The sequence below is a fragment of the Mustela nigripes genome, chromosome 2 (genome assembly GCF_022355385.1).
Source record: "Mustela nigripes isolate SB6536 chromosome 2, MUSNIG.SB6536, whole genome shotgun sequence".
NCBI classification, from domain to species: Eukaryota; Metazoa; Chordata; class Mammalia; order Carnivora; family Mustelidae; genus Mustela; species Mustela nigripes.
In genome coordinates this window covers 218,389,039-218,515,731 of record NC_081558.1, presented here as the reverse complement: position 1 = coordinate 218,515,731, position 126,693 = coordinate 218,389,039, and the positions used below count along the sequence as shown (strand labels likewise).

Genomic DNA, 126,693 nt, shown 5'->3' with positions numbered 1-126,693 from the left:
GGGGGGAGGGGGCAGGGGTGGGGAGGGGGCAGGGGTGGGGAGGGGTGGAAAGAGGGGTGCACGTAGGAGAGGGGTGTAGGGGCGTGGAGGGAGCAGCCCATACCTGGCTCCACTGACTGGACATGCCCACCCTAGGGCTTGGCCACTCTGAGCCCTGGTGCCTGGTATGGGGGCTCGACCCCAAACCTTTGCCCCCTGACAGGACGTGGGCCGCTTGGGTCCAGGTCAGGCCCTCCCTGGACGTCCCACAGTGAGAGCGTGGGGCACGGAGGGCAGGTGTGTAGGCTGTGACCCTGGACCCTGGCCTGGGGGCGGCTGGTCTGCAGGGGGCCTGGATGGGAGAACACCGCCCCCAGGGCAGGATCCCCTCCACTGCACGTCGGCCCCCGGCTCCCACTCGGATCATGGCCGAAAGGACCCTGGGACCCGGAGCCAGGCTGGCGGCCTCGGCTGGTGACCCTCGGCGCGGCGAGGAGTCTAGTCGGTGACAGCTGCGCCCCAAACCACGGGCCCCCAGGTGCTCAGGCAGCAGGACCAGCACTGGGTGGAATGTCTGCACAGCTTCAGAAAGAACTCAATTAGCTTTAATTAGTATAAATGTAAGCAATTTTAATTAGTTTTAGCTAATTTTAAACCTTTAATTAGTTAGAAACCAGGATGTTCACACAAAAAAATGTCAGATTCCAACCTTCTTTTGAGAAGTCGGCATCACTAGCAACACCAGCCCATCCCCCAATGGGGCGAGCAGGGGTCACTGAGCAGAACAGAGGCCGGGGGGCCTGAGGGAGATGGGGGTTGATGGGGGATGGGGAGCCCTGGGCAGTGGGGGGCCCTTGAGGGAAGGGGGACCCCGGGGAGCTGGAGGACCCCGGGGAGCTGGATAGCTCTGGAGATCGAGGTCCCTAAGGGAGATGGGGAGCCCAGGGCGGAAACGGGGGGCCGAGGGAACGATGGAGGCCCTGGGGAGTGGCGTACTGTGGGGGTCCCTGGAGGATTGGAGGCCCTGGTCCCCAGGCTCCATCCAGACCCTTGCTTCCCTGTTTCCTGCCGTCCCTGCGTCTGGGGAGCCTGCAGTCTCGGGCTGGGTCTGTCGTTTCCGTCTGGGACCGTGCGCTCTATTTAGGCAGTAACCCTGCAGATCAGGGGCCATGACGTTCCCTCCCCAGGTGACCGTACAGGGGCAGTAGCCGCCCTCCTCTGGGGATGTCCATCGTGCTCCCTCGCTTCAGGGGAGCACGGTTGAGGCCTGAAGGGACCCTGCCAGGGGCCAGCGGCTCCTCAGGCCGCTCTTCCCCCGTCTGTGTCCCACTGCTCAGCGGTACCTCGAGCTTTGTGGCTCTGACCCACGACCTGTGCCACTGCCCGTGGACACGGGGCCTCCTGCCCACACGGGGCCTTCTGCGCCAGAGCTCGCTGAGTCTCGCTGAAACATAGCCCCTTCCCATCAGCCCCCAAACAGTGGCGTGGAAGGGTCAGCAGTCTCCTGCACCACCCCGGGGCTGGCCAGGCTCTGCGAGGCTCCCCTGGAGGCAGGCAGAGCCTGGGGCATGGAACCGCACTCCTGCCTGGCTTTCTGCCGCTCCCCTGACCTGGCCTTGCCAAGGTCAGGGGGCGCAGTGACCCTTGGAGTCAGCAGGAGGAGCTGTCGAACCCACTGTCTCAGGAATCAGTGTGCAGCATGGGCACCCCCACCCTCCGGGCTGCCACACGGCCTGGCCCGTCCATCCCCTGTCAGCTTGGGCCCGAAGGGCAGGAGGCTAGTCAGCGTCAGTCCCAGAGCTGGAGGACAGGGGAGGGCAGGGGAGGGCCATGTGGGACTCTGGGGCCAGACCTTTCCAACCTCACCTCTCCCTGCAAAACCTGCTGCCCGCTGACACCTCAGCTAACAGACCCCAGCCAGAGGCCACTGCCATCTAGCTCTAGCCTCAAGGTCTGTGACCCCCCCCCGCCGGGCACTTGCTCAGGGGCCACGAACATGGCCAGAGGCCACGGGGGTGCCAACCGTGCACGTGGTTAGCAGCAAGAACCTGTCCACTGTCATCCCTGCATTCAGGGAGGGACAGGACGCCAACCCCTCGGCTTGTGGAGCATTCCCCGCTGGTCACTCCGTGCCACCCGCCCTGCCCCGACCGAGCCCACACTAACAAGCAAGGGTGTGGTCACGTGCCCCTCAGGGCCCTGCGAGCTCACCTCTGCCCACCACCATGTCCAGTGCCCACCTGCCCACCCACCGGCCAGATCACGATGGTCAGGGTGGGCCTCGGGGCCCCGAATGCAGTCCCAGCTCTCGGGAGCCAAAGGGCAGCACCGCGTTGTCGCCTGAGGAAGCAGGACGCCATGCCAGGAGCTGCCTGCCCCCTGGTGGCCGCGTACCCAAGCTGGACCCGTCTCCACAGCATCGCGTCCAGGAAGAGGAGTGAAAGGACAGTTTCCAGAAGAGGACGGAGCCGTGACGGCGCGGGACGGGTCACACGGCAGGACGCAGGACGGAGCCGTGACGGCGCGGGACGGGTCACACGGCAGGACGCAATGTTCTGGGAACATAAAATCACGGACCAGCCCTAGAAACCCAGAATTCTGGGTGAGGGTCCTTCTGCGGGTCAGGGTGCTGACTCCCGTGGTTTTCTGTTTAGAAGGGGAAGCCAGGCGTAGTGCTGGGACTTGACCGGTCTGGACGGGAGCTGACAGTGAACTAAAGGGAGAAGGAAATCCGCCGCGACCACCAAGATCGAGCTCGCCGGCGGGTGGTCGCCGACGGCGCAGCAGTAAGAGCAGTCGCCAGCGCGGTGACGGCAGCCCCAGCCGGAGAAGCCACGTGTGCGCTGGCCGGTGCGCGGGTCCACAGGGCGCGGTCCGCGGTGCGTGGGGGCTGCTCGGCCTGCGCGGGCAGGAAATCCCCGCGCCCGCTCCAGCCTGGCTGCGTCCAGAGGCCATGATGCTCGGTGACCGGACACAGAAGGACCAACCCCACGTGATTCCACTCCCGTGAGGCCCCTGGAGTCCTCAGCTGCAGAGGTGGCTGGGGAGATGGGGGTGCACCATGCGGGCGGGGGAGGGGGCTGTGCTCTGGGGAGACGGAAAACCCGGAGGGTTCAACAGCGTGACCTGGTGTCACTGAGCTGCACCCTGAGAAGCGGCCAACTCTGTACATTTCACATTCTATGCATTTTGCCATAATTTATAAAACAACAGTAGTGAGGCCCAGGCCATGGATGTGATGGGGGCCCCCGCCCGCCGCTGGGGGTGAGGGGTGGGGACAGGGGGTGCTCAGCCCGGGAGCAGTCCGGTTGGGGCTCGTCTGGGGACATCCTCGTGGGGGAACATTCATTATAACCCAACACAGTCCTGCATCATGCGGACATATCTGAAATGGGTCGTGTCCCTTGCCCTCGTATGCAGCAGGATGGACGAGGGCACCCTCCAATGGAACGGACCCACAGGCCTCACCGGTCACCACCGAGGGGACTGCCTGCACCCCCCTTGGCGAAGCAGCCCCCACTTCTGGGAGCCCCCCAAACTGGGGGACATCCAGCTCCTGCCTCTCAGTCGGGCGTCCTCCTGGGTCCAGAACATTGCGAATTTGGGAGAATCTGTCTGCTTGGTGTTTCTGGAAGGAAAGAGCTTTTGTTGCTCAGGATCTCGAGTATTTGGTGTACTTTTGGAGCACCCTCCCACTAGGTGGACCCAGGAGAAGGGCAGGCGGAGGGGCAGAGCCGCGTGGCCGGGGATAGGCTGGGCCCAGGCGACCTCCCAGGACAGAACACAGGAGCCGCTCATGGCTCAGCCAGAGGGCTGGGGAATGGGGCCTACACTGTGGTTCGGCCGGTTCTGGACCAGGCTCACCCACCCGTCCCCACCCAGGACCCTCAGGAGGGCCTACCTGCAGGGCCGGGTCTCCACACACCAGGGGGCTGAGCTCCAAGCAGGGGGCCTGTCGTCCCCAGCTGGGCTTTCTGGGTGGCCTCCCTCCAAGGGAGGACCGACAGCAACTTGGAATGGTGATGCTGAAACGTGCAAGCAGAGTCTGTACAACTCCCGCCACTGTGATCCTTGTGGTCGCTGTGAGCGACACACGGTGTTTCAACTCGAATTAGGAAAGTTAAGAATGCAGTTTCGAGCTGCATCTAGGTCTCCGGGGGCCATGGAGGCCGTAGGCAGCGTCTCCGTCATCATTCATCCCACGCAGCTCACGCAGGACTCGTGTCAGAATTCATGATGGGCCTTACAGCTCAGACAGGACCCATCACCCAGTGTTTAAACCACGCCAGAGAGCTGAGTCGACTTGGAGCAAAGATGCACCGTCACTAGGGAGCACAGGAGGGCGGCCCAATGTCCCTTGTCATGGAGGCAGAGGCACCGCATCGCTCCCGCTCCGAAGGCTGGCATTTCAAGAGCTGATGACGCTAAGTGTGGACGAGAACACGGACCGTCCGATGGTCTGGTCTAGGAGGACAGTCGGGCAGTTTCCAGCAAAGCTCAACGCGCAGCTCCTGCTGGACGCCGCCGTGCACTCCCGGGCAGCCAGTCGTAAGAATGGTAACTTCTGGGGCGCCTGGGTGGCTCAGTGGGTTAAGCCGCTGCCTTCGGCTCAGGTCATGATCTCAGGGTCCTGGGATCGAGTCCCGCATTGGGCTCTCTGCTCAGTGGGGAGCCTGCTTCCCTCTCGCTCTCTGCCTGCCTCTCTGCCTACTTGTGATCTCTGTCTGTCAAATAAAAAAAAAAAAAAAGAATGGTAACTTCTGTTCTCACAGAACTCAGGCACACACGCTCTTGGCATGTTTACTTAGAATCGCTGAGCTTGGCGACAACCCAAACGTCAAGGAAGGAAGGATAAAGGCGTGGTGGGGCCACACCTGGAAACCGCTGGAAGAGCGGGAAGAAGCAGGTGGAGAGGGCAGAGAGGCGAGTCCCCATCCAGGAAACCGTCCCGAGCCCCCATCCAGGAAACCGTCCCGAGTCCCCGTCCCAGGAAACCGTCCCGGCAGGAAGCTGCGGGGCTCTGCCACCTGGCCGGAGCCGGGCGGGAGGACGGGCTGGGGAGGCCCGGGACCTCTGGACGGCCTGCTGTGTCTAGACAGCGCGGCGAAGGCTGTGATGTCGGGACACACTGAACTGCAGACGGCCACGGGTCTGATTAATTGCGTGTGAATTGCCCCCCAATAAAGTGGGTGTTTGGAAAGCCTGCAGGGCCGCGGTAGGAACTGTCAGGTTGCGAGCGCCGTCCCCCATCTCCCTCCCTCCTGTCCTGCTCTGGTGGTGCAGATCAGGGGGAAGATCAGGAGGAAGGGGCCCAGAGAACAAGAAGCTGGGGCAGAGGCCACAGTGTCAGGCTGGGGCAGAGGCCACAGTGTCAGGGGCTGCCCAGGCCTTCCCCACTGGGAGGCAGGTGAAGTGGCCAGAGTGCTGGACTCTGGCTCTCGGTCACAGGTGAGACGCAGTGCCCTGGAGCAGCGTGGTGGGGACACAGGTCAGGTGTGCCCTGGGCTGGTGCACACCCATGGCCACTCAGGCCTCCATGTGACTTGCTCCCACAGAAACCCCCACCCTGGATGAAGACCCCCTCACATCTCCTGTACAGCGGGGTCTGTCTCTCCCTAGGCCCCAGGCTGAAGATGCCCTCAGACCAGGAATGGCCAGCGTGACCAGCGCCCACCCACCCAAGTCCTGTCCCCACCTGGCCCCCCTCCTGACTCCAGCCCCCCCCCCCCCTCGCTGGCCCGCTTGGCACCAGGCAGCTCCTCCTCATGGTCTGAGGCCCTCCCTGGTTGGGGGCTGCCTTTGTCATCCCCCACAGACACCTGGATCCTGGACCCCCCAAGTGGCAGCCAGGGGTCCCCGTCCACCCTCCCATGTGCTGGACCCCACTGTTGGTGTTATGCCCCAAAGAAGTGGCATCTCTAGACATGAAGGGTGGTTTCTTGCTGGAGCTCCCTTCGTTACTTTGTCTTACTTAGTCTCAGAAATGAACCCGAAAATTTATTTGCAGAGTTTCAAAAACCAAAGCCCCTCCCCCCGCCCCGAGACCTGGGACAGAACTGCAGTAAATGGGGGGCGGGGGTGCAGGTCTGGGCAGCACTGCCTTCTTCGCCATCTGAGGGGTCCAGACCAGGGCCATGGGGTGGTGGTCCCCAGACCCCCAATGGTAAGCTCCTCTCAGTGCTTGCCAGGAACCCCATTTTCGTTGTATTTTGTGGTCAAATTGCCAAGAGTATTCTCTATGCCACATTTTTTTTCATTTTTATTTTTTGAGGAACCATACTTGGAATTTTAAAAAGTCAAGTTTTATTTGCTTCCCACTGAATGCATTTTCTCCCCTCTCCCACCGCTTCATTCTGTCTTGCTTTCTCTTGTCCACCCTGTTGTTCCTCTCTGGTTTCTGAGTTAACTGCTACGTTGCTTTAATTTTAATAATAGAACCAAGAAAAAATAAAACAAAAGCATCCAACAGTGAATTTTCCTCTGAGGCCCTCGGGCTAGGTCCCGTGGGAGTTGGTGACGTGTCCCCACGGCCACTGGTCTATAAATAGAAGCAGTGTTAGCTCCAACTTCCTCTCTGAGTCACTGGGAAGAATGGCTGCTGACTTCTGACCGGTGGGTCCTCGTGCACCTTGAAGGCGTGACAATACAGCCCAAGTGATTTTCATTTTTGAAAACATTTCCAGCTTCAATTTGCAACTTGGTTTTTTTCATGGGGTCTTGGGGGGAAAATGTGTATTCTCTCTATGCACACTACATTTTATATAAAAAAAAAAAAGTTAAAAACAAAATTCCACTGAGTAAATTTGAAGATCTAATCGGCTTTATTCAACAATTCATGACTTGGGCAACATCCCACCTGGCAGATGGAACAGAGCTCCAAGAAGCTGTACAAGGAAGGTTTTTATAGGCAAATGGGGGGGGGGGTGTGAGGGGGACACAAGGCTGTCAAGTGCGTTTTATTTTGGTCAAGGTCACCTTCCCTTAGGGAAGCCAGGGTCTTATCAAGCAGATTACCTTTTACCTTACCAAGGAAGATTAGTGCTGACCAGGAAATTCTGAACACATTGGTTTAAAATTCCACTCGTGGGAGAGGCTTAAAGTACAATTAGGTCAGGTGTCAAGGGTGGGTGGCGGCTAGCACGAATGATTCCATCCCATGGCATGTTTCGTTTTAACACAAAATCCAAATCACCAATAGTGGAGCTTAAGTCTCTAGGATGGCCATCAGGCATTCTCTGTGGTCTGCCCAGTTTTGCCAGGAAAGGACCGACACCCCGGCCCTGGTCCGTCCTCTCCTCCTTCCTCACCCACAGACTCAGTTTCTGCGTCCAGTGCCAGGCTGTGACTCTGCGAATGGCTCTGTGGATGTGGGCTTATGGGTGTAACATGGTCTGCTTGCCCACTTCACCTTTCCTCACCCTGAATTCCACTTTCTCAGGGGTTAGCACGAGGACACGGCCGCTTGAGCTGCGCCTGCGCCCTTCCCGCGCGCTCTCCCATCACTTTGCCGCAGGGGGTCCGCGGTGGAGTCCACGCTGCTACGGGATGGCAGTCCACCCACTCTGCGGACACTGTCCCGGCCCGCTCTGCCCAGGACACTCTGTGAGGCAGCTGTCACGGGCACTCGTGGCTTCCCTGGGCGAGCCAGGGCCCAGGGCGACAGTCTGCTGTCTCAGCCCTGGACAGCTCCTGCTGACCGTGGACCGGAACCAGAGTTCGGCGGCGTGGACTCCAGGCTTCGCAAGTGGGGGTCCCAGCACAAGGGGCAGGTCAGTGGTGGGACATCCAAGGCTCTCTGTGGGAGAAAGTGGCCCAACCCGCCAACCCGAGTGGGTTCTCCCACCCCGCACCCGCTGCAGGGACGCGCCCAGCCAGCGCCCGAAGCCTGTGGGCTGCAGCACCCCCTTCCTCACGTTCAGAGAGTGCGCGACGGCGCTTCGCCTTCTTAGCAGTTTTCCCCCTTCGAGGTCCAAGGCCGGTACTGTCCAGCCCGGGGCCGCGCTGGGTGACTCTGCAGGGTCCTCCTGCGGCAGCGCCCACCGGGAGCTCGAAAACGCCTCATCACGACGAAGAAGGCTGGCAGAATCTAAAATCAGAGAAACAGCTCCCGGGGTGCAGAAGCTGGAGTAGGCGCTGGAGGACACTGGATCTGCGGGCCGCAGGGAAGCCGTGTAGACGCAGCCATTAGTCCAGGGAAACCTGCCTGAGCGAAGCCCGGGAGCCCGCGCTCTCCTGCGCTGCCGCAGCCGCGGCCAGATCTTCCCCTGCCCCAGCAACAGCCCGGCCAATCAGAAGCCGCCACAGCCCGGCCAATCAGAAGCCGTCACCAGGGGGCCCTCCCTCGCCTCGCGGGGATTTTCCCTCCGCGCAGCCCCTCCCCCTGCCTCCGCGCAGCCCCTCCCCCTGCCTCCGCAGAGCCCCGCCCCGCGCGCTGTGCACCTGCCCGCGGTTTTGTCCTGACGCGCGCGCCCCGAATGTCCATTTCCGGCTCTTCTCCATAAAACCCTTCGGCGGGGGAAGAAGCTGGCCCGCGGCTGTCACTTTGCTCCGGGGCTTTGGTAACCGCCTCCCCGAGCTCAGCGGTCAGCCGGAACGCACCCTGCACCCCGTGCACCCGTCTCAGCGGCCTGGGGCTCCGCCGGGCCGGGCAGGATGGACTCTGGGCTCTAGATCTCTAGATCTAGACTCTAAAGGCTCTAGATCTCCTTGGGCCGGCGGCCATCGTGCCCCCTTCTCCGAGTGCAAGGCGATGAGCCTGTCCTGGGGTGGGGGTGGGGGTGGGGGGCACTGCTGTCACTGCTGTCACTGCCCGACATGGGCCCCTGGGAGTGGATCCCATGGGGTGGCCGCCAGCTCCCTGGGCATGTCCCCCTCCTGCTCTCTCCAGGCAGACCTGGTCATTCCTTTGTCTTCGTGGCCCCCTAGATGGCGGAGGCCCAGGTCCTGCCCCACCCCCCACCCCGGGGCCTCTCTGGGGCGTGGTGGGCAGCCAGTCTCCCCACCCTGCCCTCCCCCCACGAAAGTCCAAGGCGAGCCTCCCCCAAGCGGAGTCTGGAGGCTGGCAGGGGGCCCTGGCGCTCACCCCAATTCCAGGAAGCAGGGCCGACCTCGGACCCCACAGAGCCACCCCCGCAGGATGGGCCCGAGGCGCGAAGATCACGGACTGTCCTGCAAGAAAGCAGCCAGCCCCGCCGCCCCCCGGGCGAGGAGAAGCTGAGCAACCGCGGTCAGCCGGAGCCCCCGCGTTCTGCAGCGGACGCCGGGTCACAACCACCCCCCGACTTCCTCCTTCTTCCGCACAAAATGCGCCCCTCTTCTTCGCTGGGCCGGCCTGCGGTCTTGCAGAGCTCGCGTGTCCCAAACGGGCATTCTCCGCCGTTCCTAGAGCAACCGGGAATGATCTAGGTCAGTCCTGGATCCGCTCCTTAGCGCTGACCAAGCACCGGGCTGTTTCCTGTTCAAGGTTCGCACCTCCTTCCCGCCGCTTTCTGTGCGCTGTGCGGGTGCAGCGTCTCCCCCTGCATTCTCCTCCCCGGAAGGCCGGAAGCCCGGGACCGGACCTGACCTCCGCTCCCCCCACCCCCTCCACCAGAGCCTGGCTTCAGAGTGGACTGGGGGACCAGGGGAGCACCCGGGGGCTCGGGCACTGGGTGCCTCTGGGTAGGGGCTTGCCACGACCCCCAGGAGCAGGTGCCTGTGCCGTGTGGGTGCGGCAGGCAGCCGCCAGACCGAATGTGGGTCAGGGGGAATCCTAGGCTGGCGCTGCGTCGGGGGAGGGGAAGTCCGTCAAAACCCCAACAGTTCTGTCCTGGCTGGCACAGTGACCAACGTCCCTGGCTTAAGCTTGCGGGTTAGCCAGAAAAGGAACGTTTAAAATGAGCCAAAAAAAAAAAAAAAAGAAAGAAAGAAAAAAAAAGGCACATTCACTTCCAGCTTGGGATGGCAGGCGGGGTAAGCCCCAGCGGGGGTCAAGGGGCCGGCCCTCCTCCAAGAGGCGGTCACAGCTGGTTAGGGGGCAGGAGTGCCTCCCTCCAGGGCTTCTGCAGAGCTGCGGCCAGGGCCAGTAGGTGTGGGTAGGTTCCAGTGGGTGCTGGAAGGGGCCTCCTGGGGGGCTGCCTGAGGAGGTGGCCCAACGGGGGTTTTGGGAGGAGTGATTCAGCTGAGCCTTCCAGGACGTGTGGGGGGAAGGGGACAGGGAAACAGAGCAGAGGGACGGGTGTGTGCAGTGGGGGATGCCGGGGGGATGCGGGGGGAGGGGGCGGTCTGGTAGGGGTCGCATAGGGAGGGGGTCGGGTGGGAGCTGCGGGGCGGTGGCATCCAGTACAGGCTGCGGTGAGACAGACGGCCAGAAAGGGCAGCTGCGAGAGAGGGGATGGTCCCGTGGGGGCTGCGTGGGGGCGGGGCGGGGCGAGCCCGGGCGGGCGGCGGCCCGGGGGGTGGGGGAGGCGGTCCAGTCCCCTGGGGGCTGCACGGGCGGCAGGGGAGGGGAGCGAGGGACAGTCAGTGGTGGCTGGGGCCCGAGTGGGGCGGCAGGTGGGCGACCCAGCAGGGGACTGGGGGCCGGGCGGAGGTGGGGAGACCTCCAGACCCGGCTGCACCCGGGGCGGTGTCGGGAGGGGCGGTCCCGTGGGGGCTGCGGCCGTGCGGGCAGACCCTCCGCGGGTACGCCAGGCCCCTCACTGCGGGCCCCCGCCCGCGCCACGAGGCGGCCGCGTGACCGAGGTGGGGGGCGGCGAGGGGGCGGCGAGGGGGCGGGCCGGGGCGGGCGGAGCGCGGGCCGGGAGGTCGGTGCTCGGGCGGGGGCGTGGTCGGGGGCGTGTCCGGGGCGGGGTTTCGCCGCTTTTCCCGGCAGCGCCCGCGGCCACGGGTCACCGTGTGCGCCGGGACGGCGCGTGCGCCGGGTCCCGGTGGGTCCCCGGCCCCGCCGCCCGCGCGCCCCGAGGAGCGGACGCCTGCCGCCCAGGTACTCCGCGAGGCGCGCGCGCGGGGCTGCGGGGTGCGTGCGAGGTCCCGGGCCGGGCGCAGGCGCGGTCCGCGCGTGCGGGACGCGCCCTGGGCGCACGGTGACCCGTTCTCCCGGCGCTGGCCGTGGCTCCCGCGTGCGGCGCCCCACCCTCGCCTCCGCCCGAGCAGGGGGGGGACTCGGGCTTCGCCGCCCGCCGCCTGATGTCCGCGGACGCATTTCCCCCCGGGGCTCGCGGTGCGCGCCGCTCCGAACCCCACCTGTCACTTCCGCAAGGTCCGGCTAGTTGGGGTCTGAGGGCCGCCCGGACCCTCGCCCGTCACCGTCGGACTCCGTGTCCCTTCGGCGGGATGGGCAGGACCGCGTGGACTCGGTGCTGGCGCCCCGGCCCCGTGTCGCGGCACAACCATCCCGGCGCACGTGTTCCTCGCGCAGGAAGGCGGGGGATCCCCGGCCCACCCACCCGACCCGGGGAACCCTTGGCGCGCCTCCCAGTCCCGTGCCGGGCCCAGAGCTGGAGGCGCGCTGGCGCGGAGAGTGCCGGAGAGTGCCTGGAATCCGGCGCCGTGCTGCAGCCCTCTCCTGAGTGGACCCACACCTCGCAGGAGGAAAGTATCCCCAAAGGTCCTGTCTGCTTTCCACGCTTGCCCTGGAGAGTCCGCGGCCTTGGCGCAGGCGCGCGCGGTGTGCTCCTGAGGTTCTTTACAATCTCTGGGTGCCCAGCCCCAGCCGGCCTGGTGTCAGAGCAGAAGTTGGAATCTGAGCCAGCTCAGAAATCCGGAATGCGTCTAGAAAAAGCTGTTTTCCATTCTGCTCAGAGCGCAGGTGCGGTTGTGGATCTGCCTCCCGCTTCCTGGGCAAGTGGCTAGTGTTTTCCTCTCTGCAAGTGACGGGGAAGGGCCCCCCTGCCCCCCTCCAGATTGGATCAGCAGAGCCGGGACTTTGTGTCCTGGGGGAACTGCTTCCCTCTGCGGGCCTGGGTGCCCAGAGCTCATGGTCGGGGTTCCCGGATGGTGTCCCACCGCCCCCCTGCCTTGCTCACTCCTGACTTGGTGCTACTAGTTCCTTTCTTTCGGAGGGGACTTTGCAGGATGTTATTAACTCCAGACACTCCAGCCTGCTGCTGGGCAAAGCTGCTCACCTCCCACGTGTTTTAAACTTGAGGGTTGAGTGTCTACAGCAGTGATGGCCGGGGGTTTAAATTTACTCTTTGGAACACGGAACTGTGTCAGGTGGTTTGGGGGAGGATGTAAGGGTTCTTCGTTTTCACTAAGAAGTTAACGGAACAGCCTTGTTAACCTGGGAGAGTGGTAGCTGGTTTAAAACCCAGGACACATGGTGTCTGGTTTTGGGTCTCCCGGCTAACTAGGTCCTGAAGGGACCAGCAGCTGGTGCTCCACACTACCCCCCGCCCCCGCCCCAGGACAGGTGCCGGAGGGCTGTGAGGACGGTCCATGTGGAACTGTCAGAACCTTCTCTGGGAGGCATGTGATGGGGTCCTTTGCTTGCCCTGAGGAGGCCTGAGGTTGCCTGGTGTTGGCTGGGGTCAGCACACTTGTGGTCCGAGCCAGTCCTCTTGTCTGTCACCTGCCCTAAGCGTGGGCACCTCATTTGCCGTCTGGGCTGCCCATGAGCGTGTGAGGGGGTCTTTCCACCTCCCCCACCTGGAGTGCGAGCCTGGGAAGGGCCTCTGTGTTGAGAAGAGCAGTCTGTGTTTTCCAGAGAGGACTCTGAGTTACAGCAGCAGTGGCCGGCCTCCTGTCAGGGTTGGTGACTACCCCCAGCTCAGGTGAGTGGAATAAAGAGACCCCTGCAGCCGAAGTCCACTCGGGATGCAGGCGGGGCCCCTGCCGGCTGCCCGGACGGCTGGCTCCCGGGTGGGTCAGCCCTTCGCTTTGAACCTAAGTCCTTGCACGGCGGCCTCTCTCTGGAGAAGCCGGGAGCCAGGGCTCGAGGCCGTGGGCTGTGCCCGGGGCCCTCAGACACCCTGGTACTGGGGTGCCCCGCATTTCTTCTGCAGTGGCCGCTCTTAAAAAAGGAGTTTGAATCAGACTCTGGAGTTTTAGCCCGTTGCTGTGTAGGTGCTGCTGCTCCAGGGGTGGGGCCTTGCTCCTCCCTGTGGCCTTGTCCGGCCTGGCTCCGTCCAGAGGGACCTGTTGTCCAGCCTGTTTCAGAAGTCTCGGTGTTGACAGAAGTGTGGAATATGAGCCTCAAAGATGCACATTCCAGACTGGCCTTGGGCCTCGTGACCCTGGGGTGTCGTTCAGATAAGCTTTATCACTCACCGCCTCACCTTGCTCTTGCTGTGGCCTGTCATGCTCGCCCTCGAGACCTGTCTGTCCTTCCTTCTGTGACACCAGCTGGGGGCACTCGAGCTGCCAGGGCTGACCAGAGGTCCGCTGTGCCGCATGTGCGCTGCCGTGGGACCTCTTCTCTCAGGAATCTGGGGGCTGCCTGTGCGGGGGGGGGGGGCGGGGGGGGGCCCCCCCCCCCCCAAGTTGGGGGGGGGGGGGGTTTTTTTTTTTTTTTTTTTTTTTTTTTTTTTTTTAAAGATTTTATTTATTTATTTGACGAACAGATTACAAGCAGGCAGAGAGGCCGGCAGAGAGAGAGGAGGAAGCAGGCTCCCCGCTGAGCAGAGAGCCCGATGCAGGGCTCGATCCCAGGACCCTGAGATCATGACCTGAGCCGAAGGCAGAGGCTTAACCCACTGAGCCACCCAGGTGCCCCAAGGGGCAGGTTTTCTAAATAGCGCTCAGGAAGAATGTCTGAAGCAGAAACGCAAGTGCCCAGTTTTGAAGGGATGCGCTCAAGGGTCTGGTACCTTTTGTGCTTCTTGCGTTTCCTCTGCCATTTCTGGTGTGGGCCAGGGTGAGGCTGGGCTGGCCGTGAGGCCGCAAACGCGCTCTTTGTCCAGGGTGAGCATTTCCGTTCCTAACCTTGGAGAGTGGGTCTGGGCGCCTGGGCAGAGGAGAGCTTAAGTCCCCCTTTCCAGTGGGTGTGCAATGGGTGGGAGACGACTCCTGGGCACCGGAGACCTGGGGTGCACTGGCCCGGTGGGGGGCGGGGGGCCAAGCCAGCTAAGGGGCTGCAAGTGTGAGTGAACACAGTGTGGTCCCCGAGGTGCGATGCATGTGAACCCGGGGCTCCATGAGCTGTGGGGACACGGGGCCCTCAGCTTCAGGTGCTTGAAGAACAGGCAGCCACAGAGGCTTGGGCATCTCCCTCACAGCTGGGGGTGGGGGGGCTCTCCACTCCTACCATTATAAATGGGGGGGGCTAGGTTGTCCAGCTTGCACCCCGCACTGGGCGGTGTTCCCAGATTTCAGGCGTGGAGCCGGGGACGGGCTGGGAACGAAGGGGCTCCCTGAGACGCCGTCTCTGCAGACGCTCTCCCCAGCCTGTGAGCTCCCTGGCCAGCCCCTGGGGCGGCTCCTTGCGTGCCTGTCCTTCTGGGGTTTGGGGCTGTTGTTACCCTGGAGGACTCCTGGGGGCCCTTCCGAGCAGTGGTCGGGCGCCAGCTTGCCACGCCCCCTGGGGGCCCTGGATGTGGAGCTCTGCACGTCCAGCCAGGAGTCCTGAGGCGGCGTCCCCACCTGCTCAGACACGCCTGTGGGATGGGTTAAGGTGTAGAGTCCTGGGCCATGACCCAGACCTTCAGAGAGCTGCAGCGAGCAGAGCCCAGAGTGGGAGTTTCTGGCAGTTCTCAGCGTAGTGTACGAAGCACTGCCCCTCGGTTTCGGAAGCGGTAGGAGTCCAAGATCCAGAGCAGAAAACATTAACGCGTTTGGTGTGGTGTTTGAAATTTCCACTACTGCCCAGGACTCGGGGACACCAGGTGAGGGAAGTTCCTGTTGCGTCTGGAGGTGACACCTTTTGAACAGGAGGGCCAAGTCCTCAGGGCTCCTGATCCCTTGGGGGCAGGGGCAGGGGCAGGTGGGGACCCACTCCCAGGGACCCTGGGCTCAGGTGGCTTCTCAGCTGCTCACCCCGAGCTGGAGAGCTTACCTGGCCGGCGGCCAGGGAGTGTACCTGGGAGTAGGAGAGTGAGCTGGAGGGGAGTCTGAGGGCCGGGATGGGTCCCCGGGGTGCACCCCGACATGGGAGTGGTTCTGCCGGTGGCAGGCCCTGGGGCCCTCCCATCTGGTTTTGTTTTGTTTTGTTTTAAAGATTTTATTTATTTGACAGAGATCACAAGTAGGCAGAGAGGCAGGCAGATAGAGAGAGAGGAGGAAGCAGGCTCGACGCCGAGCAGAGAGCCCGATGCGGGGCCCGATCCCAGGACCCTGGGATCACGACCTGAGCCGAAAGCAGAGGCTTTAACCCACTGAGCCACCCAGGTGCCCCCCTCTCCCATCCGTTTATGCAAGCTCCCAGTGGGTTCGGGAAAGCACGTACCAGAACCTGCCCTCAGGAACCCTTGGCCTGGTCCCCAATGCAACAGTTTCCCGCAGGGGCAGTGGGGTGGGTGGGGGCAGTGGAAGCTGCAGCTCCCCAGTCTGGCCGATGGTTTCATTTGGCCTCTTGGGAGCACTGAAGGGGGTTAGCCCAGGACATTGTAACTCTTGGGATCACCCTCTCCCGCATCACTCGCTCCCTTGGAAACCCTGGCATTCCCGCAGCTACGCCTCACCTCTGCCCCGCCGTTCCTTGTCGCACCCACAAAGAGACCCCCAGCCTGTCTTCTTCAGGGCTTCACTGCTGTCCCTCTGTTGTCCCTGTGTCCCAGAAATAAGCACAGATGCTTAGATGGTGGGAACGGTTCTGCTCATTGGGCCACACAGTTCACTTCCCTGAGACCCCAGCCCTGGTGTGGGGACTCTGTCTGTTGTCCATGGTCCTGGGTGGGGAGGGCGTCCTCGGCAGTCCCCTGGCCTTCCTGGGCCTCATCCTGGGAGGAGTGGCAGGGGGTGCGGGGGGGACTTCCTGCTTGGACAGTCTCGAGCTACCTGTGTTGGGATCCCTGGACCCCGCATCTCTACCAGGCTGGCCCCACATCTTGGGAACTTTTTGTGCCCACTGTTGGAAATTGGAGAGGGTTTCTCCATGGACCCAGACCCTCTACAGTCACCTTCTGTGAACAGGCCGTGCAGGAATGAGCACAGAGCTCCCACTGTGAGCTCGTGGGAGGAGTTTGGGTGCCTGAAAGATGGCACTTTAAGTTGTGTTTGGTTTGAGTTGACGGATACTTAAGGTGCAGCAATCTTGCTGGTCTCCTGGTGGTGGTGACCGCCTGGGCTGGCTGGACCAGATGTCTGGGCTGTGACACGCGCCGGGCCTTTCTCGGGGCTGGGGCCCCTGCCCTGTGTGGACATTGTGTCCCGACCACATCGAAAGAGCCCTGGGGTTTGTGGGGAGGAGGCATGGGGTCCGAGGGCTGTTGGAGCTGCCCTGAGCCTGTGCTCATCTTTCAGGAGCGCCATCGTCTCGTCCGGGGCCGCCGGGGGGCTGGGCAGCATGGTGCCCTCCGGCCAGGTGGTGGAGAAGGACGAGCCCGCGGAGCCGGGGCCAGACCCGGAGCCGGACCCGGAGCTCAAGTCCTGGAGGTGCCTGGTGTTCTACCTGTGTTTCTACGGCTTCATGGCGCAGTTGCGGCCGGGGGAGAGCTTCATCACACCCTACCTCCTGAGCCCCGATAAGAACTTCACTCGGGAACAGGTGCGTGGCCTCCCTGGCCCAGAGTGGCTGAGCCTGCGAGGTTAGGTGGGTGGTCGCGTGGTGGGAGGCGTCCTGCCCTCTGCCCCCCGCAGGGCACCTTCAATCAGGGGTCGGGGGCGGACTTGGACTCCTAAGCAGGTAGTTGAGGAGTGACGGCAGGTTGCAGATGGGTCCGCGTCTGCTGAGGGTCGGAGGGAAGAGTGCGGGGAGGGGGCACCCTGCACCCCCCCCACAGGGGCTCACGTGGCAGGAGACCTCTAACAGCCGTTTGCCCGAAGGGACCCGGAGGGATTGACTCAGCCGAAGGATGAAGATCTCCGGGTTGGAACTTGGGTAACAGTTTCTACCCCAGGGCGGTAGAGGCGGGAAAGCAGTTTTCTCCCCAAAGCTCTCCTTATCAGGAGAACAAAAGAGCCGAAGGGCTGTTGGTAGATAAAATGTGCCGTCAGGCCTTCTGTCCGGGTGAGGCCTTCTGTCTGAGCCCAGATCCTGCCCTGCTCCTCCTGCCCCCAGTTCCAGGCTGGCGCTGCCCTGTGCTCCTTGGTCCTGCCCAGCCCTGGCCTCAGGCACTTTCCCTCCAGCACGTCACTGTGGCTAGTCGGCTGGGTCCCACTGAGCTGCGGGCTTTCTCTGGGAGCCTGGCCTTTCTCCCTGCCTGAGAGCCTGACCCCTTCCCCTTGTGGACCTTCGAATTCTTAAAAGTCACATGGAGTCGCTGTGCGCATGAGGCCTGACCTGACCTGCCTCAGGTGGGGGCTGGGCCCGCAGTGGCTGGTGTTGTGGCCTCTCTGGCTTGTGTCTGCCCCGGGCTTGCGAGTGGGGTTTAGGACGGCCTCTGCGGCGTGTCCCTGCTGGGCTGACTGGGGACACTTGTCCACACATGTCCAGGCTGCCCTGACCTCAGTGCACTCTAATGCTTGAACTGGTGCTTCCATAGTGTCTGTTAGCCCCGAGGGAAATTTGCTGCAGGTGTCCTGGGTACTGCCATGTGCGGCCTGGTGTTGCCGGCACAGACTCCTGCCTCTGCCGCCCGTGTGGCTGGCTGCCCATTTCCCTCTGTCCCCGGCAGTGGACTGGCACGGCTGAATCTCTGCCCATCTGATAGCCATTGAGAGCGGCTTGCTCGGCATGTTCTCCTTTGGTCTGCGCAGTGGGCCCTGGGCCTGGCTGGCACCTGCGGTCCTGGGGCTCGCTGCGCCGCCTCCACATTTCCTGCAGGGCTGTCCCCCTCCTGGTTGCCCTGGGGGATCGGACTGTCATCTGTTTCTCCCTGTCTGGGCCAGTCACTCACTTTGCTCGTGGTGTCCTGTTATGCTGGGGTTCTAAGTTCTGGTCCCGCCAGATCGTCTCTCGTGCTTCTTGCTGGGGGACACCCCCATCCTCTCTGGCTTAGTGACCGGCTGGCTCTCTGTCTTCCCATCTGTGACGCCCTTCCGTCAGGCTGCCTAGGCTGAGTCCACGGCGCCACGCCCACGGGGAGCCCCCATCTGGGACTGCTAACAACACTCCTCCTCGCGGGCCTGGCCCCACCTGTCCTCTGTCAGCCTGGGGTCATCAGGGCCCAGCAGGGAAGGCCACTGTCCTGCTCCCCTGCCCTCCCCTTGCACGGGCCTCAGCGCCCCTCCAGGTGCTGCCAGATCGGGCTCGCGCTTCCTGCTGGATTTTGGGGTCCCTCGTCCTGCTCCCGAGAACCCACTGTTTTGCGTCCTTCTTGCCCTGCCGTGGCTCTGCCGCCACTCCCCCCACCTCCCCCCTTGTCTTGGCTGCTTTGGGGCCCAGCCGATCCTGCCCATTCAGAGAAGCAGCTGCCTGGGAGCCACCTGGATCCAGATCCGGGCACGGTTCCTGTGCTTTGCGGTCAGCCTGGCCCTGGCCTGTCCGCACACTAGGCTCCTGGGAAGGCGTCCAGGCAACACTAGGTAAGCCAATAGGAAGCTGTCCTTGTGCCAAGTGCTGGGCCACTTGACAGATGCCACCGAACCCCAGGGACTTTGTGGGTGCTCACTCCCCTGGTACCTTCCAAGTGGATGTGGGTCAGCCGCCTCTGCCGGCCCGTTGGCCTGCCAAGCCCGAGGAGAGCCCATGGAGGATGCAGGGCAGGGCGAGAAGGGGAACGGGAAGGAGGGGTGGTCGGTCCTCCTGAGTCTCTACCCTCTGGGCTCTGCGGCCGGCCGTCATAACTGAGGGGCGGGTGGATGCCCTGGGCATGTCTGGACTCGAGCCAGGGCTCCGTGGCTCCTGGTGGCCCACTGTAGCGTCTTCTTTACCCTGGGACTGACCTGCACTCAGTCTCGGCATTCCTGGAGGCCTTTGGTGCACGGTGCTGTGGGGACCACAACCTTTGGGGTCATCCTTGGCTTTCCTGTGGGGGTGGGGGTTGACGAGGCCACTAGGCACAGGAGCCTCAGCCAGGAGGGGATCCAAAACCTTCCTGAGAGTCGCTGAGGCTTGGCCACCTGGGGCTCAGTCTGGGCACAGCCCTAGAAATGCTGTTCTACCCTCATCCGGGACCGCCTGAGGCTCCCCCTGGGTGGGCAGAGCTGCAGACAGCCATGGGTGAAGGCTGAGGCACCGGGTCCACAAGGCCACCTGGAGGCTGGCAGGTGGCGGGCATGGCACAGCCCCATGTGCTGACCTGAGGTTCCATATGGTCTCTCGGTTTCATTATGTGGGGCCTTGGGGCCTGCTGGCTCTTGGGCCTGGCTCGGGTGGTTCCGGTGCCCGAGACAGGCTTCGTGCCCCAAGCCTGTGGATCACCAGGGAGGCCGTGATCTCTGAGGGCCCAGCTGGGTCTGCCCTAGTAGATGGGAGCCACGGCCAGAGCCCCCTGCTGGAGTCCAGTGGGGCTGGGCACAGGGCTTCCATCACAGCGTCCCTGTGCCCTGGGACCCCCTGAGGTGGGTCACGGGTGCTGTCCCTCTGCAGAGAGGCGAGGTCCGATCATGGCGGCCCCCCTGAGGTGGGCCGCGGGTGCTGTCCCTGTGCAGAGAGGCGAGGTCCGACATGGCGGCCCCGCTTCTGTTCCTTTTCCTTCCGGCTTCCTCCTCCCTGTGCTCCGTGGAACCCGCTGCCTGAGGCCTCTCCTCCCAGGCCGAGGCATCCATCCGTCCCACTGTCAAGGACACACCAGGTCACATTTTCATCTCCTAAAAGCCTGCGAACCTAGGTTGCCACACGTTCTGGTGTCATTCGGGACCATCAGCGGGTCGCGCCAGCTTTCCACCGGCCGTGCTGGCTGGGCCCCAGGGAGCCGTGGGAGGCGGGCAGGGTGGGTGCCCTCTGATGCGGAGGGCTCGCCCAGGACCCCCGTCCCCCCTCCCCAGCGCCCCCATGCCCCCGCCCAGCCTCACGAGCCTGCTGTCCCCCAGGTCACCAACGAGATCACGCCGGTGCTGTCCTACTCGTACCTGGCGGTGCTGGTGCCCATGTTCCTGCTGACCGACTACCTGCGCTACACGCCGGTGCTGGTGCTGCAGAGCGCGAGCTTCGTGGCGGCCTGGCTGCTGCTGCTGCTCGGCCGCTCGGTGCTGCACATGCAGCTCATGGAGCTGTGCTACAGCGTCACCATGGCCGCGCGCATCGCCTACTCCTCCTACATCTTCTCGCTCGTGCGGCCCGCGCGCTACCAGCGCATGGCCGGCTACTCCCGCTCCGCCGCGCTGCTCGGCGTCTTCACCAGCTCGGTGCTGGGCCAGCTGCTGGTCTCCGCCGCCGGCGTGCCCTTCTCCACGCTCAACCTCGCGTCGCTCGGCCTGCTGTGCTGCAGCCTGCTGCTCGCGCTCTTCCTGCGGCGGCCCCGGCGCAGCCTCTTCTTCAACCGCGACGCCGCCGCGCGCCGCGGGGCCGCCGCCTCCGAGCTGGCCCGCATGAACCCGGGCGCGGCGCGGGGGGCCTGGCGGGACTGGACGCCGGCGCGCGTGCTCCGCGAGCTGGGGGCCACCGCGCACTCGCCGCAGCTGCGCCTCTGGTCCCTCTGGTGGGTCTTCAACTCGGCCGCCTACTACCTGATCGTCTACTACGTGCACATCCTGTGGAACGTGGTCCACCCCACCGCGGACAGCGCCTCGGTCTACAACGGCGGTGCGGACGCCGCGTCCACGCTGCTCGGTAGGCCCGCGGCCCCGCCCGCCGCGCTCCCGCACAACCCCCCCCCCCCCCCGCGGCGGTGACCTGTCCTGTCCCCCTAGGTGCCATCACCTCCTTCTCCGCGGGCTTTGTGAAGATCCGCTGGGCGCTGTGGGCCAAGCTGGTCATCGCGGGCGTGACGGCGGCGCAGGCGGCGCTGGTGTTCCTCATGTACAGCACCAACAACATCTGGCTGTGCTACCTGGCCTTCGTGCTCTTCCGCGGCGCCTACCAGTTCCTGGTGCCCATCGCCACGTGAGTTGACCCGAGTGTGGGGCTGTCAGGACGCAGTCGGGATGGCCACTGACGTGACAGAGCTCAGAGCAGGCAGTGGCGGGCAGCTGGGAGTGGACAAACCGTCTGCGTCTATTAAGAGGCGTCTTTTCTGGAATGTTCTGCGGGGAGCAGAAGGGGCGTGTGCAGGCCGTGCTGAGCTCGCTCAGTGGCGTGCAGTCGTTCATGTCGGGGGCAGCAGTGAACTGGGCTTTCTCAGTCGGGCCAGTCCTCCCGTTGTCCACAGCACAGCCTGTCTTGGCTTCTGTGACCCCGAGCGTGATGCAGAGTCTGGTCCCCGTGCTGTCCCCTCTGTGGCTCCCACAGAGGCTACTTGCTGGCCTCGGTCACCAGCCATTGTGAAGCCATTCTTCCCAGCGCCCTTCCCTGTTTTCGAGGCCCCAAGTCCTACGTGGGCCGGTCTGTGGTGCACAAGGCCTTTCCTGTCCCCACCCACCACAGGGCAGTGACACACAGCCAAGGAGTGACCAAGTAGTCCCGCTCCCCCTCTGCCGAGGGCTCTCCTGGTGCCCTAGCATTTCTCACACCCCTGGGGAGTCCCCAGGGATGTCCCCAGAGCCGCCCTTCTGCCCACTTCTGCCTTCCAAACCCTTCTCCGTCCTGCGCCCTGCTTGCTGCCGAGGCCCTGGCATGCTTGATCTGTCCCTTTCACGGAGCTGATGCCGCACACCCACATCACACGTGTGGCTCGTACCCAGTGGGTGGGCCTGGCTCTGTTACCAGCTGCCCTTCTCTTGACCCTGGTTCCCTGCTGGGCCTCACTCCTCAGGGCAGGGTGGGGAACCCTCCTGGTCACCCTGAGTTAGAACATCTGTCCCCACTGGTTCTTGCGCTCAGGCGGCATCCCTAGCTCCTGGTGCAGTGGGGCCACTGACTCTGCGCTCCCCGTGGCCAGGCCCGGGTCTTCCTGCTTCCCAGCACCACTCCCCTGCTCTCAGCGGGCAAATGTCCCAGAAGCACCTCCTTAGCACACTCCCACTTGGAAAGGGCTCTGTGTCATCTCGCACTGCCATCCACTTCTTTATCTCTGCTGCTGGAATGTCTTTGCTGGTTGTAGAAACCGCAGGAGAGGTCAGGTCCGGCATAGGTAGGCGTGGGGGAGTGAGTGGGTGCCGCTGCCTCCTCCTACCCGAGGCCTGGCTGCTGGTGCTCGGGCCTCGGCCTCCGGCCCTGCCCGCCTGGCTGCCCACGTCCGCTGACAACCTCGGCTCTTGCTGGTACTGAGCAGCTGGGCCCCAGTTGGCGGGGTGACACGCACGGTATTTCCCTGTGACAGGCCTGAGGTCAGCACCCTCTTGCCTACTTGTGGGCCAAGCTGGTCATCACAGGTGTGACACGTTTCTCTCTGCATTGGGATGGTGGCCACGGAGGGGTCCCAGGAGGGGGCTGGCCGGGCAGAGTGCAGGCTTTGCAAAGGAGGTGTTGGCAGACAGCGGGCAAGCGTGTGGTGGGCCTGTGGGCGTGTGGGCCTGATGGCCTTCCTGTAGGGACAGCGTGGCTGGCTCCTCCCTGGTGTCAGTGGCCTGTTCATTTCTGGCCTCTTCTGCTGGGTTCTCTGCTGCGCTTGCGTCAACCGAGTATGGTAGGAGCCTCCCGACGTGTGCCGCTGGCACGGCTCCATTTGCTCCCACTTGGGTTCATGGAGGCCGTGGGAGACACGCAGGGTGGTGGCGTGGTGTTCTGCCATGGCAGGCACGTGGCCCAGCGTGGGCTCCTCCAGTCCTCCGCCTGATGCGCTCTTTCTCTGGCTCCACGCGCTGTCACGCTGCTGCTCGTCGGGGCCCGGCGGGTCTGTCGTGTGCCGCCCCTGACCCAGCACGGTGGCGTCACTCACCCTCTGTCATCCTCTCGAAAGGCTTCTCGGGTGTGTCTGTCGTCGCTTTTCAGAGCTCTAGAGCGTCTCCTGTCCAGTCACTCGTTTCTGGAGGTTTCTCTGCAGCGGATCGGGAAGGGAGGGCACATTTGTTCTCCTGCTTCCCTTGTTTGCGTTACCGCCGTGTCCCGGACTCCCCACGTCTTCAACAGCGAATGGCCGCGCTTCCCCGAGATGCTCTGCCCGTTCTCATGAGGACGACTGACTGTGCCCCGGAATTACCGGGAGACGTTTCGAACATCCTCCTGGGGGCACACTTGTCCTCGGTCTTGGATTCACGGAGCCGGATCTCGTGCCCGGGCGTGGGGGATGGACGGCTGCTGGCTGGACGTGCCGAGTCCCTTTGAACTGTGGGCGCCTCTCATTCCCCCAGAGTCTGACTTCGGCCGCTTTCCCGTTCAGTTTTCAGATCGCGTCTTCTCTCTCTAAAGAGCTCTGTGCGCTGGTTTTCGGAGTGAATACATTCCTTGCCACTGTCCTCAAGACCATCATCACCCTCATTGTCTCTGACAAGCGGGGTCTGGGCCTCCCGGTCCACTCACAGGTGAGCCCACTTCGGCCTCGCTGCCCGGGGGACGCGGTTGTCTGGGCAGCGGCTTCTCCCACCCCACGGGCCCGGGGCTGTCGGTCTACTGTTGGGGGCAGAGGGGTTGTGTGCAGGGCGGGCTGGGCATTTCCGGCCAGACGCACAGACTGGAGCGGAGCAGGGAGGGGAGGGGCGGCCAGATGCCCTCTGACCTCTGCGGCAGCCCAGGTGCTGTCTGTCCTTTTTGGAGGAGCTCTGACCAGCCTGCATCGTCCCCCGTGCCGGCTGGTGTCCCAGGAAGGATGGAGGCCTGGCCGTGAGCCCTTCCCTTGGTGGTCCCTGCTCACTGCCCTCATTTGAGAGCTCTGCCCTTGTCAGTGCCTGTCAGACCCGGGCACGGGCTCACAGGCCAGCTCTGTGTCTGCCATACGTGTGACGTGTGGGGATGTGATGTTGGTGCCCCTTCCCTCACCTAACCCTGAGCGGGTTCTCGGTGCTTCTGAGAGGAGCTGGAGAGCTCTTGCTCCTGGGAGGTTGGGCGACACGCATGTGTGTGACTCCAGGTGGTCTCAGCCAAGGTAGGACCTGTCTGGGCCAGCTGGAATGAGCCACAAGATGGTAGCCGGGCCCCTGGACCAGTGCCGTCCGCCAGCGGGGCTTGTGGCCTCCATCTGTCTGGAGCCCGGACACCCTGAGCTTGGGGGGCTCCGTCTGAGGGGGCTGAGTGGGCACAGCCTCGGTGACCGCAGAGCTGACTGGGAGAAGGTGCTGGGCAGGACAGACTTTCTCATTTAGAGACGGGCCCATGGGGTTTGGATGTGCCCTTGAGGAGTAGGAGATCTGAACCATCTGCCCCTGTTTGCAGGCTTCTGGGCTGAGCACTGGGACTGTCCTGCCCACTGGGGACAAGTGCAGCTGCACCTGTGGGGTCAGCGGGGGGCAAGGGGGCTGTGCCCTGTGCCCGGGGATGGGCAGGTGGGGGCCTCGCCCGGAAGCAGCAGCCTTTGCAGGGGAGCACCCTTGGCCCTCGACTTTCCACGGAGCCTGGCCTGGCAGCAGCACCTGGGAGGAGCCCCCAGCAGGTCGCCTCTGGGCAGCGGGGTTGTTAGTGTGGCTGGACGGACGCCCGTCTCGGTTCCGGGAGGGCTCAGTGGACCCAGCCACACGGCAGCCCCAACCTCAGGTTGCTACCCCTGTCGATGGCCCTGTTCAGCCTGGGGGGCCCAGGGGCAGTGTGCCTGGAGGCCGGGCCATGCTCCAGGGCCCACTTTGGAAGAGGGGCTGGGGGCTCTTCCCCAGGGGCTGGGCCTTCCCATGTAGTAGCTCCTGGCTGTGTCGGGTCAAGTGCAGAGAAAAATACATTGGGTTTTCTCTGGCTGGTCTCATTTCCCAGTTAAAAAATAAACTTAGACGTGGGGCGGTTAGTTCGTGATCAGAAACGCTGGCGGGAGCCGCGGGGAAATTCCCGCTCACGTTCCCTGTTCACGGCCAGGGCGCCCACGTCATCTCACGTGCTCTTCGCCGTAAAATAAAACAGCAAAAACGGGCATGTTTGGGAGCAACAAAGAATGACAATTCAGGACAAGCCACAGCAAAACCACGGGCGGGCCGGACCCATCCAGAAGAGGGGCGCATTTTGTGCGGAAGAAGGAGGAAGTCGGGGGGTGGTTGTGACCCGGCGTCCGCTGCAGAACGCGGGGGCTCCGGCTGACCGCGGTTGCTCAGGTTCTCCTCGCCCGGGCGGCGGGGCTGGCTGCTTTCTTGCAGGACAGTCCGTGATCTTCGCGGCTCGGGCCCGTCCTGCGGGGGTGGCTCTGTGGGGTCCGAGGTCGGCCCTGCTTCCTGGAATTGGGGTGAGCGCCAGGGCCCCCTGCCAGCCTCCAGACTCCGCTTGGGGGAGGCTCGCCTTCATCGACTGTCGGTGTTGAGAGGGAGTCGGCGTTTGGGCTAGATGGAGACTCGTGGGACCCGGGGCACAGCAGGTGGGGAGCTGACCTGGGTGTGCTTGTTTTTTAAGTTAGACTTTACGTTCGGACAACCGTACGTTCCGATGCAGCGTGAGAGGTAACGTAGACCTACGTGCCTGTTCCCACTGTCCCCGCCGGACACGCCCCATATCGGGGGACTGACCTTATATAGGTGAGAGCGAGACCCCCCCTGCCCTTCAGGGCCCTGCAGTGGCCGTTCCTGGCCACAGCCCTGACCCCAACCCTACAGTCCCTCCACCATTTCTGTATCTTCTTTCAAGAGTGTCACTTAGGTGGAATCGTGGTCTGTCACCTGTAGGTTGGGCTTTCTTGCTCAGCACGCCCCGCCCCCCCAGGATCCACATGGGTCACCATGTGCTCATGTGTGTGTGTGTGTGTGTGTGTGTCCGTCCATCTGTCGTCACCTTCCACTGGGTGGTGGACACGGCGTGTGTGCTTGGTCCCCGTAAAGGACTCTGGGCTCTGCCTGGTCGTTGGCTGTTGAGGACACAGGAGCCTTGAGCACTGAGCACGGGCCGTGGCTTGTCTGGGTGCGGGCGTGGCAGAGCCATGGCCAACTCCCAGGGCTGCTCTGCTTTGCCTTCCTGGCGGCAGGTACTGGGCGGCAGGGAGAGCCAGTGCCCCCAGATCCTTTCGGGGTCATCCTTCTTTTTTACTGAGCATCTGACTGGCTGGGGTGGTGCCTGTTTGTGGTCCTGATTGCGTGTCCCCGATGTCGCAAGCCGGGCTCTGCCCTCGTGCGCCCCCTGCACGTCGTCTGGCAAGACCGCCCTCCGCTCTGCTGCTGCTTCCCACGGGGGGGAGGCTTGTTTTCAGTCTTGGGGTCTGAGTGTTGTCTGTCTGTGGGAGGAACTAGTCCTTTGGGGGATTTACACCAGACCCTTGAGCAACACACTGTGGACCACGTGGGTCCATGTAGACGTGGACTTTTTCAGCAGATGTGGTGCTCGCGACAGGTGTGTTTTCTTGGGGATTTTCCATAGCGCTGTCTGCAGCTGACCGTACTGCAGGAGCGTGATCCGGGGCGCACACATCCGGGCACACGGGGTCTGCCGCGTCACTGGTAGAGCTGCTGGTCAGCGGCAGGTGACCAGCGGTCCGTTGGACGTTCCGTGCGGCACCTCTAAGCCCTGCGTTCTCGGGGTCGGCCGTGTCTGGTTCGCATGCGCCCTCGGCGGCCGTGGCTCATCTTTCTATCCTGACAGGGTTTTGCAGAGCAGGACGTCTTCATCTTGGCGAGGTCTGATTTGTCTGTTTTTCCCATTACGGATCTGAGTTTTGGTGCCAAGTGTAAGAACTTTTGGCATAACCCGGGCTCTGGAAGTTGCCCCCGGTATCTTCTTTTCTAAAGTTTTAAAGACTGGCCCGGTCGGAAGAGCATGCGAACTCTTGCCCCGGGGGCTGTGAAGGGGAGTCCCACGTTGGCTGTAGAGTAGTAAAATGCACACGTCAGTAGAGTTGGCTGTAAAAGGCATACGTCAGCCTGAAGAAGAAAAATGCGGCACCTGGGCGGCTCAGTCGGTCAAGCGTCCAACTCTTGGTTTCGCTCCGGTCACGTTCTCAGCATCGTGAGCTCGAGTCCCGCCTTGGGCTCTGCGCTGGGTGTGGGGGCTGCTTAAGATTCTCTCTCCCTTTCCCCTTCCCCTCCCCCCTTCTAAACAACAAAATACAAAAAGCAAAGGGAACAACTTCTGTAGTTGTGCACGCAGGTCTGTGAGCCGTCGGAGTTACGTTCGTGTGCGGTGTGCGGTTTCCGTCAAGGCGGCTCGTCTGCGCTCGTCCCGCCACGCCGGGGCTCTCCTGGAAGAGACGCTCTTCTCTGCGCCTGGGTCAGGATCCGGTGGCGCGTGTCTGCGCGAGTCTGCCTGTGGCTTCTCGTGTGTCCCTGTGCTCTGCTCCCGCCCCTCCCCCGCAGCCTCCCGCTCTCCGGCCGCGTGGGACCTTCGGAAACGGGGCAGACCGATTCCTCCAGCTTTGACGTGTTTCCTCAGAATTGTTTTAGCTGTTACAGCATCTTTGCCTTTCCGTGTAAATTCTGGGGTCATTCGTCAACTTACCAAAGTCCTGGCTGGTCTCGAGAATGTCGCGCTGTCATTTCTGGGAGACGGAAAACCTCTGCTCCTCGAGTCTGCCGTCTGTGGACAGGCGCACTCTCCGTTTAGTTAGAACTTTCTGGGTTTCTTTCAGCACTGGTGGTTCTCAGCATAGATTGTACCTGCTGTGTTAGATTTGTACCTGAGTCTTTCGTCATTTTTTCCAGCAGTCGTGAGTGATGCTGTGTTTTTAATTTTCGCATCTGCACCTGCTGCCAGGGCTGCCGAACAGAACACCAGAGGCCGGTGGCTCACACAGGCTTTATTTTCTCGCAGTCCTGGAATCTAGAAGTCCGAGACCAAGGTGTGAGCCCGGCCGGCTCCTCCAGAGCAGCCCACTGGCGCGCAGACGTCGCCTTCTGTGTCCTCATGTGGCCTTTTCTCTGTGTGTTTGCACGTCTGTGCCTCTCTCCTCAGGACACCAGCCCTGTTGGAATAGGGCCCATAGTTAGGACCTTCTTTGACCTTAATCACCTCCTTGAAGGCCTTGTCCCAGATACGGTTGCACTGGGCGTGAGGCTCTCACAGGCGAACTTTGGGCAGGACACGGTTCAGTTCGTAGCAGTATCTGCTACGTGTGTCGTGAATGCCCAGAAATAAAGCCGGTGCTCGAATGTTGGTCTTTCACAGTCTCACTGAAGTCATTTATTGGTTCTGGGGAGTTTGTTGTCCCTGTGCTTTTAATTTCCTAGTCTTGCCTTCCTGAAGCTGGCTCGAACTTTCTCTTTCTCTCTCTTTTTCAAAATTTATTTGACAGAGATCACAAGCAGGCAGAGAAGCAGGCAGAGAGAGAGGAGGAAGCAGACTCCCCGCTGAGCAGAGAGCCCAACGCGGGGCTCGATCCCAGAATCCTGGGACCACGATCCGAGCCGAAGTGAGAGGCTTAACCCACTGAGCCCCCCAGGTGCCCCTCGGACTTTCTCTTTGCCATTTCCTTCTACTTGCTTTATATTTATGTTGTTCGTGTTTTTCTAGGTTCATGAGGTGAGGGCTGCCATCAGTGATGAAACTTGCTTTGTGGTGTTTGTGTTTTCAGGGCTATGCCTTTCCCTCCTGGTGCTGCTGTAGCTGCACCCGCACATTGGTGTGTTGCATTTTCATTTTTGTCCATTCCAGTGTATTTTCTGATCGCTCTTGAGACTTTCTCTGACCTATAATTATTTCAAAGAGTTTTGTTTAGTTTCCAGGTGTTTGGAGATTTTCCCATATCTCTTTGTTGCTGATTTCTGTTTTCATTCTGTTTTGTGATCAGAGAATACAGTCTGTCTGTCTTTTAAGTTGACTGAGGTTTGTTTAATGGCCCAGGATGTGGTCTGTCTTGTTAGGTGTTCTGTGGACCCTCGGAAGGGTGTGATTTCTGCTCTTGTTGGATAGAGCGTTTTATAGATTCCTGTCAGGCAGGTCCTCTTGTTGGTGATGATGTCGACTTGTTGTCCATCCTTGTGACTTTTGTCTCATCCTGATGTTGAGAGAGGGGTGTTGGCATCTCTGTCCTCAGCCGTGGGCTTGGCTGTCTGTCCTTCTGGTTCTGACACGTTTTTGCAGCACGGCCGTAGCTCTTCTTTCTGTTGCATGTGCCTTGCGAATGGCCGTGTTCTTGGTGGATTGAGCTTTGACCATTATGGAATGGAATGTCGTTCTCTGCCTCTGGTCATTTCTTTTCTCTGAAGTCTACTCTGCCTGCCAGCAACATCACCCATTTTCCTGTAACTCATTTTTGCACGATACATTCTTTCCTGCCCCTTTACCTGTTAACCACCTGTATCGTTGCATTTGAAACGAGTGTCCTGCAGATCGCAGATGGTTGAGTCGTGTTCTTTCATCTATTCTGCCTTAGTAAGTGGCCAGTTTAGGCCATTTACAGTTAGTGTAACGTTGAAGTGCTGGAGTTGATGCTGCCTTACCATTTTTCTTTTCTTCTCCCTGCTTTTTATTTTCTGTGCCTTCCTGTGGATTATTTGCACATTCTTTAGAATTTCATTTTGGTTTATCTCTGGTGTTTTTTCAGTATATCTCTTAGTTTGGCTTTTTTGATGGTGGCTTTTTGGGTTAAAAGAGCAGTTTGAGTGAAGTATAGAAATCTTGCCTCCTACTGTGTCATTCTGTCTCCCACTGTTAATAGCACCGTGTCTTGACTGTTTCCTCCGTGTACCAGTACAGCCACATGAAACTGGGTTCTGACTTCTGCTTTAACTGTCCAACATTTAGAAGATTCTAGAGAAGGAAAATCTTCCATTTACCCGTGATTGGGCTCTCTGTGTTCTTTCTCTTTCCAGTTGGTCCAGGGTTTCTTTATGATTCCTGTTTAGAGCACCTCCTTTAAGCCATTCTTTTCGGGTGGGTTGACAGACTTCTCTCTTAGTTTTTCCTTCTTCCAGGAGCGTCTTGATTTCATTTCTAAAGATTATTACTGGATGTAGGGCTCTACATTGATAGCTTTTTCTTTTAACTTTGAAAATGTGTTCCCTTCCTTGTGTTTTTCATGGTTTCTGATGAAAAATCCGCTGTTTTCCCCTTAAAGTGTCACCTTTTTTCTGGCTGTTTTCATGAGTTTTTACTTTTTCTTTGCCTTTCATTTTCAGGAGTTTAAATACGGTATGCTGGTCTGGTTTTCTTTGGGTCTGCCCTATTCATGGTTCCCTCAGTGTCTTGGATCTGTAGGTTTATGTCTCTTACCAGCTCGGGGAATCGTCAGCCATAATTTCGTCGAGTACTTCGCCAGCCCCGTCCTCTTTCCTTCTGCGGGATTCTCATGACACGGTGTCGTGTCTTTTGTTGTAAAGGGAATGAGATCAGCCTGGGACTCTTTGGTCTGTCTTCTCGCTGCTCAGAGTCGGTGACTTCTGCCGTCCCATCTTCCTGCTCACGGAGCATTTTCTCTGTCCCATCGGCTCTGCTGCAGAGGCCATTCTTTGAGTTTTTAGTTTGGTTGTGGCATTTTTAGTTCTGTCTTTTCTTGAATGTTTCTCTCTGTTCCTGCTGTGTTACTGCTTGTTGAAGCATTTTCATCTTGGCTACTTTAAAGTCTTTCTCCGATGGCATTGCTGTCCGTGTCATCTCAGCCTCGTCTGTTGACTGTATTTATTCAGTCAGAGGCCTTTGTGGTTCTAGGTCTGCTGGGTGAGTGACTGAAAACTGGGCATTTTGGATATTACGTTATGAGATCTGGATCTTACTGAAACCCTCCAGTGTAACTGGCTTCTCCCGATACTGCTCTCACAGACGAAGTTGGGAACGTGGGCTTGTCACAGCCAGGTAACAGGCTCCCCAACAGTGCTCCTGACCTAGGGGTTGATGGGGGCCTCCTCCTCACTGCTGGGTGGGGATGGGAGTTCTGGCTCCCCACCTGGCCTCCAGCCTCCCGCACTTAGGAGGTGCATGGGGGCCTTGTATGGCTTCCCACATGGCCTCAGGGGACACAGCAGGGCTGGGGTGTTCTTGCTGCTGCTGAGTGATGGTGAGAGTTCTCACTCTGCGCGCAGGAATTTGGGGGCTGTTACAACGTGGGCAGAGTGAAAGTCTGGGCTTTCTGTGTGGTCTCTGCTGGGGTGAGCGTTCCAGCTCCCTGCCCTGCCTTGACCACCACCACCTGGTTAGAGTTTGGGCGGTGAGGCTGGGTCTTGCTGTAGCCAGGGGCTCCCCTCTGTCAGGTCCCTGTCCTGGGTGCCCCTCTCCTCGTCCTTTGGCTACAAAGAACAGCTTTTGTTGGGGTATTTTTCCTTTATCAACTGGCTTTTCTGGATTACTGGTTTTTTCAGATCTAAAAATAAACCCAGTACAAAGTTAAAAAAGCTCAGGGGACACATGTCTGCGTCCTCTGCTGCAGCGGCCCGACTGGTGAACTGCCCTCCACCGCCCAGAGTCCCCTGTTCGTGTGTGTTCTGCGTGTGGTGTCCAGGCTTCCAGCCGTAGTCAGGGGAGGGGCAGGGAGACAATGACCATCACCCCCCAGAAGCAGCGTCCTTCAGGGCTAATTCCCAGGGTCGGTGTGAGGATGCGCTTTCCCGAAGGCATCGGAGAGGGGCGTGCCAGGAGCAGAGTGCCGCGGCCTCATGCCTGGTCTGGCGCGGGGATGCGGAGACCGTCCAGCACTGTCCGGCCTGGAGGTCGCTAGAGCAGCTGGGGCGTGTGCGGCTGCACCTGTCTGGGCGGGCACCGGCCTTGTGCTTGGGAATGCCTGGGTCTTGGGGCTGTGCAGCTGGGCCTCTGGTGCCTTGGGCTGCGGGTTCTCGACCGCGCTCTGCACACAAAGATCTCCTCGAGCCCTTGGCCGCTGTGGAAACTTGACCCACAGAGGGAAGCACATGTTGTCCTAAAGTGAGCAGAGAGCCTTGGGTGATCACAGAGGCCTCACCGTAAAGGACGTGTGCAGGGTTCTGCTCCCTGGAGGGGAGCAGAGAGCGGGCTTGCCCCCCGTGGGACTGAGCCCGGGCCATCCCCTGACCCCTGAGCACCCGTCCCTGCCCCCTGCAGTGCTCCCGTGGCCTCCGCAGGAGGGAGAGCCAGGGAGGCCTGCAGAGTCCCCGCCCGGCTGTGCCTGCTCCTGCCCCTCTGCGGGGCTGGGCTCACCCGTCCCACCCTACCCCTGCCCCTCTCTCTGCCGCAGTTTTTCATCTACTTCGTGTACTTCCTGGTGCTGTTTGGCGTCTACCTCTTGGGGGCCTTGGTGGTGGTCCTGCGGCATTTCCGGGACGGCCGCCGCGCGCCCCAGCCCCCGGCGCTGAGCCCCGCGGAGAAGGCCATGCAGCCGCTGGCCACCCTGGAGCAGAGCCTGCAGCCTGAGGCCAAGGCCTGACTTCCGACCCCAGAGGCCACCCCCAGGATCCTCCACGCCCGGCGGCCTTGGCGTTTCAGGACAGACGCCCCGTCCACGTCCCCGCCTCTCGGTGTCAGCGATCCAGGTGTCCGGCCTCAGCTGCATTCCAGGGTTCAGACTGTGGAACCAGTGACCAGCGGGGACCCTCCACGGCACCTGCCTGTGCCCCGCACCCAGGGGCTCCCTGCCTCAGGAGGGGCCGTGGCTTGTCTTGCTGTGGCCTGAGGGTGGTGCCCCTCTGCCCTGCGTGGCACTCTGGTCCTGTCCCCTCACCCGCTGGGACACTCGGGCAGCTGCTGGGACGCTGGGGGCTGTGCTGTCCCCGCCCACATGTGGTGGGCAGTGGGGTTCACGTGCCTCCTCATCGTCACCCCCCACCCTGGGGGGCAGGCCCTGCTTGTCCCTGGGGACCCTTGACTGGGATGGGGACGACTCGGCCCTGCAGCACGAGGCTGGGAGCCGGACGTCTGGGGCCCGTTTTCCAGGTACCTGCCTTAGTGCTCTTGGTTTTTTAAAAAAATTAACCTGAACGAGAAACCTCAGTAGGCTCTTGTGTCCTGTGGGGGAAGCTAGACATTGGCCAGCAGGCCCGTGTCAGGTGGATGTGGGGTCCCTGCCCCAGACCCAACTTCTCCCCAGGCCTCCAGTGACCTGCCCGTCCCCAAAGTGGGTTAAAACTGACCTACCTCAGCAGCGGCTGCGGGCAGTGTGGGGCTGCTGGCCTGCCAGCCGAGACGGGACCCGCCCGGAGGGCGCCCCCGGGGTCTCTCAGCCTGTTGTGTCCCTTCCGAGATACAAGACTGTCTGCTCTCCCTGAAGGGGATGAGACCACAAGCCCCAAGTGTGGGGGGGCTCCTGATTCTCTCCCAGCCTGGCGGGGGCGGGGGTGGAAGGAGATGGTCAGGAGGCCAAGGAGGGGCCCGGCCCATCCCTACCGCAGGCCGATCGGTTCCCCAGCTGAGCGCAGCCCTTCCCACGGCTCACGGCGTCTGGCCCCATGCGCGGGGTCGGGCATCCATGCACACTTGCACCATGAACCCTGTGGGGTGGAGGCAGAGGACTTGGGGGAAGGGGCTGTGTCTCACCTCTGGTCACTGAGCATGTGACGCAGGGCTCTGGCCCGGGAACTTCCGGCCCAGAGAACCCTCCTGTCAGTGGCCCCCCAGTAGCCGCTCAGCTGGTCCCACGCGCTACAGCGGCCATGGGGTGAACACGGGAGCGGGGCGCAGACCAGCTCCATGGCCTTGGAGGCAGAGCCCGTGACCACACGACCACGGTGACTGGACCCACTGGTGTGGCCCACAGGCCGCAGAGCTGAGCAGCTGGGTCCTCGCCCACTGCACGGCCGCCAATGGAGGAGGGTCCCGTGTCGCCCCGCGCGACGCTCAGGTGCACCTCCCAGTGTCCCCTTCGCTGCGGCCCCTCTTGCGTGGGGCATAGCGAGGCAGGTCCCGTGGAGCCGTGTCCTGGCTGGGCGCAGGCGTGGCTGTCCTATTTGCCTCCGGAATTTTTCTTTTAAGATTGTATTTATTTTGCGAGAGAGAGAGCACAAGCAGGGTTGGTGCTGGGGTGGGGGGTGGCGTGAACAGAGGGGCAGAAGCAGACGCCTTGTGGAGCAGAGAGCCGGACGTGATGCAGGGCTCGGTCCCAGGACCCCGAGATCATGACCTGAGCTGAAGGCAGATGATTATTGAACTCCGCGTCCTGCAGAGACGAACCTGGGACTCTGGCCCTGAGCCAGCAGGCTGGGGTTCCGGCCGCGGACGAGGGGACGGGGAGTGGGTGTGGGCCTGGTTGGGCTCCAGGAGGTGAAGCCAGGCCAACTTCTGCTTTAGGAAGCCTTGTCCCAGGAAAGGAGCACTGGGCATGGGGTGGCCCCCGGACGGGACGCTACTGTCCCTGGGGTGTGGCCCTCTCAAAACTCAGCATGGGGGCGTCTGGCTGGCTCAGTCATTAGAGCTCCTGATCCCAGCGTCATGAGCTTTGTCATGAGCTTCGGCCCCACCTTGGGGATGGAGATGGCTTAAAAGAAACTTCCTGAAGGCGCTGGCTGGGCCGAGCTCCATGCTGGGTGTGATCTCATGGGTCTTATGGGCAACCGGGGTGGCACGGAGAGCTGAGTGGGGTTGGGATAATGGCCGGAGCCTGGGGGCCCTAGGGAGACTGGAATCAGCAGCGGGGGGGGAGGTGCTGATTTTGGGAAACTGCCCTGGCCTGGGGGTGGCCGGGGTGAGGTGGCCCCACACTGTGCCCGTGGCCTGAGCCGTCCTGGCAGCTCCCAGCGGGGGAGGGAGGGCCTGCTACAGCTGCAGCCCCCGGGGCGGCCCAGAGAGGGAGGGAGGCCAGCAGGAGTCAGCACCTGCGGGGGCCACAGAGGGCCCCAGGGCGTGCACCCCCGTAGTGAGTTCCCTTGCCGGGGACAGGGTCTACTCCCGGTCTGACTGGGCCGAGAAGCTGGGGCCCTGCGTGAGGAGGCGCGGTGGGGGGTGCGAGAGAGTCCTGGCACCAGGCTTCGTTTTAAACTTTTTAAAAAATACACTCTTTGGCTTCCTTTTATTTCTTGAGGGTTACATTACACGGGAGCCATACAAGAAAGTGTCCCGGCTGGGTCCCCACCCTGGGGGGAGGGGTGCTCCTGTGCCTGGCGCTTCTCCCGCCTCCTGGCCTCCCAGCGGGCAGTCCGTCCGTCCGTCCGTCCGAGCCGGCGGAGTCCCTACTTGGAGGAGGAGGTCATGAAGCTGTTCTCGATGCAGAGCACGATGAAGGCCTGCTGGCAGCTCGCGGCCTTCTGCTCCAGCAGCCGGCCGGCCAGCAGGGAAGACGCCTGGCCCGCGGCGCCCGCGGCCTCCGTCCGCCACGCCTCGCAGTAGCTGTCGGTCAGCCGGCGCCCGCTGGGGTCTGAGCCGTGCCACACGCTCTTCTGGGGCCTGCGGGACGCCGCAGCCGTCAGCCCCGGGCCAGGGCCCCAGACCGGGTCCTGGCTACTCAGGGCAAAGCGCGTGCTTCCCAAAGGTGCCTCGTGTTGGCTGGATGAGGGGCCCGTGGGGGGGCGCAGAGCTGGCCGTCCTTGGTCCCTGGGGGTCCACCTCCCAGACCACACCCCTGCTGCCTCTGCTGGGGGGCGCAGCCCGGGGAGCCTACCAGGCCGGGTGCTGCAGGACGTCTCTGCCGTCGAAAGAGAAGATGCGGGCCCCAGGCTTCAGCTGGCCCTCGGAGCCCGAGAACAAGGCCTCCCAGCTGGGGAACAGCTCCTCGTCCTGGGAGGGAAGCGCACTGCGCCTTATTCCCTCCCTGGAGATGTCCTGCCAGAGGCGGCCGCCTCCACGGCCCCCTCCCCTGCAAGGCCCCCTCCCCCGCCCGGACCCCATCTGGCCCTGAGGAGCACACAGTGGTGGGCAGAGGCCGAGGTGTGGGGGCCGTCGAGCCCCCCAGGAGCATTTCCAAGCTTGAGCTCCAAGGAGGCTGCACACGCAGGCCTGGCTCTGCAGCTCAGGGGGTCCGGCCCTGTGGGAGGCTCTGGGGGGCCCCCAGGGCAGCCGCACTCACCCTGAGGTTGACAATGGGCACGCCGGTGCGGTCGGCTCGGCGGACCACGCTGTAGAGGTCCTGCAGCCGTGAGGACAGGAAGGCGCGGAAGGTGCCGGGCAGCCCGGCAGCGCGCGCCTGCTGGAAGCACTGGAAGTCGGCCCCGCGGATGCCGCGCAGGCCGCCCGGCTGGGGGCTGTTCAGGGCCACCAGGTGCAGCTGCAGGGTGCAGAGCCGCGGGGTCAGCAGCCAGCCGTTTCGCAGGGCCTGATTGTGCCCCGTGCTGGGGGTCCCGGGGTCCAGAGCGGCCACTGCCAGCCGCCACCCCCGCCTAGCGCTCTGGCAAGTCCCTGTCCTTTCCTCCACCAGAGACAGCCAGAGGGCAGGTCCCAGGCCTAGAGAACCCCTCCCCCCCGCCCGGCAGCCCCGGCAGTCCCTGTGGGCCGAGGGCTGGCGTCCACACGGGGTCGCTCACCACCGGCTGGTAGTCCTGGTGGGTGTGGCTGTGGGTGGGCCCGCCGGTGGGGCGAGCCGGCTGGAAGTGCCGGTAGGAGCCGTGGTGTGGGGCCCCAGGGTAGGGCTGCGGGTCCGGCAGACGCGGGGGGCTGGCCAGGATGTCATCTGCCCGCCAGGGCCGCACCGTGGAGTGGGTGAGCTCCCGTCGGGGGTATGGGTTGCCCGCAGGAGGCTGCAAGGCGGCCACCTCGTTGTCCTGCAGACAGAGAGGCGGTGGCAAGGGCCCGGTGCTCCTGCCTGGACGGGCTGAGCGGCAGCTGCCTGTCTGGGACCCGCTTCGTCTGCACCCTGGCGCGTGGGGAGCTGCATGGTGGACCCACTGGCCCTGGGCTGCCCTGGAGAGTTAGGGCGGGAGTCCGGCCAGCCTGATGCCGGCAGTGGTACCTGGGCCTGTGCTCAGGGTCAGGACCACATCCCTGGCCTTCCAGCCTGTCCTCACCCCTGCACAGACACCCCAGCTCTCCGCCTCCAACCCTGTTCCACCACCTCAGAGAGGTGACCCGCACCCCATCCAATCCCCAGCAGCACCGGAGGCCTCCTGATGCACCACAGTCTGCCTCGGCCTGTATCCCAGTGCCCTATGACCGGGTCCCCGCGCTCACGTTCTAGAATCACGTAAATCGCCCGTTCCCCGCCATCTTCACCTCCTGTCCCCCTGCCCGTGAGCTCCACGGGGCCCGGGCCTGCGCGTCCCTGTGCCTGGCATATAGGAGGGCCCAGGACCAGGCTGAATGAATGAATGGATTCGGGAGTGGACCCGCTGGGCTCTGAGCGGACAGACCGGTGGAACCTGGGACACACACCCCCTAAGGCAGCCTCGGCCCCAGGCCGTTGGAGAAGAGCCACATCGGCAGGAAACCCAAGTATCTTGGACCCCCCCAGGGGTCCATCTCTGAGCCTGGCACCCTTGGAGGGTGGTGAGTGTGGCCTGAAGGTAGGCAGCCTCGTGGTCTGTGCACCCCTCCCACACCCCGCACCCCAGGGCCCCGGAGCCGCCGCCGTTGGCTGTGGAGAGGAGACGGCTCCTTACCGTCCCGCGTGGGAGTGGCGTCCGTGCCTCCAGCTGGAAGAAAATGCAGGGGTTACCCCACCGACCCCCAATGCCTGGCACCCCACCCTCCCCGGCAGCGCCTGGCACACACCACCTTCCATGCCTTTACTTTCCCAAGTGGGAGAGGAGGCGCCCAGGGAGCTCTATCAGTGAAGCATCTGCCTTGGCTGGGGTCATGATCCCGGGGTCTGGGATCGAGCCCCGCGCCGGGCTCCCTGCTCAGCACAGAGCCTGCTTCTTCCTTCCCCCCCGCCCCCCGCCCCCGCGCATGCTCATTCTCTCAAATAAATAAAAATCTTAAAAAAATAAATAAATAAACGGGAGGATCACTTCTCCGTGAACCCTAAACTCCAAAAAACAGTCCACTCGTTAAAAGAGTAAAGAAACGTCCAGAAGAACGCCGTCTGTCACCCGCCCCGTGAGGCATCCGCGGCTCAGACCTGCCCCTCGCGCATGGTCCCCCGAACCCTACCGCACCGCAGGCCGGCCAGGGACGCGCTCTGCACCCCCCCACCCCCGGCCGTGCGTGCGAGGAACTCACCAGGACCTTCCGCAGCCCGCCGCGGACCCGGACGTACAGCTCCTCCCTCTCGGCCACGAAGATGAGCCAGCCCTCCGGCACCTCAGGCACCTTGTCCAGCATGGTCTGGTACGTGGCCCAGATCCTCACCTGCCGGGAGCCCGACCTGGTGGGTCCCCATCCCACGCATGCAGCATCTGCACTCGTGGGGGTGGGGGCCATCCCGCAGGCTCACGTGCCTCCCTTTCTCCCCGAGGCTGGTCCCTGAGAAGGCGCTGTGGGCCGGGGAGGCCCCCCGCGGGGAGGGCTGGACCCCGAGTCCTCACGCTCCCCATGAGCTCTCCAGGGGCTTCCAGGGGCCTCTTCCCGGCTGGACCCCCGAGTGCCCTGCTGCCCCTAGGCTCCCGCTTCTGCTTCGGAAACCACGTCTAGAGGCTGTGGTGCCTTTGCCATGGGGACAAACCTGGGCCCAGCACTGGGGGCCTCTGAAAGCCCACCCACAGTCGTCAAAGGGAAGGGTGGCCGGACAGGCTGGGGCGGGGAGCATCTGACCAGACACTGAGAGGACCCTTACCCCGGAGGACGTGCCCATGGTTCCAGGGGGCCCGGGGGGCCCAGGTGGGCCCGGGGGGCCGGGAACGCTGATGGCTGTAGGAGAGAAACCAGAGATGGAGCTCGTGGCCCCGGCTGGACCGGTGGGAGCCCAGGCCCCCATCCCCTGCCAGACTTACTTTGCCGGTAAGGGCCAGGAAAGGAAGGGGGCCCTGGGGGGCCCGGGGGTCCAGGGGGCCCAGGGGGTCCCTGACGCCCCTCGTGGCCGATGCCAGGGGGTCCCTGAGGTCCAGGTGGGCCAGGCTGGCCCCGAATGCTCTCTCCCTTGGGACCCTAGTTGGGGGGGTGGGGGGGTCAACAAAACAGGAGGCAGGAAAGCCTGAGGGGCGGGGCTGCATTTTCCAAGAGGTCCTGCAGGGAGCAGCTCGGAGCACCCCTGCCTCCCTCCCCGCCTCCTCCCTTCCCGTGCCACAGGGCCTGGGAAACCTGGCTTCCCACACCGCGTCCTCCACGGGGACGAGATCTCAGAAGACAGACGGAGAGGCAGCCCCCTACAGCCTTCCTTCCCCATCCGTCCCCCGGGCAGAAGCTGTGGTCTGGGCTCCCTGGAGCCTTTTAGGGCGGATGGTCCCACAGGAAAGATCAGTGCCAGCGGGAGAGCAGGCGTGAAGGCCTGGGTGAGGGTCCCTCGTGCCCCTGCCCCCCGGCTGGCGGGAGGTGCGCCCAGGCCCCGCCCCCCCACCCCGAGAGTGGGGATGAGAACTGGAGGGGAGAGCTGGCGGGCACAGCCTGCGGGCCTCGCGGGCGTTCATGGCCGAGCGGCACCTGCCGCAGCTCCGGCCCAGGACCCCGGGGCCCTGAACGCCGGCACGGGCCCGGGGAGCCCAGACTTACCGGGATCCCAGGGTAGCCTGGCGGGCCGGGGGGGCCGGGCACACTTGAGCCGAAGAATCCACCACCCCCGGGCTCACCCCGTTCGCCCTTCGGCCCAGGGTCCCCTCGGTCCCCCTTCTCCCCCTGTGGATGGAAACGCTGGTCTGAGACGGCCCGGCTGCCACCACCGGCGTGGGGGCAGGGCTGACCCCAGGAGGCTGGCGTGAGCGAGGTGAGGCAGCAGAAGCTTCCGGAGCCCGGGTCTGGGTTCTGACGTCAGACCCAGGTCTGACGGACGGGTCCCTGCACTGCCCGAACCCTGCGGAACGCGAGGCGCGGGGGGGCGGGCAGGTGTCACCCACCTTCATTTCAGCCTCCAGCGGGAGGAGGTCCAACGGGAACTGCCCTGCAGGAGAGAAGCCTCGGTGAGCCCCTCGGCAGCGCCGCCCCCACCTGCGTCTTCCTTCCTCGCCTTTAGAATTTCTGTTTCTGGGGGATTCCTGGCGGCTTGGCCTGGTGCCCGGAACCCCTGCCCAGAACCCCCCTCGTGGGAGCCACCGTCCTGACCCCGTTCTCCAAATGACACGTTTTTAGAATTTCTTTTTGTTTACAAGAGGTCGTTGATTTTTGTAAAGTCTCCTCCTGACGGCAGTAAATCGACCAATTTAAGGCTTTATCTGCACGTCTTTTCAGATGGTCGATGTTCAAACAGGGTTTTCTGTAAAAATGGCAGTTATATTCCTTCTTTTCTAAAATCACGCAGCAGAGATTCCGCTCCCCTGCTTCCCGCCGAGCTGGGGCCCACTTGGTGGCCAGGGCCAGAGGTCAGAGGGTCAGAGGCCCGGCACCCCCCAGGAGGGCGGCCCTGCAGGCTCCCCCCGCCCGCGGCCCTTCTGCGCTCCGTCTGGTAGGGGGCACGCCAGCACCAGGGTCTTCTCCTCGGCCTGATCTGCATCTTCTGGTCTCAGCTCTTCCCCAAGGTCACTTTGCTCCTGTCCTCAGACTTCTAGAGCCGGGGCTGAGACACCGGTGCCGTGTGGGGCTGTGACGTCCTGAGCCATTGAGACACAGCGGCTGGGTGAACCCTGGGGGCTGGGGCCAGGGTGGGGCCCCCTTGGGTGGGAGGCCCTCTGGGGTCCTGCTGCCCCGGGGCCCACGGTGGCCACAGATGAGGGCAGGGAGCCCCTCACCGCCTTCCATTCCAGTGTGTCTGCGCCCGTGTGCTTTCTGCGCATCTGGAATGTGCGGCCCCAATGGGGGCTTCCGGCTCGCTCGTGCCCCACGTGGGCACGTGGGGTGCAGACTGGGCCCCAGAGGACCCTGTGGTCGCCGGGCGGGGACCTGCCCAGCGGTAACCTGCCGTCAGCCGCTCCATCTCCCGCCCAAGCTGCTCTTCCGTGCGCGGTCCCATCGCTCGCCAGGAGCCCCACACCCCCCGTGATGACTGCTGTCCCACCCAGACCTGCTCTTGACTTCGCGAAGGCGTGTTGCCGGGCCCAGAAATCTGGGATTGCTGTGTTTTCCTAGGGGGCGTCCCCCTTTATCGACGTGAACAGTTTCTTAGAATTTCTGGCAACGTTTCCTGCCTCAAGATAGACCCGCACAACCTCTTTCTCTCTCTCTCTCACACACACACACACACAATGCGATTGTACGTGCGGGCGCTAGTGCGCACACACATATCGATGCACACATGCGGGCGCATGCACATGCACACAGAGGCACTTGGCACGCGCACACACAGGCAGACTCGCGCACACACAGGCAGACTCGCGCACACACAGGCACTCGCAGCTGTACACGCACACACGAGCGCACAGAGGTGCACACGGGCCTCCCCGTCCTCCCGTGGTCCGCAGGCGTGTCCTCGCTGCCGAGTGTCTCGGCCGAGCGGCGTGTGGTCTGGTTCGCACCGGCCGCCGGTTTGTCCTGTGACTGCCGTAGCCGCCGTCCTCACGGTCGGTGCAGCGACTGCTTTCACCTTCCGCCTGCTCCTCCCGCCTCCTTCTAGGAGCCCGTCGCTCTGTTCCTTCTCCCTCCTCTCCGGCCTTCTCCCGGGTGCAGGTGTCCCCGGGGCGGGCTTCCCGCGTGTCCGCTTCGGCGACGCGCTCCTGCTGCGCTCTCCGCTCGTCCCTGAGCCGGGAAGGCGCGGCCCGGCTTGAGTCTGGCGTGGCCGAGGGCCCCCTGCTCCCGGCGGCGTCTCTTCCCTCAGCGACGTGTACCGCCGGCGTCACCTCCGTCTCCCAGAAGGCCCCACGGTCCTGCCAGGGCTGGTCGTGGCACAGCCTCGTGGCTGCTGCTTCTTGACCCCGAGGGGCGTCTCACAGTTTCGCGGCCTTTCCACCTCCTGGAGCCTCTTTGGCGTCTCTCTGCTCGCCAGGAGTCTGGTCGTGACGGTCGTGTGAAGGACTCCTGGAGTCTCTCCGCAGTCTGGGAAAACCCTTGGCGCCTTCACATGCTCTCCTGCCGGTGCCCGCGCCCCCGCAGCCCTGCCCCCTGGCTCGGCGTGGACCTCCCCTCCGCTCGCTCCCTCGCCCGTCCCGCGCAGAGTCCTCGGGTCCGGCTCTCCCTTCCAGAATGGAGGCCCCTCGCCTCCCCCTGCTGGAACACCGTGGCCTGGGTCTGGGCACAGCTGGGCTCCCGGGGCCTGCCTCGCCCGCCATGTGCCCTCCCTCTTGCGTTCTGGTCTGCTCTGGCCATTTTGTTCTCCTGCTCAGCCTCATTAAGCCCTAGTCTCTGCAAGCTCCAGCAGCCCTTGGGGGAAACCTGGGGTTTCCCCTCCGACCTGCCCTCACTCTGGGCTGCAGCCCCCTCCATGGAGGTCCTGGCGGGCCACCCTGTAGTCGGCACCACCTGGGGCTGGGGACCCGGCGCTCTGGCTTCCGGTCTGCCGGCTCCCGCCGTTCACGGTGCTATTCTGGGTTTCATTCAGGAGAAGAGTCTGGCAGAGGGTTCTCGCGCCCCCAACCGCGCCCCAACCCCGGAACAGTCCGCCCGATGAGGGCTCCCACACGCCATCCCGGGACCCCAACACGCTGGGCCCAGCCCTGACCCTCAGCCCTGCTGCCAGGCCACCCCGGTGCCCCGCACCCAGACCCAGCACCACAGGTCCTGTCCGGCCCCGCCAGCCCGGGAGGGGCTTCTTCCAGCAGGCGGGCAGCCGGGTCAGCACAGGCACAGCGGTGTCGGGGGACCTCCCTGGCCCAAGGCCACCCAGAGCACCCTCACCTGGTGGTCCTGGAGGGCCCACGTCTCCTTTGTCACCCTTGGGTCCAGAAGGCCCCTGGAGCCCTGGAGGGACAGAGGTGCCCGCACCCGTCATGGTGTGTGTGACGAAGCCCTCCGGCCCAGCATACCGGGCCCCGCACCACCGGCAGCTGCGTCACTTGGATCTGGGACACCTCAGGGCAAGAGCTCCCCCCGAGGCTGCCCCCGGGGACCCCACCCTCCTGCGGGTGTGTGCCCACGGACCGCAGGCAGGGCCGGGAGCCAGTGCAGGCCGTGCTGTGTCTGCTCCTGACGTGCCTGGAAGGCCAGCCTGGGAGGACCCAGGAGGCCCTGCCGGGCGGCTGTGACTGATCTGGATTAGACGCCCAGACTTCCTGCTGCCCCGGGAGCAGAGTGTCCCTGGGCGCTCCGTGTCCTGCAAGGGGCCACCGCCCACCCTCCCCTGAGACCCCGGGCGTCCTCACCTGGCAATCCTGGGGCTCCAGGGCGGCCGGACTCCGTAAAGGCCTGCAGAGAGGCTGCCAGTGAGGGAGGGAGTCTACGAGCGGAGCCGGCCCCCACGCAGGCCCCCCGAACCCAGAGGCCCCACCCTCCTCGAGGACCCACGGACGCTCCCGGCAGGCAGGGAGGAGAAGGGAGAAGAAACCAGGCTTAGGGGTCGGAAGCCCTGCTCGTGATGGGATCTGGCCCTGCGGGTCACTTCATGTGGCTGAACCTCATAAAACAGCGTGTGTGTCCCTCCAGGACCCCGGGGCTGGAGCCCCAGGCTCCCAGATCCAGGAGCCCCCCTGCCCTTCCCCAGCCCTCCTGCCCCAGGGAGGGGCCTGCCAGGCAGGTGGGCCTGGGTCCCAACCAGCCAACCCCTCTGCCAGAAATTGTTAGAACCCTCCCTGGGGGTCAGCCCTCCCTGGGGGTCGAACCACACCATCCTGGGGGTGGGCCTCGGTTGGGCCTGTGAGGAGGGAGAGGGGAGAACTCGGTAAGCGGGGGAACTCACGTTGCTGTCATAGATGGGGACCCCAGGAGGCCCTGGGGGCCCCGGAGGCCCTGGGGGACCAGGTGGACCCTGCGCGGGGAGAAGAGCTCTGTCAGTCACGTTCCCGCCAGGCCCGGGAGGGGCCAGAGGGGCAGATGTGGGCAGGAGCATTTCTAGAAGGCTCAGGGGAATCAGAAAACTGAACGTGGAAAGCACAGAATCAGGAAGCGTCCGGTCTGCTCTGCCGCTGGGGGGGGTCCCTGGGCACAGAGCGGCCTCTCTCAGAACATCCCTTGGGGACACGTGGAGAGGGCAACAGGACTGGACGGGGGCGTGCACCCCAAGGCGGAGTCCGTGTGTTTCCAGGCTCAAGGGGCAGCCCCAGAGGCCCGCGCCGGAGGCCGAGCTTGGGTAGGAACTTTCGCTACTCGTGCATGTAGGAGCCGGCGTCGCCCGGCAGCCCGAGACAAGGGCTTCTTCGGCAAGTGGCCGGTGTCCTGGACCATGTGCGTCAGGAGAGACCAGGGATGGGTGAGGTGATGCGCCGTCCCCGCCTGCCTGTGGTCACCCCTGTGACCCCGCCCGTACCCCTGCCTTGGGGCCGGACTTCCAGGAACAAAGTCACCCAGGGCTCCAGGTAGCTGGCTGGGCGCCTGGCCGTGAGGTCGTGAGCGGGTCCTGCATCTGCAGGCAGAGACGATCACAAACACCTGAACTACGGAAGAAAACCCCGCTCAGAAGCCAACGGAGGTGCTGAGGGTCACGCCACGTGTGGGGCGAAGGGAAGCCACCACGGGCGGGGGCGCGTTTTGAAGCAGCCGTGCCCTCTGAGAGCTACGCGGGGTCTCTGCCTGGCAGCGTGGGCGGGCATGTGCGTGCGTGTGGGGACCCTGTGTCCGCGGTGGGGACCTGGTGCCAGCGGGGTCACAGTGCAGGGAACCCCCTGCGGCCCTCAGGGTTCCAGACACGCCGTTCCTCGGGGGACACTCACCCTCACACCGAAGCCGACGCTGGCGTGTCCCGGCTCCCCCTTCTCCCCCTTCAATCCGTTCATCCCGGGGCGACCCTGCGGCAGAGCACGGGGTTGGGGGCCGCAGGCGCTGCCTCCCACCCGGCCTCGCCCGCTCTCGGTTCCCACCCAGGATCTCCCCGGGAGCCAGACGCTCGGTCCCAGCCACCCATAAGCTGGGCGTCGCGGTCTTCGTCCTGGAGACAGATGTCCTCATGCAGGGACGGTCCCCGGGGCAGGGCACTGGGAGGGCCCGGGGTCCTCTCCCCTCCCCCACGCTGCCCACATGCCGCATGGAATCCCCAGGTCCTTACCGGCCGCCCGGGGAAGCCAATCTCTCCCTTGTGACCCGGCCGCCCGTAGGGACCCTGCAGAAAGGAGCAGCCGCCCTCCAGGTGAGCAGAGACCAGCCCCGGCTGTGGCCTCCTGCCGGCCCCTGCCCCGACGTTCGACAGGTATAGCTGGTCTGCTCGGGCCGTGACCGGCGCCTTCGGGGCCTGCATGTTCTCGGACATGCGTGTTCGCTGGGGGTGGGGGGGGCTACTCACCGGGGGTCCTCGGAAGCCAGGCTCTCCCTGAACGGAAAACCAGAGGCACCGTCAGACGGCAGCGGGTCGCCCCCCAACCCGGCCTCGCCCTCGGGGCTGTGACAACACCAGGGAGGCAGGATGCGGCAGAGGCAGCCGCTCTGGGCGTGGACGAGCCCACCTGGGGGCCGCAGAGTTCTCTGGGCCCGGAGGTCCAAGGTCCCACAGCCAGAGGGCCTTTGGGGTCCCTGTAGGGCTGCCCTCCACGGCCACCAAATCCAGACTCAGCTACCCCCCCGAGACCCTCAGAGCCTGTCTGGGGGTGGCGGACCTGGCGCACAGCCCCCTCCACCCCCTCGGAGCCTCTTGAGGAGGAGGGCTGGGAGCCCACGGCAGCGGCAGCCGCTGAGGGACGGCCACAGCCTCAGGGCAGGGCGTCTCCCTCAGGCGAGGCCTGGGCTGGACACTCCCCACCCTCCCGAGAGTCGCCAGCCCGTCTGCAGGGTAGGCTCAGCCGACGCAGGGGAGAATCAGGACCGGTGGTGGCCAGGCTGGGCATGCCAGGCTCTGCAGGACCTCGAGGTCCTTCCCAGTGCGGCTGTGACTGAGGGACAGACAGGAGGGGCCCAGGCTATGGAAGTCCCTGGAACCCTGCTCAGGAGCGGCTCTCAGGGGGAGGCAGGAACTGGCCCCTCTCGGGCCCTTCCACAGCCCCTGGCAACGCCCCTCCCCGGCCTGGTTGAAGGTGGGTGGTCTCAGGGACCCAACTCACCTTGGCCCCTTTCTGGCCGGGCGCCAGCATGCTGCCATCGTGGCTGAAGACCGGGCCGGGCTCGCCCTTCTCACCCTGGAACAGCGCGGGGGACAGGCATGAGGCTGGCTCTGGGGAAGGGGGGGTCCTTGACCCCCAGGCCCCAGAGTGTGGTGAGTGGGGGCCTCCCCCGCCGGGGCTCTGGGGTGGGGGAGCCCCCGTGCTCCTGGCCACAGGTCATGTGTCCACCCCTCCAGGGGCATGGTGGGGGCGGTCCCTGGCACCGGGGCCTCTCACCTTGGGTCCCGGGAGGCCCTGCTGGCCTTTTGAGCCCACATCTCCCTTCGGCCCAGCTGGTCCCTGTGGGGACACAGACAGGAATGAAGGCCACGTGCAGAGCCTGGCCCACCACGGCTGCCTCCTGGTCGGGCCGGAGTCAGGCGGAGGATGGCCCGTGACACCTTGCCGAGAACCCCACCCCAAGCCTCCACTCTGGTCCTGGGGGGCTTCTGCTCAGGACCCAGAAGGTTCCTCAGCTTTGCGGGCACCCTCCACCACTGGGCTTGCCAGGGGTCCCCGGCTGGTGCAGGACAGAGAGAGAGTCCACTTACGGGAAAACCCGCGAACCCTGGCCGGCCCTGCGGAAGAGGGGGACAGGTCAGCGCAGGGGGCGGAGTGCGAGGCGGGTCAGCACTGGTCGGGGGATGGGTCAGCGCGGCGGGGGTGGGGGTGGGGGGTGCGGAGGGGTGCAGGGCGGCACACGGACGCGGGCCGCAGTTCCCACCAGGACAGCACACGCACCTCGGGTCCAGGCACGCCGGCCAGCACTCTCTGTCCACACGCCGGAGAAACACGGAACCCAGGAAGGAAGGAAGAGACGTGTGTGTGACAAAAGTCCACTCCTCTTACGGGAGCCACAGAACCGCACAGAGACGCCGTGCAAGAAAAACTGCCTTCGGTCGTCCTCCAGGCATTGGCCTCGAGGTCCCACGGATCAGAGGGGAAGCCACGTGCTGGGAGCCTGCCCCGCACCGGAGAACCTTCCGGAGACCCTGGGGCCCGGGGCCAGTCCCCCTCCTCCATACTGGGCCTGGGGCTGGGGCAGAGCCGCCAGCGTCGGCAGGCTCGGGGCCAGGGACCCCGACGGGGAGGCCCTGCAAGGCCTGGTGGGAGAGGCCTTGTTCCGCCTCGATCTTCTGCTACAGAACCTCCGTTTCTCTCTGGACACACAGCCCCGTATTTTTCTCCTCTTAGATAATGTAGAAGCATCACCGGAATGAGACACAGTCACGGGTTCTGAATAGAACCGACAGACCGAAAACCCTGGCGTCTTTGGGGGTTGCCCTGGGTGGGGAGAGCCGACAGGTCCCCCCACAGGGTCCGGGTTGGGGCTGCACCGGCTGTAGCCAGTGCTGGGTGTGGGGGCAGAGTGGCGGCCCCTGCCAGGCCTTGGAAAGGGCTCTCGGAAAGCGGCTTCAGCGTCCTTACATCCTGCTCCGACAGGTAGACGACAGGCCCCGGGGGTCCGGGGGGTCCGGGGAGGCCGGGCTGTCCCACTCCGTCCCTCCCTGGTTCGCCCTGGAAGAGAAAGCTTGTGTCCAGCACTTAGATTGCTTGCGGGGGTCTCTGGACGGGACCCGCATGCCCACCGGGTGTGAGGAGGTGCCTGGGGCCGGGGCCCTGAGAGCCTCCCAGCCCAGCAGGGCAGGTTCCAAGCCAGGACCCCAGACTTGAGGGGTTTGCCCCAAGTCTCTGAGGCGACGCAGGTGGCAGGGGGCAGGGACAGCCCCAAGGCCTGGGCATGCACCTGCTCTGCCCGGGGAGCCTGAGCCCCAACTCACTTTCTCTCCCTGGGTCCCTTTTTCTCCTTTGGGTCCCTGCAGCGATGAAAAGGAAACGGGTCAGAACCGGACCCACCGGACCTCCCTCCCTGGAGACCCCAGAGCCCCAGCACGGGCTGAGTGAAGGTGTGGAGAGTTCTTCCTTCCTGGGGAAGGGGGTGAGCCAGGCCAGCCCACGGCCCATGGACCCAGGGTCTGCGCCCCTCGGGGTACAGAGAAGTGGTCAGGAACCCCCAGAGACCATATCGAGGCTCTGGCTTTATCAGAGTAGCTCCTGCAGGACGGTACCCCCATCGCTGTCCTGGGAAGCCACTCACCCGGGGGACGGTCCCCCCATCGCTGTCCTGGGGAGCCACTCACCCGGGGGACGGTCCCCCCATCGCTGTCCTGGGGAGCCACTCACCTGGGCTCCAGCTGTGCCCTCTCTGCCAGGGAGGCCGGGGAACCCAGGAGGGCCGTCAGCCCCAACTTCTCCCTGTATCCAACACAGGGAGAGACGAATGTCAGCCCACCCCCCCAGCAAACCCTGGGGTCGGGCTGAGAAAGCCAGGGCTTCTGCAGGTCACCAGCTCACACCCCCGAGGGCGATTCAGCCCAATGGGCCCCCGGCGTCCTGCTTAGGAGCCCCAAGGGGCCGAGAAGAGGAGGGACCGGGGTTGGACAGGCTCGTGTGGTTCCCAGGAGTCACACCTGAGAGCGCGGAGGAAGCCTGTCCTGCCTGGGGGGCGGGGGGGGGCGGGGGGCGGGGGGGGGGGGGGGGGGGGGGGGGGGGGGGGGGGGGGGGGGGGGGGGGGGGGGGGTTGTGTCCTGGCATGTCAGGGCGCAGGTGTCCTGGGGCAGGGACGTCCTGGGGTGTCAGGGGGCAGGTGTCCTGGACAGGGGTGACCTGGGGGGGTCATAATCCTGGGGTGCTCTTGGAGTTGCCCTGGGGGTGGGTGCCCTTGGGACAATCCTGGACTCTAAGGAAGGAAGGCTGAGGCCAGACAACACAAGGAAGGACCAGAGGAAGAATGACCCTGGGTCTGGCCTTGAAGGTCACTGCATGCAAACCTCATCCTTAGTCCCTTGGCTCCAAGGGGACAGGTGGTGGGGCGATGGGGCCCCTCCCCGCTCCAACTGGGGCTGGTAAAGATCCCTGACTTCCTGAACCCGAGAAAAGGCTCTTCCTTACCTTGGCGCCTGGCGGTCCGGTTAGTCCGGGATCCCCCTAGAGTGGGAGAAGGGGCCCGTGAGTGCGGAGCACGGCAGCCCAGCCCCATGGCGGCGTCGACTCTCTCCTTCCTCCAGGCGGGAGGGAGGGCCCATGACGCGGGGGGCCTCTCACGGACCCCTCAGGCCTGCCCCATCCAGAGCGGAGGGGCCCGGGGGCTGCGGGGAGCCGTGCGGGCACTGTGAGCTAACGCACACGGCTCTAGACTATTCCGGAAGCTGGGCCGTCTGTTTGCTCTAAGGAGCGGCTCCATTTTTAAGAAAGCGAGAAACTGTCTTTCCAAAACGCAACCTTCTGAGACATCCCAAAGTTTGGCAAATCAAAGCAAAACCTTCTAAAACAACATCCATCAGAGGAACATTACAGAACATCCTAGACTGGACCCCCGTAGGCCCTCAAACCCGTATGTTTGGGGGGGCATGGCATACCCGTGGGGGGCCCTCCTAGGGATCCCCCCCCCGGCCCCCCGTGGGGAGGGGTGGGGGCTGGTGGGGAGCAGAGAGTAGAGCAGGGCGGTGGGAAGGGTCCCAGGGCTTTCACGCCACTGCCCCAGAGTCTGGGAGGTGTGGGGGGCAGGTTCCTTCACCTCCCCAGGTCGGCAAGCACCCTCAGATGTGCAAAGGCAGGGACGCGCAGCTTTGGAAGGGTGCCTCCCACCCCCGACAGGGAAGCTCGGGGTGGGTGGTGAGGACCGTCCCGTCCCGTCAAGGCTTCCCGTAGTTCACCGATCGCCCAGGGTGAACTCTTGCTACTCCCCTAGTGCGGAGGGAGGGGTGTGCTCACTGACCTTGACCCCGGGCGGGCCGGCGGGACCCTGTGGGACCGAGAAGGAAAGCAGCCTGAGGTCCTGCAGGGAGGGGCTTCCTCCCACAGGGGCGGGCAGCCCTGGGCAGTCCCAGGAGCGACGCCTGTTCTGGGCACCAGCTGGACCTCTCAGGCAGCCCACGGGAGACCGGGGCGGGTGAGCCTGGTGCCCTCCACGGGTGATGGCCACCGTTTGATGGGAGTGATGGGTCAGCGCCTTCGAGCAGATGGGCCACCACCCTTGGTCCTGCCCCAGGCACGGGCTGCCCAGCTTTGCTGTGACCCCCAGGTCTCCGTGCCCTCCACGGTCATGAAACAGCTCTGCTGACCCCTCCAGGGTCGAGGGCACTGAATCTGTGTACTCTGGTCGAGGACCCATGCCCCCGAGACCTCGCGGCCGCCTCTCGGCGGGTCCCTCTGCTCTCAGGTCACAGCAGGAATGACCTGTCACCACTTGGATCACATCCACGGGAGGCCCAGGCAGCTAACTGAGCCAAGACCAGGAGCTTCTGTCACGTAAAAGACACCAAATTAAAGGGCAAACAGCTCACCAGGGGATTCCTTTCCGCCAAGAGGAGATTCTCCATAATGTTGCCAGCGGCTCACCCTCGCCAGGTGGGGTCCATGGCTGAAGGGCCTCAGGCACTCCGTGGCCATGACCGAGGCACTGCCCACCCCCAGGTCACAGGTGCCCCTCACCTGTGCTAAGTCCTGGGCCTTCCAGGGCACCAGCAGCTCCAGCGAAACCCAGGCCCGACCCGCACAAATGTTAACAGCAGAACGAGGTGGGATTTCACGGGAACGTGCCCACGTTCACTGAGAAAATTCTAGTCCGGTCAAAAGTTGATGACGTCCCCAAGTCGGAGCCATACAGAGGCCGGAGGACCCGGAAAGAGCCGTCTTTCAGGGCGGACTGTGCCCCCCCCCCCCATCCACTCACTGCACCACCGGGGCACCTTCCCACGCGCAGAGTCCGCTCCTGTCCTAAGGGCCCGATGTGGATGGTGCCAGGAGCCAGCGGCCTTGCTGGGTGCCACTCGGGGGCTGGGCCCAGGGACGCCCCCTCCCCAAGAGCCGAGTGATCCCCGCGAGGACAGTACCTGAGGCCCGCTGGCTCCTTGAGCCGTCGACCAGAAGGGTGCCCCGGAGCCTTCCATGTCATCCTGCGGAGAGCACAGGAGGGACGCCTGGGCTGGGGTCTCTTACAGGAACAGCCCCCTCCTCGAGCCAGACACTGGCACAGACTCGGCCGTAGCTGAGTGGGGTGGGCTCAGGGCCGATGAGAAGAAGCAGGGACCCCGCTGGGCCCGGGCAGCCCTCCTGCGCACGTGCCGGGGGCCGGGCTGTCTGACGGGGTCTGGTTTCCGCTCTCGTCCTGCGGAGCAGCCTTCCCGCAGCGCGTACCAGACACGGTCCCTGAGCAGGGACCACACGAGGAAACGGGCAGCGGCTCCTTCCCACGGCCCACGGGTCCACCGGGCGGCACCGTCTAGGCGCTGCCACAGTCGGGAGTCAGGCAGGGCTATAAATAGCCTGCGCCCGGGGCTCGGACGGGGCTGGAGACACCGCCAGTCGGGGTGTGGTGCCCGGGGGTGTCTGGGGGCGGCAGCCACTGGTACTCACAAGCCCTGCGGCGAGTCCTGGTCCTGGTGGCCCGGGGGGACCGGGGGGCCCTGGTGGTCCGGCTGGTCCGGGGGCTCCTGCCAAGCCATTCTCCCCAGGAGTGCCAGCGGGGCCGGGGTCACCCTTGTCTCCCTGCACAGGTGGGGAGACAGGATGTTCCCAGATGTTCCCACTTCCGGCTGAGCCCTGAGAAGCTGAGGCCTCCCCGGGGCCCCCACTTTCCTCGCGTGCTCTCTAACCCCCCCGAGGAGCCCACCCGAGAGCAGACGTCGGACGAGCACACCTGGCAGCCCCCGTTCCTGCTCTGACTCTGGGAGCCGACCGAAACCACGCGGGCGACCGGGAGGGCGGCCTGGAGGCCTCGGGCAGAAGCCGGTACCCCGCTGGCGCCCAGCCAGACTCTCCCGCGTCCCCGCCAGTCTGGGCGTGGCCACACCGCCTCGGTCTCTCCGGTGTCACGGGAGTGGAAGCGATGTGCACCCCTGGGACCCACGGGACGTACAGACGGAAGGAGCCGGGGTCCCCGAACGATCGCAATGAAGGAGCCAGGGCCCCGCGACCGGACGCCTGACCCTGACCGTGAGCAAGACACCAGCTACCGGCTGCGCAGAGAAGTGGACACAGCGAGGCGAGGCCGGGACACCCGCGGACGCACACGCGGAGACCCTCCCTCCAGGTCGGGGCGTGGGGGGCGCGGGGCGGAGGGGTGCGGAGGGCCGTGGCGGGCCGGTGAGGGACAGCGCCCCGAAGCAGTGACGCAGCGGGGGCCTTCGGGGCCCAGAGCACGCGGTGGGGGGTGGGCGTGCAGGAGCCGCTGGGATGCCTCTGAGGGTGCCTGGGTCCCAAGGGCCCGGTGCCTCCCAGCGTGCGAGCAGGGAAGGGGAGTGGGGAGCCGAGGCAGGGGGCTCCCCTGCAGAGGGCTGGGCTCAGGGCAGGGGCCGTCCTAAGGCCAGTTTAACAAAGAGTCAGAGTTCTGACGTATAGCACCCCCTGACCTGAGGGCCGACCTCAGCAGAATCATGAACTCTGCTTCCCTGGTTTTACTCTTCCTGCTTTCCGGTCCCATCAGACCAGCTCGTCTGGTACCTCCCACCTTCGGGAAGCTTCTGTGTTAACGTCTGTGCTCGAGCGTCCCCGCCCGCGCTGACCTCTCCCGTTTGTTTTCCCAGCGCCCCCCCAGCCGACAGCGGCCGGCTCATCCGTACCTTAGGTCCCGGGGCGCCCGCGTCGCCCTGCAGGAGAGAGACGACAATCACTCGAAGCAGAAGATGACAGCCGATGCGGGGGAAGCAAACGGATTCGCTCATTCCATCCCGACCCACAAGGTCACCGACACTGAGCCGACTCGTCCTGCGCGGCGCCCGGGAGACGGGCTCGCGCGCTCTGGGGGAGCCCCCGGCCCAGCACACCTGCGGGGCTGCCGTCCCCACCCCGTTCCAGGCGGGACGAGGCTCGACGGGGAGGGGGTGTGATGGCGGCCGCCCCAGGGGGAGAGCCCCTCTAGCCCAGCTGTCCCCACGGTGCGGGCCCCGAGCACAGCGGGTCACAGACCGCGCCCCTGCTCAGCCCCATGCTGCCGGGCGCTCACAGTAGGGTCGCACCGAAGACGGCCGGCATCCCCACCCTGGAAACCCAAACCAAAATTAAAACCTGAGACAGAACTTCCAAATCAAGTGTCAGTCTCACTCAAAACCCCAACCCCCTTAGCCTGCTCGTTTCCGTAGGAAACACTAGGCCCGGCGTCCTGAATTTTTGCGTTGTTCTCGGCCAACTCCGGAGGCCGCCGGCCCCCACTGGCAGACCCCCGGCAGCTTTGACAGATGGCGGACGGTGGCCGCACGCTGGCGTAAGGCCACCTGCCCTGTGTGGCCGCCTTTGTGGTGTTTCCCCTGCGCGCAGGTCAACGCCCCCAGACTTACGGGGCTGCCTTTCTGGCCTGTCTTCCCCGGTCCCCCGTCTCTTCCTGGAGGGCCTGGCGGTCCCTGGGGGACAAAAGCAGAGTGTGGGGCCAGACGGAACTCAGTCGCGGAGAAAGATTCATGGGTTCGTGGATGACTCTCTGGGCGTGGGCTCTCCTCGGAAGCCAGGCCTCGGACTTTCCCCCGAAGGGCCAGATCGCAGCGCGCCAGAGACCCTGCCCGTGGCTCGCAGGCCGCACACAGCGGGCGCAGTTTTTACATTTCTTTCCTCTCCTCTGCTTTTGTTGGAATTGCTCGAATACGGGAGGGGGAGGGGGTGGTCACCGCACGGGGCGGCGTGCCAGGGTCGGGAGCTGCCGAGCAGATGCCCCAGGACGCACACCTGGTTCCCGTGGCCCAACCAACCACAGTGGTCCCACGTGTGGCATCACTGGCTGCCTAGGCCCCTCCTTCCGCGGTCTCAGGGGTAGGACTAGGCCAAGCCCAGGTGGGGACAAGACAGGAGGGGCAGGAGGCAGGCCTTACCGGGGTGCCAGGAAGCCCAGGGGGCCCGTTCCGCCCGGGCACACCAGGGAGGCCGGCGGGTCCTGGCACGTCTGAGCTGTTCATCCCGAAGCGGCCTGGCTCTCCGGGCAGGCCTGGGACGCCTGGGGGCCCTGGGGGGCCGGGGTAGCCTCTGGGGCCCTGCACATGGAGAACCACGGGGTGGTCACGGCTCACGGCCCCTGCCAAGGGACGGCCCCCACCCCCACGGGATCCACGTGCCCATGGAGCCGGCAGAACCTGGGGACACTCACCCGGAGGCTCTCCAGGTCTCCGCCGAACCCGGAGCCCTCCATGTCGATGAAGGTCTGAGGGAGAGAGCCCAGAGACATGTCGTCGGGAGCCCAGGCCCTCCCAGCCCGCCGTCCCCTTGCCTGAGGTCAGTGGGTAGGGGCTCGCCCTGGCCTGATACTCCCCGTGAGCCCTGCCCACGCGGCCCACAGTCGGGAGGATGCAGTGAGAAGCCACAGCAGGAAGGGCCGCAGCCTGGCAGGCCCCACGGACCCCTACTCCCCGCAGCCCAGAAGGCAGGGGCCGACCCCCAGGCTTGGACACCCTCTTGGGAAGTGGGTGAGTCTGAAGAAGGTGTTACAGAGCCAAGCCGGGAAGAGGGTCTCTCGTCCTGGGGCTGCAGATGGGCCCGTGCTGGAAGGGACCAGAGCCGCAACTCACCAGCTTGTCATGCCTGAAGGAGGGTCCTGGTGGCCCTGGAGGCCCTTGGGGTCCTGGAGGTCCTCTCGGCCCGACCCCAGGGTCCCCCTGGGTAAAAGATAGCAGTTACGTCAGGGTGCATGGCCCTCGCTGCCATCAGGGCTGGGGAGCCGGGGGCCCTGACCCTCACCTTCTCGCCCTTGGGGCCCGCGTCTCCCGGGGTCCCGGGGAAGCCCTGTGGCCCAGGGTCGCCCTGGAAAACAAAGACCAGCAGCTCGGTCAGGGAGCGGGCCCTTTGCTGTCGCAGACAGGCGGCCGGGCAGACAGCTGAGCCGGGCGGAGCCGCCGGAGGAGGAACACGTAACTGTATTTTTCAATCAACAGTTAGACTTGTATTTTCTTGACAAAAATTAAGCTGAATTTTCAAAATGGCTTCATTTTTGAAATCTCTGTGCTGAGCGGAGTTGAGAGAGCGCCACAGGCACAAAGCCTGCCGGTCTCACACCCACGTGACAGATGCAGCCCGCTCTGCAGGAAGGGCCAACTCACCGGTGTCCCGTCTTCACCGGGATCCCCCTGGAACGAGCGAGAGAACCATGAGCCCCAGACAGCGACCCCCCGTGTCCCCACACCGATCTGAACACGGACCTGGAGCCCCGCACCCCAAGCCCCATGGAAGGGCCAGGGGTGGACCCGGAGAGCCTCCCTCCCCACACGCTGTGGGCTGGCCCTGCCGGCGGTCGCCCCCGGCCTCCTGGCACAGGGAGGATGTGGCCTCGAGGTCAGGGCTAGCCCGAGGTCGCCCTCCCGGGACCTACTGGCTGGCCACACCCCTCCTAGCTGTCCCCTCCTGCCCCGGCCCATCACCCCGGCCCGGCCCAGCGCAGGTCGACTCACTGGCTCGCCGTCTCTTCCAGGGATGCCATCCTTCCCTGGTGGCCCTGGGGGGCCAGGAGGGCACTGCGGCCCGGGAACAGGCTCAGGGCTCCGCGCGGCAGGACCCTGGGGGTGAAGAAGCGAGGGCATAGGCTGAGGGGCCCACGGCCACACCCTGCACAGTCCCGGAGACATGCACAGGACACACAGTGGGTGCTGGCGCCAGCCGGGCCGGCCACGCGCTCCTAGCACTGCGAGGGCCACAGGGGCCCCTGGGTGCAGCCCCAGGACAAGGACGGAAGACGCAGTGTGGCCCCAGCAGCTGTGCCGGAAACCCCGTGCATGCTAGAAGCACCGCCCACCGCAGTCAGGGAAGGGGCCTCACCTCTTCCAGGCCGCCCCCGAGGCTCCAAACGCTCCCTGCGGTGACCAGATCCAAGGTGGGGAGGGTCCGAGCTGGGGGAGCAGAGGTGGCCGTCACACCCGGAGCACGGCCCGGCGGCACGTGGGGCTCACGGCCCGACCCAGGCTGCCTGCGGTCCTGGGACGCGGCCTGCCTGGAGCCCAGCTGTGTCCCCGACACATCGACGCGTGTGCACACGCACACACTCACCCCGCACACACAGTTCCTGTGCACATGCGCACACTTGCACACGCTCGCACACGTGCGCACACACACGTGCACTGTCCTGCACTCATGTGCACACACGTTATTCCTTCCCTTGCCGAACCCTAACGCTTGCTGCGTGCATCGCAGCCCTTCCTCTAGATGCCACACTCCCCCCGAGCTCGGGGACGCCGTCCTGCGCCAAGCGGTCACGTCAGGACGTCTCGTGCTGTTACACACGGTGACTGAACAGCTCGGACCAAAGCGCCTCCACTGGCCCCACGCCATCCTCTGCAGCTTCTTCCTGGGCACGGTGGACGGGGGACGTGCCAGGACCCCAGGAAATGAGCTGCCCGTGGGCCAAGTCCGGCCAGATGGGCCGCTGGCCTGCCTCAGGAGGGCCTGGAGCTGCAGACGTTTCCACAGAGCTCCGGGGCAACAACACCAGGCAGACCAGAGACCCCAGAGCACCGGCCCCCGAGACACCAGCCGCCGGCTCGCCCTGCTGATGCCAAGACAGGCTCAGGATGGGCACCTTCCCCTTTGTGACTGACAAGGAATCTGGGGGATGCACTAAGGCTGCTCCCCCAAACCTTCATCCACTGGGGTCCGCACTCCCAGGCCCATTTGTCGAGGGAGGTTGGGAGGAACATTCTTCCCCTGCGGGGGAGGGGGATGGGTGCTCTGGCGGGTTCGCAGGCAGCGTGTGGGGACCACAGGGGATCTGAGGCCCTGCAGCTAACCAAGGACAGGTGCCCACGCCTCCACCCCCACAGCACAGCTCTGCAGGACCCTGTCCTGCGTTCAGAAGGAATCTGAGCCGTGTCCACACTCCACGGTGTGGGTTGCCAGCTGGAGCCCTTGACCACAGCCCCTGACCACCCTGCCAGTGCTCCTGGATGGCCCTGAGCCCCGCAGACTGGCCGTCACACATAGCCCACTGCAGACCCCCACGGGGCGCCGGTCGGCGCAGGAGGGCAGCCTCTTCCCGTGGCAGACGGCACGGCGTGCGAACCTCTGCGGCCTGTGTGCCCAACACTGGCACGATCAAAGGCAAATGTAAGATCTCGGCCTCAGCGAGCGTTGAAACAGCAGCGTCTCATTGAAGGAAAACAAAGGAGAGAAACCGTGTTTGGGTGGCGCGGATCCGCCAGGCTGCCCGTTCCCCTCCGGGACCGGCCACGGGGCCAGAGACGTTCCGGCCGACGGTCCCGCTGGCCGTCCGTGCAGAAAAGACAAACGGAGTCTGAAACGCACAGGAAATGCTAAGGCCGTAAAAACCAGAGCAGCTTCCCAAAGAGACAGCGAATCTGGACATCACGCGACATCATCTCAAGACAGTACAAAGCTCTGGGAATCAGGACGGTGTGGCCAGACGGACTCACGGAACAGCACGGGAGTCTAGGGACAGACGCATACACGGGGACCTGATTTCCAACAGGGCAACATCGCAGCTCAGCAGGAGACAGGGCAGGGGAGGGCACAGAGTTCCCGGGAAGGGAGCTGAGAACCGTGCTTTATGCCAAATACCAAACTGAACTCAAAGCAGGTCGCAGAGGAAAATGCAAAGCCTGGGACCATGACCCTGACCAGAACACGTCGGAAACTTCGTGGTCTTGGGCTGGGCCGACTTCCCGGACACAGCAACAGAGCTGAGATCCATGAATGAACGGGTTGATAAATGGAGTTTCGTCTAAACTCATAACGGACCCTTCTGCTCTTCTAGTGACACTATTAACAAAAGGAAGAGTAAACCCCAGACTGGAAAATTATTCAGAGAACGGACGCCTGGCGGGGGCAAGCCAGCCCGAGTGCAAAAACTCCCGACGCTCGGGGACGGGAAAGCAGCAGCCCGCGAAGATCAGGACGGATTCCTTCCTGAAGACAACGCGTGAACGGCACAGGAGCCCGTGGAAAGGGGCTCAACAGCGCCAGTCACGGTGACCGGCTGGGCACGAGCGGCCCGGAGCACCTGCCACAATGGGCGTGACGGAGGGTGGCCATGCCCAGTGCCGCCCAGGAGTGGCGGGGGCGGCGTCTGCAGCCGCTGCCTTGGGAAACGGTCGGCAGCTTCTCGGCTGGTGAAGGGCACACGCACGCCCAGGCCCCGCCGTCCCCCCGAGGTGCTGACTGGGAGGCACGGGAGCCGGTGCCCCCGCAGAGGCTCGCCCGGAACCCCACAGCATCTCCCGCCCTAACAGCCCCAACCTGGACGCGACGCGGTGCCCCCCCGCAGCTGAGTGGACGGACGGCTCCGGGTCCATCCACACGTGGAGACCCCCCCCGACCAACGGTGTCGAGTCACAACCCCATGATTCCAACCAAAAGGCACGGGGTGTACGATCCCACATACGTCCTGTTCCAGAGAACGGCTGCGTCCACAGTGACTGGGAGTCTGGGTGTCGCTGGGGCAGGGCAGGGCCAGGACAGAGGGACTACAAAGCGGGTGACAGCCTTCTGGGGCCGGGGCCCGCGGCCCCACAGCCGTACCCGACCCCGGCCAGCAGACGCCCCATCATGGTCCCCAGGGAACGTCCCCAACCCTACATGTGGACCCAGGGCAGGCCTCGTTCACGGAGGTCCTGGGCAGAAGCCGATCTGTCCTGCAATGTGTCCCCCCAAGCCAACTCCCATGTCCTCCCAGCGAGGCCACAGCGCCGGTGGGACGGGCCCGCAAACCCCCACCAGCCACAGCAGCGTGAGAAACGGACCACAAAGAGCAGGCCCAGAGCTCTGCGGCGATGCGCCCGGGGCCACCAGGGGGCCAGGTGGGCACTGCCCACTCCCCCGGCTGGGCGAGCATACGCGAAGGACAGAGCCCCTTGCTCCCGGGCACACCACGGACACAGACGCCACACCAGCCCACAGTTTCACCTGCCAACGCAGGCACCGTGGTTTCTTCCTCCATTTCTTCCGTTCTGGAACCTTCCTCATTCCCGCCCGCAGCCAACGGTGGAGAAGTGACCGGGGGAGCCTCAGGAAGGCTGGGGTTGGACGACGGACCCTGGCAAGCGAGAGCGGGAGAAACAGCTGTTATTTGGTGACCGCGGGTGTCCTGGGCACGGGAGCGGGGCCGGCATGTCAGGTGACGACGTGGTTTGTCGGGTCAGACGCTCACAGATTCTGACAAAAGACGGCGACAAAGACCAGGGGCTCCATCTTGGACAGGAGACGTGCCCGGCCCCCCGTGGCCGTCTTCTCCCAAACGGTCCGTGGGGCCCAGGTCCCCTGACGCCCCGAGCTGGAGCTCTTCCTGTGCCCGCTCCGCTCGCTCGGGCCCCGGGCAGCCCCGTGCTGACACCCAGGGCCCTGACTCCTCCCCAAGGTCAGGGACCAGCCAGGTGGGGGCGGATCACAGACACCTGTCGGGGGGCGGAAGCCTCCGGCATTCCACGGCCCAGGCGGCTCCGGGCGCCACTTGTGCTGGGCGGGGGCCACGACTGGGCACGTCACAGCTGGGCCGGGAGGCTGACGTGCACCCTGAGGGCAGGCCGGCTCTGCTCAGAAACCCCATCTTCCTGCCCCCCCCACTCCCCTGCTGAAGCTCCGGACGTGTCGGCCCAGCACGCAGACGTCCACACACGCCGTCCAGAGGCTTCTTGCAAGCACCTGACTCACAGGGGCCTGAGCTCCCCGGTGACTCCGTGTGGATCTGGGCCCCTGGTGACCGTCATTCCTGGGAGCCTGTCCAAGGCTGCACACCAGGCCTCCCCCTGCACCACAGCCCCGGGGATCTGGGGGAAGGTGCCCTGGGACCCCCAAGCGCCAGCAGCCCCCCGACATCCCAGAGCCTCTGAGCATGAGAGACGGAGGCGCAGGCCCGGCCGTGGAGAGTGGGCGGGGGGCCCTAGAGGCCACGTGTGTCCCCAGCCGCACCTGCCCACCCCACACCAGCTATGGCCCTGTCCTCTGTGCTCAGGGAAGCCACCGCAGGCCGGCCAGCCAGATTTCCCAAACCGGAGCCTGGCCGGGTGTGGGTTCCCAGCTCGAGGGCCACAGGTTACGGGGCCGAGGGTGAATGCACGTGAGCAGCTCCGGGTCCTCAAGTCCTGACAGGGGCCACAGAGTCCCACGCTTCATGCCACGGCCATGGCAGAGCCCAGAACCCCACTTCCATGAGGCTCAGCCTGCCTGATGCACTGGTTTGCACCAGGGAACCCTGGGGTGACAGGAACCCAAATCCAGCTGCGTTTGCAAGGAGTCCGCAGGCTCTCCGACACGGGCGGGGGCTGCCACGGGCACCACGTGTGGACGCTATGTCCAGGGGGCCCGCCAGGTGCCCTCCCAGAGCTGCTTCAACCAGTGCAAGGCTGGGGCTCCCCAGCACCCCCTGTGTCTGGAGCTTGGACCCTGCCTGTCCTGCCCCCCGGTGCGTGACCTCTGGGACAAGGCAGTGGGGGACGAAGCTGGGGAAGGGCAGGGCCACCCGTTTGTGCAAATCGGAAAAACGGCTGCCTTTTCCTCCCGTGCATTATTTCAGAGGGTGGGAGCTGGGGGAGTTCTGACTCGGCCTCCGGAACCTTCCTCACCGAAATGCTGGACTTACGAGCTAACGTGGAGGCGTAAACAGAACATCGAGGTCAACCCCCCAGGCCCGAAGAGGGTTCAGAATCATAAACCGAATTTTAAATCTCCTTAGGGCCACCCAAGTCCCAGCGTTCCCGTGTCCAGCTGAGGATGTGTCCGCAGGTCCCAGAGAGCCCGTGCAGGTCTCCTGCGCGTGCTCACAGGCCCTCGCTCCCGGGAGGGCAGCCTCGGCTTCACGGCACTCACCGACGGCTCCCTGAGGGGCTCCCGGGTCTCCTCCTGCCCGCTCCCGAAGTCTCCGGACGCCTGCGGGCATGCAGGGAAGGAGGAAGCCAGTGACCAAAGGGCATCCGTGCGGGGTCAGCCTGGCCGCCGGCCGGCACACCAGTCAGACCTACGCCGAACCGCCAAGAGACACGCTCCCTTCCTTGGACTTGTCGTCCCGCTCCGGGGCCACGGCGCTGGGAAAGAGCCAGAGGACAAGACAGGGCGAGGAGCTCCGGGCACAGCTGTCAACACGAAGGCCACGGGGGGACGGCCTGATGGCGCTGCACAGAGCGGCCGCCGCCGCGGGACAGGTGACCGTTCCTCTCGCCCCTGCGCTGCTCACCCACACGGCTGAGGACCTCACTCTGCTCGGGCCGTGGGGTCCCTGGGGGCAACCCGAGCTCTGGATTCTCCCTGGGAGACCGGCTCTCCCCGCTCTGTCCCTCACGCCGAGAGATGGATTTTCTTCTTTCGATCCCATGCACGCACACACACACACGCTTGCACGCACACTTGCCCACGCACACGCTCTCACACGCACACATGCGCATCTGGCCGTGGGGGCCACTGGCGACTGTGCCAGCGTCTCGGGATCCCGTTCACCTCCACATTCGCTGTTGAGTTTTTAAGCAGCGAGTTCGAGGCCGGGAAGGCTCTGGCGTGGGTAAAGGAAGCTGTGGTCCCAGGTTCCTGGTGCCCAAACAGCATCTTTCAAAGGAGACCCTTCCAGTCCCACCACGCTGCGGTTCCTGGCACCCACGTGCCCCGGGCCCTCCGCCCTCGGGTAGGGGTGGGTGGGGCGGGGAGGGAACCCCGACACTCACCCCGCCGCTGTCCTCGTCGTCCTCCTCCAGACAGTGCAGGGAGCTCACGTGGGGGTCCTCGCGCACCCTCAGCTCCGCGATCGCCCCCTGAAGGCAGAGGGAGAGAGGGGTCACTGCCGGTCCCGAGGCAGGTGGTGCGGACAGGCCGGCACCCAGTGCGGAGCCTGGTGACCTTGGCGGGGACACAGAGCAGAGCGAGGTCCAGACGAAGCCCAATCAGAGAGGAGATCGCGCTTGGGTCGCCCCCTGGGGCTCCAAAGCATCCGTGTGCGGGACGTGGAATGGAGGCTGCGCTCCCAGAGGGCGCGGCGTAAGACGGGCACCACCGGCCCTGAGGAGCACCAGCATGCGTGTGCTCCCCAAACCCCAGGGCTTGGGGCCTGGGGAGCTGGCAATGGGGGAGGGGCAGCTACGTATAACCCCAGCTATTTTGGGAGCCGCTGGAGTCCGTGACTGGAAACCGGTGGGCGTGCCCGCAGGGCGCGGACAGCTCAGACCATCCCCCGGAGTCGGAGGGGCGCTCCCCTGGGATGTGACGGCCAGGCTGAGCCCTTGCCATCAGGCACACGAGGCCACGGGGCCTCCCGCGACACCTGCTGTGAGGTTTCCCTGCCTGGACAGTGAGTGTCCACACGTATGTTTTCTAGCGTTTTCTTTTTTCTCAACACCTCAACCCCGGGGACGTCCGCCGGCGCACTGCTCCCCGCTAGAAGCCGTACCCGGCCAGTCTGAGAGGTCCCGGCACAGAACGGCCGGGTGGCTGCCAAGCGCGCAGGTGTCCATCCTGACCGCAGGGCGTCGTGCTGGGGTCAACCCAGCTCAGGACTGAGCGTGGCCCTGCCCGGCGCTACGCACACTGAGATGTCGTTCACGTGACCTCCGTGAGTCCCCAGAGCCTCCTGATCTCCCCAACCACGTGCGCGCGTGGGGCCCTTCTCACCGCGTCTGCACACATCCACAGGCCGCGAGCCGGTGCCACCGATGCCGCTGTTTGTCTCTCCAGACGATTCTCTTCTCCCTTCCCCAGCTGACCCTCGACCCCATGACCTTCCTGCTCCACACCAACGAGAAGCATGTGACAACCAACCAGCAACACGCCACCGTGTCCTCAGCTGAGCCGTGCCTGAAGGCTGCACGTGCCTCCCAAGGCTGCCTCCTCCAGGAAGCACTCCTGGATCCCTACCCAGGACAGTTACCACCTCGGGGCCAGTTCCGCTGACTCTACTGGCCCCCTCCACTTCCCGCTGCAGACCGTGAGGCCTGTGGGGCCCATCCCATCTCCCTGTGTGTGTTCCCGAAGATCAGATCCCAAAAATCAGAGCTACTTCCGTAGCTCTGTGGTCCACACCGTGGACCGTGGCCCCAGGAGGAAGCTGACTGGTTCTCCACCAGACTCGGGGTGGTCGTCTGTTCCAGAAAGTTCAACTGGGGGGCGGCCGGCTGATATCCAGGACTCACGGCACTCCAAGGGAAGCGGACAGCCAGCGGCCTGACCGGGGAGTCAGGGGCAGGGGCCTGGTGGCTGTCCGTCGGCCTGTCCCCAGGCTAGTGGGTGGCTGCTTTGCAGGGGGAGGCAGTGGCCAGAGACTAGCCCCTGAGACTAGCCCAACCAAAGCAGCAGGTGCCTGTGTCTAACCCTGAGCCCAGCAGGGCCCCCCATCAGACCTAGGGCCATGGTCACCTCTCCCTGCCCCCTCCTCCTGCCTCCGTCCCCCACCAAGGGCAGTGCGGCCCTGCAGCGTCTCCACAAAGCACAGGGTCAGAGTGAGGCCCAGCCCTTCTCTCAGTGGTTGCCGGGGAATCCACCGCAGAGCCGTCAGCGGGATTCGGGGAGGGCTGGACTGACCGCCTGGGACTCGTGCCGAGAGCTCCTCTCTGGGGCTGGCCCGAGCCCTCGTGACGCACTGAAGGGTGAAGAGGCAGCCTGGGGACTGGCTGCAGACAGGCCCCTGCCAGGGCTGGGGCTCCAGGACGAGGGTAAGACAGTCCACGCCATGGTGGGGGAGTCAGCTGTGGACCGTGCTTTGGAGTTTGAGAAAGGGGAGACCTTCCTTCAAGCTCTGGGATGCTCCGGCTGCCACGGAGGGCAGCCACGCTGCATGGGGGCGGTGCATGATCGTGTGCGTGGGAGCGTTGTGTGGCCGGGTCATGTGTGCGCATGTGTTCACGTATGAGCGAGCAAGCATGCGAGCGTGTGTGAGTGCGGCGAGAGCACACCCATGTGAATGAGCCCGTGCGCAGACCAGGAGCAGGGGAGGCACACGCAGGTGCCTGCCACCATCCAGGCTCCCGGAGGCACCGCTGGACGCAGGAAACACGGGCCATCCCGGGCCACCAACGCCGGGGTTGGCAGCAGCATCCTGCTCGCTGCGGAAGGACAGAGTGGCCCAGGTGACTTGGGTCACCAAGTTTGAAGACACAAGGACAACACAGGGCAGACGTTAAATCCTAGAAGGTCGTGCTTTCCGGGAAGCAGCGCGTTGGCCCCTTGGGGTGGCAGTGATGAGGGGAGGGCACAGCGCTCCCGGCAGGTGGGGTCGGGGGCCAGACATCCCACCAGAACAGTTCCCCCGACCCTGCCCCTCGAGGCTCCAGGCTTCCCACGGAGCAGGTGCAGCACCAGCACGGGCCCCGAGGGTCTCCCCAGGAGGCCGGCGCCAAAGGCGAGAGGGCCGTGCGGGCCCAGGGTGCGCAGCTCCCCAGGGACACACTTAGCGGGGAAGACGGGAGTTGTGCAAACATCACAAGACCCGCGGCCAACACGGGACAGAAGCGACTGTTGTGAAATCTGGAGGCGCCGCACTTCGTCAACAAAGGCCGTTTGAACCATGTCCTGTGCGGCCACGCCGGGGCCACGCAGCGTGGTTGTGGGCATGACGAGAGCTCCGGGCTGGGCGAGCGGGTCTGAGGTCACCAGTGCGGGGCGCCTCCCGGGGACCCCAACTCCCGGGGCCGCAGAGTTCTCCGGGCGGCGCCTGACCCAGGAAGGGCTGTGTCCGGGCCGAGCACGGGGCGGGATGCGCTGCGTGGGGGACACGGCCTGTGGCACTCCCGGGCCGACTCACCCCTGCCTGCACTCGGCTGTGCGGACCTCCGCTGGCCTAGCCCCGGGTCGGCCTCGTCCCTGTCCCCTACGGCAGCCACAGCTGGGGCGGCCCCGGCCCCGTCTCCCTGCACTCCTTGCGCCACAGGCTTCTGCCCCGGCTCACGTCAAGCCTTGACTGTTGGCACGAGAGCGTCTGACTTCCTCGCGGCTCCTTCTCGCCGGGTCACGTCCGGGCAAGTTGTCCCATCACAGACAACCTCCACCCGTCTCTCCCTCGGCGAAGGCAGGGACTGGCAGGAATGCCGCGGCCTTGAACCTCGTGGTCACTTCGGTTGCATAAAAGGGGGCAAAAGGGCTTGTCGGCCCAGGTGTCGGCGCCCCGCTCTCCCTCGGTCTGGAGCGGCGGGCTGAGGGACTCCCAACCCTGACGACGTGGCCCCACCTGCTCTGTGCCATCTCCGGCCTCCAGCCTGTCCGTGGCTGGTGGGCGCCCCCAGCTCCGGGGACCGGGAGCGGCTTTCCTCTCTCACAGCCCACACGGCCGAGGAATGTCCCCATGCCCACGGGGTCGCCACTGAACATTAAGGGACCATTGTGCACGAGGTGCCACTGCCCGGGCAGGCTGTCTGCGGGACCGGGGTCCGAGAGCCGCCAGGAAGCGTCTGCAGGGAGACACGAACCCACGGCGAGCGGGAGAGTCCGCCAGGGACACGCGGCCCCAGAGCTCGTGAAATAGTCGAAAGTATCACAAAGGCCCCCGGCCCCCGAGCACGGGCTGGAAACGGCCCCCGAGCACAGGCTGGAAAGTGCCGCCCTAACGGCGTTGGGGCACGACATCCCAGTAGACGCTGTGTCCCGCTCTTGACCCAGGAACCAACCGAGTCTGTGACCTGAGAGGAACAATGAAGGCTCTGTGGGGCCGGCCGCGGGAGGGCTGGAGGGGACGCCCAGCTTCCTCCCAGAGCCCCACGCTCGCTTCTGCCAAATCTTGTAAGTCACGTGACGGGAGGGACTTTTCCCCGGGAACCTCGATTCAGAAAGTCTGGAAAGCGCTAACCCATCCGCCCTCCAAGCTCCTCCCGGCAGCCAGCTGGAACCGGATCGAACACCCACACGGGAAATTCCTGAGCCCTCCCGCCTGCGGGGCTGCGAGCCCCTAGACCGCGCTGGGCTGTGGCCGACCCAGCCCAAGTGAGGTCAGCTGGAAGCCAAGCCGCCGCCCAGCACCGGCAGGGAGCCCACACCTCGCTGCGTTCCTGTCTTCCCTACCTCAGAGGCTTGGGGCCATGTCACCGCCATGGACGTGTTCCACATAAACACATTCAATATCTCCATGGTTTAAGCAAAAAGGTGACATCACAAAAAGGCAAAAGGCAATTTGGGAGATAAAATTTATAGTGGACAAATTGAAGGACCAGTTTCTCTCATATATAAAGAGCTTGTATAAATCAATAAGAAATGGACGAACCCATCAAAACAAAAATGCAAAGAACATAAAAAGGCCAGCCACAAAAGAAGAAATTCAGACAGCCAAAAATCACGTGAAAAAATCAGTCTGTCTACACAAACAACCAAGACGTGCACGTTAAAACACCCAGACTCCGTCTGCCTGTTTGGACGGGCGGCTGTGTTCTGTGTGCGTGACACAGAGCCCTGATACGGCCCAGGGAGGAGGTGCCGGGCATCCTCGTCCACGACAGGGGTGGCCTGTGGCACGCCATGACATGGTGACACTGTCCCCACCAGCACGGGCAGCCTTCCTGCTGAACTGTTACAGACTTGGGGACAGGGCGGTCGTGACCCCAGGCAGGTCCTGGGGTCGAGCTCTGCACTAGGCTCCCTGCACCCCTCCCCGACTTGTGCTCTTTCTCTCAAATAAACAAATCTTAAAAAAAAAAAATAGAAAGAAAGAAAGTAGGACAGAAAGACAGGCGCAGGGACCCTCTGGGGTGCGCTCCCATCTGCGTCCGCGGGACACCCCCCATGAACACAGCCCCTCCCTCGCCGGGATGGCCCGTCTGCCTTTCTTCCCGTTAATCATGTTTGAGGATCAAAACGAAAACACAAAGAGGCCCAGTTTGGTATCAAAGTCCTGCTCCCAGACCCCAGGGGTTAAGCGTTCCCGTCAGAGGTGAAAGGTCAGCTTTCAGCCCCCGAGTCACCAGGACTCAGAACGTCCGTCAGGCAGCCTTTGTCTGGGCAATAATTAGCCTTCTGTCCTGGGGACCCCGCCCCCCTAGGCGCACACAGGGACCCTGTCTGGCCGGGGCGCAGGGGCGTCCCAGCGCGGGGGGCACTAGGGGCGGGGTTGGGGCTCGTGAATCAGCGCCTGCGGAGGGTAGGAGACTGAGTGCCGGGAGAAAGACCCCCACCCGGGCCCTGGGAAGGCCCAGGCCAGGCAGAGGGGACAGGGGCCTCCCTGAGGACAGGTGGGGACGGCGGCCAGCCAGGGTCCCTGGGGCACTTCTGCCCCTGTTGCCCTGAAGCCGAGTCGCGGACGCCCAGGCTGGTGAAAACAAGGACAGTCGGCAGGGCTGATGGGTGACGGGTGACGGCTGACGGCTGATGGGTGACGGGAACCGCCGCCCGGCCCAGGCTCAGTGCTACGCTCTGCTGTCACCGTCTTGACACCCCCCGTTTTCAGCGTGCACGAGTCCCGTGGGCCTGGACGCGGACCCCCTCAGCCAGTGGGGCCCCAGGGTCACTGCAGCCACCACACACAGGAGGGGGCTCCTGTCGCGGCGGGATGGGGGTCCAGGGAGGAAGGTGGTCCCAAGGGGCCTCCTGCACGGGGGGATCAAAGGAGTGAGAGCACCAGGAGGGGGACATGCGGGAGCCCAACGGAGCTCGGACCCCCAGGGCTGCGGACCCCTACAGGGCAGACGGCTCTGCCCCGGGGTGGCCTGCTCTGGGGGACGGCGGCACAAGGCAGGCGGCCGCTATCGTCCTGGTCCCCGTGTCTGCACAGACGCCCACCCCCAGGGCAGGTCCCCCCCAAGGATGGTGGCCATAGCGTTACCTGGAACTTATCAGGGTCCGCTCCTCCGGCCTGGGCCACGAAGAGGCCTGCGCCGGGCTCCAGCTCCAGGCCCCGCGGGGAGCGCGCCAGCGGCACCCGCTGGAACAACTCGCAGTCCACGAACAGCGCCGCGGTCGCGCCGTCCACACTGAGGGCAAAGCGCGTCCACTGGCCGGTGAAGGCCGGCAGGCGGAAGCTGGCGGCCGTGTGGGTCCGCGCGGCCCCCGGCTCCGTGTACAGCAGCTGGATCTGCTGGTGCCCGTCACGCACGCCCGACAGCTTCACGCCCACGGAGACCACCGCCTGCGCCGCGTCCGTGATGGCGAACAGCACACCCGCGTCCTCCGTGGCGGGCCGGATGTGGAAGTGCAGCGAGAAGTCGCGGAAGAACCGGCCGGGGAAGTGGTAGCGGGCGGCCTGGCCGCTGTTGGCGTCCGGGCCGAAGACGAAGGCCGGCCCCACGTCGGGGTCGTCCACCTGGGTCACCTGCTGGGGCGGGGGCTCTCCGAGCAGCTGCAGGAGCCCCACCTCCGCGCCCAGAGTTTCTGCAAAGAAGAGAGAGACCCCGGTGAGGGTGTGCCTGGGGGTAACCGGGCAGGCAGCGTGCCAGGGGACTCTGAGCCGCGAGGGCCCCCCACCCGCCTGGCACCTGCCCTGCTTCTCCAGGCACCACACGGTCCACACATCACGGCTCCTTCCCTCCGTGGGCTCGCGGGCCCGGAGAACGCGACAGGAACGTCCCACCGGGGGCTGGAGGGGGCAAGGTTGTGCGGGGCGCGGCGACCCTGTCCGAGCCCCAGCCTGCCGCGGGGGCCAGGGCCTGCACTCCCCCCACCCCACGACCCACGCCCCCACCCTCGGCCAGCGGGAACCGGGCTCCAGGCCCAGTGAGGGCCCCTGCCTGGGGCGCCCGCCTTGCCAACGTCAGTCCACATGAAGGACAGAAACCCGACGGCCCCGCAGTTCCCAGCACTCTGATCCCCGTCACCGACCCGCCTGCACGCTCAACCCCCAGGGCAGGGAACTAGACCAGGGGCTGCTTCTGGGAGGCTCTGTCCTGCCATGAGCCAGTCCTGGGGGGCCGGGCCCGTGCCCCCCTGGAATACAGGGAAGCCGCCCGCTGCCCAGCGTCAGGGACTTCCTCGGTGCCCCCTCCCGCCGTGTCCACGCGGGGCTGCCACAGCCCTGACCTGCAGGGGGCCAAGCGGCTGACGAGCCCCGAGGGAGACCTGGGGTTCCTTCACCAACAGACGCTCATACCTTCCTCTCAATGGCCCTGGGAGTCCCAGCCCCCACTGGTTCGCTCCCTCGGGAGCCCGCGCCCTCCCACCACATGGCAGCAGCCTGAGTCTAGGCTGGGGACGCGGCCATGGGCCCAGTGTTCCCCGCATCTCTTGTCCTTCCGGGTGAGACCAAAGGCTGCTGTGGTGGGGACATGGGCCATGATCTCCAGGACGCTGGTCCTGGGCCCCAGCAGGGCTTGACTTGACCGCGCACCGGGACCTGCCCGAGCCTTTCAGATGAAGCCTGGAGAACGCTCCCTGGGCAGGAAGGGGCCACCAGCAGCCTGACGGTCTCGGGCCGGGAGGGTCGGGTGCCGGGGCCAGAGGGCAGGGCCCACCTCTCTGTCCAGGGAGCGTAGTCACTGCAGCACACAGGGAGGGGGAGAGCCGTGGGGACCAACAGCGGGTCAAGGACAGACCGACGCTTCAGGGATTCCCCACATGCACGCTTTACCGGCTGCAGCCGGGGCGTTGGGGCCACAGTCCAGCCAAAGGGTCAGAAAAGACTCACTGTCACGCTCAGTCACGTTCACCCACAGGCCTTTCTCTCAAGACCCCACTGCAGCCTGGGCGTGGTCATCCTCCAAGGTGAGGATCACACGCGGTTGGGCGGGGGATGCTCTTCCAGGAAGGGGCTGCTGGCCAGTGGGCGTCCTGAGCAAGGTGGTGAGCGCACCCGCGACCCTGTGCGTGAGCGTGACTGAACGTGACAGCGAGTGTGAATGCGCGTGTGTGGGGGGGTGTGCTGGGCATCTGACGTCTGGCCTGAGCAGTGGCCAGGTCAGAGCCGAGGGAGGCAAGGCCAAACCCCAACTTCTTAAGGCAAGTCCTGTCTTGCAAAGAGCTCTTTGAGAACCACAGACAAAGACAGAAGTCACCCACATGAGGACAAGCCCTTGGGTACCCCCAGGGGTGGTCCACGTGGGACCGTGCTGGGCATCTTGGCCCGGCATGGCCCTGACCTCCCGCCACGGGCAGCACCACCGGCCGGCCGGGGCTCCCCATCCCTGGCAGGTAAGATCCTCCCGCAGACAGGAAGTGGGGTGCGGCCGAGCGATGTGCAGACCGCAGTCTCGTCGAACGGCAGCTTGGCCTCGGTGCTAGGGAGCAGGGGGCCTCCCAGGAAGACCGCAGGCTCCGGGGAGACAGTGCCTACTTGATGCTCGAGGACAGACACTGCTGTCCGCCCTGATGGCAGCTGCTGGGACCGTCCCTCATCTGCCATTCACGGGGCCTCAGCGTGCAGTTGGGGAGAAGCTCTAAGGTCAGGAAGCCAGACGCTCACCAGCCTCCAGGTCAGTGGCCCTGCTGTCCTGACTCAGCTGTCTCCGGAGTTAAACACGGATACACCCACCACTGCCCTTCCTCCCAGGCAGCTAGAAGTCTCCCAGATTAATTCAGAACGCAAGAGCCACTGGTGTCCTGGGCTGACAGACAACAGCGTGGGCCAAGGCAGGCCCAGGGACCCCAGCAACGCCCAGCCAGCTCCTTTCTCTCCATGAAATTCCTCACGGTTCCCATTGGCAGGCAGTCGCTAAGTGCCATGGCCCTGAAGTCATGGGTCCCTTCTCCAGTTACTGGCTCTGTGAGTGGAGGATGGGGTCACCTCCCCGCAGACCTTCTGGAAGCTGCTGCTCAAAAGGCCCTGGCCCAGCTGTGGTGGGCAGGAAACCAAGATGTCTCCAAAAAGCAAATGCCCATGCTGTGCTCGGAGAGTTTAGAAGAACACCTTCGTGGGAACACAGTGAGTGACATGTCTGGCAAGTGGGAGCCCCTCTGGTTGGTCCACACTTACCTAGATTAAGGAATCATGGGACCTGGGGCACCTGAGTGGCTCAGTGGGTTAAAGCCTCTGCCTTTGGCTCAAGTCATGATCTCAGGGTCCTGGGATCGAGCCCCGCATCGGGCTCTCTGCTCAGCAGGGAGCCTGCTTCCCCCTCTCTCTCTCTGCCTGCCTCTCTGCCTGCTTGTGATCTGTCAAATAAATAAATAAAATCTTAAAAAAAAAAAAAAAAGGAATCAGGGCACTTGCCTAGTTGAAGACAGTTTCCCTTTCGGCAAACAGCCAGCCATGCCCAAGGGGAATTGCCCTAAGTACATGGGGCTGGTTTAGCACTCAAGATCAATGACTTTGGTCCACCTCATCAATACCAGCTGATAAGAATCACAGAATCGTACCAGTAGATAAAGAAAAGGCATTTGATAAAATCCAACACTCGTGCACAGTAAAAACTCTCAGTAAATGAAGAAAAAAACAGAATCTCCTCTGTTGCATGAAGAGTATCTGCAAAGCAGCCCCACAGCTCATATCACACTTTGTGGTGAGAAACCTGAAGCCTTCACACTAAGATCAGGTGTCTCTCACCACCCCTTTGCAACATCGTGCTACAGGTTCTCGCTAATGCAATGAGGCAAGAATAGGAAATAAAATGCACAGATTGGGAAGGAAAAGATAAAAAATGTCTGTTTGTAGATGACTTGACTATCTATGCAACAAATCCAAAAGAACTGATGAAAAGGAAACAAAACAAAAATAACCCTCCTGGAACTAATAAACAATTATAGCAAGGTAGTAGGATATGAGATTAATATACAAAATTCAATCACTTTCCTATACACCAGTAATGAACAAGTGGAATTTGAAATTAAAAATGTAATACCATTTATATTAACATTCCCACAAATGAAGTACACAGGCACAACAAATACACGTACAACACCCATATGAAGAAAACAACAGAACTCTGCTGAAATAAATCAAAGAACTAAACAATGCAGGGATGGCCCATGTTCATGGATAGAAAGACTCAATGCTGTCACAATGTCAGTCATTCCCACTGTGGTGTGTAGGTCCAGGGCAGTTCCAGTTAAAATCCCACCAAGCTCTTCTGTGGATACTGAAGAACTGATCCTGAAGCTTATGTGACAGGCAAAGACCCAGAAGAGCCAACACAAAGTTGGAGAAGAACAAAGTTGAGGAGCGACACCCCCGACTTCAGGAGTCACTATGGAGCGACTATGGTACTGGAGAAGGAACGGACAAATAGAGCAATGGGACAGCACAGAGCGCCCCGAAACACAGCCACACACACGCTGCCCAAGGCACAAGGCCACCCGCGTCTTCAACAAGTGGGCGGGAACAACGGCACGTCCACACGCAAAAAGTGACTCTAGACACAGACCTCACGCTCTTGACGATGCTCTCACCGTGGATCACAGACTCCATGCAGAATGCGAAACGATCAAACTTGGAGAAGACAACACAGGAGAAATCCTGGGGGACCCTGCGGAGGGGGTGACTTTTCACACTCAGCAGCAAAGGCATAATCCGAGAAAGAGAGGACGGATGAGCCGGACTTTGTTAACGCGTCAACCTGTGTTCTGTGAAAGACCGTGTCAGGAGAGTGAGAAGACGAGCCACAGCCTGGGAGCAAGCATTTGCCAACGACACCTCCGATCCAGGACAGTGATCTGTGATGTATAAAGAGCTCTGGAAACTCAACAATGAAACAAACGACCTTTTAGAAACGGACAAAGGACCTGAACAGAGAAGACACACAGACGGCCAATCAGTAAAGCTGCCCCACGTCCCAGGTCGCCAGGGAGATGAAGCTCAAACAGCGGCGACACCGCTGTACCCCTCCGAGAGCGGCCACGGTCTGGCGAGGACGGGAGCGCCCGGAGCGCCCGGGCACGGCTGCGCGGAAAGCAGGTGGTGCCGCCACCTCGGAAGGAGGTTTGGTGGTTTCTCCCAAGACGAAACCTGCTCTTCCCACCCGACCCGGCGATCGCACTCCCTGAGGTCCCCCACGGCGACGGGAACACACGCCCCCACAGAAACCCGCACACGAGGGCGGCGGCAGCTCCATGCGTAACTGCCAACCCCTGGAAGCCACCCAGGGACCCTCCAGCGGGTGGACGGACACGGGAACTGTCCCTCCAGCCGTGGGAGGGTGTTCAGCACGAAGAGGACATGAGCCATCCCGCCATGAGGGAACACTGGAGGGACCGTGAGTGCGTGTCACTGAGTGACAGGAGCCGGTCTGAGACGGCTGCGGCCCGTGTGATCCCAGCGACAGGACTCTGTGGCGAAGGCACCGTTGTGGGGCCGGTGACAGGCCGTGTTGCAGGGCGGGGGGAGGAGGGACGAATGGGCGGAGCACGGCAGACGGGGAGGGCAGAGGACTCTGAGACCCCGCAGCGGTGGATGCCCGTCCCTACGCAGCCGTCCCAACGCACAGAACGCCCGCCCCGAGAGGGACCCCCGCCCCGAGAGGGACCCTCCCGTGAACAACGGACTCTGGGGGATGACGACGTGTCCGTGTGGGCTCACTCATGGGACCAGACGCACGACTCGGGTGCGGGATGCGGACAGTGGGGGAGGCTGTGCCCGTGTGGGGCGGGTAAGTGGGACAAGGAGGCGACAGGTTTTGACGATCCACTGAGATGTGACAAGCCACGTATCAGCAACGCGCACTCTTATGCACACACACGTCATAAAGTGCAGAAGGTCCTCAATCGTCCTGGAGACCAGGAGACACTGTCTCCTCCTACGTTCCTGCTGGACTGGAGCGTAGCACCCTAGTGAGACAGACACGCAGGCACAAAAGCTCAGCACCTGTCGCCTTATTACGCAGAGTCACAACCACAAAATAAAAGATGTCTGGAGCGAATGGAAAACCTAAAGTTGATATCAGAGAAGAAAATATATTGAAAACATTTTACGAAACATCTAGGGGCACCTGGGGGGCTCAGCTGGTTGAGTGTGCCGTTCGTTCTTGGTTTCGGCTCAGGTCATGATCTCAGGGTCCTGGGATCGAGCTCCGCATCGGGCTCTCTGCTCCGCACGGAGTCAGCTAGAGGATTCTCCCCTCTCCCCCTACCGCTCTACCCACACACATGCACGTGCTCTTTCTCTCTAAAATAAGTCCCCTGGGGGGGGGGTTAACTGTCTATACCTGATGCATTAAGAGCATCCACACTCATCTGCTGTTCAGTTCGACCCATCAAAGCCAGAGTGAAATGTTTCTGATGACTTGGAGAGGAAGTGCTAAAGGACATCAATGATCTTTGCAGAAGGTTGTGAAACCCCTGAGCTCAGGGACAGGTCCAGCCACCCGGAGCCCAAATCAGGGCCAGCAGGAATAGGGCACACAGGTCGAGAGGACAAGTGGAGCCACGAATGGCGCAAGAAGCTGGTGAAGTCCCTGAAAGTCTGTGTTTGCGGAGGACAAGCCAGAGCACAAGGCAACGAGAGCATTTCCCACAGTGACGTGGGGCATTTCTGAGAACCGTCGACATAGAAACGAGGGACTCTGGGGTACACAGTGAGCCCATGAATGCAAAAAAGGCTCGAGAGTATGCGTACTTGAGCGCGCACACCACGGTACGCAGGGGAGCGGCGCAGCACGTCTGTTCCGCGGTGTCTGGGGCGTGCAAACGGTACTGTGCAGACGCAGCTAACGTTCTAGCCCCAGACGGGGAGGCTAACCAAATCTAACGGCATACACCCTGAAAAATGTGGCCCATGGCAGCCCCCAGGAGCTGGAGGTGGCAGGGGACACGTCCAGAAGGAACACAGCCTTGCGGACAGGCACCTTAATTTTAGCCCAGTGAGACGGACTTCGGACTTCTGACCTCTACAATTGTCAGGTTACACGTCTGCATTATTTTAAGCTACGAAGTTTGTGCCCATTTGTCACAGCAACCACAGGAAACCCGCACACACACATTCACAAAAAAGGCAAGAGTGCACAGGACGGATAGATGCCCCATTCCAGCAGCGAGAGGGGCTTGTGAGTTGTGCTCAGCCCCCTCTTGTGTGGCTCTGATCTCAACATCTATGTGTTCATGAGCTATTTCTGGGATAAAATGTAACCCAGGAGAGAAGCAACGGAGCACAAGATGATGCGGCAGAGCGGTCCTAAGGGGTGGGGGTGGCAGGCAAAGGTGGCCCCCCAGGGCTGGAACTTGTGGGTCGGGAACGGAAGGCTCACTCTGAGCACTGACTACTCTGCGCACTCTCTCCTCCCCGGGACTGGGGCCACATGTCTGCAGTCCCTGCTCCTTCCAAGTAGGGCTGCCCACAGACAGCTGGCAGGGCAACCGTGCGTGGAGGCTGGGGTCCCTGAGCAGTTTCACACACCTCAGTGGCACGTTGGAGCCCCCAACTGCGAGGTCCTTTGGAGGGGACGAGGCAGGACCCACAGCACAGTCCTTCCAGTCACAAGGCCAGCCTCTCTGAGCGCATGACCCCGGGAGAAGGAGTGGCTGCTGAGCCTTCCAAGAATCAGAAGATCAGAAAAAGAACTTAGAGGGAAGCCAGCATGGCGGTGGGGGAGAGGCTGGGCCAGATACCAGGAAGGGAACTGATCACAAACACGACCCTGCACTGGAATCACACACACGACTCCTCGAGAGCACAAAGCTGAGCATCTGCCCCGCCACCTGGTCTGCGGTTCTCTCCGGACACGTTTCAAGACAAAAACAATCTGCGTGTTACGTGTGACGATCACATTCTAACACGGTAAACCCGATCCAATATCCAGACGGGTGGACGGACAGACGGATCTGTGGGCGGCTGGTGCATCTGTGCTGGTGGAGGACTAACGGACGGATGGGAGTCGGTGAGTGGACGGAAGTGGGCGGACGGGCGAGCTCCTCACGAGCTTCTCACACGTGATATAATAGTAAATGGTCGTTTGAGACCTGATTTCTCAAGGGAAAAGGAAAGCATCAACAATGACTCCCGTGCGGCAGGATGGACAGCTCCCTCACCAAGGGGAAGGACGCGGTCAGGGAGACGACCCCACGGAGAGCAACCGCCACCGCACCATCTCCTCAGGGAGGCCGCAGGTGAGCTCCCGTCTGCACGATGTGCCCCGTCAGCCTTCCCCAGCAGGAAGGAGTAACTGCCACAGACAATGGTGACCCCGGCGGCCACGGGGCGGACAGGCAGGGAAGCCCCACCCCGAGCGCCGCCTGTCAGCTTACCTGCAGACGAGCCCATCCACTGCTCTGCACCTGACATCCCAGCAGGAAAGCCGAAGCCACGACTGGGACCTGTGGGACAGCTCAGCCAAGGTCCTCAAACCACAACTTGCAGGTTGCCAAGAGGCGGGCAGCAAGCCTAAGGATCTCTCCGTGAAGGTGATCCTACGTTCTCACGTCCGAGGCAGCTGGAAGCCTCACGTTACTGCAGCAGTTACGTCTGCCGTTGCTGAGTTCACGGGTCGTTAGAGGTGGGGGTGTTAGCCCAGCAGCCCGGAAGCCTGCACACCCGGTGGGTCCGTGACAGACCGGCTGGGCACCCTCCCCAGAAGACAGTGCCGGCCTTAGAATCGTGGCAGTGAGGAGACCCCGCTGGCTGGGGCCCTGCGGCCTGGGGCTCTGCCTGCCAGGCGTCTGTGGGGTGCTTACACCCAGTCCTGGGGCTAGACTGCCCGCGTCCACCTTGTGGCTCGCTCTTGCTAGCCATGAGGCACTCACACGTCTTTATTCCCACCAGACCTCAGTTTCTCCCCTGCAGACAGGAACAACAGCTGCTCCCAGGCTCAGAACAGGACCTGTCTTCACGCTCATTCCCAGGAACATCAGGAAATGTGCACAGAGAGCAAAGCCCAGGCTGCCCATCACGGTCCTGCGGCGATGCCCCACTTGGTGCCCCCTTCCCCAAGGGCAGTCGCCCTGCTGGCTGACCCTCCCCTGTGTAGAGGCCCTACTCACTTTTCCCTGAGGCCTGAGGGACACAGACAGACAGGCACCTGGTCCCCCACAGCGCGCTGACACACGGCCGGCTGCGGCCACGGCACAGGGGCTCCCCCAGCAGCTCTCTCCTCTCAGCCACCTCCTGGGCCTCAACCAGTGGCTGCACGGTCCCCCTGCCCAGGGCGGGCATCAGCCCCTCCCCACCCGCTCTCTCCGTGGGGACAGGAGGGAAGCAGGGAAGGGAGGGCACGTCCAGCAGGATGGCCAGAGCTGTGGCCTTACCAGGGGACCCGTCCACACAGCCCTGCCCCAGGGTGAAGGGGGCAGGGGCCGTCTCTGCCCTGGAGCCTGGGGCCCCCACGCCGGACACACGCGATGGACAGGACAGAAACAGCGCGGCCTCGGGGAAGGCGCGGTGGGCGGCTCTGGTTGGGTCTAGAAATGACGCGGCACCCCCTTCGGCCTCCTTCCCCTCCAGAGCACCTCACCCGCTCCACACTCCCTCCACCCCACAGCCTCCCGATTCCCACGTAGCCCGGGGCCCCCTCATCACGGGAGACCAGCCACCCACAGGGAGGAGGGGCTGGGGATCCCTCCCGATCAGGGCCCGCCCTCTGCCCTGCCTGTCCCCACCAGCTGGGGGCGGAAAGGCCCAGGGGCCTGGCCGTGGCGGCATCCCTGCTGGGAGGCCAGAGGAGGGATGATGTTCCCAGCCCAAGCCCTGGCTCCCCGGGGACCCTCCCCAGCCAGGCCACACCCACGAGGGACCCTCACGGTGATAAATTCCTGACCCCCACCTGTGGCCTGAGGGGACGTGGGCAGTAGCACCGCCTGAGGAGTCCCCCAAGGCTCTGCCGGGAACACGGCCTCTCTGACGGCCCGGGGTCCCTGCCAACGTGTGCAGATGTCTGGTAAGAAGTCCCTGTCAGGCCACTCGGCTAAGCAAGGCAGCTGCACTCAGAGACGGTCCCCGCCCCACGCCTCCCTGCCCGGGCCACGTGAGCACCGCCTCACCCTAGCTCCCAGCCCGCACCCAGTGTGGCCCCCAGACCGAGGAGACCGGCCGGACCGGCAGCAGGACCCACGTGTGCGCAGGCCCGGCGCCCGGGGCAGAGGAGGCGGGCTGTGCTTCAGCGGCCCCGGAGGCCTCACTACGGCGCTGGGTGCCCACACACGGCTCACGGCCACGGCCCAGACCCTCGAGGAGGCCGCACCAGCCGGGCATCAGGTGTCCGGGCGCCGAACGTCTGTGGGAGCAAGCAGCTCACCGGGGCCTCACTGCACGCGGGGACGTCAAGCCCCCCGCACCAGCAGTCCCGGGTGCGCCCCCGCCTCCCCCGGGCCTCGGCTCTCAGGCAGCCACGGGCCTCTCCACTTGGCATCCACCGGGTCTCGCAGAGCCACCCGGTGTGGCTCCTCTGCCGCGTTACCTCCTGATAACTCCCGTTCTTACGTGGGGCTCAGCGCCTCCCCACCCCAGCTCACCAGTCTGTGGCCGCTGGAGCCCCTTCCTCCGCCCCTCCCGCCCCCTTCCTCGGTGGGGCTGGGCACAGGAGCCAGGGCCCCGGCGGGGTGAAGGCCCCACCTTGGGGTCCACCCTCACCAGCCCAGCTCCAAAGCCCAGCGAGTCCCAGGACTGAAACAGGTCAAGGCTGCTCCCAAGGGCAGGGGAGCAGGACACCCAGACCCCTTGAGTGGGGCCGAGGCCTTGAGGGCGAACAGGAGCATCCACACCGCTCAGAGGCCCTCCCGGGGCCAGCAGAGGCAGCTGTCAAGGCCTCTCTTGGGCTACGGCCTTGCCCTGTCCCCTGCCCATCACATGGCGACGGGGGCACAGTTCAGGCTGGGGGAGAGGCCCAGGAGTGGCCCCAGCACTCACAGGTGCCGGCTGGGACAGCTCTGTGATCTTGGCAGACTCACTGCCTACAGTGACCCCTTGACCTTCTGAACAAGTTCTCTCCCTCCCGCATCGGGCCCCACAACCCCAGCCATGCAGGCTGGGCCACAGCGGCCCAGAGGAGGGACCACAGCGGCCCAGAGGGCTGGAATCCTGGCTCCCCCAGGCAGATCACTGCTCCGTGCCTCAGTGTCCCCTCCGGACACTGAGCTGTATCACAGGCTCTCCCGGAGCCGTGGGGAGGACTGGACGAGCCACGGAGCTCAGGCAGGGCTGCTGCTGAGAGCTGGCGCCGGTGGTGCACAGAGCGAGGGTCAGGAGCCCCCTCTCCCCTCCAGAGCTCAGCCTTTCCCCTGCTAAGGCAGCATCTCAGCCCATCTGCCCCCAGCTCGCATCGTGCATGGGGCGGGGGCCTCTGTGCCGGGTTCCCTGCAGCCCGGCCGAGCTCACCTGGCAGGCCAGAGAGACAGGGTGGGGAGGAGAGCCGGCCAGTTACCTGCACCCGGCCCGATGAACACGCAGTAGCCGTCCTCCCGGGCCGGGAGCGAGGCGCAGGGGACCGGCAGCCGGCCCCCATCCAGGTGGCTCCAGCACGCGTCCTCCAGGGCCTCGCAGAACTGGCGGCAGGGCGGGGGCGCGGGCAGCGGGCCGGCGGCACAGGGCGGGGCCAGCAGCAGGCAGAAGAACCAGGCGAGGAAACGGTGGCAGCGCGTCTGGAGGAGGCCCCCCCAGGCCCGGGCGGCGGCCTGCACCTCCTCGCTGCTCCCGTGGTGCAGGTGGTTGGGCAGCCACGAGCGTCCGATGCCCAGGCGGCCGCAGACGGGCAGGGAGGGAGGCAGCGGCAGGCAGCGGCCAGCGGCCCCGGGCACGGACTGCCCGGTGGGGGTCCAAGGGGCCGCCCCCAGCAGCGCAGAGACACCAGCAAGACCCGGCCCCACAGAGCCAGCCCCGTGAGGAGCCCAAGCACCCCTGTCCATGGTTAAGAGTGGGATCCAAGCCGCCAGCGTGGGGGGGTCAGAGGAGAGAGCCGCAGGAGCAGTGAGGGCACCCGGGGGACCCGCCACCAGGGCAAGCAGACGTGGCGAGCGCTTGTGGATGTCGGGGGGTCGGTGCCGCTGGCTGGGACGGGCTGCCACGGGCAGGAGTCCTCCACTGTCCGGATCCCGGGGCCGCCCCGGGGACGACGGGCTCCCCCAGGAAGGGGCCCCACCCAGCGCGGAGGACAGAGAAGCTCTACCTGGAGAAGGTGGCAGCAGCGAGGGCCCGCCCGGGGAGGGAGGCAGCTGGGTGGGCCCCGGCGGGGTGCCGGCCTCCATCCTCGGGGTGTCCGGGGAGCTCGGGGCCATGCTGCCCAGCCAAAGAGCCGTGCCGTTCTCTTGGGGGGCGCTGGAGGGCCCGGCCAGCGTGAGGGGGGCTGTGGGGGTCACAGGGGCTGGCGTCTCTGTCGCAGGGGAGCCCGCGGGGGTCGTGGTGTCATCCCACAGCTGGACAAAGCTCCGGATGCCCTGAGCCACGCGCAGGATCTTGGCCCCCACGCCGGCGAGGTTCTCCTCCTTCGTGTCCGGGCCCGCGGTGGAGGCAGCGGGTGTGGTGGAGGCCCTGCCCTGGCCGGTCTCCAGCCTCTCCACGGGGAGTGCGGGGCTGGCAGGGGCTGTCCCCTGCTCCGAGGGGCCATGCTGGGGGGCCGAGTGCGTGGTGGTGTCCTCCCCGGGCTGCACATGGGGGCTCCGCGGGGGCGCGGAGACCAGTTCGGCCGGGGGCCCTTCTGTCCTAGTGGACCACAGCCAGTTCAGGCTCAGGAGGTTAGCCTGGGCGGCGGCGGGGCGGCAGGTGAGCAGCAGCGGCGGCAGCAGCAGCAGCAGCAGCCGGCCCGGGCGGCCGCAGGGGTGAGGAGCCATCAGGGCTGTGCGCCCCGGAGGAGCCGCGGGGGGCGGTCTGCGCGCCGGGGGCGGGGCCAGCTGGCTCCGCCCTCCCCGCCCACAGGCCGCGCCCCTCCCGGGCTCCTGCCCCGGAGGCTCTCTCCGCACCCTCCCCTGTCGCCAAAGAGGAAAGGCTCTAGATCAATGGGACAGGCTCTGGGGCGACTTCTCCTGGGTCTTTGCAGCAGCCACAGAGGGAGAGGGTCCCTGCTCCCGCGCACGGCTCCCCTCCCTCCGCAGACCCTGCGCCCCCTCCAGGACCTGACCCTGGGAAGGGCAGGGCTGGGGCCAGGGCAGGGCTGGGAACCCCTGGACAGCCCCAGCCCACGTGTGCTCGGAGACCCTGCAACGGTCGGGGAGAGCCTGGCCCGGGGCCACCAGTCTGTATGTAGCCAAGCCGGAACTTTAAAAAATGCTTAGTTTTCCAGTTCTTGCGGAACAAGTGTTGCCTCCGAGACTTCACCAGCCGGAGACCCAAAGGGCGGGTCGTCCATGCACGCCCAGGGCCAGGCTCTCATCTGCTCAGACCCCAGTGCCCTCGGGACACCCCATCTCCATCTGGCCAGAGCCACTGGCTGGGCACCAACCGTGCCCTGCTCTGCACGGTCCTGTCCTGAGGGTTTCCAAGAGAACCCCAGGGCTGCTCCGGGGACAAGAAGGCCACAGCGGCTGGTGTCCGGCAGGCAGAAGAGGGTCACGGGGCTGGTGGACACTGGAACGTCCCAGACAGACATGGGTCTCCCCGTAACCTTGCCTGGACCCTGTGTAGAGCAGGGGCTCTGCCTCTCCTGGGTGCCCAGCACGGGGCTGGGTGCTGGGCCTCTAACAGAGACAGTCCCAGGGGTGCAGGGGCGGTGGGCTTCCCCGTCCACATGAGGACCCCCAGGGCCTCTGACCCAGCACCGGCCCAGCGCTCTGCCTTGACCCTGTGAATCGCGCGGGGCACAGCCGCCAGCTGGCTTAGGAGGCTTCCTGGCTCATGGCAGAGACCCCAGAGGAGGCAGAGCCAGAAGGCGTTGGCACACTTACACAGACCCTGGCCCGCCCACGCACACTCACACGCACTCACACCATCACACACTGCTTTCGCCTGACGTTCTACTTCAGCTCCCACGTCCCCTCAACACCCCGACTTCCCTAGGCTCTGGTGGGGGTCTCAGCCCACCCTCCCCCCGGGACTGGGTTCAGCCACGAAGCCGCTGTGAGGCGTCCCCAGCTGTCCCCAGCTCAGGGCACCGAGCATGTCGTCAGTTAGGTACCGTCCAAAGGGCAGGGCCTGGCTGTTCGGGTCAGAACTTGGATTTCAGGGAAGAGGAACACTGTGTCCCTCTGCAAAGTGGGGCCTTCCATATGCAAACATGTGTCTCGGTGAGGCCGCGTTCCCAGCAAAAATCCCACAGTGCTCAGAATTCTGAGAAACGTTTGAGTCGTCTCTGCTTGAAAATCCACTAATGGGATGTTATGCCAAGAGCGTCTCCGGAAAATCTCGGGACAAACATTCCAAAGGCTCTCCCTTCTCCCGCACACCAGGGCACGTCCATCAGAAGGGGGCTCCCTTGTCCCTCCGGGTGGCCCTGGGCCCACTCGCGGTGGGGCTGGCCCTGCAGACGCTGGCTCAGCTGGCCTCCGGGCAGAACAGGGACCCAGGCTGCACCCGAGGGACGGCAGCTTCTTCCATACGGCTACCCACACCGCAACCCCGCGGGGCTCCCCTTCACCCTGCTCCTCCCACGCACGCCCTCGGTGCCGCCTTCCAGAGGACACCTTCTAGAGGACACCTTCCGTCACCCGGAAGCACTGCTGGAGCCTCCCGCGGTCAACTTCACAGTGTGGCCCTGCCCCCAGGTCTCTGCTCCCTCCAGCGAGCAACCCCCCAGGGAGCAACTCCCCAGGCCCTGCCCCGTGAGCCTCCTCCACACGCATTCACACTCACGTGTGCACACGCACGCACGCTCACTCCCATGCTCACACCATTTACACCCACACGACGCACACTCAGGCCATGCTCACAGGCAAACTCGCGTGTCGTACGTCCCCACACATGCACCTGCCCATTCTACCTGGACAACGGCTCTCGGAAAGCACCGCGGTGAAGTCCGGCTTCCCCTTGCCGGCTCCTCCAGCCGGGGCTGCCACAGGCCCCTTCCCAGCCCAGCTCCTGGGGGACACACACCACAGAGTCTGGATCCTGAGGCTCCGACCTGAGCTCCGTGTAAAGGGTCCCGTCTGGCTCGTGCCGTGGGAGTCGGGGCTTGGATAATCACCCCAGGTCGCCCATGGGGACAGAGAAGGAGAGGACATCCATTTAAAAGTCACTGGGTCAGGGCACCTGGGTGGCTCAGTGGGTTAAGCCTCTGCCTTTGGCTCAGGTCATGATCTCAGGGTCCTGGGATCGAGCCCCGCATCGGGCTCTCTGCTCGGCGGGGAGCCTGCTTCCTCCTCTCTCTCTGCCTGCCTCTCTGCCTACTTGTGATCTCTGTCAAATAAATAAATAAATAAAATCTTAAAAAAAAACCTCACGGGTCAGGTGCTAAATTTCTGAAAGCACTTGGTTCTCCGAGGCCCCCAGCCCAGAAGTCACTCCTTGTGGTCCACGAAAACCGCCCCACTGATCAGTGCCGGGTCCAGGCCACGGACCCAGACTCTGCAGCCACGGCAGGGCCCCCAACTGAACGCCGCATCAGAGCTGCACCTGGAAGTCCCTTGACTACTCGGACAGCTCCAGCCCGAGCCTCGGGGAACAGGGCTTGTCCCCCAGGTGGTGATGCTGAGTCAGGACTTGGGGTCTGTGAGCACCGAGCTCCCTGCCCGCAGCCGCCAGCCCCCAGCGCCCACTCTCACGGAGGCGCTGGTCCTGAGGCAGGCAGCCGACACGCGGGTCTCCTGCTGGTGCCACAACCCAAGTTGCTCCCCAGAAAGTGTCCCAACCCGGGTTTCCCTGGGACTGCGAACGGAGCATCTACAGGGAAACGCAACCCTCTCTCAGCACCCCCGTGCCCCCAAGAGACAAAGGAAAGGAACCCCCCAGGGATGGCTCAGCGCTCAGGTCACTGTGGCTGGAAGAAGCCCCCCAGGGCAGCAGCGCCCTTTGCGCAGAGCAGCCCCCGGGTTGAGGCGCCAGCAGCCGGCAGGAGGCATCTGCACAGACCCAGAGGTGCAGGTACGCAGGGGCACACCGACCCGACCCCCACCCAGCACACCCACGGCCGTCACAGGGGCGCTTCCTGCACGCCTGCTGCCCCCAGAAGCCCAGAGCATGCTGCCCGCCCTGCCCTGCCCTCCGCCAGCAGCCCGGGTGGCCCGACGCACCCCTGCCGCCCGCCGGGGTCTTGTCCCGTCTTGCTGGGCCGCCTGTTTTGGATTCCTGACTGATGTGGTCTTTTATTTTCATTTTTGAAGGAGCACAAACACCCACACGTGAGCCGCGAGAATCGGCCCCGGGAGGCACCGGAAGGTGACGCCACCTGTCCAAGTGGCTTTCCGGGCGCTCACCTGTCAGAAACCCGCCGCGTGCCTCCGACCTCCACGGCCCACAGCAGGGCCGCCCCTCAGACGGTCCCCGAGCCCCTGCCGGCTCAGAAGCCCTGGGGACCACAGAACTGCGCAGGGCTGGCCTGGCACGTGTCCCCAAGCCCCCAAGGAGCCCCCAAGCTCCCAGTGCCCAGGGACATGCTCCCGGGGGCCACACACACATCCAGGAAAGGTCTCTGCACTGTGGATGCATTTCCAGCTCTTTCGAAATAAAAACATGACTTTTCATCTCTCTGTGGTGCAGCCGGTTTATAGCCACCCCTCAGTGCGCTGCCCCGACTCCGCGCCCGGTGACGCTTCGGAGCAGAATGACGGAGACACAGCTCCTGACAGGCCCCCTGAAGGCTCTGCCGCTGGTGAGGGGCTGACGGCAAGCTCCAGGCGGGACCCCCAGGCCGGGCCACCGACGTCTCCCAGCCATGGCCCTGCCCCAGGGCTGCCGTCCACACGAAGCGACCAGAGGCGGCCAGGTAGCCCGGGCCCAGGTCAGGGCCCACAGGCGCCTGCCCTCCCTGGTTTGCAGACAGCAGAGGCCCCTAGGTTCACAGCCCCATGTGACTCGGCGGACATAGCCCAGCATTTCCACAGCCCACGGGGAGGGAAGAACCACCCCCTGCTGGCAAACCCAATCCCTCTGAGGTGCCATGAAGCCCTGGAGAACCGTGTCGGCGCCTAAAGGAGTGCCCGGTCAGCACACCGCTGTCCCGAGGGTGGCAGAAACCAACAGGAGAGCCTGGGCCTGCCAGCGGGGTCCCTACACCCCAGCCCCCCACGTCCGCCCTCGGAAGCGACCCTGACCAGTGCGGGCCAACTGCTGGGAAGAATGGCCTTGGACGCGAGATGCGGTCAGAGAGCAAGTTCACCGGGCGTCAGGGTCACAGGGAGAATGTGCCGGGTCAGCTCAGCCCGGCTGCAGTGGCCACTCCACCCACCGCCTCCCCCTCTGGAGGGAAGGCCCCTGGGAGGGCACTCGCCGAAGCCTGACTCCGGACCTCGAGAAGCGGCTGGAGACGTCCGAGCGGGGGGCCTGTCACGGGACAGCTGGCCGGACTCCCCACAGACCTCCACGCTGGAGCACAGAAGGCGGGCGGGGGTCTGGAGGCGGAGGGGCCGGGCCCCAGGTGCGTGTAGGCCTTGACCTTCCAGGGCCCCCAGCTCTGCAGAGGACAGCACGGGACCCCGGGGCACGTCTGAGGATGGACCGCCGCCGCCAGGAGGCCCTCACTTTGGGACATGAAGTGCCCAGCAGCGGTGAGGAGGCTGCCACTCCCCTTAACCAAGGAGCATGCGTGTGCGTGTGTGTGGGGTGAGCTCACACGGCTGTGATGTGTGTGCGTGCACAAGGACACTCCTGCGTGCACACGTGTGTCCATGCACGTGGATGCGGACGGGGGAGGTCTGGGAGCGTGGTGCAGTAGAGGCCAGAGCTCGAGCAGAGGTGTGTGACTGAGCCCAGAGGGTCTCCCCTCCTTTCTGTGCGTTTGAAATGCAAATAGAGATCTCTTTCCCGCCTTTGTCCCCTGTGCCTTCTGGGGAAGGGAAATGACCCAGGTGAGTCCTCACAGCCCCTCTCCCACTCCACGTGGTGATTCAAAGCTCGTCCCTCCTGCGGAACTCCCCACAGGACGCCCTGAAGCCGAGGGCGAGCACGGCTGCTCACAGACTCCAGACTCTCCTCTGAGACCCGAGGGTGCCTCCCACTTTGCTCCTTTCCGAGGTCGTCTGGGTCCTGCTGGTGCCTGGAAGTTCCGTCTGAAGGTCAGGCTCCACTTGCTGGTTCCGGGCCGTGTGGGGGCCCCCAGTCGGGGGGCTCGGCGTGCTGCTTGGGGTGCCGCCGTCCAACCCCCGGGAAGTCTTCTGGTTCGCGAACACCGTGCGTTTCTCCACGCGGATCTTCACGCCCCTCGACGCTGCTTCCAACTTCCAGAGTACAAGCTCTGCATTCCTTCTGCTAAATTTACTCCTAAGTACTTGACTCTTTTGTACTTTTGTAAATGGATTTTTTTACTTGATTTCATTTTTGGATCATCTGTTGCCAGTGCACAGAAGTTCTATTGATTTTCACGTTGATTGTGTATCCTGGAGCTTGAGGAACTCACCTGTTAGCTGCTGCCGTGTTTCGTGCATCTCTACAACCGTGTGGTGTGCACAGAGCACAACGTCGAGTGGAAGTGGTGGGGGGCACCCGTCTCGTGCACGGTCATGGGGACACGTGTGGCCTCCCCCCGGCAGGCAGGACATCAGCGTCCGTTCTAGCAGATGCCTTTTACAGGGCTCAGGAAGCTCCCTGCTACTCCTACTTTCTCCAGTTTTTATCTCAAGAGCATGCTGAATTTCATCGAATGCCTCTTCCGGGTCTACTGAGATGACCCCATCACTTCACTCTTTCTTTATTCCGCAGGAATCGCGGCATCACGGACGTCAAACCAACCTTGTGTGTCTGCGGCAGAGCCCGCGGGTGGTGCTGAACGGCGGCCTTCTTCACCGCGGGCTCCGTCTGCTGCTCCTCGGGTGTCTGCGTCCACACTCAGCACAGATGCCGGACTGGACCGTGGCTTGCTTTCTCGCGACGTCTGCTTTGGGGTTCGGGTAGTGCTGGCCTCATAAAGTCAGCTGGGAACGGTTTCGCCCTTTTTATTTCTGAACATCTGGTCTTAATTCTTCAACTGTTTGACGGAATCTGGCTGCAAAGGGGGGCTTTTCTTCATACGGGTACTTTTTGGATTATTAAATCAATCTCCTTTAACGGCTACAGACCTATTTGAATCATCTACTTCTCATTAAGTCTCACAAGTTTGTGTCTTTCTACGAATCTGCCCGTTCCCTCTAAGCTATCCAAGTTGTTGATGTAACCGTTCACCATCGGGTCAGAACAGTGCACCGGAGCAAACAGACCCGGAGGACCCAAATCTCGCCACAGTAAGCGAGGCCGTGCGGAGCTGGCCCGAGGCTGGCCGTGTGGGCGGTGGAGCGACGCGTACACCGCTGGTCAGGAAGGCCAAGACCACCCAGGGGGAGAGCAGCATTTCAACAAGCAGAGCCGGACCACGCGGGCGTCCGCAGGCGAGAGCGGACAGGACCCCTACCTCACACCACCTACAAGATTTAACTTCAAATGGATCAGAAGCCTAAACGTAAGCGCCGACGAAACTCGTGGAGGAAAACGGGAGTAAGTCTCCGTGACCTTGGACTTCACCAGGAGTCTCAGATACGAGATCGGGGAGTTAAACCCCCTCTTTAACTTTAAAGTTAAATCAAACTTTAAAACTGTTGTGCCTCAAAGGACACCATCAAGAAAGGGAAAAACCCACAGGATGGAAGGAAATGCCGAGAATCACGTAACGACCGAGGGACTGGTGTCCGGATGCTGGAAACACTGGCCACAACCCAGCGCCAGACGCGTCATCCAATGAAAACATAGGCCAAGACCTGAGCGGGCATTTCTCGGAGGAAGACGTCCTCACGGCCGCGGGCGCGTGCAGGGAGCTCCGTAGCACCCGCCGTCGGGGAGGTGCTGCGCCCGGCCACGTGGGCTGCACATCACACCCGCCAGGACCGTGGGGTCAAAGGCAGAGCGGAGGCAGCAGGGGCTGGGGGCCGAGTCCGAGCTCGCCGGCCGCTGGCGGGAAGGTGAACAGGGCAGACCTCGAGGAAGAGGCTGGAGGGTCCTGAAATCATGAAACACAGAGCGACCCGTGTCTAAAGAGCCACTCGGGAAAAGACGGAGAGAAATGCCGCCCCGGGTCGTGCACACCAGCGCTTGCGGCCGCACGGTCCCTGACGGTCAAAGGTGGAAACCGCCCCACCCCAGCCACGAGGGTCGCCCAGCCCTGAGAAGGAGCAGAGCCGGGACACCTGCTACCAGACGGGCCTCGGGACAGCCCGAGCGAGGGGGGCATGTTCCGCTGACCACCCGCCCAGAACACAGACGCCCGCCGACACAGGGGCGCGGCTGCTCGCGGCCAGGGTGACGGGCTTCCTCCCACGGTGACAGTCGCTCTGGGCAACCCTGATGACGTGGGGACTGGTACAGTCGTCGTCCGTGGGCTGTGTGGTGTTAAGTACACCGGAACGAAGTGTTCAGAGGAGGGACGGAGCTCGCGGCACGTCCAGAAACCAGTGTCTCAGTCAGATGCCGCGTGACCTCCGGGTCGGCCGGGGAGGCTGGTCCGCCCGTACGTTTGACGACAGCCTTTCCATCCTCTGTGAGCCGCCGCGGCTCCACTTGGGCCCCGGGCGTATCTCCCACTTTTTAAAACCAGGGACGTGGATGGAGCCGGGTCCCCTTTGCCACTAGATGGTTTCCTGGTTTGCTCCTGGCCTCTTTCGAGACCTGTGGGGGCTTTGCTTCCAGTGAAGGGAGCCTCTCGCCGGCCGTCTGTGCGCCCGGTGCCCGGCTCGTCCTCGACGCCTCGCACCCCCAGAGCCGCGCTCCTGTCCGCTCTGTGTGCCCGTGGCCGCCAGGCAAGGCCGCTCGCACTGACGGGCGGACAGGAGTCGCGGTCCACGTCCCGGTGAAGGCAAGACTCCCAGGCCGTCCCCAGCACATGCACTTGACGGTCGGAAACCCCGGCGGGCGGCAGGTCGGGACCGTCCCGGCGGGGGCCCCACGCGCAACCACCGCCCTGTGCATGAAGGGCACACAGGAGTCCGCCGTGGGCCAGGATATGTGGGACAGAGGGAAGACCACGCAAGCCTGTTCCCCACAAAGGGACACCAAACTCTCGTGGGCTGATGCTAGCCCAGCGGCCAGGGTGGGGACGGGCAGCCTCCGCCAGCCTGCGGACCGGCAGCCCCTGCTCCGGGAGTCTGGGCGCCGACCGGCACCAACGCCAGCACGAGGCCTGTCTCGCAGGTTATTCACCGAGACTAGAGTCCCCGCACGCCGGCTGCTGAAGTGTTTTTCTGGGAATGGGGCCACACGGCCCGCGTTTCACAGAAAGGCTCCTGACCCAGGAAATTAATCTTTGACTAGTGTTTTCACCAGAGACTCCCGGGGCCTGGCGTCCTCAGCAGCATGGAGACAAGTGACTCACCCCCACAGCCCCAAATACGGACACAGCACAGCGCCCGGCCCCGGACCTCCCAGGATGCCAGGGGACACCTGGGGAGGACCTGGTGCCCTGGCCGGGGAGGGGCGGTGGAGTGGGGGTGTCTCGGCACCTCAGGGCAGGGGCTGTGGGGGCAAAAGGAGCCACGAACAGTCCGACTAGATTTTAAGGGTCTGGCGGGTTTCTCATTAACTAGAGGCTTCACGGAAAGCCGGAGGCAGGCTCACGAGGCCAGGTTCCCATGGGGAGGGGGCCAGGACGCGGCTGACCTGCTCGGCCCCCGATCCGTGATGACCATGCCCCCGTCTGACTGGGGTGAGGGGTCGAACACGCCCATGTGCCAGCACCCCAACGCCGCCCACACCCTCCAGGTTCCACCCCGAGGTCCTGGGCCCTGTGCCTGGCCGGGGCGGCACAGCCGACACGGGCAGGCTGGATGGGGACACAGTCGGGGGTCCTCAGACCCACTCCTGACCACGGACCACCACGAGGACAGGACTCGGGGCTGCTCTCCGTCCTGATCTCCAGAAGCACAGCAAAGGTCCAGAAACAGCCGTGCCACAGAGAGGAGCGCACGGGGCGTGGCGGTGTCAAGCAGCACCTGACGGGAGTTTCTGCCCCAGACACAGGGGGGTACATAGCCAGACAGTCAGCACGTCGCCCCCGAACCCCAGCATGCTCCAGGTTCGCGCCATGGCAGCCAAGGCAGGAAGCCCCTGGACACAGCTCTGTCTTCTCAGTTCCACGTCCTCCCCGAGGCCCGAGGAGCACGACTGCACGGGCAGGACTCGCTCCGGCCACGGGGCCTTGCCCTCGGGAAGCGAAGGACCTGCAGGGTCGGGGCTCGGCCTGTGTCACCTCCCAGCTTTCCATCGTGCGCGTGCGCGCCGACAGAAGGTGGACCGCCGCGCCGCTGACACCCGACGACGGGCTGGAGGGCTCGGACGGTGCGGCCGGGAGAGTCCACCCGCAGGAGGACACGGGAGTATGTGCCTGGGAGCAGGGGCGTCCCTGTGGCTGTGGGACCACACTCGCCGAGGGCAGAACACAGGGCTGCTCTCCTTGTCATATGAGAATTTTCTAGTTTTGGGTTTGGGTTTGGGTTTGGGGGGGGCGGCTTGGGTAGATACGAGAACAGAACTCACGCGTAAGAATAAAGCAGACGGAGAGCCGGGTGCAGGAACAGAGGAGTCCGGTGGTTTTGTCTCCGGCGTGTGCACGCCGTGCTGGGTGGACAATGTGCAGTCACAGACCCAAGGCGGCCTGGTGGGGCCGGGAAGGGTCCGGCCCCTGGGAGCGTGCCTGAGCCCACGGGATGTCGAGGACGAGTGTGGGCATCGCTCTAGGATGGTTCAGGCCTCACCAGAACCAGCCTTGGGCTGGGCCTTCTGTGGGCCTGGACAGTCCCCCAGGTCAGCACTGGCCCAGCCACCCCCATCTGGACCCCCACGTCCTCCTCAGGAGCTGCTTCCAGCTAGGGTCGAGCGCCTGCCCCTCAGGGCACCGCAGGGCGGTGGGCAGGCCGGGGCGCTGGGTACCCCAGCTCTCCCGGCAGGACCCGCCAGGGTGTCCTTCCTGCACGGCTGGGGCACAGCTGGCGTCCACACCAGGGAAGGGTCAGGGATTCTGCAGAGGGGGGGATGGTGGCCTCGAAAATACGCCTAAAGCCTCACGGATGGAGCCTGTGACCGGCATTGTCGGGGCAAAGGGTCTTGCAGGTGCCATGACTTAGGGACCTCAAGGAGCCCAGCCTGGACTAAGACGAGCTAAACCCAAGGACAGGGTCCTTATGAAGAACCAAAGAGGAGAGACACAGACGCAGAGCAGAAGCCACAGGCAGAGGGAGGCAGAGACGGGCAGGATGTGGCCACCAGCCAGGGACACTTGGGGCCTGAATGTGCACGAGGCAGGAGGGACCCTCTCCTGGAGCCGGCAGGGAGTGCAGTCCTGGGTCACCTTGACCTCAGACCTCTGGCCCCTGCCCTGGGAGAGAAGAGACTTCTGTTGCTGCAGGGGTGTGGTAATCCGTGACGGCAGCCCTGGGACTCACACCCCTTCCTAAGGATCCATGGGGAGCAGTCCAGGGGCTGGGGTCGGCTGGGGGGTGGGAGCACCAACTCCCCCAGGGCTACCCTGAGCAGTGGGGGGACTGGTGTCCTCCGTGCTGTAGGAACGGCTGCTGGGTGTGCTGGGGGGGCACGGCAGAAACCGGTGGGGGACGCCCACGGAGCCCCCGCCCAGCCCCACGGAGCCCCTGCCCAGGCCCATGGAGCACACAGCGCTGTGCTGGCCTCCAGCTGGCCTCCATGACAGTGTGGCACAGGAGAACCGGACACCTTGCCCAGGCCCCGGGACAGAGTGGGAAGGAGCTCCCGTCACCACTGCCACAGGACCCTGACTGTCCTACGTGGACCTTGGCCAGGAGCGGCCTGTGATCGTAGCCCGGCCGCAGCCGCCCACTGGGAGTCAGCACAACGTACCCTATCCCTGCTCTGGCCTCGGCTGCCGGGTCCTGGCCCTGGTCCAGGGCCTTGGGAGAGCAAGGGGGACGCAGGCCCCGGGACCCACAGACTCAGGCTGTAGTGAGTCCCGTCTGCTCCTTCGGAAAACTTCTCCGGAGAATGCTGGTCGATCCGAGGGTCACAGATGCCCCCGCGACCTCGGTGGGACCCCAGCATCGGCTTTTCCTGTCCCAGGGCTGATTCTAGAGGTGGGAACAGGGCAGCAGAGCGGCAGGTGTGCCCCCCACTCCGGGCAGATGTGGGAACGTGCAGACCCAGACCGTGTGTTTGGTTTTAACCCACAAATGCCCCCGCGGCCTCTCGCATCCTGACCCCGGGCCGGCGTCGCCCTCCGCATGCCCCCATGCTGAGTTCGCCTCCCGGGTCTGCGGCCGCCTCCGTCCCTGACGGGTCTCTGCTTCCCGTCCTTACTCGGGGGACTGGGAAGGCAGAAGAAACAGAACCCCACGTGGGCCACGCGGAGGAACCCTGCCCGCAGCGGGCACGGGACGACAATGTGACGGTGCGTGCCCCGACGCTAGCCTCCTGCTGTCCAGCGCCGGCTGCAGCGTGCGGCCAGGTCCCAGCTCCCGGCCCCGGGCTCTCCCCCTGTCCCGCCGGCGCCTGCCTCCGGACCCTGTCTGCCGACGACCGTGTCCCCAGAGGTGGAAGGACCTGATGGAAACATGGCTCCGTCCACGAAGGAGGACTGGTCCCCGCGCCCCAACCCTGGGAGGGGACCTTGTCTCGCGGCGACCCCCGTGGGGCGCACACGGGGCCGCTCTCGCTGCCGCTCCCACCACACACACTGGACACTCCAGGCTCTGCCGGCCCCTCCCACCCGCAAAGAGAAAACCACTTTTGTCCCGCCGATAAACCAGGTGGGGTGCCGGAGGGGAAACGCCTCCAAGGGCAGAGCGGGTGGAGGGGCATTCGATGGCACGGGGCGGGGGGGCCGGCCGTGGTCCCCAGCCTGGGGTGTCTACCGGCCTGGGCCCACCACGCAGGCTCACGCCACGGGCCACGGAGCCACAGGGCACCACCTCCCATCACGGCCCCTCGCTAACGCCCCGGGCACAGCTGCAACCACGTGACCGATCGTGCCCGGAACAGGGAACAGAACTGGGACGGAAACGGGACGACAGTCACAGAACAGACAGCCGTGCCGGGAGCCTCACCTTCGGGGCCCTGCCGCGCGGACGTCCAGGAGACCCGGAGTGGCCGTCTGCCAGCACCACCCCATGGCCGCAGCCCGCCGGCGACCAGACTGCCTCATGGAAGGGGCGGAGCCAGAGGGCCACCAGCGGGCCCACGAGTTCTGAGTGGGCACAGACACCCTTGTGGACCTGCCTGGATTTTCACTCTGGCTGAGCACGACGGGGCCGCAGCCCCCCACAGGCCCGCACCCGGAGCCGGGGACCCTTCCAGCAGACCCCCAGGCACTGCTGCCTCCTCATCCCAAGCCCCACAGGCTCGAAGCACCCAAAACCGTCGAGTGCCAGCCCCTGGAGGAAACCAGGCCCTGTTCCTGCACGGGCTGGAAACCGCCCCAGCGTCCAAGCTGGGATCCCTCTAACTGGGATCCGCCCCGGGCCTGAGGACCCTGGCCCCGCCCACGGCGGGCTGTCCAACCGCACTGTCCGGCAGGGGGAGCCACAGACCACACAGACCTCGGCTCCTCCATCTCGGGGAGCCTGCACTGGGCACGGGGCACGGGATTCCTTACGTTTGCTGTAGTGTCCGGACAGGCCTGGGGGTGAAAGTTAACCCAGCTCACCGCTGGCCTTCCTCTGCCCACGGCACAGAGGAGCTGCCCTTACACGGAGGTCCAGTGCTGCTCCCCATCCGCCCGGGCCCGCCTGCCCGGGGGCTCTCCGGCAGGGCCGGTGCGTGTGCGGTGGCGGAGGAGAACACACCTGCCTGGCGCTCCGCACTCGCTCACAGGGCCTGCTGCCCGGTGGGTTCCATCTGGTTCGGCTGCTCGGAACGACACTGGACTGACGTCCTGCGGGGGGAGCCTTGGTTGGCGGAGCACAGATTTCTAAACGTGGGAGCACCGGCTCAAAGAAACGAAGATCCTAGAACTTAGGAATTGCAGTCCTTCCGAGAACGCAGGCAGGGTCCCCCTGCCCCAGCCGCGCAGAGGCCGCCCCCTCCCACGGCCACCCTGACGGCGGGGAGCAGGAAGGCTCTCCTGTTTCCTGGGCACGTCCCGGGGGTCCCCAGGGGCCTCCTCCTCCTGGCCCCACCCTCCCGGGGCCCCCAGTAGCAGAGGCAGGTGCGCCGTGGCCCGCGCGCCGTGGCCCGCGCGGCAACACCTCGTCTCTGTCTGTCCGGTCCCTGCACTCACACGTCTGGACTCGGCTGGTGCCGCTGTCTTCGGAGGGTCGGTCGCTGGCATCCCCAGCACGAGGCCCCTGGATAGTTCCCCTAAACGCCAGCCGGACGTGACCAGTTTCCTTTTTAACGTCTGGACCTTTACACGCCTTCACACACGTGCTTCTCAAGCTGCGACAAAGACTCGCTCTTCGCCAGTCGCACTGGCAAGGACTTTCATAAAACACGATAAGGACGTCTCAGGGACACCAAATTGTTATAAACGTTCCTAAACAGGTACTGCCCCTTTCTTGTTTTATTCCTGTCCCAATACCGCCCTGGACCCCCGTAGGCCTGTGTCCTCTCGGGGGGCTCCAGGGAGGGGCCACCATGCACCGGCTCCCGGGGCGGGAGGAGAAAGCCTTGGCCTCGCCCTCCAGGGTCACAGATATGCGGTTTGAAGGGGGCACGTCTGGCCTTTCCTGGGTCAGATGAGGCGTCCAGGTAGGGGCACAGCGGGGCCAAGTCCCCAAGCTTCCTCTCCGTTGACCAGCCCTGTCTGTCCGTCTGTCTTGAGAAGTACTCCCAGCTGCCGCGTGCGGTGGGCTCAGCTGTGACGCCGCCTGGCCTCCCGCCAACGGGACAGACTCCCCCAGGCCCATCTGTGTCCTGGAGGCCGGATCGGCCACGAGCTTCGTCCACGGGGCCCACGGCAGATCTTCACAGGTCACGAGGGCGCCCTCGCCGTCGATGGGGAAGAGCCCCGCAGGCCGTGCCCTGGTCTTCCCTCAACACTCGGGATGAGCTCTGGTGGCATCGGCCCCAGAGGCATGTCGGGGACCCACGCCGCCTTCCTTCCTGGTGAGCGCAGAGTCCACAGAGACCCCCCAGTGCGCCCGGCTCGGTCACGGAGAGCCATGGTCTCGTGGGGCAGGTGAAGGGGACGCGGGCGGGTGGAGAAAGAGGACCGAGGGTCTCCCTCCGGCGGTGGCGGCGGCCCGGCAGTTCGCGGCGGCTTCCCGACGTGCGCGCACAAGGCTGGGGCCGCGAGCTGCACGGGCAAGGGCGGGACACACGGACGGACAGACGCAGGAGTGCCCGTCTCAGCGCCCTACGGTCGCTTTGTGGCCCCCTCCGCACGCGTGGACGCGGAGGCCGGCCGGCTCTCGGGAGCGCCGGGTCAGCGGTCCGGAGCACGCGCGGGGGCATCTGCTGTCGGCCAGCTGCTCAGACACCTGCTGGGGCCATCAGGAAGCAAACGCTCTTCCACGAGAATAACAACGCCACTGCAGCCACGTCACCGTGGAGCTAGGCTGGGCCGGGTGCCCCACCGTCCCCAGCAGGCGGAGACCACCACCAGCGGGCCAGCGGGAGACCCAGGGCCGACGGAGAGGGCGGGCATGTGGCGACAGGCTCCCCACGTCCGGAAGTCAGCATCGGGATAAGCCCGAAGCCCAGAGTGGACGGCGCCTCCCGCCGACCAGGAGCTCCAGGGCAGGGGCGCCTCCAGTTCTAACCCCGCGTCCCGTCTGCAGCCCAGACAGCGGCCTCCGTCCCTGGCTTCGGCCCAGCCAGCGTCCAACCGTGGCCACCTTGTTGGCTGGTTTAAGGCCTCCTCCTTCTGGATGAAGCTGGAAGTGGATATTCCATTAAACTTTCAGTCACAAGAGATGTGATCCGCGGGAAGTTATAAAACTGAGCACAGATTCATCTGAAGACGGGGCGCTGGGCTTACACCCCCTTCACACCCCAGACCCCGTACCCTGCACCCCTGCTGGTCTCCCCTGGGCCCATCCCCACAGCATGGCTCTGGGGAGGGCGAGGGCCAGAATCAGCAGCCAAGCTGACCCTTCGCTGAGCAGAATTTTAGGTGAATTCCCTGTGAATATCTTTCTCAGCAAAGGTCCCAGTTGTCCCGGAGTCAGAGAGTGTCCCCTCGAAGAAGAACAGGGGCCCCAGCGTGCCTCTCACTGGGGACCCAAGGGGACCCACAGAGCCCCACGGTGCTCAGCGCCGGGCCGGAAGTGACCCCTTCACCCCCGGGAGCCTCCGCAGTCGTGTCACACGTCCTGCTCCCTGCTCCCAGCTTCCAGACCCTGCCCACCCCTCGGACTCGCCGGCACCCCGAAGACCCACCAGATGTCCCTCCCAAACCCAGCCAGCCCGGTCCCGCCTGCAGCTCCCCTGCGATGCGGCACGGTCGGGGCGCGGCTGTGGGCCTCACCCCCGCACCCTGCCTGGCACTCAGATCCACGCCGACCCTCCCTCTGCCGGGACGGGGAGCGCCCCAGCCTCCCGCACTCACCAGGGAGGGCCCGGCCTTCCCACGTGGCCCACAAACTGAACTCTGGATGCGGGTCCAACAGTGGGGCCTCTGCGCCCAGCCCGGCCACACGGCCACCGACCCGGCCACAGACCAAGTCGCCCGGTCTAGGGATGCCGGGGAGGGGCTGCTGCCAAACCTGCAGGGGGGCTCCCTGGCGGCAAGTGGTCCCCAACCCTTGAACACAGGGCCACCGAGGAGCCGTGTCCACCACTTTCCTGCTGCTCCGCCAGACTTCCTGAGACGCACACCTGCCAGCCGGCCTGCGCGTGGCCCTCCGCCTTGGGTGTGCATGAGCTCCTGCCCCAGCTTGTGCCCAACAGGAGGGGCAGGGGGCACTCCAGAGACACACCCACTGCCCCGTCCCTCCGGAACACCTCACGGGCCGGACACCCCTCCTTGATGACCTCTCCTCCCCTGATGAGAGTCTCCAAGCTCTTCTCAAACTGCGGCTTGTCTGTAACATGAACCACGGCAACAGCAAAGCTTCAGACTCCAGAATGGGCTGTTCAAAGGCCCTGGGGTCGACCCAGTCCAGAGCAGCTCCGGCACCACCTGAGGGAGAGGACTGGAGATGAGCTGAGCGTGCACCGGAGCCAGCGCTGACCCCCAGGCCCCAGGCAGGGATATGGCACAGCCCCCATCTCTTCCCCCACAGCCAGCCTGTCCCTGGGACACACCTGAAACCACCTGCATTTAAACAACACGTTGGTAAGAATGAGCTGAGGGTCCGTCTCTCGTTCTCTTGACGTTTCCTCTCCGCGCTGACTTTAAATGTTGTCCTGATGGGCCTTCCCGTCAATGCCACCCGTGTGTGGTCCACCTGGACCGTGAGGCCCGGAGGCCAGAGCTGCTGCAGTCACCCCGGGAGACCATGAGGGAACTGGCGTGGCCACGGGGTGGGCCGAGCAGAGGAGCCGATCCCGGACACTTGAGCCGGGGCTTGGCGATGGGAGCAGCCCTGCCTTTGTGCTGGGGGCAGCAGTCAGGAGCCGCAGCCCCATCCCCGTGTGGGGTCAGGCTGCCGTCCTGCCCGCCGAAGCAGCGGCCTCGGGGTTTCTGTGATGCTTGCACGTGGGACTGGACCCTGGAGCGGCATCCGTCCGTCCCCCGCTCAGGGCTTCTCAGTGCCATCTGGACCCCCACACGGCCCTGCTGGGGCCTGCACTTCCATGAGCCCGTCTGCCACGTGGGAGACGCCGAGTCCCTGGGTCCCACAGCCGGAGAGGGCTGTCACCGCACGGAGCAGAGAACACACAGGCTGAGGACCGGAGCGGGTCCTGCGGGTCCTAGATGCTGCCTGCCATCTTGACCCCTCGAGCCTGTTTCTGCAGACAGAGCCTCTCGTGAGGACAGACGGACAGGAGATGGTGAAGTCTGCGGGCCTGCGACGGGGCGGGGTCGGTCTAATGAGCTGGCGAAGGCTCCAGGGCTTCCTGGCCTCCCAGCAGGCGGCCAGCAGGGAACACGGACAGCAAAGCCACACTCAGAGGCAGCAGGGACTGGTGGTTTGAAGTCCGCCGAGACGCGGAAGTAAAGGATTGCTCTTATTTCAGGAAACCTACCCAAGTGCTCTACCGTCCAAACGTCCCAGGGCATCTGAACACACGGGCTGTGCTTCCCCGCTCGTTCCTCCAGGACCTTGAGGGCGGACGGGACGCACACTCCGGGCCTCTGACCCCTTCAGAACAGAACCACCGCAGTTTCCTTTGGCTCAACTTCCAAGTCCAGTTTCAAAGAGGATTAACATCGGTGCAAAGCTGCTGGTTTTCTCCAGACGCCCCCTGGGGTTTCCCACAGGGTCATCCTGGGGGTGCGTTCGGGCGGCTCCGGGGCACATTTCGCAGATCTTGGGAAGTCGTTGTTAGCTCCGGGGTGTCCCTGGCGTCGGCCCCCCGGGGCCCCTGAAGGAGTGCCAGGTCATCAGGCGGCGCAGAGTCAGGCGGCTCAGCCCGGAGAGTCAGGCGGCTCACCCCGGCGCCCGTGCGAGGCAGGATGCCGACGGGTCCACAGAGCCCTGGGGGCCATCGGGGGAGCCCGCCCGGGAGCCCACGGCTCAGCCCCAGGCACAGTCTGGTCCTTGAGCTCACAGGGCTCCCTCCCCCCGCCCCTGGTGCCTCTCCGCGGGCAGACCTGCCCCCTGGCCCGGGGCTCCCCACCCTGGAGGTGTCCTTCCACCTGGAGGCCATGACCCACCAGGCAGGGCCCAGGTTTGGAAAGCCCCTGGCATCTGCCCCATTTACAGCGGACAGCAAGCTGACTGGAGCGTCCCCCGAGGGCACGAAGTGTGGGCCCCCAGGCCTAGGATGAAGGGTTAGAGGCCGCAGGCAGTGCCCGCGTGGAGGAGCTTGCCACCCTCCTCCTCCTCCAGCTTTGCTCATCCCCAGGGCAGCCCGCCCCCACCACCCCTCCTCAGGAGCTCCCCCTTAAAGCCTCGAAGAGCGAGGGGGCTGCCGGGGGCGGGGGGCTGGGAAGAATTCTGCAGCATCTGGAAAAGCATCTGCACAGCTCCTGGGGGCCACACCACCCTCCTCTGGGGGCGTCAGGAGCCCCCATGGGAATGAGCCCCTCCCCCATACCCTCGGAGCCTGGCCTCCGCCCCCAGACGACCGACCGACCACCACCCAGTGGGTCCCGCCTCCGCAGGGCTGTGAGTCCGCACACAGCAGGCGCTTCCTGGAGGTCTCTGCAAATGCCTCCAGCTGCCTCGGACCAGCAAGCAGGACCTTGGGCGACAGGAGCTCTGCTGAGTCTCAGACCCCCTCCCAGGCCGGCCTGACAGCCCAGATAAGCCGCTATGAATGGAATGTGACCTCCTCCTGGGATGTCAGCCCCCAGCCAAGCAAATAAATCACCTGGAAGAAAACCGGCCAGGCGCCTGCTGGACAGAGCCGTCACGTGGGTTACAGCCGGTGCACGGTGGCGGTGCGGCTGCCCCCCCCACCGCGGTCCTGTGTCCGCCTCGGTCCCCCACCGCCCCACAGACCCGCCGTGATCAAGGCTTCTAGCCGGCCTGTGCCCCTGATGGGCTGCGGATGAGCAGGCACAGGGCACAGGGCATCTGCCAGGCCATAAAAGGTCTCTCGGTGTGGTCCCTGCCTAGAAATCAAAGCAAATCCTCCCAGCGAATCACCAGACCCGAGGCAAAGATGAGCCCTCTCCACATTCCTGGGCTTCCAGCGGCTTAGGCGCCACCCACGTTCTCCATCTGCCTTTGTAACCAGACCCGGGGTCACCCGCAGTGACCCCGAGCCCACCCCGGCAGCCCAGCCCCCTCGTCCACAGCCCCGTCCACAGCCCACGCTGGCCTAGGGAGGGCAGAAGCCCCGGGCACCCCACTGGGCCCTGTGGGGACAACGAGGCAGGCGGCTGAGGGCCCCTCCTCCCGCCACGTTAGAAGACTCGGGGCCGCAGGAGGGCAAACCGACAGGAGCTGGAGGACCCCCACCTGCTCCAAACCTTAGCTCAGAGCCCTGGTGCACACAGGGTCACAACCAGGGCCCCCGGTCCACATCTCGCTTCACGCAAGGCGGCCAGCGGCCCCTCCAGAGGAACAGGGGCCAGGCCTGGGAGCCGACGGGCCCGGGGGTGGGGTGGGCCACCGGCGACTGAGGGTCACATGGATCCCAAAGGACCTGCTGCCAGGGAACGGAGAGTGGGAAGACACGCCCCCCAGGCTCTCCGGCCACACGGAGAAACCACCAGTATGGACAGATGGCCGTGGCCAGGAAGCACGTGCGTCTCCTCGCGCTGTCCCACCACAGCCCTGGGTCCCGGTGCCCACGGCCTGCGCGTCGGTCAGAAATGGAAACTGGAAGAAGATGCCTCCAGCCCCCTCCACAGGACCACAGGGAGCGGAAAGAAGGGGAGAGGGGACCCAGGAATCGGCCTTCCTGGGACACAGCCCTCAGCAGGGCAGCCTGCCTGTCCACGGATGAAAGAGCGCCCCACGACCGCCCGGCCCGGCCAGCAGGGTGCACCTTTGTCCCTTCCGCCCGGCAACCCCTCCTTCGAGCCGCACCACCCCTGCCCTCTCTGCCCAGCTCCGCGGTGGCGAGCCGGAGAAGCACAGCCCTGCGCCCTCACCCCTCGGCAGGCCCGAGTCCTGGGAGGAGCTCCCGGCCGCGACGCCGCTGACACGCTTCTCCACGGACACACGGGACTCGTAGACGTGCCCCAGGGCCACGGGCGGGAACGACAGCCCTCAGTCCGGAGACGCTGCGGCAGCGTGGAAAGTGCCCACACGGTCCAGCGTCCGCGGCGCGCACCTCCGTCGACAGAAAGGGGTGCGGGGCCGGCGCACGCTCCCACGTGGACGGGCCCGGGAGGACCTGGAGCACGTCCCGCTCAGTGGGAGAAGCCACACGCCACAGGACGTGGGACACGGGTGCACAGCCCTGCAGCCTGCCTGGAGCAGGGAGCGACTAGGGGTGTGGGGGTTCCCTCCTGAGAACGTTCCAGAACCAGACATGTGAGAGCTGTGTCCCCGAATCGTTGACTTTAAAATGGTTAACCTCACGTTGCATGAATTTTACCACCCAAACAATAAGAACACGATGGTTTCCGACCCACGTAAGTCAGACCTCCTGACGTGCACGGCAGCAGCTCACCTCGTGTCCCAGGGTCTCCTGACCTCTGTCCCCGTCCCCACCTGTGCCGGGGGCCAAGGCCAGCCTGCCTCCCTCGCAGGCTGCCAGCCCTTCCCGGGGAGGTCGCCCCATCGCGCAGCCACGCAAGCACATGGTCTCACCCCTACCGGCTCCCCAAGCTTCACAGGCCGGTACCCACACCGTGTGCCATGGGGCAAGATGTACCCTCAGTGGTGCCCAGCACTCCCCAGGCCCGAGTGAACTGTCTGCCGAGCGGCGGGAATCGGATCCGGAACTGGCGGGACGCCAGGCAGCGAGCGGCGCAGGATGCTCAGGGCCCGCGGCAGCAGCCCCACGTCAAGAGGGCAAATCCAAACGCTGCCGACTCAGGGCAGCTCACCCCGCGTCGGCCCCAAACCCCAGCAGGCTTCCCGGAGCCTCCCGCCAAGCGCGGAGGGGCTGCCCCGACACGCAGGCAGTGGGTGAGGTCACGGCCGGGATGGGCGAGAGGCAAGAGAGGGCCTGCCTGGGAGAGGCGGTGTGCAGCCCACGGGCTCCGTGCGAGCAGGTCCCGGCTGGCGCCCGGTGGGGGTCAGGGGTCTGGGGCCATCAGGCCGGGGGAAGAAAAGCTTCTCTGGTCAGGACCTGCCTCCTGGGGTCCACGTCTGGAAGTGAGTGGGGGCCACGAGCAGGCAGGGAGTCTCTGGGAAGGTTGTGTCCCCGTGGGAGAAAGAGGGACCGCTGGGAGGGGGCGTGGTGCTTCGATGTGAGCGCTCTGGGGTTCACAGCAGCCCCCACGGGGTCTGGGTGTGTCGGTGCCCCCGGGCGCTTGCACGTGCTCCAGAGAAACCCTCATCACAAGCACACACGCACACACATACGCACGCGCACACGCCCCCCTCGCCCACCCGCCCGGCACACATGGGGTCTCTGGAAAGAGCTGCCTAATCCAGGAATGTCCGTCCGGCCAGCCCCGTGGGCAGCAGCGCTCAGTGCCCTGTATGCCGAGAACAGCACCCTCTCAGCTCTGCGATGGCATCTCCCTGCCCCCTGCATTCCCGGTCCCAGCGGGACCCACCAGCCGGTCCTCCTGCTCCCCAGCCACAAGCCCTGCGAGGAGGAGAGCCCTGCGAGTGACGGGGGTGGGGGGGCTGGAGGGGGCCCGGGGAGGGTTCCGCACCGGGGAAGAAGGCCCCTTCCGTCCAGGGTGACGGAGTCCTCATCAGCGGGTACCCTGGCCACAGACAGCAGGCGAAGCGCAGCAACAGATGAGAGGCGTGCCCGTGCCGCAGAGACCGGGAGCCGGGCCTTGCTCGACGCCCCGCGGCTCCAGACGCCTGGCCTCCAGCCGGCAAAGCTGCAGTCTGCTTGGAGGCCGCGGGGAAGCACCTGGGAGGAAGCAGGCCACAGTGGCCACCCTGCTGCTCCCGGGGCGCGCTGGTGGGAGCAGGAGCTGCTGCCCTTTTGGCGTGGTCCCTGTGCCTGGCCCATGCGGGGCCCTAGAGGCCTGGCCCTCAGCCATGTCCTCAGCAGACAAGGCACCAGGGCCCTGCAGCTCCCCTGCCCCCTAATCCTCACACACCGTCCACGGATGGGGCAGCCGGGCTCAGGGTAGAGGAGGTGACATGGTCCTTCCAGCCCCCGGGAGTTACAGACGCCCCTCACCGGAAAAAAGCCCAGGGGCCAGCTCCCCAGCCAGGGTACCGGCACTCGTGGGGGAGCTGAGCCAGTCGGGGGTCCCAGCCCATCGGCAGTCGCTGGCCGCACCAGGAGCTCCACTGTGCCCCGGCCCCGGATTCCACCTGGGCAAGGCACCAGCACCCTCATGGTCCTCCCCTGGTTCCCATTACCCAGGACAGCAGGATCTGCCACCCCACGAGGACACGCACACAAGTCTAGGCGGACGATGGGTCCCGACTCACCCGCCTCCTCCCCTGCTCCTCCTGCTGCAAGGCTCGATGTCATTAGGGCCCAAATCAAGCTGAACCCAGTTCATGCTGAGGTCTGGCCGCGTCCTCCAGGGCCCGGGAAGGCCCTGCAGCCCCCTCCACCTGCCTGTAAAACCCTCTGGTCTCTGGGAAGCCCCCCCAATGGTCGCCCCACGCTGAGCCTTCAGGAGCCCATTTCCTTCCTCCTCTGGGAGGGCCCGAGACCCTCCGGGGAGCCTGGCATCGTGGGCGGTCATGAGGCGGGAAGGCGGACGGACAGCCGGGTAGGGCACCGTGAGAGGCACGCGGTGTCCGTGAGCACGAGCCCCGGGGACCCTTCCCACGGGGAGCAGCCCTCCCGGAGCTGGGCGGGGTGGCTCCCCTTCTTCCAAACTGCAGGCCAGAAACCACGAGACTCTGGCCCCCGCTGCCCATGCTCGGTATCCAGGGGCCTGGTCCACACCACCGGCCCGTTTCGAGGTCAGCCTTGGAGACAGGACCCGCCTCCGCCACCATCACACCCCGGGACCCACAGGAGATGCAGGGGCTGTGCCCCTCACAGGAGGTGCCACTCTGCAGAGGACCCTGGGCCGTGCCCTCCGGGGTGCCGTCCCCCCTCCCTCCCCCCCGGGGCATCTCCTACACACCTGCCCGGGGTCCTGAGGCCAGCACAGGTGGGGCGGAGCACAGGTGTGGTCACCGGCAGCCGCGCCCACCCCACCTGCTTCACGGCCTCTGTCTGCCCGCCGGTTTGAGCCCCAGCCTTCGGGGCAGCGCAGCCCGCCGTGGCCTGGACCCTCCTCCACAGAAGGGCCCGGGGAGTGTGGATTTGCTCCGACTTGCTCCTCGGACACCCTGCGGAGGGCCGCGAGTGGCCTGTGGTGCTTGTCCCTCATCAGACCAGGCGCTGGGGTCAGGCGGTCCCTCCCCACGGGCCCCTCCTGTCCACAGCCTCGGAGCCTTTGCCGGCTGGGCTCCCCGGCCCGCGGACGCTGGCGGGAGGCTCCCCTGCTCACGTCACTCCCTCCTAGATTCCAACTCGGAGTCTGAGAGAGCCGCACGTCCAGCCACTGCCTACGGGGACGCTGCAGACCCCGGTCCCGAGGGGCCCCGAGGCTGTGGCTCCACCTCCGGACCCCGCAGCTGGTGGGACGGCGCCTTCCCCTGCGTGTCCAAAACACATCTGGGCCAAGATGAAGCTGTTCTTCCACAGGGGGGTGCCTGCCGGGCCTGACGTGTTAATGTTTGACCGTGCCCGCGATAACTAACTCACTCGGCGCTAACCAGGGTGACTCCAGGGCCACAGGGCGGGGGAGGGGTCCGTGCTGCGCAGCAGCCGGTGCCGACCTGGGCCGACCCTACAGAGACGGGGACGCAGAGGTCCCCCGTCCTGAAGGACGTCAGAAGACCATACTGCCCGCCCCAGTGGAGACAGGGGACCCCCAGGGTCCCGTCCCGCCTGGGAAACGCGCGCCGCGGAGGCTCCCACATCCTTCTCTGTTCGCGTGATCCGAGCACGTTGCTGGGGCAGTGGGGGCGACCGGAGCCCTACCCACACCCAGCAAGGGGACTCGGGGTCTTGGTGACCCCCCCCAGGCGAAAGCAGCCATCCTCAACCCCCCCCATTCAGGGACCAATTTCCAAATGGGGTCCGCTGGGGGTCAGGGAACAGCAGCAGGGACGGGGGGCCCGGGACGGGCTGGGGCCACTGGAGCCACGCAGTGGGCCTCTGCCTGTGGCCGATCCCTGTGCCCTGAGACACAACCCTGTGTGTGCGTGGGGGGGCACACCTGTGACTGCGAGGGGGCGTGTGTGAGCGCATCGGGTGGGAGGGAGTGAGGCCCCCCATGGCTGCCGTGCTCGGCACAGACTCTGCGGTGCACACACCCGTGAACGGCTCAGAAGCCGCACCGGCCGCAGCTCCCTGCGCCCCTGGGAGACGCTGATCCGCATCCGTCTGTGTGTCCTGCTCCCGGCCGGGGCGGGGGGGTGCAGAGAGGACTGGCAGTCAGCTTCCCCCGCTGCCGGGAGCGAGGGAGCAAGAGGGCGCCTGCCGCGGAGAGTAAAACGGTGGGGCTCCGCTCACCTGGACGCAGGGGTTTGGCCCGGTGACCCCTGTGGGCTCATGGGAGCGTTTCCTCATCCAACAGACGGACGTCGGGTGCGAATCCCCCTAACGCCTCGGCCCGCACCCAAGAGCCTCGCTTCCAGGAGGGAGGGGGTGCGCCGGCAAACATCCCCCCATCACGCCTCCGGGCTGGGCTGACGCGCGGGGAACATGGGGGCGCAGCAGCCAGGGGAGGCCCCGAGCCGACCGCCGTCAGGTGCAGGGATGTCTTGTCACTGCCGCTTTGCGCCCTTCGTGCACCCTGTGCTGTGGGGACAAACCCTGGCCAGGCCGCCGTCCTGCTAAGCGGACCCGTACTCACGTCTCCTGGGCCAGAGGCACCTTGTCCTGGGGCCGACACACAGACCCTGCCCACCGTGCGCCACCCGCGCGGGCAGTACAGGGTTTACAATTCTGGCGAGGGTGCCTGAGGGTCAGCCGGGGAGGCGTCTGCCTTCGGCTCAGGTCATGATCTTGGGGATGGAGGCCCACGTCAGGCTCCCTGCTCAGCGGGGAGTCTGCTTCTCCCTCTGCTTGTGCCCTGTCCATCTGTCGCTAGGGGAGGACTGGGAAGGGGCTGAGCACCCCACACGCAGGTACCAGCTGACCCGGGACGGAGCAGGAACCAGCATGGATCACCCTGGGGGCCCGTCTCGCAGAGTGGGCGCCGTGTGGGAGAAGCAGGGATAAGCCATCACCCAGGAGAAAGGCCGGACCATGCACGGGGCAGGGCAGGAACCAGACCATGGGAGCCAGCCGGGCACACGCCCACACCCAGCTTCCAGCTGAAACTGTGGCTCCCTGGTTCCCGGGAGCCGTGGCCCCTTCTCCCCCCAAGTCCTGCACCACTGTCTCCTGGTGACCAGAGTGAGGGCAGCCGGCCTTCTCCACACGGCCGCCATGCCGTTCCCCGGCGCTGGGCCCAGAAGGTTCCAGAGGGCGCGGGAGTGGGCCCTGGGGAATGCCACAGCCGCCAGCCCTAACCCTGTTGCTGGGATACTCGCGGGGGAAGGAACGCGGGCGTGCGGTACCGACTCTCCCCTCCTTCCCAGAGGCGCTCGCGCCCCAGATCGCCCGGCGTCCCAGCTGGCCAGGAAGCGAGGAGGGAGCCGTCCCGGTGCCTTGTGGGGACGTTCCTACAGCACGAGGGCCCTCCGCAGCCTGTTCCCGGGCCAGGGGGAGCTGCACGGCTGCGGATGGGGACGGAGCTGTCGTGCCGTCGGGACACATGCGGTCGGCGAACGAGGCCGTGGCTCAGCCACCATCTGTTCTCCTGCCGAGAAGTCTCCTGTCCTGGTCCCCGGGAGCGACGCGGCCCGTGGGGGGCACAGCCTCACCTGCCCTGTGGGACAGAGATGACACGCCGCAGCTCCAAGAAGAGTCGGTCAGTGAAGCCCGCAGGTGCACGGCGGCAGACCTGCCAGAAGCCATGGGGGACAGTAGGAGCGTCCTGCAGACACTTGGATGCCTCTGGAGGGTCCCGGAGCCTTGCTGTTCCCAAGGGGACGCGAGGACAGGCAGGCACACACAGCAGGGAGCTGCGGGGGGAACCCTGGGACCCGAGGCCCCAGCTCACAGAGGGGAGCTCACAGCACAGCACAGACACGGCTCGGGCGGCGATGGGCCATGGAGGCAGGAGGAAGTCACGGATGTCGGATGATCTAGTTTATGGAAAGGGAGCCGCTTGCAGCTGTTGGGGTGGGGGGGGTCTCCCAAGGACCCCATCTCGGGGCGGGTGCAGCCAGCGGAGTCTCAGCACCGCCACTAAGTGACCCCGCACACTCGGCCCCGACCGCCCGTGGGGCTCCCCCGGAAGGCGCCTCGGGGAACCAGAACGTGGGTCACCAAGACAAGGGCAAAGGTCAGGTGAGATGCTTCCAGACACCCGAAACTCATAAACTGAGTAAATCTACCTCTCCGACGTGTGAGCAGAGGCCGGCGCCGTGGACGGGGGCGGAGTCCGAGGGGGAGACGAGGCAGCCGACTTCCCGTCAGTCTGTGGTCATTGTTTGCTAACGAGTTAGGGCTCAAAAACCAATTTCACTAGGACTTAGACCGTGGGGCACAGGGCCTAGGCTGGGACCAGACCACAGAGGAAGGTCAGCCTGGCCTGGGGGCCCTGGCTTCCCACCGTATGAGGCAACGCCATCCCCCACACCTTGACCGGGGAGGTCTGCACAGAGACCCGAGGAGGCCCCTCCCCGGCAGGGGGCAGCCCAGGGCACCGCCCGCAGGACACAGAGCCAGGCCGGGGGGAGCCCCTCGCCCTACCTGGGCTGCTCCACATGTGAGGTCCCAGAAAAGGCCACTGCGCGGAAGCGCGGTCTGCAGCCCCCCAGCACACGGAAGCAAACTAAAGCATCATGCAGGGGTGTGGCCGCCGTGACCCCGGCCGCGAGCAAACCGGTCTCCACTCACACCCCACCAGGTCCCGGCACTGCCACGACAGCGTCCAGACGGCTGCGGACGCAGACCGCTCAGCACACGTCGCGTCAGCCTTCTTTCCACGGGAAGCTGGGGTGGAGCGAGATGGGGCCCCCCCGTCGAGCTTCCCACCCCTCCACGCCCCTGCGTCCCCAAAGGCCCCTGCTCAGCCATTTCTGGGTGTGTCCGAGCCCCTGGCTGCTGTCCAGGGCACCTGGGGGTTGTTCTGCCGGGACGGGAATGTCCGCTGAGCTCTGAAAGCCGCTAGGACGGACCCATTGCGGGCGTCTCTGTGGGGAGCCGGCACCCAGGGTGTCCGTGTGAGGATAGGGGAGCTGGCCGCCAGGGGCCTGAGGGGCAGGAAGCGCGTCCCAGGGGCCCTGCACAATGGGGACCGACTCTCACCCCGACTAGCACTCTGCGCCTGAGAAGAGCAGGCCCCTCGGTCCTACCCCTTCCCGTGGCGGAACCATGGTCTGGGCAGTGTCCTGCGGCAGTTGTGACCAGTGACCACAAGGCCATGACTTAGAACAGCCCACGTTTATTTTCCTACGGTTCTAGGCTCAGAAGTCCCAAACCCCCATGTCAGCGAGATGGGTCCGGTCCGGAGGCTCCAGGGGAGAATCGACTTCCTGCCGCTTCCTGCCTCACGACGCACCTGTACCCCACGCCCCCCCCCCCCCGCGGGGCCAGCGGCCTCACTCCCCCCGATGGCGTCTCCCTGGTCCCTGACCCTGCCCTCCCGCCTCCCCCACCCTTGTTCGGATGCCAGGGTCACAACCGGAGCCCAGACGCAGCCCCTGGCTCCAGGCCCCCCCACCATGTCAGGCAGCACCCACAGGGCCTGTGGACGGGGACGGGGATGTCTCTGGCACTGTCCCTCAGAGGATCACAGAGGTTACGAGGGATTGGTGTCCAGGGTCCTAAGTGTGGGGACATCAGGTATCTGGAATGCCGGCGGGCATCGGCCCTCTCACAGGCGGCCGCATCTGGCTTCGGGACGGTGACACGGGCTTCCGCACCCAGAGCGAGGGGCCGTCCACAGGGGCCAGGCCTGCAGCCGGGGTGCAGGGAGCGCAGTCTGGTCTGTTTAAAATGCCGGATTTACCCCTAATGACAAGAAAGGTGGTGTCGGGATGGGTGTGTTTTCCTTTCTGGGTCCAAACTCCCCGGGTCATTCTCCATTCTTCTCGCAATAAAAGGTTAGGAATGAGGAGCAAGGCAGATTCGGAGCCAGCCCTGCGGGTGCAGGGCCTTTAGCCAGAAAACGCCCCGAGGTGGGTGCCTCTCCCTGCCCAAGACCAGCAGCGGGCACACGGTGACCCCACAGTGTGACAGGGTCAGCCTCGAGGTTGGAGAAGGGAGCCCAGCAACGGCCAGGACCTGCCTGCGGGGCAGGGGGGCCGGGGGCCCTGGAGGGCGTCTGATGACCGAAGGGCCCCCTCCTCCCAGGGGCGAGAGGCTGCAAGCGGTTCAGCCCCAGGTGCAGACTTGCTCAGGGTGGGGGGAACCGCTCAGCTGAAATCACGGGTCCTCCAGGGCTCCAAGGGCGCCTGCCGGCCTGCGGTCCTGCCCTGGAGGGCTTCCCAGGAGACTGCAGGGGAGGGGCAGGTGTGTGACTGGCCTGCAGGGCAGCGTCAGGGGGCCCTGGGGCTGGAGGGGACTTCCCCTTCTCAGGACCCAGGGCAGGGGTGAGGGCCCGGGAGGTGAACACAGGCTGAGATGACAGATGACAGGCAGGGCCCCAGTTCTCCGAGGCCTCCCAGACGGCCTGACACCGGCGCGGGCCAGGTTTACAAGCACGGACAGGCCTGCGTCCAGGAAGCTCCTGGCTGGCTCGCGGCTCGCACAGAACAAGAGACTGTCTGAGCGGGAGCATTTTTTTAAAACACGGCAGCCTAGTAACAAGATCCAGCAAGCGGAGGCAGGTCCATGGCCCTGATCCCTCCAAAGGGACATGTGGGTGGGCGTGGCCGGGCGGGAGGGGGCGAGAACCGCCCCCCAGGACTCGGGGGTGCGGGCGGTGAGGGGGCGGCTTCGTCTGATAGAAACCATCACTCAGCAGGCACAGCCCAGCGCCAAGTAAGAAACGCAAACGCAGACCCCATCTCCGGCTCCTGGTGTTCCTCCCTGGCCCTGCCCAGCCCAAGACGGTCCCCAGAGCTCAGCGAGGCGCAATCAGGACCCATCCCAGAAGCCCACGTGTGCTGTGCACTCCCTGAAGGGCGTCCCGTTAAACCCCAGAGCCCCCCTGTCCGCCCCATCCCACAGCTCACACACACAGGCTCAGACAGGGCGAGGCCCCCACCCGACGTCACACAGCGTTTGGTGGCCGCTCTGGAATCACACTTGGGGCCTGGGCCCTCAGCCATCCACCTGGGCAGAGTGCACAGCCTAGCCTCCGGTCAGCAGCGGCAGTCCCCCACCAGGTGGCCGCAACGCTTCTGTCTAAGGACCGTCCACTGCCCACAGCCACGAGGGCGGAGTGAAGGCCAGCAGCCGCCACGAAGCCGTGTCCCCCCCGAGCCCTGCTCAGCCACGCAAGCCTCACGAGCTCCTGCTCTGCCGCGTGGGCCCGGCGCTCGGGTCCAGCTCAGGGAACCGGCCACAGACTGGAGGGGAAACAGCTCCGCCGGGAGCAACAGCAGCGCCCGAGGGACGGCTACCCGCACAGGAGCGCAATGCACGGCCCAGCACAGACCCTGGAAGCAGGGGAAGAGATCGGCCTGTCCGGGCTCTGGCATCGCCGGCGACTGAAAACTCACTAAGTAGAAAGAACATTGAAAAGACTTTTTCTCCCGTTTGTCACATTAGCAGACTTTGAAAGTGATGGCACGTGGCCCAGGCGGCTTGGGCTAGACCGCGCATAGACCCTGAGGCCGCCCGTCGTCCGCTGACCCCAGGTCCCCGGAGGGACCCAGCAGAGTGACCAGCGGGGTCTCGGCACCCTCAGCCTCCCAGCACTGCACCAGCCAGGATCGAACGTACGCTTTCTGAGGTCCGGACCAACACCAGCCCGCTGTCTGCTCTCAGCACCCCTGTCCCCAGCCGGAAAACGGCCCAAACACCGGCGCCAGGCGCAGGACAAGGGGCCCACCTCGGCCTCTTTCCTCCCGCAAGCCCACCGGGTGGGTTAGGTCTCTGCCACGCAGCCCGCCCAGGGAGGGTGGGGGCACTACCCCCCTCCCCGCATGCCCCCGCCCAACCCCGCCAGCCTCCCGACAGCACGTGGAGGAAAGGTCTCCGCTCATCCTGGAGGGGTAGGATGTCTGGCCTCGGGCCCGTGCACAGGGGCGCGCAGCCTCCAGCTCCGAGCGGACGAAGCGGCGGCTCCACCAGCCCGTCACGTTGCCGGGACCGGGACATCCGCGTTGCACAGGTAGGCGCCAAGAGCCGCACCCACCCTGCATGGCCTTCACGCCAGCCCACGGCCCCCCGGAACAGAGCGGCGCCGCCCGCATGGCCCGCGAGCAGCCGTGGGAGCTCCTGCGGACGGAGGACACGCAGTGGTCAAAGGCCGGCACCCGCCGGGGGCCCCAAACTCGGGGCCAGAACAGAGGACGCCGGATTGTGACTCATTTCGACTCTCCTCGAAGGAGCAATGAAATGTAAAACCAGGTTCTTCAGACTAGAATCCAGCGACGGCCTGAATAATTACAAACAGCGTGAGGTGGCGGCAGCTCCAGCCCCGCCCGCCCCGGAGGCCACCAAGCTCCGGGGCGCTCCCTCCCTCCCATCCTCGGGCCAGCACTCCTGAGCCTTGGGCTCTGGCCTGCCGTCCTCGCCCAGGAAACGCCCTGCAAAGCCCTGCAGGGCCCGCAGGCAGTGTGGCCCTCCAGAAACCAGGCGTGGCCCAGACAGAGCTGGGCCCGCCAACTGCTCATCAGCGAGACCTGCTCGCCCCCCCACACCCTCTTCTGACCCCTGAGCTGGCCGGCAGGAAGTCAGCACCCCCCCCAACCCTGGAGACCACCCCTTGGCAGCCCGGCCCTTCCCAGCAGGCCTTGGGCCATGAGACAGGACGAGGCTGACTGGACGTCGTATCAGAAGACGGGCTTTGCTCTGTTCGGCACATTCTCAGCGAGGAGGTTTTAGGGAGCCTCGGCCTCCCCTGGAAGGAGCCTGAGGGGTAGGGGACAAGGGTCTCCAACGCACGTCCATGGCCATGTGCCCTGACGCGCACGATCGGCATCTAACGGACCCCCTTCTGGGGGGCGGGTGGACGGCCGCTCGTGGAACAGAAGCAGGTAGGCCTCCCCAGCCCTGGGCGAGGCTGGAGGAGACCCTCCCTCTGCAGCTTCCCGCCTAGCCTAGACGCCCCCTGGGGTCCCGGGCCTGTTCTAGGGTGGCCTCACCGCCCACAGGGGGCAGGGAGTGGGCCCTACCTGCCCCACCCGGAGCCCCGCCCCCTCTCCCAAAGGCCCAGAGAGCCAAGCCTTTGCAACAATTTGGATGAACGGAACTAAGTCCTGCTGGTGGAGAGCGCGTGGACGTGTGCACACGCACGTGAGTGTGCTGGCCTGTGTGTGCGTGTGTGCACAGACCCGTGCGTGTGCTGAGCGTGTGCATGTGCGTGCATGCACAGACGTGTAAGCACTGCACGCGCGTGTCGGGGAGATGCAGCGAGGGTGGGGCAGGGCCCTCCGGATGGGGTCAGGGTCGGTGTCGCTCTTTCTAGGTCTCGGCCCGTAGCACTTTCCCTCTCCTCCCGCTTCTGAAGGAAAACAGGAGTACCCTGAAAAACGAGTTTTGCTGAAATTCAAAACTATCTTATGAAGTCCTGTACCCGAACCCTGACGGCGGCCCTGAAGCCGGGCCACAGCTTCACTGAGAACCAGGCCCTAGAACCAGGCCGCCTCGGAGGAGTGCTTGCCATCTGCTTTGGTCCCATGCGACCAGGGAGCCGTGCCCCGGATGACAGACCCCCACAGACATGGGGGCCCCAGGATCTGTGCTTTGTTCAAACCAGGCCCCCGGAGGCCCACCCAGGGACCCCGAGCTTCCTGCGGGAGTCCTAGCAATGAGAAGGGTGGGAGCCCTGGGCCGAGGGCAGGGGTCTGCCAAGGCCAGATACAAGATGGCTTGGATGGGCACCAGGGTCTGGGGCTCCCTGCAAATGCCCTCCAGACTCTATCCTTGTGCCCCAGCCCCGATCTGACCCACTGCTCGCAGACGCCGCGGGCGTGCGCAGCCACATCAGACCCTGGTGATACACCTACTAGACCCTGGTGATACACCTACTAGACCCGGGGGATACACCTACTAGAACCCACACACATCCACCAAGACAGCGGGTCTGCTGGCAGCACTGAGTCTCCCAGGTCACAGACAGCCTCAGCCCGTAGACCCCCCAGGCACCTAGTTACGGGGGGTGGGGGGGTGAAGGCACCAGCTCATTTATGACCATCAGACCCACATGAGCAATCCTTAGACGAAACAGCAAAAGACGTTCTTCTTTTTTGCAGGGGAGGGGTCAGGTGCAACACAGACAGAGATATGGAAAAATGCATCATTTTTGTTCCCAAAAATGTACAAATCAACAAACTGGGCCTCAAACCTTTAATTCCCAAGGATGACGTCTAAGGGTTTCTAGAAAAAATTGAGCCTCTACTAAGTTAGGATTTCACACACACTGAGTCTCCTCAGGTAACATCTAGAGGGGCAAGTGTTGTCCCATTTCAAGAGGACTTAGTCCCCTGCTCCCCGCTGAGCCCGCTTCCTGCATTAATCTCCAGGATGCAAAGAAACGCCATTCCGCGGGGCAGTTTCCTTCCCAGAGGACCCTAGACCTGGGCCACCCCAGCACAGCCCCAGGAGTGCTGGGGACACTGAGCACACACGGTTTTTCCCACCAGCACTGCCGGCCCCCCCAGAAGTCCACCTCCCCTCAGATCTCAAGATTACATCTCACCAAAGCTTACGGACATAACATCATATTGTTTCCACTTTGTGGCTAAAAGCCATCAACCCTGATTTCCTCCCCTTTGATTACAAAGTTTCATAAAGGGCGGGGGAGGGGGGGGGCTGGGCGCTCCAGGGTCAGAGGAGGGAGGAGGCGCTTACAAACTCCACCACGTGCAGCCCTGGCCTGGTCCCTGTGGGCCTCGCCGCGCCCCCCACCCCCGCAGCTGCAGGGACAGCCCCTCAAGCCAGGACCCATGGCCCCAAGTGGCCTGGGAGGTGGGTAAGAGCCCAGGGAACACGACAAGGTGTAGAGACAAACGTGTTCCCCAAGCGCCCCTGGACTTGACTCACACGGAGGAGGAAACAAACAGGTGCTTCCCGCGGATGTAGTGATGAGGGAGTCCCTTTTCAGAAAAGTCTACGGGGCTGTCTCCGCCTGAGGATGATCCTACTAGAAACAGTGAAACAAGCGATTATTTCTTTCTCTCCAGTCCTGTCCCTCCTTCCTGGCCAGCTGTGGCCAGCAGGTGTGTTGACGCTGTGGTGACCACAGTCCGCATTCTCCCACAGCAGGCCAGCCTGGAGAAGAGGGCTGTTGGGGACAGACGGCCGCACAGCACTGCCGCTCTACCTGGGACTAAACCAGAGACTCCCCTGGGGTGGGGGCTCCCTTCCGTGACTGGCAGGCCCCAGGGCCTCCTCCTCCTCCGGGGCCTTTGTGGGGCCAGTTAGGAAGACAAGCTGGCCCACCGCGTGTTTGGGGCCGGGGTCCCAGGAGCGGGCACAGGAAGTTGCGGCGGCTGGGACGGTGGCCCCGTGCACAGCTGGCAACCCACGCGGGGAAAGCCCGGGTGCCGGCTGCACAGCGGGCTTCGGGGCATTGTTCCCGGCCGGCCTGGCGCTCGGCCGCATCAAAGGGGACCGCGCGCAACCCGACACCCTGGCGGGCGCGGGGACACAGGCCTGGCGGCCCTGCGGCGCACAAAGGCTGGCCCTGGGAAGCCCGGGGAGTTTCGCCTCAACAGGTTGGAAACGCAACAAGGTTGCTCCGAGCTGCACGGACCTGCCAGGGCCCTCGCGGTCACTCCCAGGCCCGGAGGCGCGACCCACTCGGCCATTCAGGCGCCGGGAGGGACGAGCCCGGTGACGCGGACACAGGACCTGCGGGCCGGCAGCTGACGACCCCGCGTCTCCGGAGCCCCTGCGCGTGGAACGGCCGCCGCCGCCGCCGCCGCCCCAGCCCCGGCCCCGGCCCCTCGTCCGCCCTCCGCCCGCAGCGCGGTCCGCCCAGCGCGCCAGCTTCCCAGCCGAGTCGCCCAAGTTTGGTCCCGAAGCGAAGGGCTCAGGAAGTGGACGGTCCCCGCTGCCCCTCGCCCCAGTCCGGTCTCCGACCCCGCCGGGGTGGCGCGAACCCCCGCAGCCTCAGAATGAATGGCCGGCGCGGGACACTCGGGACACACGGCCTCAGCGCGACCCCGTCCCCCTCCGCTCGGCCCCCGCAGCCACCTGCGCGCGTGGGCAGAGCCGGGCAGCCTCCCGGGACCGAAGCCGAGATGCGCCGGGCGTAAGGTCGCCGCCGCCTGGACGGGCCGGACACCCGCACCCAGCGCCGCTGGCAGGGGGCCGGCGCGGCGAGCCAAGCGTCGCGTCCCCGCCGGTCTTACCTGGCTCCGCGGAGGCCGCGCGCACTCCGAGCAGCAGGACCAGCGCGGCGAGCACGTCCAGGAGGCTCCGCGACCGCGGCCGCAGCCAAGGCCACCTGCGGGCGACAGGCCCCAGACCCCAGGTTAGAGCGCCGCGCGAGTCCACCGCCCGCCCGAGCGACCCGCTGCCCCTGCTCGCCCCGCACCTCGGCGCCATGCTCGGCGGGCCCGACCGTCAGCGCCGCGGATGCTGCGCGCTCGGCCGCCGGGTCGGGCAGAGGCGGGGCGGGGCGGGGAGGTGGGCCGGGGGCGCGGGGACGGGCCGCGGCGGGGCGGGGCGCGGGGGCGGGCAGTGGGGGCGGGGCGCAGGGAACGGGCCGGGACCAGGCGGGGACCGAGCGGGGCGGAGCCAGGGGCGGCCGGGGGCCTCGGGACGCGCGGAGGAGGAGCGGAGACCCGGCGGGGCGGGGCGGGTCTGGGGCCGGCCGGGGCCGGTCGGGGGCGGCCGGGGGCGGCCGGGGGCGGCCGGGGGCGGCCGGGGGCGGCCGGGCCCGCAGCCGAGGAGCGGCGACCCCGCGGGGTGCAGGGCCTCGGGCGCCGGGCTAGACCCGGTGGTGGACGGCGGGGAGTACGCGGGGGCAAACGGGGCGCGGAACGGGACGCAAGCCCGGGGCCGGATGACCCGCCGCTCCCCCGGGTCCTGGCGCTTTCTCCCCGCTCCCGCCCTCTGTCCCCTGCGCTCGTGGCCCGCCCGCGCCCCCGCCCCCGCCCCCGCCCCCGAGGGAGCTGCGTCCGCCTCCGCCCGAGGCCGCACGTGGGGTCCCGGCCTCCAGACCCCGCAGGGTCCGAGGGTACTCAGTGCGTCCGGCTGGCGGGCGGTTGGAACAAAGACCTTCCTTGCTGGAGGACAGCGGATGAGGAGGAGGACGCCGAGCTCCTCCTGCCTAGCGTCGTGGGCACAGTGGCCGCGTCGTGGCGGACCCCCAGCCTCACTGCCTCCACAGGCGCGGGCTCAGGACAGTAGCGTTCCCCCAAGCCCCGCTGCCGGCCTCCTGCGGCAGCTCGGGGTGGATGGACCCTACTCCCCACGGAGCCCCAGTGCGCCTTCCACCCCGGTGGGGCCCTGCCCCCACTTTACAGAGGGCCCTGAGCGGTCTGGGGGCGGGGGGTGCAGTGAGAGGGACACGCAGCTCCCCTGGGTGTACTCCTGCCCCCAGGAATTGGCCACGAGCGCCCCATTCCTCTCTGGGGTGCAGCTGCCCCTCACCAGAGCCTACCCCGGCCCCTCCTGGGGTTATGTCTGCTCTTCCGGGCACTTCCTCAGGCCAGAACTCCAGAACCCCACCTGACTGCAAGCCTCCGGCTCCTTCTGGCAGGCTGGCAGTTGTGCCCTTGGGGTCCCGCCCTCACAGTCCCCCAAGTCGCCTGCACTCAACCAGAGCTTGTCACATCCAGCTTCCCAAAGTAAACTGCCTTTTCCCTGTACCTGGCCTTCTCCGCGTTTGCAGAGAGCAGAGGCCCCGGCACCATTGCCTTTGGCTGAGTTTTGAGCTAAGGGTTCTGATGCACCCTCCTCTGTCCCCACCCGGTCCTCTCCAGGTTGGGTGAAAAAGGGCACTGGTGGTCCATGGCAAGGACAGAAATCAAATAGAGGATTGTGACCCACTTTTTTAAACATGAGAGAACAACATGGATGAGAAAGGATTAGCACAGGGTTTTGGCAATTTTGGGGTCCATGTGAGGACAGAGGGGGGACTGGGGTCCCCCCCGCGGCGTGTGTCTGTGTCTGTTGGGAGCTGGTGCGGTGCCGGGGGAGGGGTCTGCACAGGTGCCTGGGTGTGCGTGTGTGTGTGCGTGTGTGTGCGTGCTGTGTTCATGTGTGTTCAGTGTGGTGGGCAGGAGCATGTCTGGGTCCCAGTGGCACCCCCTCCTGTGCCTCATGCTCCATCTGTCCGTCTGCCTGTCCACCCTTCCTTCTGTCTGTGGGCCAGAAGCCCCACTGTAGGGCGGGCTCTGAAGGGCAGCACCTCCCCCTCCCAGGTCACCTGCCCTACAGGCTGGTCCTGCTTCCACCCAGCCCAGCTCACTCTTTTCTAAAAAAATTTATTTAACTTTGACTAGTTAAGATGTAAGGTATTGTTATCTCAGGGGTGGCGGTCAGGGAGTCCCGCTGCACACAACACCCAGGGATCGTCTCATCACGTGCCCTCCTGAATGCCCCCCCCCCCCGTTCCCCCACCCCATTCCCTCCAACAACCCTCAGTTTGTTTCCTGGAGTTAAGTGTCTCTCACGGTTTGTCTCTCTCTCTAACCAGAGAGGTTCCCTTCCCCTGTGTCCATCTGCTTTGTTTCTTAAATCCCACATACGAGTGAGATCGTAGAATTGTCTTTCTCTGACGGACCGACTTTGCTCAGCACAGTCCCCTCCGGTTCCATCCACGCCGATGCCAAGGGCAGGACGTCTCCCTTTCTGATGGCCGAGTCACATTCCGTTGTGTAGACGAACCCCGTCTTCTCTGTCCGTGCATCTGCCGACGGACGTCCGGGCTCTTCCCGCAGTCCGGCTGTTGTGGACGTTGCTGCTGTGAACACTGGGGGGCAGATGTCCCTTTGGGTCACTCCATCTGTATCTTTGGGGTAAATACCCAGTAGTGCGATGGCTGGGTCGTAGGGCAGCTCTATTCTCAACTTCCCGAGGACCCTCCGTGCTGTTTTCCAGAGCGGCGGCACCAGCTTGCGTTCCCACCAACCGTGCAGGAGGTTCCCCTTTCTCCGCATCCTCACCAGCACCAGTGACTGGCTGGTTGTAGCCATTGTGACTTGTGACGGCCATGAGGTGGGGTCTCACTGCGGTGTTGCTCTGAATGTCCCGGATGCTGAGCGATCAGCCCTGCCCATTCCCACATCTTCAGATCAGAAGACCTGCCACCACAGGTGTGACTGATGCTGGTCCTGAGGCCCATCTCGGGCTCTAGGGAGGGCGGCTGGACCAGCGGCGGTGCTGATGCATCCGCCCTGCTCCTGTGGCTGGGGGTTCCCCCTCCCTCCCCTTCCCCCTCGTCCCCAACCCTGCCCCCTCCTCCCCTCTCCTCTCCTAGGTTGGAAACCCCGAGGCAGGGATGAGCCCACCTTCGCAGGCTTGGGGCAGAATGCCCGCGTCAGAGGACGATCTGTGGAATGAAAAGTGCTATCAATAGCAAGAAGCACAAAAATAAGTCTTTCTGCTCTGAAACACTTAGGATGGCTCAACTCCTTGCTGTAAAAGCGTCTGCTCTGCATTCTTTTCCCCCTTCCTGTGTTACCGTAGGTCATTGCTCTGCCGCTCCCGTGGCAGCACATCTTCTTCCCCTTCGTTCACCAGCAAAGGTGATCACTGTAGGAAAGACGGAGAGTAGCGAGAGGCTCACAGAAAAGTCCCTGTGTCATTCCACTAACGCTGTGCTGCGGGTTTCCAGCCTCATCCGCGCAGACCCCTATTCCGTGGGAACCGCACTCAGCCCCCAGGAGGGCCAACACGTATCAACTCACCCCACAGACGTGCCCGGGGCAGGGGAGACCTGGGGGGCGGGCAGCGGAGGGGCAGAGGGTGGGGGTGTCCAGAGCAAAGGCCCGGGAGAGAGGACCGTCCCCATGTGTGCGCTGGGGGGCCCTCGGGCCCTCGGCTGGTCTGTGGGGTGAGCGGGAGGGCCGTGCTGGAGCTTAGAGCGTGTGGGACGGGCTGAGCGCCGGGCGCCGCCGGCTTCCTCTCTGTTCCCTGCGGGTCGTTGGCATCCTGTTCCTCCTTCCCCAGGGAGCGATGACAGAAATGACAGGGCGGTGCTGGTCCCCCGCTCGTCCCAGGAAAGGTGAGGAGGGTCAGCAGTGCCCGGCGGAGCCCCTGCCCCGTGTGTGGCCGACAGTCCCCCCCGCGGCCGGAAACGGGCTCCAGGTCCGCTCACGCAGCGCTGGGTTTGGTTCTGTCCGTCTGCTGGGTTTTGTCTCGAACTGACGCGGGGTTTTCGAAACCTGCGGTGGGCTCTCTCAGGCTCAGTGCTTGTGCCGCGGGGTCCTTCCTGCTCCACGGGCGGCAGGCCGGTCCTGGGGCGCGGCCCGCGGGTGTGTGCAGAGAGACAGGGAGGAGGCTCTGGGGCCTGGGGAGCGGAGCTAGGCCAGGGACAGGGAAAGAGCAGGACATCGGGCCTCTCCACAGCCGGTCCCCCCTCCCTGCCTCCAGAGGCAGCCTGGGCTTGCTGCGTGCAGAGAAACTAACTTTTGCTCAGGAAGGGAAGAAGCTGTGTGTTGGCAGCGCAGGCGGGGAAAGCCGAAAACGTGTCTAGTTCAGGGCCAGGCCGCACACCGAGGCTCCCCGGCCCGAGTCACGGGGTCCGCCCCGGATCTGAGACCCAGCCGGGCCGCTCACAGTCGCGCAGGCCAAGGGCAGGGGCCCATCCGAGACCCTACAGGCCGGCCTCCGCCGCACCCATGGCTCCCCTGCCTGGCACTTGGCGCCACAGCCCTTGTCAGACGGTGGTGTTGGTTTGTGTTTGCGGGTCTGTGCCCGCTGCCGACACGGGCAGCTCCCTACACGGCACTCGCACCAGGGGGCTGCTCCTGGGGGGAGGCCCGACCGGGGGAAGCACCTGCTGAGGGGAGGGACCAGGGGACCCGACTGCCTTTCGCACCTGCCGGTCTGCAGCCTTCCCCGGGCAGCCGGGCGGGCAGCGGTGGAGCCGGTGTCCGTGGGGATCTGTCCCAGCAGAGCCTGGGAATGACGAGGGAATGACGGATCTCCAGCAAATACAGTCTTATGGCCCCTGACGAAACGCACGGGAATCAGGGCTCCCGCGCACACGCTCGTCCAGCACCCCACGCGGCGTGCTGCTCTGACCTCTGAGGTGACCTGAGGAAGGGAGCGGCCCGGCGGCGCCGATGGGCTCCGCGCCAGGATCGCAGGAGACCCTTGGCTGTTCTCTGTTCTTCTCCACATAGCCAAAGGCTCAAACAATAAGCGTTTATATTAATTGTAGAGGGGCCACTTCCTCATTTCCCTGGTGCGAGGAAGTGTCTCAGCTCACGTTGAGTCCTCAGAGGGGAAGGGAGGGTCCCTGAACTCTCCAGTGCATCGTCTGACAACCTGGAACATTCTAGCTCCGGACCGCCTCCTCCCCGTAGACGCGGCACCGGGTGCCCCAGGACGAAGGGGAACACCCCACGCTTCGTATCCTGCAGGTGCCAGAAGGAAAGAGTCCAGGTGGTTCCCGCTTCCTGCCGGCCTGGCTGCCTCCCACGACAAACAACCCGCCCTCTCCTTCCTCGGTGACCGGACACAGACGGCCATGCAAAGCCCCCTCAGGCCACTTCTGCTGTCCCCTGCGATGAGCCAGGATGACCACTCGGGGCGAAACCCCCCCGAGCTGTGTTTTGGGCCTCGGGTCACCCGCACACGCCCCAAGAGCAGGGCTGACGCCCTTCTGGCCCCGCGTCCAGAGCAGGCGACGACGGGCTCTGCCCTTGGCCTTCCGCGCCTCCCCCTCCCATCTGCGCTGCTTCGTGCTCAGGTCCACCCAGACCAGCAGCCTGGGAACCCCGGCACGCCGCCCGGCCCCACCTTTCCGTGGAGCCCCGATCCCTGCCGAAGCTGCTTCTCCTTCCCTGGCCGTTGTTTCGGGTGTTGGCTTGTGCCCTTCCCCCTCCGCTCCGGAGAGTTCGGGCCCAGAGGACAGCCCCTTCGCTTTGCCCCACCTGCGCAGAAGGAAGCCGGGAAGGAGCGACGCAGACACGTGAAAGCTGGGACAGGCGTTTCGAGGTGTTCCTCGCCAGGAACCCCGGTGAGAACCTTCAGGGCGCGGCCGGTCTACACCCCTGACAGCCTCCACCTTCCTGTACCTGTCCCCCTATGTTTGCGTCGTCTGTGCGCACCGCCCCGCTCCCTCTCACCCCAAAATGCGAGCCATCTGAACATAAAAAACGAACATGTGCTGTAACTCGGGTTAAAAATCCCCAACACTATGGACAAGGCTCAAGTCCCGCGACCTGCCTCTTCACCTCCGTCTCCTGACAACAGCATCCTTGTTATTACGCGTCTGGCTATTTTAGGAGGCCAGTGCCTTATCCAGTAGGCCACTGGGGCCTGCTGCTGGCTATTTTAAAATGCATTTTCCAGACGCATGTTTCTCTAGAGATGTAGACATGTAAAAAGTTGTTTTATGAAATCTTCAAACACACAGGAGATGACACTCACGGTCCGAACGCTTGCTTTGTTAACGCCACGCGTGTTGCAGCTTTTCTCGTGTCTGTATACGTGCGTGCATTTTAGTGATGGCTCCATTACTCCATGGTAGGGACACAGCGTACTCGGTCGTCCCACCGTTTGTGAGACTTAGGTTGTTTTGATTCTTTGCCTAAAATAATACACAGCCTTGAAAAGAGACGGAAGGCATCGCAAAGAATGGAACAGAAGAGCCAAAGGCGGGAAGTCCAGCGGAAGGTGAAGAGCAGTTAGACAGGCTCGTCGGTGAGCTCAGTTCAGCTGGGGAGAGCCAGGACTCTGAAAACAGCGCTGCAGAAGCCTCTGCATGGAGACACAAGGAGAAGACCGGGCACGGAAGACAGAGCTGTGCCTTCAGGAGCAGAACTCTTCGAAGGAAAATAGCTGAAAATTTTCCAAGATTAGTGACAGGCACTAAACCATAGATCAAAGCTCAGAAAACATGCATCAAGATAAGTGCTCAAAAAAGAAAGTAAGGGGCGCCTGGTCGCCTCAGTGGATTGTCTCTGCCTTCAGTTCGGGTCATCATCTCAAGGTCCTGCGATCGAGACCCGCGTCAGACTCGCTGCTCAGTGGGGAACCTGCTTCCACCCCCCCCCCCCCCCCCCCCCCTGTGATCCCTCTCTGTCACATATATAAATAAAATCTTTAAAAAAAGTGAAACAAACAAGCAAACAAACAAAACAAAACAAAAATTCCATATGCATGACATATTCAAGCTGCTGGGGGAAAAGACATGGAAAGAGTCTCTAAGGCAACCAGAGTACAAACAGGGAAACATTCTGTGCAGAGAAGCAGAGATAAGAATTGTGGTTCAATTCTCCTCAGAAACTGTGTAAACTGGATGACCAGAGCCCTGAAATAAACAAAAAGTGTTGAAAATATATGTTAAAATTTAAGGATAATAAAAGACTATCTCAGACAAACAAGAACTGTGGAAATTTATTGCTGGCAAACATTGTATAAGAAATGATAGCCGACATTTCTCAACCAGAAGGAACGGTATTAGTCCCCCAACTGGGTCTTCAGGATGAAAGGAAGCGCACCAGAAATGGAAGAAACAGAGATAAGATAAATCTCTTTCTCTCTTTGTTTTTAATTGGTATAAAAGATACCTGCTATCTACAGGAAATACGGTGGCCATGTACTGTGCTCATGGCATACATGGAACTGACATGTACGATAAAGTCACGAAGGATGGTAGGGAGGGACTGGAAGCACATTGCTGTAAGCTCCCGACACTACATATGAGGTAGTCTAATGCTACTTGAAGGGAATTAAATTACTCGGAGTAATTTAAGTAACTTAAAATTTATATTGTAAACTCTAGGGCAAACACTAAAATAATTTCAAGTGGTATAAGCAATAAACCAAGAGAACATAAAACAAAATGATTTTAAAAAGTGCTCACCTGGGGCACCTGGGTGGCTAAGTTGGTTAAGTGTCTGACTTTGGCTCAGGTCATGATCCCAGGGTCCTGGGATCGGGCCCCCGCATCGGGCTCTCTGCTCAGCAGGGAGCCTGCTTCTCATTCTCCCTCTACCACAACTCCTGCTTGTGTTCCCACTTTCTGTCAAATAAATAAATAAAATATTTTTTAAAAAGTGCTCAATTAAGCAAGAGAAAGTAGAAAAAGAGTAAAAAGAAAAACAAATGGAACAAATAGAAGACACCTAGCAAAATTATAATTTTAATCCAATATTATCAATAATCACATTAAATGTGAATGGTCTAAACACACCAATTAAAAGGTAGAGATGGCCAGATTCAATTAAAAAAAAAGGCAAGACTCTATTATGTCTACAAGAAATCCACATTAAATATAAAACATATATAGATTTAATGCATAAGGATGAAAAGAGATATAACGCTCAATCACTAGCCAGAAGAAAGCCAGAGTAACTAGCTTGACAGCAGACAGACGTTTGGGGAAGAAGTATTATCCCACATAAAGAAGGACGTTATATAACGATGATGTTAATTCTCCAAGAGGACACAACATTCATAAATCAGGATGTACCTAACCACAGACTCCAACATGTATGAAGCAGAAACTGACTAGACTGAAAAGGGAAATAGATGCCAAGCTACAGTTGAACATATCGGTGCTGTACTCTGAGTGATCCGTGAAAACAAGCGGACCACAAAATAAATAAAAGCATAGAAGACACGAGTGTCATCAACTACCTAGACCATTTATAGAACTGTCCACCCATAAATGCTTCTTAAAAGTAAAAATATAGGGACACCTGGGTGGCTCAGTGGGTGAAGCATCTGCCTTCGGCTCAGGTCATGATCTCAGGGTCCTGGGATTGAGCCCCACAGAGGGCTCTCTGCTCAGCAGGAAGCTGGCTTCTCCCTCTGCCACTCCCCCTGCTTGTGTTCCTGTTCTCGCTGTCTCTCTCTCTCTGTCAAATAAATAAATAAAATCTTAAAAAAAAAAAAAACTAAAATAAAAATATACTCCTCTCAAGTGCATGTTGATATCATCAAGATATACTTTTTTTCTGGGCCACATAAAATCTCAGCAAACTTACGACAATATAAATCATATAGAGTGTGCTTTCAAGTCATGACAGAACAAGAAATCAAAAAGATATCTGTAAAGTCCTTAAATATTTAGAAATCCTAAACAACACAATTCTAAGTAAGTGAAAGGTCAAAGGGACGTCTCAGGGAAATATAAAAACATTTCAAATTAATTAAAAATGAAAGTTAAGTGAAAGTCTCAAAATTTGTGGGAAGAAGCTGAAGAAGTGCTTAGTAGGAAATTCATAGCACTAAATCCCACATTTAAAAAGAAGAAAGAGGGTACCTGGGTGGCTCAGTGGGTTAAGCCGCTGCCTTCGGCTCAGGTCATGATCTCAGGGTCCTGGGATCGAGCCCCGCATCGGGCTCTCTGCTCGGCAGGGAGCCTGCTTCCCCCTCTCTCTCTCTCTGCCTGCCTCTCTACCTACTTGTGATCTCTCTCTGTCAAATAAATAAATAAAATCTTTAAAAATAAATAAAAATAAATAAAAAGAAAAAGAAAAAGAAGAAAGATCTCAAAGAAAAGACTCAGCTTCCATCATACAAAACTGGTAGTGGGGGTGGGGGGAGGGTCCAATTAAGCACAAAGGAAGTAGAAGAAAGGAAGTAGTAATACAGATCAGGACAGAAAACAATACATGAAAATGACCAAAACCAAAATCTGACTTTCTTGTTTCCTCTGCTTTGTTTTCTTTTCTTTTCAAGTTCTGGCCAGACGGATCATGAAGAGGACTGACAAGACTCACCAACACCAAGAATAAAAGCACAGACATCACTACAGATCCTGCAGCTTTTCAAAAGATAATATAGCGATATTACAAACAATTTAATTCTATCCTAATATGTTCTGTAACTTGGACAAAATACAAAAATTCCTTGGAAAACACAGATGGTCCACACTGATACAAAAAGAAATTTTAAAATCCAAATCGCTCTGTATCTGTTGAAGAAATTGAACACATAACTAAAAATCTTCCTAGAAAGCAAGCTCCTAACCAAACAGCTTCACTGGTGAATACTATAAAATATTTATTGAAGAAGTAACTTCAAGCCTACATAAGCTTTTTCAGAAAACAGAGCAGGAAACAGTTCCCAATTTTTTTCATGAGGCCCGATTACCTTGATGCCAAGGAAAACCATAGGAAAAGAGAACTATAGACTTCATGAACAGTATGCAGAAAATTTTAACAAAATGTTAACAAATGAAACGTGGTAATATATAAAAAGAATAGTACATTATGACCACGTAGGACTTATTCCCAGAATGCAAGTCTGGCTTAACATTAAAAATCCAATTTAGGGGCACCTGGGTGGCTCAGTGGGTGAAGCATCTGCCTTCAGCTCAGGTCATGATCTCGGGGTTCTGGGATCGAGCCCCACATTGGGCTCCCTGCTCAGCAGGAGGCCTGCTTCTCCCTCTGCCTCTGCCTGCTGTTCCTCCTGCGTCTGTTCCCTCTGTCTGTCAGATAAATAAGTAAAATCTTAAAAAAAAAATCCAATGTAATTCATAGTATTACTAGAAAAATGGAGAAAAATCATAGAATCATCTCCCCAAATGCAGAAAACAAATAAGACATATTAAATTCTAGAAATAGAAAGGAACTCCTCAGCCTGATAAGGGGCATCCACACAACGTTTCTAGATAACATTATACTCCGTGTTGAAAAACTGAATGCTTTTTCCCTACAACAAAGAACACAACAGAGCAGAGAAAGCATCGCTATTCAGTATTATTCTGGAGATCCTAGACAAGAAAGGTCTTCAGCTGAGAAAGAGATGAAGAATGTACACATTGGAAAGGGGGAAATAAAAATGCCTATTAGCATATGAGATGATCGTTTATAGAAAGTCCCAAGGAATGTTGCAGGGCTCAGTGGGCTAAAGCCTCTGCCTTCGGCTCAGGTCATGATCCCAGGGTCCTGGGATAGAGACCTGCATCAGGCTTTCTGCTCAGCCGGGAGCCTGCTTCCTCCTCTCTCTCTGCCTGCCTCTCTGCCTACTTGTGATCTCTGTCTGTGTTTAAAAAAAAAAAAAAATCTTAAAAAAAGGAAAAAGAAAGTCCTAAGGAATGCATATAAAAGCTATCAGAATTAAGGGAGTGTAGCCAGGTTGTAAGATATAAAGACAACACAAAAGAATTGGTTTATTTCTATATACTAGCAATGAACAGTTGGAAATCAAAATTTGAAATAGTATTTAAACCAGGGGTGAATGTAATAAAATATATGCAAGATTTGTGTGCTGAACAGTACAAAACACCACTGAGATGTGTTGAAGAAATACCATGAATTATTACCTCACACCATAGTCAGAGCGGCTGAAACCAACAGCATGAGAAACACCAGATGATGGTGAGGACGTGGGGCTCTAGGAACATTGATTTGCACCCTGCTGCTGCGAGTGCAAACTGGTGCAGCCACTCTGAAAATAGTGTGGAAATTCCTCAAGAACTTAAAAATAGAATGACCTTTTTGTCCAACAATCATATTGGGTATTTACCCAGAGAATACAAAAACACTGATTCCAAGGGATGCACACATTATTTACAGAAGCCAAGATATGGAAGCATTCCAAGTGCCCATGGACTGATGAACGGATAGGGGGGCCCACACTGACAATCACTCACACACTCACACTCACTCTCGCACACTCACTGTCGCACACTCACACCCTCACACTCACACACTGGAATATTACTTGGCTATAAAAAAGAATGAAATCTCGCCATTTGCAACAACATGGATGGAGTATCATGTTAAGTGAAATAAGCCAGAGAAAGACAAATACTATATGATCTCACTCACATGTGAAATTTAAGATACAAAACAAACAAGCAAAGGAGAAAAGGAAAGAGACAAATCAAGAAAACAGCCTCAGTGACAGAGAACAGACCACCAGTTGTTGGGGGAATTGGGTGAAATGGGTAGTGGGGAGTCAGGGGGTCTTTGTCCAGATGAGCTTTGGGGGATGCATGAAATTACTGAATCACTGTATTGTGCACCAGAAACGAATATAACCTTCTTTGTTAACTAGCTGGAATTAAAATAATATCTTAAAAAAATAAAGTTTGCATGACATTGGGCAAATTTTAAAAAATAAATAAATTCTGAATATAAAGGTAGTTATACCATGTGTTTGGATCAGAAGATTCAATACTGTTAAGATGTCCGTTCTCCCTAAATGGACCTACAGAT

The 126,693-nt window shown here is 63.5% G+C and overlaps 3 protein-coding genes and 1 long non-coding RNA gene across 14 annotated transcripts; 2 read left to right on the top strand and 2 right to left on the bottom strand.

Annotated features, from left to right (window-relative positions):
- Positions 1-6,777: 6,777 nt before the first annotated feature.
- Positions 6,778-11,381, bottom strand: LOC132012482 (uncharacterized). Of its 3 annotated transcripts, XM_059392528.1 has the most exons (4): positions 9,451-9,905; positions 9,062-9,360; positions 8,419-8,739; positions 6,778-8,128 (listed from the first exon to the last, which is right to left on the bottom strand). In XM_059392528.1, exons 3-4 carry the CDS (start codon positions 8,459-8,461, stop codon positions 7,518-7,520), a joined length of 654 nt encoding a protein of 217 aa, XP_059248511.1. In that variant the 5' UTR covers positions 8,462-8,739; positions 9,062-9,360; positions 9,451-9,905; the 3' UTR covers positions 6,778-7,517. The 3 variants fall into 3 exon arrangements, with proteins under 3 accessions (XP_059248511.1, XP_059248510.1, XP_059248509.1); XM_059392527.1 differs by lacking the exon at positions 9,451-9,905 and adding an exon at positions 11,203-11,381 and having other exon boundaries at positions 8,419-9,360; XM_059392526.1 differs by lacking the exon at positions 9,451-9,905 and having other exon boundaries at positions 8,419-9,444.
- Positions 9,948-32,857, top strand: SLC19A1 (solute carrier family 19 member 1). Of its 5 annotated transcripts, XM_059392523.1 has the most exons (7): positions 12,130-12,731; positions 15,131-15,282; positions 16,357-16,600; positions 19,969-20,707; positions 20,788-20,980; positions 23,295-23,436; positions 32,106-32,857. In XM_059392523.1, the coding sequence occupies exons 3-7, from the start codon at positions 16,400-16,402 to the stop codon at positions 32,292-32,294; spliced, it is 1,464 nt and encodes a 487-aa protein (XP_059248506.1). In that variant the 5' UTR covers positions 12,130-12,731; positions 15,131-15,282; positions 16,357-16,399; the 3' UTR covers positions 32,295-32,857. The 5 variants fall into 5 exon arrangements, with proteins under 5 accessions (XP_059248504.1, XP_059248505.1, XP_059248506.1 ...); XM_059392521.1 differs by lacking the exons at positions 12,130-12,731; positions 15,131-15,282 and adding an exon at positions 9,948-10,052; XM_059392522.1 differs by lacking the exons at positions 12,130-12,731; positions 15,131-15,282 and adding an exon at positions 10,863-10,942.
- A 1,969-nt stretch (positions 32,858-34,826) lies between these two features.
- Positions 34,827-115,010, bottom strand: COL18A1 (collagen type XVIII alpha 1 chain). Of its 5 annotated transcripts, XM_059392519.1 has the most exons (42): positions 114,930-115,010; positions 114,745-114,839; positions 67,601-68,145; positions 61,536-61,622; positions 60,691-60,750; positions 58,792-58,921; positions 55,696-55,766; positions 55,332-55,436; positions 54,984-55,010; positions 54,625-54,687; positions 54,456-54,542; positions 54,038-54,091; positions 53,766-53,924; positions 53,241-53,303; positions 52,527-52,553; positions 51,322-51,453; positions 50,799-50,861; positions 49,682-49,708; positions 48,856-48,891; positions 48,088-48,159; positions 47,685-47,720; positions 47,332-47,421; positions 46,645-46,674; positions 46,455-46,481; positions 46,141-46,203; positions 45,865-45,939; positions 45,114-45,140; positions 44,880-44,933; positions 44,548-44,622; positions 43,578-43,646; positions 43,045-43,087; positions 42,581-42,643; positions 39,715-39,758; positions 39,374-39,496; positions 38,659-38,812; positions 38,502-38,575; positions 37,949-38,077; positions 37,387-37,419; positions 36,316-36,552; positions 35,862-36,059; positions 35,457-35,572; positions 34,827-35,242 (listed from the first exon to the last, which is right to left on the bottom strand). In XM_059392519.1, the coding sequence occupies exons 1-42, from the start codon at positions 114,938-114,940 to the stop codon at positions 35,029-35,031; spliced, it is 3,888 nt and encodes a 1,295-aa protein (XP_059248502.1). In that variant the 5' UTR covers positions 114,941-115,010; the 3' UTR covers positions 34,827-35,028. The 5 variants fall into 5 exon arrangements, with proteins under 5 accessions (XP_059248502.1, XP_059248498.1, XP_059248500.1 ...); XM_059392515.1 differs by lacking the exons at positions 114,745-114,839; positions 114,930-115,010 and adding an exon at positions 78,984-80,400; XM_059392517.1 differs by lacking the exons at positions 114,745-114,839; positions 114,930-115,010 and adding an exon at positions 79,725-80,400.
- A 1,966-nt stretch (positions 115,011-116,976) lies between these two features.
- On the top strand, positions 116,977-120,633 carry LOC132012483 (uncharacterized). Its single transcript, XR_009402622.1, has 3 exons — positions 116,977-117,657; positions 117,822-118,568; positions 119,932-120,633. It is a non-coding gene; the product is annotated as an uncharacterized LOC132012483 (long non-coding RNA).
- The last annotated feature ends 6,060 nt before the right edge of the window (positions 120,634-126,693 follow it).

Coding starts and splice junctions, on each gene's coding strand:
- LOC132012482 (XM_059392527.1), bottom strand. CDS start 8,461: ATGGACATTCGGGGCGCGCGCGTCAGGACAAAACCGCGGGCAG. Junction 8,129..8,418: donor CAGGACAAAACCGCGGGCAG/GTGCACAGCGCG, acceptor TGCGGCCCGCAG/ATCCAGTGTCCTCCAGCGCC.
- SLC19A1 (XM_059392521.1), top strand. CDS start 16,400: ATGGTGCCCTCCGGCCAGGTGGTGGAGAAGGACGAGCCCGCGGAGCCG. Junction 20,708..20,787: donor CGCCGCGTCCACGCTGCTCG/GTAGGCCCGCGG, acceptor CTGTCCCCCTAG/GTGCCATCACCTCCTTCTCC. Junction 23,437..32,105: donor GCCTCCCGGTCCACTCACAG/GTGAGCCCACTT, acceptor TCTCTGCCGCAG/TTTTTCATCTACTTCGTGTA.
- COL18A1 (XM_059392515.1), bottom strand. CDS start 80,385: ATGGCTCCTCACCCCTGCGGCCGCCCGGGCCGGCTGCTGCTGCTGCTG. Junction 45,940..46,140: donor AGGGCCTCCCGGGACCCAAG/GTGAGAGGCCCC, acceptor GCGCTGTTCCAG/GGTGAGAAGGGCGAGCCCGG. Junction 36,553..37,386: donor CGCCACTCCCACGCGGGACG/GTAAGGAGCCGT, acceptor CTCTGTCTGCAG/GACAACGAGGTGGCCGCCTT.